The sequence below is a fragment of the Lampris incognitus genome, chromosome 9, assembly GCF_029633865.1.
Source record: "Lampris incognitus isolate fLamInc1 chromosome 9, fLamInc1.hap2, whole genome shotgun sequence".
NCBI lineage: Eukaryota > Metazoa > Chordata > Actinopteri > Lampriformes > Lampridae > Lampris > Lampris incognitus.
In genome coordinates this window covers 13,632,025-13,772,588 of record NC_079219.1, presented here as the reverse complement: position 1 = coordinate 13,772,588, position 140,564 = coordinate 13,632,025, and the positions used below count along the sequence as shown (strand labels likewise).

General features: G+C 43.5%; 13 protein-coding genes across 17 annotated transcripts; 3 read left to right on the top strand and 10 right to left on the bottom strand.

Moving 5' to 3' along the window:
• Positions 1-554: 554 nt before the first annotated feature.
• Positions 555-9,948, bottom strand: LOC130118435 (glucocorticoid modulatory element-binding protein 1-like). The gene is made up of 9 exons (XM_056286880.1): positions 9,821-9,948; positions 9,206-9,264; positions 8,503-8,624; positions 8,146-8,249; positions 7,417-7,601; positions 6,741-6,893; positions 1,902-2,039; positions 1,565-1,681; positions 555-1,461 (listed from the first exon to the last, which is right to left on the bottom strand). Exons 1-9 carry the CDS (start codon positions 9,946-9,948, stop codon positions 890-892), a joined length of 1,578 nt encoding a protein of 525 aa, XP_056142855.1. The 3' UTR covers positions 555-889.
• A 2,339-nt stretch (positions 9,949-12,287) lies between these two features.
• Positions 12,288-29,744, top strand: si:dkey-34d22.1 (discoidin, CUB and LCCL domain-containing protein 1). 2 transcript variants are annotated; one of them, XM_056286589.1, is made up of 15 exons: positions 12,288-12,413; positions 16,916-17,137; positions 19,049-19,186; positions 21,544-21,595; positions 21,786-21,858; positions 22,442-22,575; positions 22,722-22,759; positions 22,980-23,174; positions 24,787-24,899; positions 25,045-25,216; positions 25,305-25,388; positions 25,552-25,645; positions 28,018-28,058; positions 28,196-28,306; positions 29,297-29,744. In XM_056286589.1, the coding sequence occupies exons 1-15, from the start codon at positions 12,311-12,313 to the stop codon at positions 29,737-29,739; spliced, it is 2,013 nt and encodes a 670-aa protein (XP_056142564.1). In that variant the 5' UTR covers positions 12,288-12,310; the 3' UTR covers positions 29,740-29,744. The 2 variants fall into 2 exon arrangements, with proteins under 2 accessions (XP_056142564.1, XP_056142563.1); XM_056286588.1 differs by having other exon boundaries at positions 25,045-25,222.
• Positions 29,745-32,216: 2,472 nt separating this feature from the next.
• si:ch211-79k12.2 (uncharacterized protein LOC568844 homolog) lies at positions 32,217-35,014 on the bottom strand. 2 transcript variants are annotated; one of them, XM_056286592.1, is made up of 3 exons: positions 34,952-35,014; positions 33,926-34,202; positions 32,217-33,801 (listed from the first exon to the last, which is right to left on the bottom strand). In XM_056286592.1, the coding sequence occupies exons 2-3, from the start codon at positions 34,176-34,178 to the stop codon at positions 32,246-32,248; spliced, it is 1,809 nt and encodes a 602-aa protein (XP_056142567.1). In that variant the 5' UTR covers positions 34,179-34,202; positions 34,952-35,014; the 3' UTR covers positions 32,217-32,245. The 2 variants fall into 2 exon arrangements, with proteins under 2 accessions (XP_056142567.1, XP_056142566.1); XM_056286591.1 differs by lacking the exon at positions 34,952-35,014 and adding an exon at positions 34,417-34,640.
• A 3,353-nt stretch (positions 35,015-38,367) lies between these two features.
• On the bottom strand, positions 38,368-40,102 carry LOC130118449 (uncharacterized). The gene is made up of 2 exons (XM_056286897.1): positions 39,961-40,102; positions 38,368-39,842 (listed from the first exon to the last, which is right to left on the bottom strand). The coding sequence occupies exons 1-2, from the start codon at positions 40,084-40,086 to the stop codon at positions 38,970-38,972; spliced, it is 999 nt and encodes a 332-aa protein (XP_056142872.1). The 5' UTR covers positions 40,087-40,102; the 3' UTR covers positions 38,368-38,969.
• A 957-nt stretch (positions 40,103-41,059) lies between these two features.
• LOC130118466 (zinc finger and BTB domain-containing protein 24-like) lies at positions 41,060-45,240 on the bottom strand. Its single transcript, XM_056286920.1, has 4 exons — positions 45,183-45,240; positions 42,011-42,385; positions 41,518-41,707; positions 41,060-41,105 (listed from the first exon to the last, which is right to left on the bottom strand). The coding sequence occupies exons 1-4, from the start codon at positions 45,238-45,240 to the stop codon at positions 41,060-41,062; spliced, it is 669 nt and encodes a 222-aa protein (XP_056142895.1).
• A 3,343-nt stretch (positions 45,241-48,583) lies between these two features.
• Positions 48,584-55,178, bottom strand: LOC130117819 (zinc finger protein 267-like). The gene is made up of 5 exons (XM_056286060.1): positions 55,123-55,178; positions 54,346-54,613; positions 54,134-54,249; positions 53,394-53,537; positions 48,584-53,182 (listed from the first exon to the last, which is right to left on the bottom strand). Exons 2-5 carry the CDS (start codon positions 54,485-54,487, stop codon positions 52,343-52,345), a joined length of 1,242 nt encoding a protein of 413 aa, XP_056142035.1. The 5' UTR covers positions 54,488-54,613; positions 55,123-55,178; the 3' UTR covers positions 48,584-52,342.
• A 656-nt stretch (positions 55,179-55,834) lies between these two features.
• LOC130118410 (uncharacterized) lies at positions 55,835-62,030 on the bottom strand. Its single transcript, XM_056286856.1, has 6 exons — positions 61,934-62,030; positions 61,470-61,685; positions 60,641-60,733; positions 59,726-59,912; positions 57,906-58,119; positions 55,835-57,523 (listed from the first exon to the last, which is right to left on the bottom strand). Exons 2-6 carry the CDS (start codon positions 61,537-61,539, stop codon positions 56,237-56,239), a joined length of 1,851 nt encoding a protein of 616 aa, XP_056142831.1. The 5' UTR covers positions 61,540-61,685; positions 61,934-62,030; the 3' UTR covers positions 55,835-56,236.
• A 13,669-nt stretch (positions 62,031-75,699) lies between these two features.
• On the bottom strand, positions 75,700-79,386 carry si:ch211-261d7.6 (zinc finger protein 850). Its single transcript, XM_056286919.1, has one exon. It carries the CDS (start codon positions 79,384-79,386, stop codon positions 75,700-75,702), a length of 3,687 nt encoding a protein of 1,228 aa, XP_056142894.1.
• Positions 79,387-108,823: 29,437 nt separating this feature from the next.
• zgc:66448 (uncharacterized protein LOC327401 homolog) lies at positions 108,824-112,037 on the bottom strand. The gene is made up of 3 exons (XM_056286918.1): positions 111,650-112,037; positions 109,030-111,329; positions 108,824-108,919 (listed from the first exon to the last, which is right to left on the bottom strand). The coding sequence occupies exons 1-3, from the start codon at positions 112,035-112,037 to the stop codon at positions 108,824-108,826; spliced, it is 2,784 nt and encodes a 927-aa protein (XP_056142893.1).
• A 3-nt stretch (positions 112,038-112,040) lies between these two features.
• si:ch211-261d7.3 (myb-related transcription factor, partner of profilin) lies at positions 112,041-117,069 on the bottom strand. Its single transcript, XM_056286917.1, has 4 exons — positions 116,503-117,069; positions 115,793-116,218; positions 115,023-115,660; positions 112,041-112,064 (listed from the first exon to the last, which is right to left on the bottom strand). The coding sequence occupies exons 1-4, from the start codon at positions 116,756-116,758 to the stop codon at positions 112,041-112,043; spliced, it is 1,344 nt and encodes a 447-aa protein (XP_056142892.1). The 5' UTR covers positions 116,759-117,069.
• Positions 117,070-118,521: 1,452 nt separating this feature from the next.
• LOC130118248 (trypsin-3-like) lies at positions 118,522-120,521 on the top strand. Its single transcript, XM_056286649.1, has 5 exons — positions 118,522-118,568; positions 118,696-118,858; positions 119,318-119,571; positions 119,684-119,820; positions 120,243-120,521. The coding sequence occupies exons 1-5, from the start codon at positions 118,529-118,531 to the stop codon at positions 120,390-120,392; spliced, it is 744 nt and encodes a 247-aa protein (XP_056142624.1). The 5' UTR covers positions 118,522-118,528; the 3' UTR covers positions 120,393-120,521.
• A 5,019-nt stretch (positions 120,522-125,540) lies between these two features.
• On the top strand, positions 125,541-128,152 carry LOC130118181 (trypsin-3). The gene is made up of 5 exons (XM_056286559.1): positions 125,541-125,580; positions 125,765-125,927; positions 126,774-127,027; positions 127,663-127,799; positions 127,895-128,152. The coding sequence occupies exons 1-5, from the start codon at positions 125,541-125,543 to the stop codon at positions 128,042-128,044; spliced, it is 744 nt and encodes a 247-aa protein (XP_056142534.1). The 3' UTR covers positions 128,045-128,152.
• A 502-nt stretch (positions 128,153-128,654) lies between these two features.
• Positions 128,655-137,726, bottom strand: si:dkeyp-84f3.9 (zinc finger protein Xfin). Of its 3 annotated transcripts, XM_056286236.1 has the most exons (4): positions 137,445-137,726; positions 134,453-134,584; positions 130,097-133,822; positions 128,655-129,342 (listed from the first exon to the last, which is right to left on the bottom strand). In XM_056286236.1, exons 1-3 carry the CDS (start codon positions 137,514-137,516, stop codon positions 130,109-130,111), a joined length of 3,918 nt encoding a protein of 1,305 aa, XP_056142211.1. In that variant the 5' UTR covers positions 137,517-137,726; the 3' UTR covers positions 128,655-129,342; positions 130,097-130,108. The 3 variants fall into 3 exon arrangements, with proteins under 3 accessions (XP_056142211.1, XP_056142210.1, XP_056142212.1); XM_056286235.1 differs by having other exon boundaries at positions 128,655-133,822; XM_056286237.1 differs by lacking the exon at positions 134,453-134,584 and having other exon boundaries at positions 128,655-133,822.
• Between the last annotated feature and the right edge of the window lie 2,838 nt (positions 137,727-140,564).

Here is a 140,564-nt window from a genome sequence, read left to right as displayed (position 1 = left end):
CCGGATACAATTAGGGGGGGTCCACGAATAAATAAATAAATCTATCCTTAGAGTTAAAAAATCATGGTAAAAATTTCTGACCTTAAAGTTTTCGTTTTACAGTAGCTCGTTAGCTGGCGGACTCCTTTTTCTTTTTTTTAAAGGTGCTATATATTTTAATGCAGTTTTTCCCCCTTTACAAGTTTCGTGTTCGGCATTGAGAAAAAGAGAGAGTGACAAGAAGAAAGCAATGTGCTGGAAGAGCTTCAGAAGAATCTTTTTTTTTCTTTTTCTTTAAAACAAGTGCACATTTCCACAGCCACAACATAACAAACGTATGCAATATGTTCAATGTCAAACACCGCCGGCGCCGCTCTGTGACCCCCAGGCGGTGCACGTGGGTGCATAGGTGAAGTAGGCTACGTTTTGTTGGCGTACATAAACAAACCTGAGTGAAATAGATTTCCCTTGAGCCGGCTAAACTGGTTATGCAAACAAAACACAGAACCGCTGTTCACAATATAAGTATTTCAACCCCGGTGAAAAAATGTTTTATAAGAAATATCGTTATAAAATTGAGAGGAACAGGACACAGAAAAACATGTTTCCCCACATATACATCACAAATCCTCAAACTGTCTCTAGACGAGGGGAAAGGTCCTACAAGTTGCATAAATAGAAGGAAATACTGTATATTTACAGACATACAAAAGATATTTAGGCTAATTGGGGGGGGGGGGGGACTCATACATATAGTAAAGTCACCAGTACCGGGGATCCATTATACAAGAACAAATGCGGGCTGCCAACTACACCGAAAGTAATCCGCTTTTCTTCCAGAATATTGGCTCATATGAAAAACAGGCACACTCACTCACTATATTCCAGAACATTCCTCTGGGATCCTTTCTCACTTGGCTTTAAATTTCTTGAATGGCATTCTCTTTACAACCGCCCGATCTATATCGTTTAGCTTTTCGGTCCTCTCCGCCGCTTCACCTCTGAAGTGAGAGTCTTCCTCTCGAACCCCTACGGTCCTCACCTCAAGGTCTTTGTGGATGCTGCAGGTGTCCTCTCCCCCTCCCCTATCCTGCTCCTGACTGTGCTCCTTCTCTCTGTTACCTATCTCCCTGACCTCTGCTGTGCCTCTCCGTCCGTGCTTTTCCCGCCCGGCTGCCCGGTGTAGGACTCCGCTACCGAGTCGCCGGCCGGCTGAGATAAATGGAGAGAAATAAGTAAAGTGCTGAGGGTTAGCGCTGAGGTGAGCGAAGGAAGCCAGAGACACACCAGTGACAGGCCGAATCACAACAGGGTCGGTGGCAATGGGGGACACCGTTCCCTGGCCGGCCTGAGGCTCATGCTGGGTTTGACTGGTGGAGGGGCTCTGACGGCGCACTCGCAGCTCTTTTGAGAACACAGTCTTGTAGGCGTTACCTTCATCATAACCCTGCTTCTCCTCTTCTTCCAGAGCGTCATCCAGTGCTGAAGAAGATAGCATATATTGTTGATATGATCATCTAATGTATTGGATTAAGTCATGTTTCAGATGGAAAATGACAGCATGTTGCCTGGGACGTCCTCTCACCATAGAGCGAGCTGTGGACTCTGTCCTCCTCCGTCTGACAGCGCCTCAGGTCAAGAGCTTGCTTCACAGAGTCTAGCAGCCCGAACATCTCACATAGAGTGTTGAGGAACATGGCATCTGATAAAACAACACAATCACAGCAGCCATGCTGAGACATTTCCCAAGAAATATTCTCAAATGCAGGATTAGGTTTCATTTTCAAAACACAATGGCCGTTGCATAAAATCAATTTCGACCCATGCTTTATTTGATTGCACGCCCTTGCCATTAACCTGGTATCAAAAGTCATTATTTTTCCCAGCCTAGCAGAGAGCACGGTCCCAGTGTGACAGCTCACCTGTCTCCTGCAAGTTGGCCTTCTCACAGCGGACCTCCACTCCTTTCAGAGTGGCCAATAATTCGGTCTGGATGTTGGACAGGACTTCTCCCATCAGCCCAATGTCTGCCACACCTTTCCACAGGCTCAGAATCCCATCTAGATTGAGTTAGGCTCATTATTATGATGCGCTGGGAACTCTGTGTGTGTCTGTGTGAGTGTGTGTGTGTGTGTGTGTGTGCGCACGTACACATACGCATTCTTTTATACAAGCATCCTTTCATTATTTTGTTTATTCCTCCCTATTGTGAACATGCACATACAGTGCTGCTTGAAAGTATGTGAACCCCTTGAGCAGTTTAGATGTTTCTGTTGTTTTACCATGATTTTCTTATTTTATCATCACCAGTTTTTATATATGAAATGTCAGATATATGTTTATCAATTGCATCTACTTGTTTAGTGGGACTTGTTTAAGTAGCCCAAAAACTACATGAAACATGGAATTAGTGTATGTGCAAAAGTAAGTGAACCCCCAGCTGCATTGGTTAAGTCAAGCAGGTAACAGACTCGAGTGAAACACATTTGGCTGCTTAATTAATCATTTAAGCAGACCAATGAAATGAGACATCCTTGGGAAAGGGTTTGGCCTGCACTAATTAAAAGAGAGAAGAAACCAGCCAAACCACTGTGGTCCCATACAAATCCACAATGCTGAGAGCAAAGGAGATATCCGAGGACATGAAGAACAGGGTAGTGATAGCCCATCAGTCTGGGGAGGGATATAAGACCATCTCCAAAGATTCCAGCTCCATCCATCCACTGTAAGACAAATAATTTACAAATGGAGGGCCTTCAACATGACAGCAACTCTGCCTAGAAGTGGACGCCCATCAGAACTATCACCCAGAAGCACCAGAAAAATAATACATCAGGTAAAGGCCAACCCACACATCACCTCTAGAGAGTTGCAGACCTCTCTGATAGCATCTGGGACAAATGTGCATGCGTCTACAATCAGACGAAAATTGAATAGCCATGACATTCATGGGAGGGTTGCTAGAAGGAAGCCTCTGCTCTCAAAAAAGAACAAAGCTGCCCATTTCAACTTTGCCAGAGAGCACTTGGACAAACCAGAGACCTTCTGGAAGTCCATTCTCTGAACAGACGAGTCCAAAATAGAATTATTAGGTCACAATCAAAACCAACATGTTTTGAGAAAAGCCAACACTGCATATGAAGAAAAGAACCTCCTCCCAACAGTGAAGCATGGTGGTGGAAATGTGAAGATCTGGGGCTGCTTTTCTGCTTCTGGACCTGGACGACTCCATATTATCCAAGGAACCATGAATTCTCCGGCATATCAACAAATTCTTGACCAGAATCTCCTGCCATCAACCAGGGAGTTGAAGCTGAGACGAAAATGGATTATGCAACAAGACAATGACCCAAAGCATTCCAGCAAAACTACAAAGGAATAGCTTCAGAGAAAGAAGATTCGTACTCTGGATAGGCCCAGTCAAAGTCCCGACCTTAATCCAATTGAAATGTTGTGGCGAGACCTGAAGAAGTTGGTACATACCAGATGTCCCTCCAACCTCTCTCAACTGGCTGAGTTCTGCAAGGAGGAGTGGGCAAAAATCCCCATAAGCAGATGCGAGTGACTGGTTAGTGGTTACAGAAGACGTTTGGTTGAAGTAATGGCTGCAAAAGGAGGAGCCACAAGCTACTAATACAAGGGTTCACATACTTTTGCACATGTTAAATTTTCAGTTTTTGTGAAATAAACCACCTTTGTTGAATTAAACAATGAAAATATATCACTTTTTGTGTGTGTGTCCTTTATTTGGAAGGTGTGCTTTACAAATTGGGATTTGGATGTATGTGTAATAAGCTTATTTTAATGTTTTTTTTACAAAAACAGTGACCCTGTCTGGAGGGTTCACAAACTTTCAAGCAGCACTGTATACACCTATACCAGCCAAAACATTAAAACCACCTGAGGCCACCGTCATCAGGGAATACCATTGTTATGAAGGGGTGTACTTGAACGATGTTTAGGTAGGTGGTACATGTCGAAGTCACATCCTCGTGAATGTCAGGACCCAAGGTTTCCCAGCAGAACATTGCCCAGAGCATCACTTCTCCCATCGCCATCTTCCCACACCGCTTCCAGTGTGGGAAGATGGCGACAAAAATTCACGTTTGCAGCGGCCTCACCCAGTGCTGGTGTAGGAAGATGGCAGCGCGAATTCATATTTGCGGCGGCCTCACCCAGTACTGTCCATGTGGTGTCTTTGTCCACGTCTTCGTTTGATGGCTGGGAGAGCTGGCGCTGGATCGCCTGGGAGAGCTTGGTCTGCTTCGTCCTGTGGGCCCAGGGACCACGGCCCAGCCTGGAGCTGTGCCCGAAGAGGTAACACCGAGGGCGGTCTGACAGGATGCGGAAGTGGGGTAGGCTAAACTAACTGCTAGCCCATGCAGACTGGCAGTTCCGATAACACTGAGGGCGGTCTGGTGGCTGCCTTGACTGTGTTTTTAGTGTCGTCGTGTGGAGTGCGGGGAGGTGTGTCGAAGGTGTCTGGCTGGGAGAGCTAGCATTGGATTGGCTGAGGGAGGTTGGTCTGCTGCATGCTGTGGGCCCAAGGACCATGGCCCTGATCGGAGCTGTGCCCGAAGAGGAAACACCGAGGGCGGTCTGACAGAGGCGGAAGTTGACCAGGCTAAGCTAACTGCTAGCCCATGCAGACCAGCAGTTTTGACAGTCATCCTGGCTGGCCTTTGTTCCCCTGGACAGTGATTTTTTTTTTATTTAGATATATGTGTTAGTTTGGATAAATGTGTTCTCGTAGGTCTTGGATATGTGTTTTTGTCTTTGTGTTGCACTGCTGTGGGCTGGGGAAAACAATGTTTCATTTCATTTCATGTGCACAAGTGCATGAAATGAAATGACAAAGTGCTTCTGGTTTCTGATTTCTAATCACACTGCCTCTACTGGCTTGCCTTTTCCCCACAGTGCATCCTGGCGCCATCTCTTCCACAGGTAAATGATGCACACACACCCAGCCATCCACATGATGTAAAAGAAAACGTGATTCATCAGACCAGGCCACCCTCTTCCACTGGTCCAGATCTGAGGCTCACATGCCCATTGTAGCAGGTGCTTTCGGTGGCGGACAGGGGTCATCATGGGCACTCTGACCGGTCTGCGGCTCAGCAGGCCCATACACAGCAGATCGCGATGCACTGTGTTCTGACAGATCAGGAATCAGGAACACTTTGTCATCTTGAATGAAACAAATGAAACTGAATGAAAAGAATTTTCATTTCCCCCAGCCCACAGCAGCGCAACACAAAGAAAAAAACACATATCTAAAAACTACAGGAACACGTATATCAAACTACAAAAAAAAAATCACTGTCCAAGGTCCAAGAGAACGAACACCAGCATGACTGTCGGAACCGCCGGTCTGCATGGGCTAGCAGTTAGCTTAGCCTGCCCCACTTCCGTGTCCTGTCAGACCGCCCTCAGTGTTTCCTCTTCAGGTACAGCTCCAGGCAGGGCCGTGGTCCCTGGGCCCACCAGACGAGGCAGACCAGGCTCCCCCAGCTGATCCAATGCCAGCTCTCCCAGCCAGACACCTTCAACACATCTCCCCCGCACTCCACACGACAACACCAAAAACACAGTCAACGCTATGCGAGGCCGCCACCAGACTGCCCTCAGTGTTATCGGCACTGCCGGTCTGCATGGGCTAGCAGTTAGCTTAGCCTGCCCCACTTCCGCGTCCTGTCAGACCACCCTCAGTGCTGCCCCTTCAGGTACAGCTCCAGGCAGGGCCATGGTCCCTGGGCCCACCAGATGCAGCAGACCAGGCTCCCCCAGCCGATCCAACGCCAGCTCTCCCAGCCAGACACCTTCAACCCACCTCCCTGCACTCCACACGACAACACCAAAAACACAGTCAACGCTATGCGAGGCCGCCACCAGACTGCCCTCAGTGTTATCGGAACTGCCGGTCTGCATTGGCTAGCAGTTAGCTTAGCCTGACCCACTTCCGCGTCCTGTCAGACTGCCCTCGGGGTTTCCTCTTCAGGCGCAGCTCCGGGCAGGGCCGTGGTCCATGGATCCACAGGACGAAGCAGACCAAGCTGTCCCAGCCAATCCAGCACCAGTTCTCCCAGCCATCAAACGAAGCCACAAACTTAGACGCAGACGTGGACAAAGACACTGCATGGACGGTGGGTAAAGCCGCTAAGTTCGCACCTCAATCTTCCAACACAAGTACTGGGTGAGGCTGCTGCAAATATGAATTCACGCCGCCATCTTCCCACACTGGAAGCCTGTCTATCATAGTCTTATCACTTGTCATATCATATCGTATCATAATGTCATATCATTAACTTTATCAGCAATTTGAGCTACAGTAGCTCTTTTGTGGGATCAGACCAGACTGGCTAGCCTTCGCTCCCCACGTGCATCAGTGAGCCTTGTGCACCCATGACCCTGTCGCCGTGTTCACCGGTTGTCCTTCCTTGGACCACTTTTAGTGGGTACTGGCCACTGCATACCGGGAATACCCCACAAGACCTGCTGTTTTGGAGACACTCTGACCCAGTCATCTAGCCATCACAGTTTGGCTCTTGTCAAAGTTGCTCAGATCCTTACGATTGCCCATTTTTCCTGCTTCCAACACATCAACTTCAAGAACTGACTGCTCACTTGCTGCCGAATATATCCCCCCCCCACCCCCCACATGCGCCATTGTAACGAGACAATCAATATTATTCACTCACCTGTCAGTGGTTTTAATGTTTTGGCTGATCGGTATATATATCTATAGCCAATTCTATACTGACCAGGTATGTCAGTCCTCATTCTCTTCTTAACATGTCCATTAGCTGCATTAGGGGCAGCCGTCGGGGCTGGCCTTGGGCTCCACTCATCAGCTGTGGCACTGAACTTGTCCTTGGAGGGCTCCTCTACTTCTGCTGCATCAAGCATGACCTCTCCTGAGACAAGCAAAGTCATGCACGACAAAAGTACACGCTATGTATACCTCTCATATTACCGCTAAATTTAAGTACAAAAAAAACTCATTTTGTTGTTCAGGTTAGTGGCAGCTGAGCAATAAGGGCTACGAACAATGCAGGCTGTGGTCCATAAATAGTGTTTCAAGTTCTTCTGGCAGAAGGAAGACTGCCAAGGTCATCCAATTGTTCTTCTTATCTCTAGATTTTAATCTTTTTTTCCCTGTGCCGGATTGGTCAGGGTGGGAACCGGTGCAACATGAAAGGAACCTGACTGCTGAGGGCATCAGATTTTTAGGTAAGTTTAATACATTTTCGAACACAAAGTCCTCCTCGACTCTCAGGTATCAGGAATGGCACCTATCTTTTTATTGTCAGGGTTTAATTAATTCCAGGTGTTTTCCAAAAGGTTTTGTGCGAAACATCACAATGGCTTGATAGAATACTACCGCATGTGTGCTGGAAAATGTGCTTGGGAAAACTGAAACTGCCGACTGACATCTACCTGGCAAGGGTGCAAGCTGTCCTCCAAGAGGGTCGCTGGGTGGAGGTGTCGGGATAGACTGCCCTGAGCCCCCCACAGGGAGTCGTGCGTTGTTGATCAGCGCATCGAATTTTGTGCTACGGCAGGTGTTGGTGCACACGGTGTCATGCTGGTAGAAATCTATCTGGCCCGAGTCCATCATTTTCCTGCAGGGAGAAATGTGTTAAAAGGACACCCCACAATGGACCGCCAAATCTCTTGGAATACACTGAAAATATTGAACCCTCCCTATAATGTTTTCCAAAAGTTGTGTTCGATGCATTGGATTTTCCCCACGAGCACCTAAAAGTTCCAGTTAAATCTAATCTAACGCGAGCCGATAATTTGGCCTGCAGAAATAGAGACACCAGGAAGAGGAGCTATATTAAAGGATTATAGTGGAACAGACGGACAGAATAAGCAAGTGCAAACATGAAGAAGGTGTGAGAAGCGTCAGTCAGCGGCTTGCCTGGATGTTATTCGATCCGCCAAACCAAAATAATGCTGCTTACCCACAACCTCTGGAATGTGCTGGCAAACTCCAACACAGACGGAGCCCCAAATTATATCAGCGATACGGTGTTGTATGAGCAATTTTAATTTGTACGTTTTAACCCCTAGACAACCAAACAGAGTGAAGAAAATGCACCCGTGTCGAGTCAGGCTGACAGTTGTCATGCCACGGTCTCCCCATTCAGCAAGGAGGCCTACCTGAGCATCACCCCTCCCAGTCGGATGGCCCTCTTCCAGTCCTTTAGTGTGGCTTTCCCTGCCAGGTGAACAAACTGCTTGGGGCTGATGAGCTGGTCATTGAACTGTAGAGAACGAACAGCATGCAGGATAATGACATACTGCGAAGACGCCGCGTCTATTCCAGCTTAACTGAATTAGTTGTAAAAGCTTTTGGGATTTTAAAGACAACCTCAAGGCAAGATACGGCAAAGTATAAGAGAGGTTAGAGACATTTTTTTTACTGGCTTGTGGTCATTAAGAAATAAAAATCTCGTTAGAAATAATTGCCACTCATTAAATGTCATTAAGTAAGATTATATGTGAGCCACAATCTACCTTGACGCATCGAACATTGATCCCAGGGCACACAAACTTCTTAAAAAGCAGCACAGCTCTGCTGTCCCCACAGGTGATGGGGTAGCCATACTCCACCTCCTCTCCGTCCACTTGGCTCTCATCTAAGGTTACACGCCAAGAAATGAAACATATTGCAAAATATTGCACACTCTTGTGTTACTATGCAAGGCGGGGGGGGGCAACCAAGAGTTCATAGGTTTTCTAATTGTGAGAAGTCAAAACAAACAAGGGTAGAAATATGGGGGGGGGTGTTGGTCACTAATCACAGAGAGGTGAATCAGTTCATCTGGACACAAAGTTTGTTGAGAGACACGTTTCATCACTCGTCTAAGTGACCTCGTCAGCCTCAACTGACTGCAGGTACCCCCCCCTTATAAACAATACAGTTACCGACCGAAAACAATGATCGGTGGGTTGGGGGGGGGTTGGGGGGGATACCTGCAGTCAGCTGAGACTGACGAGGTCACTTAGACGAGTGATGAAACGTGTCTCTCAGTAAACGTTGCATCCGGATGAACCGGTTCATCTTTCGTTGACGTCCTCGCCTGGATTACCGAGCGCGCATCGAGGCATCAGTCACTCACGTGTCGGACGCACAGGATGTACCGACATAGTAACGCCACGGCGCGAAGAAACATGGCGTGAGGAATGTGAGCAGGGAGGATGGATGGGCCAGTCTTACCGTGGTGCGTTTCTACGGCCAAAACTGTAGATCCGGTGTCTGCAATGTTATCGTTTAGCCTGTAGGGGGAGACATAACCCCCCATGTCAGACAAGCGTTCTTTTTCAAAGAGAACGAAGAGGTTCGCTTCTGATAAACAACGTCACCGATTAACCGCCATACATATAAACCTTACATTCATGTTTTTCTGTGCCTTAAAAAAACGCAGTTTTAGATTTTTTGAATATAATTTGAACTTAAATCAACACAAACGGCTTTGATACAGAATGTTTCCCAAGATTCACCCGACATTTCTAAAAGAAATGCAGAAGAGAGGGCATTAAACAATATATTATATAGTTTTTTTTAAATTGAAAATCATATTTATATGTTCATTTGTCCAACACAGCCACACTACATGAAAAACACGTTTACATGTTACTTTAATTTAACACTGCCACGAGCATAAAAGCGCAAAAGTCAGTGTCATAGATTTGAAAATAACTGTACATATATGTGCTGAGGAACTGCAAGATTGAGCTTTTCTTTTTTTTTCTTCTCCTGCTTTATTACAGTGTAATTACAGTGTCCATAAAGTGAACCTAATGCCCCTTGAATGACGGGCCATCGCGTTACCCGTGCAGGATGGGCTGAAGATGCAAGATGACTTGAGTCTTGTGGTTGTCGCTGGGCTCCCCCTCCTCCCCCTCCTCCTTCACCATCGTCACATTCCCTGAAGAGACGGTGACCTCAGCACTCTCCATCACCCCTCCCAGCAGAGCTGCAGAGGGACAAGCGTGCATGCGAAGATCAGAATCCAGCATGCACAAGAGCACTCGTTGGTGTTTTAATCGAGAGCGTATACTAGTTGTCAATAAAAGCTGACCCCGCCACCGGGCCTTCCTCTGACGTGCAAATGTAACGGCAGTGGATCCACACCGAGAGCATGGTGGCATAATAAAATAATCCACGCATAGCCACAGCCTGGCTCCTCTGCAAGAGCTGTTCGTGTACAAATCTGATGGGATAAAGTTCTCCCGGGACTAAAGAAAAAAATAATCACTAAAAAAAGTAGCATAACGGAACAACTAAAGTCTCAGCTGATCCATATGGACTGAAAACTAGAAAGACGTGTCCATTTTTGCAACTCTGCTTCATTTTCACATCACATGTCAAGACTGATGCAACTTTGCTCAAACCTAATCAGCCGCTTACACTCACTGGATATCATTATCCATATAGATAGCTTGTGCAAATGTCGTTTTCAGTGTGTATAGTCAAAACGAGTTGAGTGTTGGGCCCACAGGGAAACTGTCAATTCCTCCTTCCGTTCGTTGAACGTAATTACTTTGTCGTACTGTATGGCCAAACAGACGAATAGGACAATATGTGGAGGGGGGGGGGGGGATACAATTGACAAAACATGCATATTTTCTCTAAAAATGCACCGCTGGGGGTTAATGTAAAAATTAAAATAAAATTCACTACTTCCATGCCGCAACAAAATTAACAATAAATAGCAAAAAAGCCAACAAAAAATAGCAAGTGAGTCATTGCACTTAAAGACATTTGCTGATAATAGAAGTAAATAGATCGATACAAACTGTCCGGTCGCATGATCCGATAGTTGAGCAAACAAATGAGAAGTGAGGAATTATCCAGAAGTCAGTGGCGAAATCAGCACTGCGGTAAATAAAGCAGATTCCTCCGGACGTGATCAAAGCGGCGCTGTTAAAACCTCTTTAACTCCTGCAGGGACAGTTGCGTGACTTGTCGCACCCCCCCCCACCCCCCACCCCCACCCCCAACTCATACTGACGTCTGCCTGCCGGTGCGGCGGCACGCACATCCCCCCTCCCCCCCCCCCCAACCACAACAGTGCGACGGCGCGCCGTCCGGATCTCAGTTTCGCGGAGGACCCCCTCCCCCCGCCCCTCCCGCGGGGGGGAAAAAAACTTACCTCAGACGCTGATTAAACTCGCCATTTGAGCTTTTTTGACTCACCGTTTCAAAGCGGAGGGGAACAGCACATCCTCCGCCGCTCGTACGGAGCTCCGAGAGAGAGCATGCGTGGTGCCGTGTCGTTCGCCACACTTCCTGCAGCGGAGGCAGCGCTCGCCTGAGAAGCATCTGTCCCGCTGTCACGACAGGCGGCCGGTTCGCACGCAATGTGGAAATCGGTCAGGCTGTTCTTATGCGAGAGTGGCTCGGCTCACAAGCCGGCTTTGCACGGCTGTGGGCCATTAGGAAGTCATGGGCTGAGACGTGTTAAGCTTTTTTTTAAAAAAAAAAAACCACATTACCGCAAATGTGTAAAATAACGATTACTCGCCCTCATACAACAACTTGAGCTGTAACACGTCGGTAACGCCGCTGTGCGGAAGGTAACGCCTGTCTGGAGCGTTCATATTGTAGCGAATTCGGGGGACAACGTCAACCACAGGAACTGCCGCGGCCGAGAAGCGAACCCGTACCGCCGGCACCGCAGGAGACGTCGCTAACCGCTGGACTAAAGGGTCAGACCCGCCAGCCAGCGGCCAGCGTGTCTTCTTATCAATATTGACTTGCCGTGGAATAAACCTAACAAAAAATAATGCAGTTGCCTTTACGTGTGTTTGTCACTGACGGGGTTTCTCCACAAGATGGCAGGATTGTGCGGCTTTTTGCCGGCTGGCAGACGTGTAGGCGCTTCGGTAATGGTGCGCGTCGAAATATTTCAGAAATGTGTTTGTTGTCGTGGCGCACATAACGAGACAAAACGTACAGAAAAATACGACAGGGGCTGACTGGTGTTTTCTGCTGTTTAGAACAGCCTGTACGAATTTGCAGAGAGACTGTAGATCCAGAATCAGCGCTGAAGTCTTCTCAAAACCTTCTTACGACGACTTCCAGCGGCTGACCCACTGGCCTCGGATCAGTATTCACCTATAGCCCCACTCGCCCTTATATGGAAATGGAATGTCGGGGGATCTTTAGATTGACACACGGGAAGAGCCAATAGGGGCGAAGCCAGCGATTCCCGGGCCAATAGTAAACAATCGCCACCTTGCAACTCCAACTTTAACAGAGGCGCCTCGAGTAATTGGGGGTTTTGCACCTTACTTTCCGAGTACAACTTTGGAAATCATGCTTACGAAGCCTGGATATAGAAAGGACACTGTGAAATCTCTCGCTGCCCGTTTCTGGATCGTTGTTTGTGTCTGCTCGTTGGCTGTCCGCGGTCAGGAGGGTAAGGTTTATCTGATTTTGTCGACATTTTTAATGAAAGGCAAACGTTTAACCGAGCCATCACGTCTCGCATCCCAAGCATCGTTATGAGTTGGTGATGCAGATTGCTGCGTGTGGCTGGGGGCTGGTGACTGGATTCATGCGAGGGTCAGCAGAATAAAACACGTTTTACTTTCTATTTTATTTTATTTATTTATTTTTTGCTGTTTTCGTCGGTTGTTTCACGTGTTATAAGCTCAATGACAACATATTACGTGCTGTTCTTTCCATAGGTGTAGTTATAGCAGTGTCTTGTCATAGACAGCATTATCAGATGTATACGATATTTAAAAACATAAGTTTCGACAGCTTTGAATTGCTCTGGTATCAGTCTTGGGATGTGGACCAAAGGAAATATGCTGTTGATGTTGGTGGCATAGGCGCCTTGTGTTTCTCAACGGGGGGGGGGGGGGGTCAACATGTAGGTTCAATGGTCAGTCGTGATGCCATGGCACTATCTCACAATGAGTGGTCCCGTTTGTGTTTACTGACTTAACACAATCATCCCCTTACCTTTTCCAAAGGGTTTCTGAATCAGCAGTAATTCCAAACAGCATATGACAGTATTCCCTGCTCAGGAAGGGGGTCAGCATGAGTCACATTGACCATTCACTGACACACACAGACACACAGACACACACACACAGACACACACACACACACACGCGCAGAGAGATACATATAATCACAGATTATTCCTCCGTAGCCCATAGGCCAAATTGGCACAGTCGGACAAATTGAAATATGCAAGTACTTGTGTTGTTTTTATTTATATAAATATACATATATATGTGTGTGTGTATATATACACTCACCAGCCACTTTATTAGGCACACCTGTCCAACTGCTCATTAACGCAAATTTCTAATCAGCCAATCACATGGCAGCAACTCAATGTATTTAGGCATGTAGACATGGCCAAGACGATCTGCTGCAGTTCAAACCGAGCATCAGAATGGGGAAGAAAGGTGATTTAAGTGACTTTGAACGTGGCATGGTTGTTGGTGCCAGACGGGCTGGTCTGAGTATTTCAGAAACTGCTGATCTACTGGGATTTTCACGCACAACCATCTCTAGGGTTTACAGAGAATGGTCCGAAAAAGAGAAAATATCCAGTGAGCGGCAGTTCTGTGGGCGAAAATGCCTTGTTGATGCCAGAGGTCAGAGGAGAATGGCCAGACTGGTTCGAGCTGATAGAAAGGCAACAGTAACTCAAATAACCACTCATTACAACCGAGGTATGCAGAAGGGCATCTCTGACTGCACAACACGTCGAACCTTGAGGCAGATGGGCTACAGCAGCAGAAGACCACACCGGGTGCACTCCTGTCAGGTAAGAACAGGAAACTGAGGCTACAATTCGCACAGGCTCACCAAAATTGGGCAATAGAAGATTGGAAAAACGTTGCCTGGTCTGATGAGTCTCGATTTCTGCTGCAACATTCGGATGGTAGGGTCAGAATTTGGCGTCAACAACATGAAAGCATGGATCCATCCTGCCTTGTATCAACGGTTCAGGCTGGTGGTGGTGGTGTAATGGTGTGGGGGATATTTTCTTGGCACACTTTGGGCCCCTTAGTACCAACTGAGCATCGTGTCAACGCCACAGCCTACCTGAGTATTGTTGCTGACCATGTCCATCCCTTTATGACCACAGTGTTCCCATCTTCTGATGGCTACTTCCAGCAGGATAACGCGCCATGTCATAAAGCTCGAATCATCTCAGACTGGTTTCTTGAACATGACAATGAGTTCACTGTACTCAAATGGCCTCCACAGTCACCAGATCTCAATCCAATAGAGCACCTTTGGGATGTGGTGGACCGGGAGATTCACATCATGGATGTGCAGCCGACAAATCTGCAGCAACTGCGTGATGCTGTCATGTCAATATGGACCAAACTCTCTGAGGAATGTTTCCAGTACCTTGTTGAATCTATGCCACGAAGGATTAAGGCAGTTCTGAAGGCAAAAGGGGGTCCAACCCGGTACTAGCAAGGTGTACCTAATAAAGTGGCCAGTGAGTGTATATATATGTGTGTGTGTATATATATGTATATATTGTATTTTGTTTTTGTTTTTTTGTTTTGTTTTGGGGTTTTTTTCTTGTCTAGGGACTGAATTAATTAACCAGGGTCAATTATTTATTCTGAATCATTTGACTCTGTTTGGGAAAGAAGCATTAGGTAAGGGTAGGGCAACATACCAGGGGGAAAGTATTTGAAAACCACATGGTGTTGTAACGCTGTGACTGACACAAGAGGATAAGGTACTGTGATTAGGTAGCACAGGTGAGCATCCCGTCTGCCAGTTTAGACCTGTAAAGACCTGCCAGCAAACCCCCGAAGATGTAAAACGGTGTTGTTGAGGTGCTGCTGATTGTCTGCCTGTCCCCCAACCAGCCGGATCCCCGGTGATATTCCAACCATTTGAAATAATCACCCCTGCATGCTGGAAAATGGAAAGCTCTTACAAATATTTCATGTCATCCTATGGCAGAGCAGATGGGTGCAGACATGCGTTTGCAATAAACGCTTTAAGAGGGTCTAGATGTTTAGAGGAAATCGGACTCAAACCAAGGAACAGGGTGGATTTATTTTCCAAACTCAAAAAAAAAACAAAAAACACCATGTCCCTCACTGGCTATAAAACTATGCTATGGTTTGGCTAGCAGATGGGTGTTAGGTGATAGACAATGCTAAGAAGACAGAGGAAAGTCAACCCTCAATCCCCCTCCCCAGGAAAAAACACCTCCCCAGTGTTACCAGGAATACTGCCCCTGTGGCCTCCCACCGGAAGGTGACACAGATCCATGGTCTGTTGCCCACGGCTACAGCATGTGGCTGTGGCATTTCCAGGGAATCCTTGGGGGACGTGAGGAGGTGCAATAACAGCCAAAGCTTGTGGACTCAGACAGGGAGGATGTGTGGCATTCGTCAAGTTGGAAGGTCATCCTCCATTTCCCCTTTCCGAATCCTTACCATCCTTATATGGAAGCCAGGGAGTGTTGACTACCTCAGTCAGATTGTTGTTGATCCTCTTTTTTTGACCATTCCGGGATGTTTTTTTTGTTGTTGTTGTCGACTCTGTTTTTGATCCACCACCTACACAGCATTTGCCTCTGCGCCCACTGAGAAACTTGACTCATCTGTTGTCTGTGACCCATGGCGGTTCAGATAAATAATTGTGTTTTTCCACTCTGATCTGGGTGTTAGTCACAGCCACTGCAGATCAGAGGATGTAGGCATGATCACATTCATGAAATAAATATTTACCAGAAAAAAAAATTTCGAAATCGAAAGAAAAATGGAAATAAAAAAGTAGAATCCCGTATGCGCTGTGTAAAGACGGCACTGTACAATAAAATTTAAAAAACAGAAAAATTGGGTTTTTTTTCCTGATCTACGAAGTCCGACATAAGGCCCCGTTTTAAACCCTATGTCGTTTTATAAGCAGAGACAGCTCATCTCACGGTTATGAGCCAAAGACTCACTTCCTCTGCTTTGTTCAAACAGGAGACTTTAATTACTCATCTTACTTGAATTTACCAAGCCCCGAATACTTAATTTAATTCACACAATTGGCGATGACACCGTCTACTGTGAGTAAACGGTGGTGAATTCGGACCTCCCTCAGGCTCCAGCTGCTCTACCCACGCTGATAATCATGCATTCAGTTCTCACACCTACGCAACGAGCCGAGCTGTCTTTGCCAGCAAAGATCCAGTCCATTTTTTTCATGCTATTTAATAAGTAGGGGGGGGGGGATGCAACTTACATAGGGTGTAAGTTTATTTTATCCTGTCAGAAATCAGTATCATGTTGTAGTCCGGGTAGCGTAGCGGTCTATTCCGTTGCCTACGAATACGGGGATCGCTGATTCGAATCCCCGTGTTACCTCCGGCTTGATTGGGCATCCCTACAGACACAATTGGCCGTGTCTGCGGGTGGGAAGCCAGATGTGAGTATGTGTCCTGGTCGCTGCACTAGCACCTCCTCTGGTTGTTTGGGGCGCCTGTTCAGGGGGGAGGGGGAACTGGGGGGAATAGCGTGATGCTCCCACGTGCTACGTTCCCCAGGTGAAACTCCTCACTGTCAGGTGAAAAGAAGCAGCTGGTGACTCCACATGTATCGGAGGAGGCACGTGGTAGTCTGCAGCCCTCCCCAGATCGGCAGAGGGGGTGGAGTGGTGAGCGGGATGGCTTGGAAGAGTCTGGTAATTGGCCGGATACAATTGGGGAGAAAAAGGGGGAAAAAATCCAAAAAGAAATCGGGATCATGATGAGAGATTGAACTACAGAATGGCAAAAATACCCAACAACATGCTTTACTTGTATGGATGCTCATGTTGTGGGATTGTATGAATCATGGATGTACTACAAATTAATGTGGTCTTGTTGATGATCAGCTCCTCTCACTGCACTCAGTATTTGTCAGTACCCTCACTGTGATATCATTGCTCCAGGTAATGGCTGTGGCCACACAGTGCTTGGCACAGACAGTGGCACCTTGGCCTCTCAGAACTACCCGGGCACTTACCCCATGGACTCCTGGTGCAAGTGGAAGCTTCGCGTGCCACACGGTCAGGTGATACGCCTGCTGTTTGGGGATTTCGACATCGAGAGCAGCCACAACTGTAGCAATGGCTCACTTGTGATCATGGCCAACAATGGGGTACCCAGCGTGGGTAAGTTTGCTTTAGGCCACCACTATATGGGGCTTTACAGTAATTCAATTTTTACGTTTATCGTCTCTCAGTGGCATTGTGCTGGGATGAAATTTGGATATTGTCGTAATGGGACACACAATGTTGATGATATTTGAAGGAGTATTATTTAAAAACTAGTTTTGGTTTGATATGATGTGTAAACCAAACGGTTCACTGTGATGAAATTCAGCTGGATTCTTAATGGATGGGTGGCACGGTGGCCCAGTGGATAGCGCTGTCGCCTCACAGCAAGGACGGTCCAGGGTTCGAACCCTGGGGTTGTCCAACCTTGGGGGGGTCATCCCAGGTCATCTTCTGTGTGGAGTTTGCATGTTCTCGCTGTGTCTGCGGTGGGTTTTCTCCGGGTGCTCTGGTTTCCCTCACGATCAAAAAGACATGCATGTTAGGGTTAATACTCCTGTCTGTGTGGGAAAAAAACTGGTGTTGGTCTCCAGGCGCAGCATGAAGGTGGCAGCCTGCTGCTCCTAGCTACACAGATCACAGCTAGGATGGGTTAATTTGCAGCAAATTAATTTCCCCAAGGGGATTAATAAAGGAAACTTAATTTAATTTAAGCATGGTATTTTTGCCTATGTCAGCAGATATTGTGATATATATCGATATTGTGTAAAACTCCCTGTGATCATCATGACGATATCATGATGATGGATCATCTTCTCAGGCCCTCACTAAGTGGCTTGAATCCAAACTTGATGAGGGCTTTCACCAGAATGCTGCGCGCTGCACTAAATGTATCCTGGAAGAAGCACCCTACAAAGAAGTGTCTCTATGACAATATACCCGCCATCTCAAACATTATCCGAGAACAAAGGGTTCGATTTGCTGGTCGTTGCTGGAGGAGCGAGGAAGAACTCACAAGCAACACTGCTTTGGTCACCCAAACGCGGAAAGACACGTGTGGGAAGGCCTGCAAGAAATTACATCAATCAGCTTGTCAACAACACAGGATGTCCATCTGAGGGTCTTCCAGCTGCTATGCAGGATGGAGACGGCTGGCGTGAGAGGGTCAGAGCCATCTGAGGATACTCGACCTGAAGACGATGATGATGATCATGATGATATTTTCCATATTACTCAGCACTACCACCATAGATCTGACTGCTGAAAAGCTGTGTCTCTCCTTTAAAATTAGGGTCCTGTTGATGGGTGATAGTTCTACCTCTTGGACATGGTTGATGGGTTGTGCTGTGTCACTTTACAATCTGCTGTGATTCCCCTTTCTTCTTTGCCTCTTTATCGAACCTGTTCCATGTGATCTCTGCCATTCTTGACTACTACATTCGCCTGTGTGCAATGCAACCTACCGACAGAGGAGACAAACCCAAGTTTCACAACAAATGCTCGTATTCAAACCAGGTGTATAAGTCGTGTCCTGGGGGCACAAATGTGTGACGACACACCGAGATATTGGATGACGGATCCAAGAACTATACAATTACCTTTCATAATACACTGTGTTTATGAACGGATTCCAAAGGGCGTAGCTCATGATATTTTAAGGTCTCTCCAGATATTCTTACTCATGTTTTTTCGCCAGTCTATGCACCATTCCTCTGTAGTGTAAAACAGTGGTTAGGTGTAGTTAGGTGATACTTAACTGTCTTATGGCTGTCATGAATTACGAGGAGCCCAGTCATCCAAATTAGGCATTGTCTGTGTGCTGATACTTTGGATGGAAAGAACTTGCGACTGTCGTATGATTATTATTATTTATTTATTTATTTGTTTTTTCCATTTGCAGAGTCTAGTGCAGTCAGTGCCCATGTCTACGTGCACATGCCTGTGTAAATGGAAACACGGTAGAAACGCTGGTTGGGTTTGTTTTTTGTTTTTTTAATGATTGCAGTTTATGGGTCTACACGTTTATAGGTCCACTCTGTGGGACGCTTAATGCTTCGCAGAAGAATGTGACCGTTGGCAGTAATGAAGTGATGATAATCTTCAAGTCAGGTCCACACCGCTCAGGACGAGGGTTTCTGTTGTCCTACGCCACAGACCAGTACCAAGGTAGGCAACTTGTCTACCTGACACTGTTCCTCCGGTCTAAGTCATGTTGGTGCACTTTGTGATTAGTGTTGTGTTTGTAATGTGCTCATAGAGTTACTGAAGAATGCCATTTGTCACACCAGGCCTTTTTGGTCACACCAGATTTCATCTTAGAAAGGAGTGTGACCATGAACAGCCATTAGCTACTAGTCACTGGGACAGGGAACAGAAGAGCCACCCACAGTCAACAGCACAGCGCAGCTTCTGAACTGCTTGATTAGTAGCACAAATCTCAGAAGTCATACTTGTACAAACTGAAATAATCAAATTTAATTTCTACACACATTGAAATCTAAATGTGAGGGGGGGGGGCGTAGCGGTCTATTCCATTGCCTACCAACATGGGGATTGCCGGTTCGAACCCCCTCCCCCCCGTGTTAGCTCCGGCTTGGTCGGGCGTCCCTACGGATGCAATTGGCCGTGTCTGCGGATGGGAAGCCGGATGTGGGTATGTGTCCTGGTTGCTGCACTAGCGCCTCCTCTGGTCGGTCGGGGCGCCTGATCGGGGGGGGGGGGGGGTAGCGTGATCCTCCCATGCACTACGTCCCCCCCTGGCGAAACTCCTCCCTGTCAGGTGAAAAGAAGCGGCTGGCGACTCCACATGTATCGGAGGAGGCATGTGGTAGTCTGCAGAGGGGGGTGGAGCAGTGACCGGGACGGCTCGGAGGAGTGGGGGTAATTGGCCGGGTACAACTGGGGAGAAAAGGGGGAAAAAATCCACACACAAAAAAAAGAAATACAAATGTAGTGATATTGTTGTTCCTAAATGAGACGTGGTTTTACAGCACGATGACCAAAAACAGTGACCACACCGGTCTCTTCGAGCCTCTTGAGAAACGCAGTAATCATTCCTGAAACAGGGAAACACACACTGATGTGTTTTGCATTCAGTTGTCGCCTGTAGCGCCCGAGGAACCAAACGCAACTGCTGCACAGATTCCATTCACGGATTCAAATTGGATTTCAAAGTGGCAGGAAAACTGCATGTCTTGTCAGAGAAGCAATATCGCCGCCTTTGTGCGTTGAATACATTATTTTAGCGCATGTTTGTACTATGAAATACTTCATGTTGTTTCATCAAGACAAATTCTCTTCACTACAAACTGAACGAATCAGTTGGCGACTTTGCAAGTTTACATACGCGGATGTTTACCACCAGGCTGTCTCTGTGCTCTGGAGTGTGTGTGTGTGTGTGTGTGTGTGTGTGTGTGTGTGTGTGTGTGTGTGTGTGTGTGTGTGTGTGTGTGCGCACATACGGAGGTGCGTGCATGTGTGTTCTTGTGCACATTCGCCGCTTATTGGCATGCACACCCCATCTGTGTCCCTCCTCGAGTGTTTGCTCAAAAGGCAGGAGAGCAGGCTCCCTGTAACAGCGTGAATGGAGAGAGAGAGAGGCCTCGGGCTTCACTCTGCCACACTGAGTGGGCGGATAGCTATGTTCTGTTCTCGTCTGTTTTATACCCCCCCCTGCCCCACCTCGGCTGAGAAGCATCAACAGCACGTTAACCACTGCAAAGCCGGTCTCAAGCCAAAGTCTGGCGAATTAGCGGTTATTTGTAGGTAAAATTCACTAAGTCGTTGCGCTCCCACGATCAAAACCGCCGCCGGCTTTCTGATGTGTGCACCGGTGAATACCAGCATTTGTGACCGACCTAAGACCTGGGATTACAATACTGTGGTGAGACTTATTTTAAAAAAAAAAAGGCGCACGAAGGTGTTGAAGTTTAAATGTATTCTTATTTATTAATATTAGAACATTGTGTACTCGTGCTGAGTTTAGATCTATTGTAGACTTCACAACATCAGTTCCAACACACACTCGAGTACAAAGATATGCTTCCTTTCCTCTCGGTGAAATGGTCAATATGCATCCCAGGTTTCCTGTTTTTACTGGGTTGTTTATTAAATCCTGCTCTTCCCGGAGCCAAGGCTGCCGTCAGTCATACAAATTACTCCCCGTCCCACGTGATGCGATAAAGACCTTTCTCTGCACTGTGAGAACCAGGACCGAGACACAGCGACATAGGCTTCCATCACATCAACGGTGACGGACCGCTTGTCCCCAAATATATAGCACACACTTATAAGGGTGCAGGAGTGCTTTAGCCTCACAGTATCTACCTGTATGTTGGTGTGTGTGTGTCTGTCTGTGTGTCTGTGTGTGTGTGTGGGGGGGGGGGTTGCCAAGACCAGTCTGCAGCTTCAGCGTGCTGTTATATTTCAACCCAGGGTGAACTTCAGTTAAGCTATTTTCTGAGTGCATCCTAACACACTATTCGAGACATTTTCCCTGATTTCCAGCTTTCTTCCTTTTGCAGATCTCATTTCATGTTTACAGCGTGGATCACATTTCATTTCACAACATTTTAGGTAAGTGTGGTAATTTCTCAAGATCCACAAAACCGCCCTAAATTTACGCCCTTTGTACCGTCACGTCTGCACAATTTGTTTTCCCCAAGGCAAAGATGAATAACGTTTATTTTATGTTGATTAAAACCCAAACTTATTGTGTCATTGGAACGAAGAGGGTCTTTCATGTGTCATTCTGTTCTGCCCCTAGTGTATACTGCCCCGCTGGCTGTAGGAATGTTACCGGAGATGTCTGGGGAAGCTCTGAACACGGTTACCGAGATGTAAGACCTGTTCTTTCAGTTATAGTATTGGTGTCCCTTTTGGCTGCGTGCCAGGTTGCATCGGTGATTACAGGAATCATCAGAACTGATGGCTCAAAATATTCAATCAAATTATGCCTCCAGGTAGCATAGCGGTCTATTCCGTTGCCTACCAACACGGGGATCGCCGGTTCGAATCCCCGTGTTACCTCCGGCTTGGGCGGGCGTCCCTACAGACACAATTGGCCGTGTCTGCGGAAGGGAAGCCGGATGTGGGTATGTGTCCTGGTCGCTGCATTAGCGCCTCCTCTGGTTGGTTGGGGCACCTTTTCAGGAGGGAGGGGGAACTGGGGGGAATAGCGTGATCCTCCCACGCGCTACGTCCCCCCTGGCGAAACTCCTCACTGTCAGGTGAAAAGAAGCGGCTGGCGACTCCACATGTATCGGAGGAGACGTTGTAGTCTGCAGGCCTCCCCGGATCGGCAGGGGGGGGTGGAGCAGTGACCAGGATGGCTCGGAAGGGTGGGGTAATTGGCCAAGTACAACTGGGGAGAAAAAATCCCCCCCCCCAAAAAAATTATACCACACATCCCCTCTCCTGCAGACATCAGTGCTGTGCAGGTCTGCAGTCCATGCCGGGGTGGTGTCTGATAGCCTGGGAGGACGTGTCAGCCTGACTCGTGGGAGAAGCCTCACGCGTTACGAGTCCACCTTCGCCAATGGAATCCTGTCCAAGATGTACGTTTGCTGTTACTACTAATGGCCTTTATAAACAAGTCCCCAAAGCAGCTTTAGATGAGCTCAAATTGGACATTATCAGGCTTTTGTCTTGTTTGTGTTTGAATGAATGGAAGAAAACTGACTTTTCTTTTTTCTTTTTACAGGGGATCATTATCTGAAAAGAAGCTGCTGTTTAGCCATGGTATGAGCCAGCCTAAAATACTGCTAGAGCATTTATACCTAAAAATTTGAATGGGTGCTTTTTTTAAGCTATAAAAATGACACCTCTTGACAAGAAAGTTAACTTATTGCCAAGAAAGCAATGACGCTGTGCCACAGATGTCAGTTAGATTCCACAAAAATTCCTCTAGGTGTTGTTGTAACCGCTGACCTCCTGTACCCTCCCTTTCCATCTTCAACAGAATGCAACAGGAACCTGACTATCTCTGCTTTTAATGCTTCGTCCTTCTGGGGAAAAACTGATAGTCACGGCCAAAGAATGTACTTGAATCGCAGAAACATGGATTCTGGTGATCAGCTCCCACTCTGGACGGCAGACAATAATGATCAAAATCCGTGGCTAGAGCTGGAGCTGACTGACAAAAACACCGTCGCAGGTAACAAAAGGGCAAAATCTCTGAGCCTTTCATCAGAATACGGGAGCTGACTTTTTACAGAATTATGTTTTGTTTGTTGTAAATAATTAACCATTAACCACTGGGCGGCATGGTGGCCGAGTGGTTAGCACTGTTGCCTCACAGCAAGAGGGCCCCTGAGTTCGAACCCCAGGCCGTCCCAGGTCCTTTCTGTGTGGAGTTTGCATGTTTTCCCCATGGCTGCATGGGTTTCCTCCGGGTGCTCTGGTTTCCTCCCACCATCAAAAAGACTGGCATGTTAGGGTTAATACTCCTGTCTGTGCCCCTGAGTAAGGCAATAGGAAAGAAGTGGAGTTGGTCCCAGGGTGCTGCAACTGCCCACTGCTCCTATACAATAGGATGGGTTGAACTCCAGAAATACTCATTGTAGAACAAAAAGAAAGGTATCTTTAGAATCAGCACTTTCCAAGGATTGCACAGTTCAAAACATATTTCAAAAACCAAGTAAAATTTTGTTTATTTATTTGCGAAATTGGGTTTATTTTGTGGCGATTTGCGGTGGCGGATTTGCGGCGATTAATACACACATTGGGAAAGAAGCTTAATGAATGGATTGAAAATTATGACATTTGATCATTTTCATTAATAACATTCGTTTATTCGACATTTGTTTATCACATGTATCATATCATAGATTATCCTATATTTCATCATCGATTATATCATAAAGATCAGATCGTGTTGGTTGTTTTGGCGAGAATATTTTCCCCGGGCAACGCCGGGTACCTCTGCTAGTATATCATAATATGATTTAATGATTTAGACGCCAGCATGAATTCACATTTGCAGCGGCCTCACCCAGTACCTGTGTGGGAAGATGGCGGTGTCCATTCACGTTTGCGGCCGCCTCACCCAGTACTGTCCATGCAGTGTCTTTGTCCATGTCTGCGTCTAAGTTTTGTCTTTGTTTGATGGCTGGGAGAGCTGGCGCTGGATCGGCCGGGGGAGCTTGGTCTGCTGTATCCTGTGGGCCCAGTGGCCACTGCCCTGCCTGGAGCTGCGCCCGAGGAGGTAACACCGAGGGCGGTCTGACAGGACGCAGAAGCGGGGCAGGCTAAGCTAACTGCTAGCCCATGCAGACCAGCAGTTCTGATAACACCAAGGGGTGGTCTGGCGGCAGCCTCGCCTGGCGTTAACTGTGGTGTTTTTGGTGGGGTGCAGGGAGGTGTGTCGAGGGTGTCTGGCTGGGAGAGCTGACATAGCCCATGCAGACCGGCAGTTCTGACAGTCATCCTGGCTGGAGTTCATTCCCTTGGACAGTGATTTCTTTTTTTCTTTTTTGTTTGGATATAGTATGTTAGTTTATGTGTTAGTTTGGATGTGTGTTCTTGTAGTTCTTGTAATATTTGGATATGTGTTTTTGTCTTGGTGTTGCACTGCTGTGGGCTGGGGGAAACAATGTTTCATTTCATTTCATGTACGCAAGTACATGAAATAAAATGACAAATAAAGTGTGCCTGATCCCTGACAATTCCATCAGATATGGTTTTATTCTGCTAGAATGGCTGGTATCATGGCATTAAAAAGGGTATTCAGAGTTTTGCACTGAAAACGACACGCTGTCTATTTGTAGGAATAATTACAACGGGATCGCATGAGTTCTACGTAGAGTCCTACAGTCTTCGCTTCAGCAAAGACAGAAAGAACTGGAAGGTTTACAAAGGTGCGCTCAGTAAAGAAAAAAAGGTATGCATTTTCACTGCTGTGGATTGATGATTTATTTCAATAAGGGCACAACAGTCCGGAGTCAGTTTCACAACGGAGAAGTGCCTTTTATTAGTTCAGGACAGTGTCTTTTGTGAATGATTAACTTGCCATTAATTGTTTATAGGTGTTTGAAGCCCACTCAGATGGCCACCTGAGTGTTCTTAACAGCCTGTTCCCTCCTGTGGTGGCTCGGTTCGTGCGGCTGCAGCCACTGAGCTGGCACGGCAGAGCTTCAGTTCAGGTCCAGCTCCGGGGCTGTCCTGTTGCCAGAATAACACCCAGGTCCCGTTCACCAAGTGAGCGTGAGTTTCAGTAAACTTCTCTATCTGGCATCGTATGATCCCTGTTTTTCATTTTGTGATCGTCGTACATCTGGTTCTACAGAATCTCCTCCCCTCAAAGTTAACATCGGCACAGAAAGCTCCGACCCAGTTCCCACAGACGGGCTGGTCTTTGTGAAAGACACAAGTAAGTTCCTGATAGCCCCGACTGCAACTTACGCACATGATGCGTGAATTCTGAGAGTCGAAATGTCTCATTGTGTGCATTGCAGTAAAGTGCATTACTCACACTATTTACTCAAACAGTTCCTCTTTTTTTCTCCACTCTTGTCCCACTAATGCCCTTCCAGGCTCCAGTCAGCCGGTAATCGTCGGGGTGGGTGTGGTCCTGGGAATGATAACGTGCGTCGGTTGTCTGTTGGCTGGAGTTTGGTGGAAAAGAAGGTACTTAACACCATCACTACTGTGCGCTGTTATTTACATATGTAGCGGGCATAATAAGCCACGCCTTGTAGGGGTAGTAATAGTACTTATTTACCTTGAAAGATTAGGTTAATGAAGGGATCTGGGTCCCCATTCCCAATGCATTTAGTCTCAGCACCTACGTGGGTAAGTATGTGGATGCCTATCCTACTGAACAGAGTGGTTATTACGTTACACCCTATCGTGAGGTGGGCTTCACGCTAAGGTATTTGACACGGCGGCCCCTGACATGTAGCGTGTATGCTGTGTTATGGATCCAACTCAGCATAACCCTCCTTCCCCAGAACTAACAGGACAGTTGAGACGCCCCTACTCCAAGGTAAATACACAACTCCAAAATACTTATCAACCCTCAGGTAAGTATTGTAATAAACCCTAAAGTCCAAACACAGTAAAGATGAATCAACAGGCAACAACAGCTTAGTATTAATTGAATGTAATACTATAGGCTGATAATAGCAAAAAAATAAAATGCAAAAAAACATAAGTTTGACTTTCTTTGTATACACATTATCTCTTGGTATACACAATATCAACACAACCTCAAATGAGAAACTCACTCTAAATGTTGAGTATCAAAACCAATGAAGGTTCAAACATAAACAGTTCAGTACGTTTTTTAACACAGTCTAGTAATGAGTAATAACGAAATTGACACAAATACCAGACTGATGAATCCTGGGCACACGAGATGAGCCACTGGAGAGACGCCTGTACGGCAGGGCAAACCACATGACATGCGTGTAGTCTACGTGACTCACTGTAGAAGTGCGATTGCGCCAACAGCAATGCGTTCAATGTTCACACTGTTCTTGAAATAACTTTTTCTCAGGCAAGCAATCTTCCGTCTGACACAACTAAAAAAACACGACTGTCCTCCGAGTCCTCTTCTCAGCATCCAGCAGTTCATCCGAACGCGCGCAGTCCCAGCATTAAGAACTAACGAGCCACTACGACCAGTGAGCTAGCTAGCTTCACTGACAAATAGACTAACGGTTAGTACTGTAACGTACACGAAAAAGTAAGACACGTTAGCCCTTAACTAGCGGGTCGGACCCTTTGGTCGACTGGTTAACGTTGTCGTCCGCGGTACGGGAGATACGGGTTCGCGGCGAATCAGGGGGGCAGCCCGGCCGGACCGTCTCCACAGCCGGGACGCGAACCCGCATTTCCCGCACCGCGGGCGACAACGCTAACCAGTCCACTAAAGGGTCCGACCCGCTAGCCAAGGGCTACCGAGCCTACTCATCCATGATCGTTACAGCACTGTAACCGGTTACTTTCTTGCCCGGTGCGAGATTCGATACGGGGTGTACTGCACCACAAGGCGACATCGCTAACCGCTCAGCTAAAGGGTCAGACCCGTTAGCTAGGAGCTAACGTGTATTATTAGTAGTTTACAGTCGTCACCCTCCCCGGAAGCGCGCCCTCGCCGCTTTGTTATTCCCGCGCTCCGAAGAGACTTCTGAGGATCTGCACACTTCCGGATCCCACCGCTGCCACCAATGTAACCGAGCTATTTTCTCACCCGGTGCGGGATTCGATACGGGGTGTACTGCACCACAAGGCGACATCACTAACCGCTCGGCTAAAGGGTCAGACCCGTTAGCTAGGGACTAACGTGTTTTATTAGTAGTTTACAGCACTATAGGCTAATCCAGTACGGTACTAAGCTAGTGCTGGAGAGAGCCTCATGCACGAATGTCTGTCTACGATCCTCTTCGTGCCTCATGCACACTACAACAATGAAAAAGGTTCCTCTGAAACTCACGGCACCGACGAAGCACTGACTTCCAATGTCCTCAATCCATGACCATTTCAAACACTCCACTGCTAGTCGGGGGAATCATGCTAGCTGGTGGTCACTCGCCGCCTCCTAGCAGGATACCTTCTCCGACGCACCCCAGGAAACACGAATCCGTCCCAAAGGATTCTTGTAGACGGCAACACATTCACTCCACGTACAGTACGGGTCTGTCTCTCTAGATTTCGTATTTTTTCTATTAAAAAAAACATCTTGTTCAGCGACCCACACATAGCCGCAAAGCCCCCCCCCCCCCGGTGTGTTGGAGAGCCTCACTCTGATTGGCTACAATGGAGGACGCTTGCCTGATACTAACCCAATCATATACGACTATACTCAGAATAGTTGCATACCCTACACCTAGCACGGATTATTAAAATACGTTAAATAATGTACCAACATCGGGTTGAAACTCATTCCTTTATTCACGCACTGGTTACTAACAAAAGTGTACGTGAAAATGCAAAAGATTAGTGGTGTTTGCTAATACTTTCAACCATTCTCCTTCTTTCAACCATTCTCCTTTTAGGAAAAAGGATGAGCAAATGAAGAATTACTCACTAGCCAAAGGTAAATAAAGGCCCCTGTTTACAACATTCTCCATACTTCTCTTAGGAAGTCATTGACTCTGTGTGTGTGTGTGTGTGTGTGTGTGTGTGTGTGTGGTGTGTGTGTCCGTCCATCCGTCCTTCTGTCCGCCCATCCAGCAGGTTGTGAGAGTCTCCAGGGGAAGAGCACCCCCTGCTCACAGACAGAGCTTATCTCCTACCCTCTGGAGCGGGGTGTCCATGATGCTCTACCCAACTCCCCTCTCAATGGTAAGAATTCACAATTGGGCTTTTCAGCACAGTACAATTGAAAAATTAAGGAGTACACAACATCACAGAAAGAAACCAACCACCGTGGCTTTTCAGCAAGTTGTCACGCGGTGTCATCTTTTTGCCGTTTGTTGAATATGGTGTATCAATTCTCTGTGGTACTTAAGCCTGAAAGATAGTCACACCGCAAAACTGTAAGAGGCCTACGGCTGCCGTGTTAGCATGACTGTCCAATAAGTCTTCAAACTCTGCTCCCCTCCCGTCCTTGGGCTTGACTGGCCAGTTTCAGGAGCTCAGACCAACTCTGACAGGCAAACAGCTTTCTCCATGGGCTGTCCATTCTTTCCCCTGGCTCAGCCCATCACCCAGTTGTAGTATAAACATTCCTTTCTTTGGTCCACAGAACCTCTCTGAAAGAGACCCTTTAATTGGAGCTCGATAAAGGGCACCCAGCCTACTCTGCCCCACCCCCCACCCCATCACTTCCCCAGCAAAGGGGCCCTTCACTGAGAGGTCCAGTGATAAACAGGACAGAGGGTCAATGGCGAAGACAATCAGAGCCCTCACTAAAGCCTGTCTAATGAAAATAGCTCCCTCTCTGAGGCTTCCTGTGTGATCTTGGGTAGAGTCTAAGGCCCCCAAACTACCCACCCTCTCATATCTGGGTGGCGGTAGGGTTCCACTCAGCCTGACTGAGAGCTCTGCTGTCAGCCCCCATTCCTGTCATTAGAGACTACATTGTTGGTGATCAGTCATCTTGTGCAGGCGTTCAACGTTGTCCCGGTATGAGACTGGCTATTGAGAAGGCATGTCCTTGACATTAGACCATGAGAAACAAAGACTTCATTTTTGCATTTTTGCTTCAGTGAGTTAATGGGGTGATATTCAATGCAGCTATTTCATATACTTACCACACCAGTGAAAGCTGCCACTGCACCAGTGATGAAATAATTTCAATGTTATTTGTGTTTTGACCATTTATCACTCCAGACTATGCTGAGCCTGGCATGACGGCCACGTCAACGAAGATGGGATCAACATTTCGGCCCACCCCAGAGGAGGGCTACACCACCCCTTTCACCTTCAGTCATTATGACACCCCTAGCAACTTGCCCGAGTATGCTGAGCCCCTTCCCCCTGAGCCAGAGTATGCCACGCCATTCACTGAGCAGCCCCTTGAGTCCCACCTGCCAAGCCCTCCAGTGGCTGTGCATGACAATACACACGGCCTTCCCACGCCAGCTCCCAGTGCTGGCGCAAGGACACCATCCAGCCATGCTCAGTACGACTGTCCCTCAAACAGAGTGTTGCTCAACGGCTACTGCACCCCATCACTTCATGCCAACGGCCCACGGCCCGTCAGTGTGATTTATGCCAAGCCCCAGTCCTCTGCTGTTTTACTACAGCAGCACACATACGAGGAGCCATTCTGAGTGCAGTGAACTCGAACAGGGAGAGAAAAAGACCCTCTTAAGTTAGACTGTTTGCACCAGAGCAGCTTTTAGTATGGTCTTAAGTGGACACTAAACTGAGACAGTGTTATCCAAACTATACTAGTGCTGACTGAGGTGGTATTCCAATACTGGGGGGTTCTTACTGTTGAGAACTTGTGTTGGGATGCCTTCCATAAATGAGGGCACACAATGACCTCGGAGCCATGAATATCTCCCTGTAGGTCTTGCAATTGTGGTACAATTTGCTTTGAAATATTCAATGGTGCACAAAGACAGATAGTAATGTCTGAAATATTATTTATGGATGAAATGTTAGTGTTAAATTGCAGTATGCACTTTCACAAAGTTTAACAATTCAGCACTCTATACTTCAGCATAATATAATTGGAGAGACTCAAAACACTGTAAAGAAATACATAATGCATTGAATATTTATCACCATCATTAACATGTTACCTCTACAACATACAGTTGGCAGGTCAGATCAATAATAACTAGTGTTTAACTTTATTTTTCAAGAACAGGAAATGTTAAAGAAAATAATAATAATGTATTTTTCTATGTTTGTGTATCAGCCCAGCAGATGGCTCTTATGAGCCACAAACGTTCAGATGACATTTCTAATCATTGTTCCTCATAATCACAAAAAAACACCTTCAACAACAGAAGCCAGAAAAGCAAGAGTGGCGAAAACAATTCAGGAGACCGTCCTTCAAACACAAGGCCTTCAAAACAAGGCCTGGGTTCAACTTCCAAAGTGTCCTTGAGCAAGAGACTGAATTCCTGCCAGCTGCAGGGGCACTTTTTCCGACGCTGATAATGTGCTTTCACCTCCCCGTGGAAGAAGTCAAACTCAGAGAAAAATATTCATTTTGAGATCAAATATACTATCACAAAAACCTGCTAAGGGGCCTTGTTGTGTTTTTGACATAGGGGTTGTGTATTAACCTTGAGGATATCATCAAATGTCTCGGTCCATTACAGAAAATATTTTAATAGCCATTCATTTACTGTATCTGCTTAATCCAATTCAAGGTTGCAGAGGGATGGGAGCCTACGCCAGTAGGCACTGGGCACCAACCAGTCCATCTCGGTCCCCAAATACACACACGAGTCACTCACACCTATGAGCAATCTATAGACTTCACCTGACACACTTCATCATCTTTGGACTGTTGGGGAGGAAACTCGCATAACCAGGGAAAGCATGCAAACCTCACATAGATGGGCTAGAATTGAACTCAGGACCACCTCACTGCGAGATAACATTTTAACCAAGCCAGCACGACGCCCCAGAATCCTTTTCCATGACTGAGTTATTTGAAAGTAATTTGGAGCAGATCAATGGGGTAATGGTACAAGAAGCATTCCCTTTTCTTTTCTTTTACCACTGTACTGTTTCAAAAGCATTGCATAAATCCCAAATTCAGGTTAGTCAGTTGGAGCTTCCTCCAATTGATCCATGTGGTCCAAACTTTCAGGGTTGACAGTGCCTGAGAATTTTTTTTTTCAACAAAGCACATCAATCTTTTCATTGAGAAGTAAATAAGTGATAAATCAAGAAAAACAGTAAAAATTAACTTTGATTATAAATCTTTAAACCCCACCTATATATTCTCAAAGCACCCCTTTTATCCTTCGCTTAATCAGAATTATACAATATCGCTACAACTTACATGTGAGACTATACCAGACTTATTTTAGTTTACTATTTTATAGTGACTATTGTGAGGGGACCCTAAAATAGGTCTCAAATTTGGTTTGCAAACTGTGCTTCAAAAACCGAGGCATAAAAACTGCCAAATTAGAGAAAAATACCATATTAAGTGCCATACTACATATTTATGTCATTGCTTGTTCTTACGCCTCTCTTTTATCGTGCATTTCGGAAAGTGTGCCCACTTTCCTTGTTCAAATTCTGGATAAGGCACAGTACAGCCACTTTTCTTTTTTTTTACCCGAGGTGTGCAAGGCTGTTTCGTCAAATGCGACTGTGGTGGACTAAAGAGATGTATAAGGTTATTTGAGAATACTTTGAAAACACGTAGCAGAGATGAATCTGCACAAATATTCAAAAATGCCTACCAACCATCTGTACCATTAACACCTACCAAGGGAAGAAAGAATACAGAACGCAGAAATAATGTGAGATTTGTCAACAATCGTAAGGTGCTAAAAACTTGCAACACAAATCTATACAGATAATCAACAGCCATCAATGTATATTAAGCTATGCAAAAGCTATCTTTCATTCCTCAAAACATAAGAGCGGCACATAAATTTCATTTGCCCTTTAAAATCCACGGCGTCACAAATTAGAATACGTAGCAAATAATAGTTTTACAACTGCAGAAGAGTAACATTAAAGTTATGAATGTGTTTTACGTTATACATTTACAAAACTGTATTTTAAAAATGAATTCATTCTAATGTAAGGGGTTTGTGTCATTTCCTCTTATCTCCCTCAACAAAATCAATTTGTGCCTCAGCCATCATCCTTTGCCCCTTCATGAGTGTCCCCCTCTTCCCCGTCCTCAGAGTAGTGAGCCGCAGCCTGGTGTCTGTTCCTGGACAGAGCATCTTTAAAGTGCAGGCCACAGTCCTCACATGTATACAGCAGCCTCACCTTGTTACTGTCTGGGCTCGCTCTCTCAGCCTGGGACTTATCATCAGGCCCCAAGGGAGCTGCATTTGGGTCAAGAGGACCTCTGGAACTCAAAGCTGCAGACGACTCGCTCTCGGGGCTACTGCATGTATTTAATCCCATGTTAGCTGACAGATCCTTCTTCGGACGACCAGCGGTTGATGCAGGTCCTGCGAGTCCTTGATATGAAACCCCGGCTCTAACTCCTCCTCCAGGTTCTGGGGTCAGCCCGTGAACTGTCCGGTAGTGAAAGCGGATCCCGGAGCGGTTGGAAAAGCCCTTATCACAAAGACTACAGATGAAGGGCCTTTCCCCGGTGTGGATGCGGGTATGGATCTTCAGAGCCCCTGATTGGGTAAAACTTTTCCCACAGTGGTTACAGAGGTATGGCTTCTCTCCCGTGTGGGTCCTCTGGTGGGCCCTGACCCCTGCCAAATGGGGGAACCCCCTCCCACAGAATGCACAGGAGTAAGGCCTTTCTCCCGTGTGAATCCGCCTGTGGATCTTCAGAGCCCCTGACTGGCTGAAACTCTTTCCACAGTCAGTGCAAGAGTAGGGCCGGGCACCGCTGTGTACATTGAGGTGGATGCGGAGGTTGCTGTGTGAATTGAAGGCCCTGCCACACTCTGTGCAGATGAATCCAGCTGGTTTGTGGGAATGGACAGAGCGCTGATGTTGCAGCAACTGTGACGGCCTGGGAAAGGAGGCAGTGCAGTGCATACATGGGTGTAGCAAAGATGAGGTCATGGCAGTCCTATCTCCCTTCTCTTGCTGCCGAGTGTGAGACTGGCCGGGCTGTGGGTGGCAGAGCTGAGCGCAGGTGGGAAAGGAATGCTGGCACGACAGACATGGAAACGGGCCGGAGAGCTGTCCGGAGTGGGTATGTGAGTGGGCTAGTGGAGGGCAGGGCAGGCAAGCCGCAAATGTGCAATGGTGATGGAAATGATGATGGGGATGGCTGTGGCCATGAGGAAAGGAAGATTCTGCTCCTTCCTTGTGTCTCAATATCTGTGCACAGGTCTGCAGGCTACGGTGGCAACACAAACAGGGAAACATATGGAAGTGGGACAGTGAGGAACCTTGGGATGGAGGACTAGCAGAGCTCTGGTCTGAAGCTAAACTAGAACTCTGCCCACTAGTCTCTTTATTCTCCCTCAGGGACGAGCCGGTTGACCTGTGCTCTACGTGAGATGTGGTGGTGCTGCCGGGTTCAGTACTGTCATCTCTTGGTAGGAACTGGCTCAGGTTCATGAGAGGAGTACTGCTGAAGTCTTTGGGGTGGTATATTGTGTCTGACCGTGGCAGTGAGGGTGCAGATTTCTTGGGTTTTAAAGTCTCGAAGGAAGGAGGAGGGGTGGAAAATGGGCAGCCAGGGCAAGTGCAGCCGTGAAGCTCATCTATGAGTAGAAAAGAAAAGGTTGCAATGAAACGTGTGCTACCCTAGTTTTCTCAGTCAACAGAAGCCACGAATCAATGAAATCACCTGCAAATCAATCTGGAGTAAGAAAATGTGTTACTCACACTCAACCTCTTGTCTATCCCTGACTTCTACACGCCTTCCTGCTGCCCCAGACAGAATCTGTCGGTTGTGGCTTGTTTCAGGTTTGTCCTGACCTCGTCCTAGTTGGTGCAGGGGTTCGAGTTGAGCGCCTTTGAGCCCCAAAGCTTCTCCTCCCGTCATCCCCCATGCAGCGTGAAGTACATCTTGCTGCTCCTTTACTGACTGACTGGAGGCGTTTCCAGATATGATAAGGTCGCCAATAAACTGCTGCATCTCCAGCCAAGAACACTGACCATGCTGCAATGAGGCATAGAGAATATGTATAATAGACTGCATATACGCTGCATACGGGTTATCAACGTGGCTTGCCTGAGCTTTATAGGCCGATACGGGACAGCTTGTCGTTGCGACAACGCTGTAAGCTAGCCTTAGCTTAAAGTAAAGACATCTCTAACACAAGAATGTCTGAAATGACCGTGGTCTAGAAAACGTATAGGACTAGCCTACTTACACTGTCAGCGGACTTTTCTTTGTCCATGAAGTAAAACACGCGTGGTCAGTAATGGCGTTAAATAGAGGCTCTATGTGTCAGCGGTGGGACCTTTAGACATGGCGCTGGCAGCATATGTAAAGCTGAGTGAAATATCGCATAAGCCTTGTCCTTTCCCCCATAACCCCGCCGTACAGTAAAACAAAACAAAAACAAAAATAGTTACATATTAACACACATCGTCATCTAGCGGACGATGTGTTTCCGGGGCTTTTAACCACGTGACTTCGAGTCTTTTGTCTATACATGGTCAAGACCTCGTCCCGCTTGCGTGGAAAAAAATACAAGTCCTTTCCCAAATGTCTCCCCTCAACGGTAACCGATCGATCGGTTGACAACGGGACGCCGATGTGTGTTTATACTACGGAAATATATATCCAGCTGGGAAGACCCTTCCCCTCTGTCACGGGGTTTGTTTCGTACACGTCCGCGAGCGCTGCGCGACCGTAAAACACGTCCTGCTCTTTGTTCCCCGTTCTCACAACGCAGTACTCACCAGCTTATCGGTGACTCCATAACCTTATTCTAACAGTATGAGTGGAGATTTGACAGGGCATATAAACCGGTCCAAATGAAATAAATATGCAATACCCGAAAACTGCGATAAAGTTTTCTTTTGGATATTCAGCCAGTCGGTATATTTAAAAGCGCTTTTCCCAATCGACTTGATGATATCGAATAAACAAAGCTTGGTGGGGGGGGGGGGTATAAAATACCTACCTGATCACCACCCACAATGCAGTCAAAAGTAGTCTGGAAAACACATCACTAATTTTACACACACGCACACACACATGGTATATATATATATATACACACACACACATATATATATATATATATACACACACACACACACACACACACACACACACACACACACACACACACACACACACATATATATATAGCGGTTTTCCCCCCCGAAACCGTCAATGGTGTTGATAGAAGTGCTCAACTAATGAAGAGCGGAATATCAATACAGATGCAGGGAAGAAGAAAAAATGTAATACATATTTCGTGCGTCGCGCACTCCATCAGCTGTCAATCATCAGCTGTCAACTCATCATGCTTGACTCACTGGATTATATATTACATTACTATATATATACGTTATATATACGTTATATATATATATATAACTTTGTTAGAAGAAACACTCAACGGTAGGAAAGTGCTCAACACATAAGGAACAAAATAATATCCAGTGAGTCAAGTAAATTTTTTACGAGACAGTACAAGCTGATGATTATGGCATGAAGCAGGCTTGTGCTGTCCAATAAAGAATTTACTTGACTCACTGGATTTTATATATATATATATTTGTGTGTGTGTGAAGCAATGTGTGTGTACCATTATACATTTATAATTCTATTAAACTACCTCACCATTATATGAGACGATGTGAAACGAGTGCAAAGTACGCAAAGGAATGTACTGCACATACCACAAGGCTTGTTGTAGGTTAAGTACTATCCGGTGTTTTTATGTTAAACTCAAAAGTCATAAGTCAAAACAACTTTTATTGTTTAGGAATTTCATTTGTGTGAAAGTGTCAGTGCATACACAACCCATAACCGGACAGATGACAAAAACAAAGTAGACAACATATCAGTGCAACTTGACAACAGTTTAGGACGTCCACTAATATGTTGGGTATGGTCGGAAATGTCCATAGATAAATAGTAATAAACACATGAATGAGGAGGTCAAGCCCCGAGATAGCTCAGGCATTCATATAATAAGTCTAATGGAAGTGAGCACAAAGCTTGGTCTTGAACAGGGGTGACCTTTATCTGCGGCCTGCAGGTATTGGCATTGCAGGCTGTATTGGTTGTGTAGTATGTGTGTGGTGTCCAAGGCTATTTGTAGTCCTTTCCTTTCAACCGTCTGCTGTAGATGCTGCTTAGAGGTTCTAGGTCCTGTCCAGTGATTCTGCTGCTCATGCTGATGATTTTGTTGAGAGGATCAAGGTGGACGTTGCTCAAAGCACCAAACCAGGCTGTTATGTTGAAGGTAGCGATGGATTCAACGAAGCACCAGCAGAAAGCTCGTAGAAGTGATCGGTGTAACCCGGAGTTTCCTCAGACAGAAGAGGCGTCGCTGACATTTGGAGAAGATGATTTCTCTATTAGGTCTGAAGGCGAGTTTGTGGTCAATTGTGGTGCCGAGGTATCTGTATGTCTCCACTCACACATGCAGCACATAGATGAATATTCTCCACATACCACAAGGCATGTTTTAGGCACTTAATAACCACTGAAAATATGCATCTATACTTGTTTTCTAAGTGTAAAACCACAAGAGTACTGTTCTACCCGTGGACTGAAAGATGTGCTAAGAACAGCAGGGACAAAATCGACAGTAATTGACTGGGTAAATATTACCATAGCCTTTTATCACATCACACTGTATACACATGTACACAGCAAATGCATGTCTACACAAAACTACGTGCACAAGCACACTGTGCACAGTCCAAGTGTCTTAAGTAATATTTTCACCAAAAACTGACAATATACTAGTGGCCTTCTCTCTTTATGTATCGACCCAATGGGACACCTGTGAAAGATGGTTTCCTGACTGCTGCTTTACAGTTCTGACAACCTCCAAAAAAAGACTTTCCACAGTTAAAATAAATACAACAAACTAAGTTACCTAACGTCTTGCCATGTTTTAAAACACAACCGCTGGGTTATGCGCAGAACATTCAAGTTTGTGCAGTATATATTCTGGCAAGAATTGCTCAGAATAGAAGGTCTAAATAAATCAATATAAAATCCCCTGAAAAAGTACTTTGCCTAAAACAAGCCTTGTGGTATGTGCAGTACATTCCTGTGTGTACTCGACACTTGGTTTCACATCACTTCATATAATGGTGAGGTAGTTCATTAAGACCTGGTATGGCATGAAAATACACATTTATATTGAAAAAATGTCTTGTGGTATGTGTAAATTTAGTATGTGTTTTCCAGGCCATGTTTGACAGCAGTGTGGAGGGTGGTCAGGTAGGTGTTTACACATTTGCAAGCCTGGAAAATACATATCAAATCAGTGAAATATAGTATATCCCCCAAACCAAGCTTTGTGGTGTGTGAAGAGTATAAATCAGCATCTTTGATAACATATTTGACATCATAAAGTCAAATGGTTAGAGTGTTTAATAGAGCGGGTGGATGAATATCAAATCAATATCCAAAAGAAAACTTAACCGCAGTATACTCCAAAACACCCACACCTTGCATACCCATTGAACCATTTTAGAAAGGAGGGACAAAAAAAAAAGTACCAAGTATCAATAATTACACCAGCAAGTATAAATTATATTCTTTCCCCTAAGAAAAAGCAGAAGGACATAGTAGCTGTAGCCTATCCTAGAAAACAAAAGCAAAACAGCATCAAAACTAAAAAGGGGCTGCCGTTTTGTAAACCGAGTATGTTACCAATTGTATACACACAAAAAAATGCAAAATCTCCACAGCAATAAAGATGCAAGTTACAACCCCTGATAACACAACATAAAACACCCAAACCCTCTCATTTTCATTACTGAAAACACATTTTGTGCTATATATACATAAGTGATGGTCCACACAACATAAAGGCTCCAATAACAAATAGATTGCATGACCACACAAAACTTTGGACATACAAATTTGGATGAAAAATATGTCAAGATGTGAAAGCTCCATCTTTGTCTTATTGCATAGGGTTTGTTATTAATTATATTATTATTTGCATTAGTACTATGCTACCTAGAGCTGCACGGCGGCTGTCCACTGCTCCTCGCTACACAGCTTGGATGGGTTAAATGCAGTGCAACTTCCCTACGGGGATCAATACAGTATATCAAAAAAAAAAACATGAAAATAATTACATCTGTGGTGGTTAGCTTGCATATGGGGGTCCACATCATCCCAGACTGTAAATTCAATTAATTAAATTTTAATCCGTGTGAGTAAAAAAAAGAAAGAAAGAAAAACTCTGAAACAGCTACAGATGGGACCACGTGGGACACCATCTCTCAACTTTCTGTTCCAATAGGGTGCTCTGTGGAATAACAAAAAACAAAAAAAAACCACTAATGGAATAAACAAAAACAGTCTAACCAGTTGTAAATCTAATGTCATCATTTCACCTGACAAATCATAAAACTGGCCTTTTTTCTTTTTTAAGATGTCAAAATTCCTCAATACAGAAACAGTCCATTAGTTCATACACTGATTAGAAATAAATATGTACAGTACTATTTATCTTTTCTACTAATCATTTTAGATGAACGTGGCCACAGTATGCACAAAAGATAGTATGCAAACGCATGCTAAAAATACGGTATTATGTATATCCTCCAGAACAGAAGTTTGATTATAGATGACACACTGATGAGCTTTATTCTCCCCCAACAAGTCTTCACCTTCCCTCACCATCTACGCATCTTCTCCTTCACACTGATATGGCTCTTTTAATTTTGATTAAGGTCTGGCCAGCAGTTTAGACTTGGTATAGGCCGGGCTTCACTCATCAACCTCCATCTTGATTTCCTTCGCTGGGCTTTCTACTGTCAGCAGGCAGGACTCAGAGGACACCATGTGAAAATCAAGACCAGGAGAGTCAAGCTCTTTCTTAATGTCAACTATTAGACCGGGAGATGTACTAAATTCCATTGGTTTCAGCTGCTTTGCTGCAGTCTGCCTATCGCTCTCTGGCATAGTCTCCGAACTTTTTATATTTTGTTCCACACAATCAGTTCTTGGGAATGTCTCTGTCTCTACCTCTTCTGAGAATGTGGGGTCTTCTGGCTCTATTTTAACAGAAGGTGCCTGGGTAAAGGAGGGCAAGGGAGAGATGAATTTTTTGGACAAATCCAATGGTACCACGCTGACTGGATCCTGTTTCCTGGCTGATACCAAATCCAGAGGGGAATCTATATGTAGCTGTGCCCCTGAAACAGAATTCACACCAACACATGACGCAGCCTCATGAAGATCAAATGTTGGTTCAGCTTTTGGAGCAAGTGGGAGAGCCACAGGGGGTTTGACCAGAACATCTACAGCAGGCAGTGTTTGGGGGACTGTAGATGGGACAGGAACAAATAAGACAAGGTTTAATGCTGGAGGAGGCAGTTTATCATGGGTTAGCTGAAACACCCCCTCTGATTGACCAGACCCTCCAGACATGCCTTCTGTCACATGTCCCTGACTGATCAGTTCCTTCACTGGTGCTGCAGGGATGTTTGTGACATCAGTATGGACTTTGACTGTAGTATGTGCTAGACTTGATGCATTCATAGAGGCTGTTGTTGGAAGTTGAAGTTTTTCAACAGGCTGAAGTGTAGATTTCATAGGTGGAGGAGAGCTGTTTGAGGCCCAACGTTTCTTGAGAGCACTCTATAAAAGGACAAAATAACACCTCACAGTATTTATCAACTCGTTCACATAGACACATACATAATCACACATAGATGCAGCAAGAGTTTGCCAGAGAAACAAAAGGCTAAAAACTCACCACAGAAGCAGGTATTTGTCCACAAGTCTTGAGGTGATTATCATAGCCCTGCTGTTGGGCAAAACCCAGTCCACAGTTGTGACAAAGGCGGGGTCTCTGGCCCACATGACCACCCATGTGAGACATCAACAGTGATGCTGACCGAAACCCCTTTCCACACTCGGCACAGGATAGTACCATCTGGTGAACACTAGCATGACTTTGTAGCTGTTCTGGAGAGGTAAAACTTTGACCACACTCCAAACAGCGATTCTTATTGTCTTCAGGTCCAGGCCCACCAGACATGCCTTCTGTCACATGTCCTTGACTGATCAGGTTCCTTTCTGGTGCTGCAGGGATGTTTGTGACATCAGTATGGACTGTGACTGCAGTATGTGCTAGATTTGATGCATTTATAGGGACTGTTGCTGGAAGTCGAAGTTTTTCAATGAGCAGAAGTGTAGGTTTCACAGGTGGTTGAGAGCTGTTTGAGGTCCAATGTTTGAGAGCACTCTATAAAAGGACAAAACAATAACAACTCACAGCATTCATCACCTCATTCACAGACACATACATAATCCACATAGATGCAGAAAGAAATTACCAGAGAAACAATCAAAAGCCAGTATTTCTAAAAATAAATTTTAAAAAAATTGAAATCCCACAAATGGCCAAAAACTCACCACAGAGGCAGGTATTTCTCCACAAGTCTTGAGGTGATTATCATAGCCCTTCTGGTGGGAAAAACCCAGTCCACAGTTCTGACAAAGGCAGGGTCTCTGGCCCACATGACCACCCATGTGAGACATCAACAGCGATGCTGACCGAAACCCCTTTCCACACTCGGCACAGGATAGTACCGCCTGGTGAACACTAGCATGACTTTGTAGCTGTTCTGGAGTGGCAAACCTTTGACCACACTCCAAACAGTGATTCTTATCATCTTCAGGTCCAGACCCACCAGACATGCCTTCAGTCACATGTTCGTGACTGATCAGGTCCTTCACTGGTGCTGCAGGGACATCAGTATGGACTGTGATAGCAGTACATGCTAGATTTGATGCATTCGTAGGGGCTGTTGCTGGAAGTGGAAGTTTTTCAACAAGCAGAGGTGTAGGTTTCACAGCAGGTTGAGAGCTGTTGGAGGCCCGTTTCTTGAGAGCAGTCTATAAAAAGACAAAAACACCCCACAGTAGTTAGTCACATACACACATACATAATGTCTGTGAATGTTCTCATTCATCCAGGTCATGGTTATCCAAAGGAGTTGAATCAAGTGCAGCTGGACTTGGTATAAATCCAGCTGCACTTGATTCAACTCCTTTGGATACACATACATAATCCACATAGATACAGAAAGAGGTTGCCAGATAAACAAACAACAAAAAAGCATTTCTAAAAACAAATTCAAATCCCACAAAAGGCCAAATACTCACCACAGGGGCAGGTATTTTTCCACAAGTCTTGAGGTGACTATCATAGCCCTGCTGGTGGGGAAAACCCAGTCCACAGTTCTGACAAAGGCAGGGTCTATGGCCCACATGACCACCCATGTGAGACATCAACAGCAATGCTGACCGAAACCCCTTTCCACACTCGGCACAGGATAGTACCCTCTGGTGAGCACCAGCATGACTTTTTAGCTGTTCTTTAGTGGCAAAAATTTGACCACACTCCAAACAGCGAATCTTATTGCCTTCAGGTTCCTGATGCCCCCAGCAGCCCGTATCCTTTTTGTGCATCTCGAAGTCCATCTTGCTGTGAAAATCTCTGAGACAGGCAACACAGTGAATACACTGGGGTTCACACTTGTGTTTCCAGTAGAGCCTTGCCAGGCGGAAGTGGCAGTGGCACTGTATACACGTGTATGGTAGCAAACCTAGATGAGAGAAACTATGTTTCAGGAGAGAGTTTTTGCCAGCAAAGTTCCTTGGACAATCTGTGCAACTGTAGTTGCGCTTGCGCTTTTTTTTATGTGCTTTCGTATTGTTTATAGGGCATCTGCACTTTTTTTTTTTCATGTGCCGTGCAAGGTAATTTGCTTGGGAGAAAATGCGACCACAATTCTCACATTGAAAGTTTGCTAGAGAGCGTTTGTGCCACTCTACATGCTGTTGACACCGTCTCAGGTTGGTATAGATACGCTTGCACAGGTCACATTCATAAAACTTGTTCTCAAAATGAGTGGTTGAAAGGTGACCCTTCAATCCTCCCTCTGACTCAAACTGCCTCCGGCATATGCGACAGTGGAATGTATTCACTTTGGATTGAGAATGTGTGCGAAGATGGGCACGGTAGGTGCTCATCTGGCAAAAACGTTTGCCACATTCAACACAGAAGTATGGCCGTGCTCCTGTGTGGAGATTCATATGATCTTGCAGCTTTCTGTTGGAGGGTAGCCGAAGGTCACAAACATCACAGCAGTAATCTCCTGAAGATCTGGGCTCTGGAACAAGGAGAAGAGGAAAAACCAAAATGTGCTGTTAATTATAAAAAAAAGACTAAATTAAGAGCAAAACATATATGCTTAAATCAAGATTGTAATGGGTCACACTTTAAAAACAAATAAACACCAATGTATCACAGAAAGTTGAATCAGTTCATCTGGACACAACATTTATAGGGAGAAACTTTTCATCACTCATCTAAGTGACCTCTTCAGTCTCAACTGACTACAGGCAACGCCATGTATCAAGAGAGTCTGGCCATCCTCTAATCTTTGCAACATGCGCTGTGATTGGCTGAGAGCCTGTCACGTGCTTGACGGGCGCCATGTTGTCTACCAACGTCTGGCTCTGTCACCATGATGTTTCAATGATTTTTCCTGCGTTTTCGGCCCATTTCTTGCCGATTTGTAGCAGCTGAAGGAGAACTGGTGTGTTGAGCAGCTTGGGGCTGTTCCGTTTGGCTGGGACAAGGCCGTATGATGCAACGATTTCCACAGGATGCACAAAGGAGGGCAGTTTGGACCGTGAAGAGTCGCAGGCTGGGCTGGTCCCCCTCAGCTTATTTCTACTTGTGCTCGGCGAGTTCATTTCAGTGTTAACGATTTTTCATTAAAGTAACTTCCCTAGAACAACCCAAGAGTCTGTAAGGTATTGATGTGTGGAAATCAGTTGTATAGCACATCCAAGCCGTGTATAACAGTTGACAGAAATCAGGCAAATGTAAACAGTGTCATATTGTTGTATGGGATGGACAGAGTGACAGGCCTGAGCCTGAGCCGCGGCAGTGTGTGGGTAGTGCTGAGATAAACTAGACAAGAGCCCCGATACAGAACCGACGCTGCACTGGCTAAACCTTGAAACAGGTAGGCCTAATAGTTCTCTAGTGTCCCTGATATTATTGCTCATTATCATTCACTAGTAGCCTACTGAATGTTGCAAAATATGTAATACTGGTACTGATCATCAATTTACCCACCACACCAGTTGTGTAGTGGATAAAAGCTAAAGTCTCTGGAGTAAATTCTTTGGGTTGAAATCTACATGTATGCAGCAGAGGCCCCTGCTCAGTGCCCGCAACTGTGTTATGACCACTGGTGGGTTTCTTCCTGATCTCATCACCTTCATCATGGACTGAAAAGTGAAACATCCTGGTCAGAACCAATCAGAAGCCTCTAGGCCAATGTGTTCTCCATTGTTATGTCGTTTGGGGAAAAAAAATTTACGGCCCGGGTGGGCCCCCTGGATCCACACATTATAGGTATATCTAGTATATCACCAGAACCATCCAGTTCACTCACACTTGACTTCAACTTCACTCACAACACTCAAAATATACCCGCTTGACACGTCCTTTCCATCATGCCCGCCGCTGCGTTTGTCATGCCTACAGCACCATAGCCACACCCACCGTGCCTGAGAACCTCACCCGGCACCCATCTCTGTTTGCCCTTATTTCTTTGGAAGTGCAGCTTGAGAGATCATGAAGTGAGTGCAATTTTGAATAGCGTGCACATGGGGCTGCCAACCAGTTGGTAGGCAATATGGCACCTGTGTAGCCAGTTGACCAGACTCTCTATACACGACGCTGACTGAAGGTATCCCCACCCTTATAAACAATACAGTGGCATAATGACCCGAAACCAACGATGGGTTTCATATGCAAATTGCCGTAACCATCGACTTGAGTTACATTGGCAATGCTTACTATTCACAGAGGATGTGCAAAATGTATAGAGGAAATTGCAATTTGTAATGGGGACATTTGATTGTTAATGTTTACCATAAACCAACACATACTGATGAGTACTTGAGGTTTGACTCTCATCATCCACTGGAGCACAAACTAGGAGTCATCAGGGGAGCTGTACCACTGAGCTGACAACGTTCCCACCGACATAGCAGCCGGGATAGGGGAGAAATCCCACATTAAACAGGCACTGGTTAAGTGTGGTTATCCTAACTGGGCATTTGTCAAAGCCAGGAAGATGCCCCCACAGTGCACCAGCCGATCAAAGAGAGGACAACAGCTGTCTAAACCTAAACCAGTGGTGATTCAGTATGTGGCGGGAGTGTTGGAAGAGTTGAGATGTGTATTTTCCAAACATCGTGTCTCAGTTGCTTTCAAAATCTAAAACACGCTATGCCGGAAATTGGCCCAGTCCAAGGATCGGGTCCCCAGGCACAAACAGAGCAATGCAGTGTACGCTGTTAAGCGCCGGGATTGCTGTGACTTGTACACTGGGGAAACTAAACAAAGGCGGGCCAAGAGGATGGCACAACACAGAAGAGCCAATATGTGAGGCCAGGACTCCACAGTCTACACCCATCTACAGGCCAGTGGCCACTCCTTCAAGGATGAGGATGTGCACATCCTTGATAGGGAGGAATGCTGATTTGAACAGGGAGTCAAAGAGGTCATCTATGTGAGGAGGGCAAAACTATCACTGAACCGGTGGGGGGGGGGGACTAACAGTACATCTGTCATCATCTTAAAATGCTGTGCAACTACTAATTAATACTATTGCAACTATTCCGCAATCCTCTGAATAGTACACGTTGCCATTATAAGTCTAGTTAATGGTCACGCCTATTTGCATATGAAAACGATTGTTGGTTAGGTCGTTATGCAACTGTTCTGTTTATAAGGACTGGGATAACTGCAGTCAGTTGAGACTGAGGTAACTTATATCAGTGACGAAACATTTCTCCCAATAAACGTGTTCAGATGAACTGATTCAACTTTATGTGACTTTCTTACCTGGATTATTGATCATGCATAAAGACAATAAATCATACCATTGTCTTGTCCTTCTTCCTCTTCCATGGACTCCTCCTCCTCTTCGTCCTCTTCCATGTCAGACGCCTCACTGTCATCCGTTTCCTCTGACTCATATATCTCTATTGAATTGCCATTCGTTTCTAGTTCGTCAACACCTGTCCTTCCATTTTCGGTTTTGTTTCCGCCGTTGTTTTCTTCCGATGTCCCGGGCAGAATTTCAGAGGCTCCTTGTCCAGTGCTGTGACCAAGTCTGTTGTTCGGACTACTTGCTAATGATTTAGCCGGAAACACGGAGCTTTTGGCTGCCTCGACAGAACACTGACTGTTAGCTTGTTTCTCTTGTAAGCGTTGTGTTGGAGGTTGAGTTGTATATGGTGATGCTGCCGCTGTGGCTTGCTGAATATCATTGGTTTGCGCAACACCAGTAACCTGCCGATCTTTAGGAACCGAAAGGTTGCATTTGACTGGCTGCTTCTCTCCAGATGTGCTTGAGAGAAAGGAGGTAGAGTGATTGTGAGAGAAAGGGGGACACGATGAAGCCAAAACACTTGGCTCTCGCACATGTGCCTCGAGTGGCTTCAAAATATCAGGAAACCCCAGCTCTGTCAGCTGAATATCAATGGTGTACTCTGAGGACATGACGGCCAACTTTGGAGTGGGCTGTTGGGATTCCAACACACGCGGACAGCGCAAAGTGTTGGCGAGACGATACGTGGTTCAAGGAGCATCTGAATTACTGCTGAGGCGAACCCAAATGTGGAGCCAATTTGCACAGATACGCGAGAACGGCAAATTATTTTGCGAAAACTTTTACCTAACGCAACGTATGAATCAACGATTCCTGTAGACGTTCGATAATTAGATCCCGAATGGACAACACTCAATGGATGATAGATAAGGACTGGTGGCCACCTCTTTGTCCCGGACGAAACGTGATGATGCTAAACCGATAGCCTGTGAGCTAGCGACTTCCGTAAATATACAACCTGAGCAACGGCAACATGAACGGCGTGAGTGCAACCCACGGTGAACCTTATAAACGCGACACGAATGTGTAGAAACGACTGCCAGTCAAGCCGCACGATTTTCTTCTCATCCGCTTCCCACGTTGTAAAATAAAACGAAAAAATAGCCGCATTTTCTCCCTAACTCGTATCCCGACATGTCCCGCCTCCCCCGCGAGGATGCAGCCCGCCGATTGGACCGTTCACCAGCGGCTAAATTCAGGTATATCCTCTACAAAGAGTTTGAGTTTAGCCGTTTCCTTGGTTGGGTTAAGGTGAGGAATAGACACAGGAGGAGGTTTATAGGGCAGGGTTTGGTCGAATTTAGGTGGAGGAAATAATAAGCTAGGGGGGGAAATAATGCAAAACGCTGCAAAGCACAGCAGGAGAAATAAGACGCGGCAGGCACTCGATCACGACTAGTGTCTCGGAGTGGAATTACAAACCAAATGCCAATCAGTTAACTGCCGCAGCAGTTTGAAGATGCAATCAAGACTCCATCCATCCATTATCCGAACCGCTTATCCTGCTCGCAGGGTCGCGGGGATGCCGGAGCCTATCCCAGCAGTCATTGGGCGGCAGGTGGGGAGACACCCTGGACCCTGACCATAATTTTATACTTATGCTATAGTTTCAGAGAATTATGCCTCTTATCATTTCCATACAAACTAACTAACCTGAACATTCTGGGTATTTAAGTTATGTGGAAATGGTCTGCAGTAAAAGTAAAAATGTTTATTAATTTAAGGTTATGGAAGAGAGAAGAAATGGCACATCAGCCAAAAAAAAGTGTTACATTTGGAGTGACGTTATAGCTTCAGCTATAATGGTACAGTTTCACTGTTGACACTTTGAGGCACGAGGGGTTGCTTTCAAAGTAGACTAATTATAAGCAAGGAAGAAATAGAATAGAATACACTTTATTTGCCATTGTACATACAAAGTACAACAAAATTCATTCTCTGCATTTAACCCATCCTAGCTGTGTAGCTAGGAGCAGTGGGCAGCCGCCGTGCAGCACCCGGGGACCAACTCCAGTTATTTCCTATTGCTTTGGCCAGGGGCACAGACAGGAGTATCAGCATACATGTCTTTTTTGATGGTGGGGGGGGGGGGACCGGAGTGCCCGGAGGAAGCCTGGGGTTCTAACCCAGGACCTTCTTGCTGTGAGGCAACAGTGGTAACCACTGGGCCACCATGCCACCCAAATACAGATACAATAAGTAAGAGCTTCTCAATATCAGAAGCAAGTCTGACATCAGCTTGACTAGAGAAAGCATCAGCACTGTTAAACAAAGTCTTGATGCATGCTCAATAATCCAGGTAAGAAATTCCAAGAACGTTGAATCAGTTCTTCTTGATACGTTTGTTGACAGATACGTTTCATCACTCAACCAAGTGAAATCTTTTATTGAGCATGCATCAAAACATCTTCAGTCTAAACTGACTGCAGGTATCCCCACCCCTGTAGGTGTCCTACACCCCTGTAGATGGGTGTAGACTCTACAGGCCAGTGGCCACTCTTTCAAGGATGAGGATGTGCACATCCTTGATAGGGAAGAATGCTGGTTTGAACAGGGAGCCAAAGAGGCCATCTATGTGAAGAGGGAAGGACCATCCCTGAACTGTGGGGGGGGGGGGCGCTAACAGTACATCTGTCGCCATCTTACAATGCTGTGATTGCAAACATTCCCAAATCCTCTGTGAATAGTACACATGGCCATTGGTCACATCCATATTTGCATATGAAACTGATCGTTGGTTTCTGTGCTTATGCAACTGTATTGTTTATAAGGGTGGGGATACCTGCAGTCAGTTTAGACTGAAGACGTCACTTAGTTGACTGATGAAACGTATCTGTCAATAAACGTATCCAGATGAACTGATTCAACCTTCGATATTAAACATAAAACTTCTGCTTGGCTACCTCCATCAACGCATGCATATTATCCTGATATACCATCCATCCATCCATCCATTAGCCAAACCGCTTATCCTGCTCTCAGGTTCGCGGGGATGCTGGAGCCTATCCCAGCAGTCATTGGTTGGGCCGCAGGCAGGGAGACACCCTGGAACGGCCACCAGGCCATCACAGGACCGACATACACACACATTCACACCTAGGGACCTAATATACCAGTAAAAATTAAAAATACTCTTACGTGACAAACAAGTGCAGATATATCCTTTGAAATGTTGCTTGGATTTCATAACTTGTGTTAAATATATACTGCAGCAGCAGAGCTGGTAGCCTACAGGCCGCACAGGGTGACCAGTGCGTCACTAATCCCAAGTACTGTCACATAACATACACAAGATCACTGTCCATCCATAAATACATAAAAACTAGGTATATAAACAAGAGTCGCTATTAAACAAGGGGTGGGAATAATTGCAAAGACAACCCGTCTCTTCTGCAGCTTCCCTCAGGAGAGCATTTTTTATTTTATTGTTGCAGTGTCCAGACATGTTGCAAGAGGGGAGAGAAACAATCCAGTCAATAAGAACACTTGATTTACAGTAGTCCTGTACATGACTCTATGGCAACATAGATCCATATTTTGCATTCCAGAAGCATTTAAGACATCACGTTAATTTTCAATCAATAAAAAAAAAAATTACATGGTTTAACATGATTCTAGTTTGTAGTGGACAGTTTCTGCCACACCTAATTTCAAGGGGTAATGAACCTTTTTCCTCCACATAACTTTTTAACTAAAATCATGTTACTATGGTCCTGGGATGTTAGAACCGACTGCCCTCATGATAATTAAAAAAAAAGAAACACCTCAAATGGTCATTCTGAGGGAGAAAATCTGAAGGGAAACTGTACATCGACACCATCCCCCTCCAAAAAGCCTGCTCAATGTGGGGGCATCAATGACGCCGAGACTCATGTGATGTAGGTGACACACATGGGGTCGAGCATATTGAACCAACAGAACAAGAGCCAGGTAGAAAGTCGACACACAGTCAGCCAACCGAACTCTACTAGAGCACCGCCAGCCACCCTCAGCTCCCCAACACCACCACCAGTCTCGTTGACCTCCACCTCTTTCAAAATTTGAGTAGTTGGAGATGGGCCAAAACAAACGTTTCTTTGAGAGAAAAAAAATAAAAATCAAATCATGCCATTCTAAATTCATTTTTATACTTAATTTAGAAGTTATTTCAGAATCAAAATATTTAGTGTAAAAAAAAAAACCCATGTTATATCAACCAGAAAATGTACAACCCACCATTTCTTCTGACACTGCATTAGATATTGCAGCTTAGCGTTGCTGCAGTCTAATTTGCATCAAAATACTAATTTACCCAAAGTGTGGTGGGGAAAAATGAACACTGAGAAAATAACTTTACAACAAAATAAATTTAACTGAAGAAAGTCAAATGTAGAAATCATATCTCTCTCTCACACACGCACACACACGCGTTCTATACTTCAACCATTAAAAAAGAAAAACTTAAAAACATCATTTATAAGAAGTTAGAATTATTTTTGTTTTCTTTATACATAAAATCCGTTATGACAAAAGGTATGGTAGCAGAGTTTAACGACTTCTGGTTAGTTTGTGATGTTTGTTTTGAATATGACCTTTTTACAGCCCATAACTGGGGATGCATCAATCCAGTTTTTTTTTTTCAGTTCCGATCCGATTCCGATACCTGGATTTGGATATCTGCCGATACTGATATCAGTTATTTTTTCCTGAATATTATCATTATTATTATTGTTGTTGGTATTATGTGTAAGGTTACATGAGGCTGTAGTAAACCACACAGCACTTCAGAGCAAAATATATACAAAAATGCATTAAATTTAAACTTATCCCAAAGTAATTTATTTGAAGTGTAGTTTAAGTAGGCTTCATATACAAACAGGTGGAGTGCAAAGTGCGAAGGCAGTTCCTTTAATGTGCTAACTTTAAGTCAAACTTTTTCCCCCCCCTCTCCAAATTACCCAAAATAATTCAAAAAAATTTTCTTACTATAAGACCTATCTTGTAGTCATTTTACATTAAAATGCTACAAAGATTAATATTTTTTGTTGGTGAAAGACACAAAACAACAGACTAACTGGTGATCTGTAAAAGCAACTGGAAGTATGTTGCTCCTGACTAAGCCGGTGTTAAGGTGTCGAGTGATATACACCCGGTCTAGCCTGGCAGCACTGACCCTGTTCCCTGAAACCTCTACCCATGTGTACGGTCTGGTGTTTTGAGTTTTTATTCTGCAAGCGTCAATTAAATCAAATTGTGACAATAACCTGGACAAAGTAAAGGATGATTGTAAATGTGGTTCTTCACTTGTCCTGTCACGAGAACTAGCCGTACATCCCATATCACTGCTATTCTTGCATCCCTCCATTGGCTTCCTGTAAAATGCAGAATAATCTGTAAGATCTTATTGATTACACTCAAGGCAACGCATGATCTTGCCCCAGTTACATTTCTTTTTCTATTTTTTTTGGGGGGGGGGGTGTCCCGTTTCTCCCCAATTGTATCCGGCCAATCAGCCCACTCTTCTGAGCCGTCCCGGTCGCTGCTCCACCCCTCTGCCGATCCGGGGAGAGCTGCAGACTACCACGCCTCCTCCAATACATGTGGAGTCACCAGCCGCTTTTCACCTGACAGTGAGGAGTTTCGCCAGGGGGACGTAGCACGTGGGAGGATCACGCTATTCCCCCCAGTTCCCCCTCCCCCCTGAACAGACGCCCGACTGACCAGAGGAGGCGCTAGTGCAGCGACCAGAACACATACCGGCATCTGGTTTCCCACCTGCAGACACGGCCAATTATGTCCGTAGAGACACCCGACCAAGCCGGAGGTAACACGGGGATTCGAACCGGAGATCCCTGTGTTGGTAAGCAACGGAATAGACCACTACGCTACCTGGACGCCGGCCCGTTACATTTCTGATCTTCTTATTCCTCATTCCACTTCCCGACCACTTTGACCCTCGGTCTTTTATCCATCCCTCACTCTAGCTGCAAAAAAGTTCCATAGATCTGCTGAGTCTTTGGACCGTTTTACGCGGCTTCTAAAACCCATCTTTTCAGGCAAGCCTTTTTATAGATCCCCACGCCTGCCCTGTGTTTTGGTTCGTTTTTAGCTTGGTCTGCTACTCCCTATGCCATGTTTTATATCCATTCAATTTATTTCATTTATTTACTCGTATTTTTCTGGATTGAGTGCAAAGCACTTTGTAACTGTGTTTTTAAACGTGCTATGCAAGTAAAACTTTACTTACTTGCTGTAAGCGCTTTTGAGTGGCTGTTGCAGCTAGAAAAGCGCTATAAAAATGCAACTTGATTGATTGATTGTCAGAGAGCCAGAAGGAGAATGGTAACATCATCCTCCTCCTGGCTCTCGGGTGACAGGCAGGTCCGCCGCCGCCTCCTCCATCACTCGGCGCCTCCTGCCCGGGGTCGGCTGCAGCAGCTGCTAGGGGGATTACTCACGCAGCAGTGCCACCAACTCCACGCACACTGGGTCCCTCTGATACAGTTACGACGTCACCTACAGCCATTTCATCTTTCTCCGAATTACTACGGAGTTTAGGAGACTCCGGGTGTACATTTTGTGGGGTTTCACCTGTTACTACCCCCTAACAGGTTTCACCTGTTACTGCCTCAGTTGCCTGGTCAGCAGCTTCCACATCTTCCGCTTCCTGCTCTCGATGCGGGTTAAGCAAAGCACTTCTGTCTCACATCCCCGCACTCAAAACACTTCATACTACCTGAACTTACATATACCGTTTTGGCTATGGGCTTAAAACTGCATTATTACATTATTTGTAATTCCTAAAAACATCCGACTATGGAATCTGGATCGGTATCTCGTGGATCAGTAACGCCAGCCCGATATCCGATGACAATTGCGTCAGTATCGGCACCCAATACCGATATTGGATCAGATCGGTCCGAACTCTACCCATAACCAATATGGTAATGCTGTGAAGTTAATGAAAGACCTCAACTCATACTCAAAACCTTATTAAAATGATGCATTTCCTTCTTGGGAAAAAAAAAAAATCAAAACTCACCTAAACACTTTCTGATTTCAAGAATTAGATCTCTAAATTACAAAAAAAAAACAATCTTGCCAAGATCAAAATTATACACCTTCTGCCTGTCCCTCGTGCGTTGACCAAAAACAACTATAAGCCCATAATTATCTCTTCACACTTTCGCTCTCAGGCTTCTCCTCTGGGTGGCTCTTCTGATGAGCTTTCATGGTGCGCTCACGGCCAAAGCTTTTACCACAGGTTGGGCAGGAAAAGCGGCCTGCAGTGTGGGCTCGAGCCTTGTGAGCCTCTAGTTGCTCAGGACGGATGAAGCTTTCTTCACATTCTTCACAGGGATGGGCTTTGCGAGGGGTGTGCTTTTCCTTCTTGTGGGTGCGGAGCTGACCCAGGCCAGGGAAGGTAAGGTCACATTCGGGACAAGGGTGTTGACGAGGTGCAACAGGAGCTGCTTTAGCTTTTTTCTCCTTAGCTGGAGCTTGACTGTCATCTTCAGAGCTCTTCCTCTCTGCTGTTACTGATGCTGTCGCTGCCTTAGGGGGACGACCACGCTTTGCGCCACTTGCTTTTCCCTTTGCCTCAACGGGAGCTGCTCCCGTCTCTGCGCTGTTGTCTTTCACAGCCTCCTCTGTTGCCTCACCTTCCTCCTTCTTTTTCCGTTTTCCCTTCTTCTCAGCACCTGCTGTTTCTTCGGTCTTAGGAGGCCGTCCACGTTTTTTGACAGGTGCAGTGTTGCCATTGCAGTGCTCACCTGCTGAGTACTTCTCTTGGTGTACCACCAGGTCTGCTTCTGTTTCAAAGCCCAGGCCACACTTCCTACAGCGATGGGTCTTTATGGGATCTTCCGGTTGCTCTCCCACTTCCACTTCTGGGCGTGGGTGCATTGCCAGGCGGTGAGAGCGCAGCAACGTAGGGCTTCGGAAAGTTTTACTGCAATCTTTGCATACAAACTGCCTCTCTGGACACACTTGTCTTCTATGGGTTGTGAGCTGAGGAAAGGAGGAAAAAAAAAACTTAGGTCAAATATATATATATTCAATACTTTACAATCAGCAATATTGCATGATTTATCCAAACGAAGAGATGAAATTCAAAACATGGAAGTCTAACTTGTTCTGAGTAAATGAAGTCAGTTTTATTTGTATAGCACCATTATCGATTTCTATAATATTCCAAGTGAAAATTTTACACAAAATGTACCTCAGAGAAAGCGCGGAAGCTTTCCTTGCAGTCAACACATTTGAAGGGCTTGTCTTCCTTGCTGTGTGTTGGCTGGTGCTGCGTCAGTTCCTCAGAAGAATGAAAACTGCGATCACACACATAGCAAGTAAACAATGTATTCCCCTGTGAAGGAAACAAACAAGAACCTGATAAATCAAAGGTACAAGTATTTCCCACTGTTCATTGTTTTCACTAATTTACCTGGTTGTGAACAACATAAAACTGGAAACACATATTTCAAGATACACAAAACTAACTGCTCTCCATTATTGTGGGGGCAAGTTTATTTCCGTTTTCCATGTGGCATTTGTAAAAGGATATTGTGCTGTCCACAGATAAATTACATCCATGAATGAGACAACCTTTCTTTACAGAGCAAACAAAATGTAAACAAAATTCAAACATGAACCTCACTCCTCCATATCAGGATGATCATGGTCACTGTAGTTAACCAACAAAATTACAGTCAAATACAACATGTTTTTGGAAAACCATCAAGCAGAAATACCAAATTTAGTTTCAGTGTGAACAATCTAAAACTGTATAAAATATATTACTAAAACATTGTAGCTACCTACTAAAAGTATAGTTACTCTAAATCATAATATAAATGCTCCAAATGTTTTTGAACCAGTTACCTGAGTTTAGGTTCCAATAAATCTGGAACCAGTGCCTAACTGACACAGGTTCGCAACGCCTTTAAATAAAACCAAGCCTACCTGCTGAAGCTGCTGCTTATACTCCTCACGGTGGTTCTTCTTCATGTGCCTTTCTTTAGCTTTGGCGCTACAGAAAGTGATAAAGCACTGAAAACACTGAAGATTCTCGTGTTGGTCTAGGACAGAGGAGGAGAGATCATAACTGAAAAGGTCAAGCTCTGCTCCTTTCACCCAAATAAACACGACACGTGTAATACAACCAGATAACTTACAGGATTGAACAGTGGGAGCAGGAGGTTTAATAGTGATGGGTGTGTACGGTTCAACGGGCTTTTCAGGGGGAACTTGTGGAGGTGGGTCCGGCAATCCCCGTCCCATCACTATCTCCTCTATATTCAAAATGTCTGAGTCCATCCTGGCACACTGGATGGGTATGAACTCGGACCGGACAAGGGCAGCTCAACGTCTGGTTACGTTCAGAAGATGATTGGCGTTCAAAACATTCAGCTAGCCAACTCTTACAACTCACTTTTGGGCAACCTGGAAATGATGACATAGAGAAACAACAGCGAATAGCATGTTAAAAATACATTTAAGGCCGTTATTACGATATTAGCCCGAACTTAGCATTTAGCTATCCGGCCTAGATTTATATGATTAAAACAGCGACCACGTGTTTAGTTGGCAAAACTACAATGATCTGCGAGGAGGTAAACGGGCCCCTTCTTCTCTCGTGTATGTATAACGTACGTATCCTTCAGTGTTTGGTATTCCAAGTGACACACTAGCTAGCTGGCTAGCGAGCGAGCTAGCGTTAGCTGGTCGCTACGTTGTCATTAGCTAACGTATCTCACTGATTGCCATTGGCAGTTCAAAATGGGACCGATGACTTTTTTTAGCTTTCGCACACAAGTTCCGATTCTGTAACATGGCGTTTAGTGTTCGCATTAAATCTATCGCGATCTACTGATGACGCCACACAGAACAAACAACTTGCAGACAAGTTAGATAGATACCACTAAACACTTAACCCGACGCCAGCAACCTACCTCAAACCGCTTTTTGAAAGCAGCAAAAGCGGCGCAGTGAAACAGTTGACCCCAGGCAGAGAAGTAGAACACATAGAGCACGCAGACAGATCCGGGTGCACCGTAGTAATCGCCGGTTCAACTAAAATGGCTGCCATTGGCTATTTGTTTTTGTTGTTATTGAGATATTTATGCACGTGTATAATGTGCAATGGCACAGATTTGGGATGGTAAAGTCAAAGCTTCATGGCGGCTTTAGGATAAAAGGTAGTAGTTATTATTATGTTCAGCCAGTGACGACACCGGGAGCCACCTTAACCAGATATAACAGTTGTAATTTACACAAAGTTAACGTTAAATTATTATTATTATTTTTAGAAAAATATCACAAAAAGTAACTTGTTGAAACAACATTAGCTCAAATCCTTATCATAACCACTACTAAGCCGCTGGTTTAAATGCTCCATCCTATGGTCGACAGGTTGTAGGCTTCCTTTCTGCCAAGTTTGGGCGAGTTTTTTGCGAATTTGAACCCGAGTTGAAATGAACCCGTTCTATTCATTTCAGTTGTATGGTTGATCCCTACCACGTGACATAGTGAACGTCATGAAAAGTAGGCAGGGCCTGTAAGGGCTGTTTTGAAATACCGCGTTCTACCATGCTTACCTTCACAAATTATTGCCGTAAAACAACTATTTAGGAATAAAAACACACCAATAACAAAGGTCTTTTAACATTTTTTAAATTTATTTTCCGAAACTTTAAGTTGAAAATAATAAGACCCACACACAAGCTCAAATACAGAGGCGAATACAAATTCGTCACAATTTTATGGACTATAAACTTAATTTTGATTTTTTTTTCAAAACTATTAAAATAATTTTAACATAATATCTACAACTTCAACTACAGAACATTTTTTGGCAATCCGTCTTTACACATTGTCTTTTGAAGTCAGGTGTATATTACATCTCACAACAAGCCACCTCATGATTGCCGCACAATAATTCTAGAAAAGGAAAAAGGCTGCCGCTGAAGGGCATAGGGAAATTATGAAACAGAGTAGATATTAATAGACCGGAAGAGAATAATAAATAGAAAGTAACTAGGTAATTCTGGCATGACACAACTGGTTTCACAAATTCCTTTGACTGTGAAAATTCAAAAAGCAATTGTGGTTTCGGGAAATACAAAGAAAGACACAACATTTGAGGCATAGTACTCGAGATGTTCTCCCACAGCCTCCAAAACGACACCTTCCCTCTTCTCCCTCGCCAAGCTGCTCTGGCCAATGACCAGAGCCATCGTATCTTATGGATGAATCTGGCAGAGGACTTTCCTTTGCCAGATCTGGGTTGGGGGTCACACTTGATGCATGAGCTTTATGTGAGGGGGGCTGAGGGGGAATGGAGTCCTGAGTGTCTGTACTAGCGGAGAAGATCAAGGCCTTGGACACTTCAAGCCTGAAGGCCATAAAGGTCAGAGGTTCAGAGTGAGTCCCGTGATCCTGCCTGTATAGAAGCCATGAGTTGACCAAAGCCATGTCTGTAAGGTACCACAGCACAGCTTGAGGCCAGCATGTTGGAACTGTGGCAGTGAGTGGGATGCGGTAAAGATTTTGTAAGTCCCTACTCAGGCAAGCTGACTTCTGAGCTTTCTCAAAGTTGTCCATAAGTGATGCATTGTTTCGCTGGCTGGTCCCTACAGTTGAAAGGATGAAGCCCTGATTTGCTCTGCGTAACATCAGCGTTCCATCTGAGCTCACAAACTCATCTCCTATCTGTCCTCTTGCGCCTCCCACCCTGCCTGCACCATGAACGCCAGCAGCTAACAGACGTTCAAGCATTGCAGGTGTGGAGAGTTCTTGCTTACAAAGAAACACCATGCTATCCCTGGGGACAATTTTTTCTACAGCAGCCTCTTTTTCCGAAAGATCCAATGTTAGGTCCAAATGTAGAATTAGACCACCAAATCCAATTAATGTAGTGCAATGCAGAGAAAGATTTTTATTGTTTACCTTTCCAATTGACAAAGAAAGAGGGTATTGATCAACTCCATAATCACCCTCTCGTCTGAGTAGCAGGCATCCTGCCTTGAAACGGTGTAGCAATGGCTGAATCCGCCAAAGTGGATCAGTTTCAGTATTCAGTATACAGTCCTGGTCATCTGACTTATCCCTGTGGCTCTGAAGGGGAACTTGGACATGGCTGCTACTATTGAAACCGCTTTGCACACTGGTTATTGGTGTAGCATGGTGCAAATTTTTTACATTTTTTCCTCTCTTAACAATATTGACTTGGTCTTTTGCAGGAGCATTTAGTTTCAACTTGCGAGACAGTTGAAGAAACCGGGAAAGTGGCATGGTGTCAGCAATAAGAGGTACTTTAGTAAAGTCCTGCCAGTAGAGCTTAACACTGGGAAACTGAAAAAAAAAAAGACAAAAAGCAAAATAATTATGACATAAGATTGAAATAACGGTCAGCATTTGATAATATGAAGAATTATACATTTTATCAAAAATATACTTTTTTTATAAACTACAAAAAAGGGAAAAAGAAACAGTGGGCTGTTAGGGCCAACTTTAAATGACCCCGAAGTGTGTGATGATATCAGATGGTTGAGGAGAGTGTTCCACAGATGTAGGGCAACAAACCAAGAAGTCTGGCCTCTTAGGAATTTGTTAGCTATTTCCTCATGAATAAAAACAAGAACTTGTAGTTTAGTTATCTACTCTGGGGAATAACTAGCCAATGGTGCAACCAAACTGTTGACAATCAAAACAGCAGTCGCACATGGACACTGACCTTCAAAGTTCCCATTGCAATGTGGATTCCGACAAACTGTGCAACCTCTTTGGCTGTGACTGTGTTGGGCATGTTGGACAATTTATTTGTGCACTGGGCAATTTCTTCCCAGGCATCCCAACCATAATACTTAGAGAAGTAATCAATGGGTTCGCTGTCTCCATTTCTTTCTCTTGATGCACTGGGAGAGGGCTGGGTTTCTGATGCTGGAAAGCTAGGGAGAACAGGAAACAAATGTAAGTGAAAAAGAAACCCAGTTAATAAGACAGAAAGAGACAATGATCTGGCATGTGGACAATGAATGTGAATGATGCAGTATTGCCACTATTTAAGCTTTAAATGCATATCAAAAGGAAAAGTCAATGGAAAATTAAAATTTCATTCACTTCACATTTTAGTCACGGCGATTGCATCGCCAGGTGATGTGACGCGCTATGTCGCTCAGTGTCGCCCAGCGACCATTGGAAATGAATGACTTCCGGCCGCTTTGTCGTTCGACATCGCTGCCAGTGTGAGCGCAGGTTACTCGTTATTTTGAAGATGAATTTTCTCTTCTTTTCTAAAATGCGATAGGCCATACGCTGTGTTCGTCGCAAGAGAAAAAACAATCGCTGCAAACTACTCCTATGCTGTCAGTCAAGTTCAAAGTGCTTGCTGCATTTTTTGAACAGTTCAGTTTGAACTTGGCGGCAGTAATGATGGCTACGGCAGATAAAGAGGATTCCTCACCAGAAAAAGAAGAAAGATTCATATCGTTTTAAATGTTTGTTCTGTCTACCGCGCACAAACTTCATCACTGCCTACAAAACGCCGTCCAATCTGAGAAAGCATGGTGAGGTATGTGAACATTTGTTTAATTCCAGATAAACATTTTAAACAATGTTGTCTGTGCTTGTATTAGTTGCAGTTTTTATGAAATGGATTGGTTGGTCAAATGACTTTATGGATTTGCCTGCCAAGTTGCCATATTGGGACCAGGTCCTGTGTGAATCCATTGCAGTATTGACACCTATTTTTAATTTAAATAGAAATTTAATTCAAATTTCCCCAATCATTATATCGTCCGTCCATTGTGGATTGTTTATTAGCCCGAAACCCGCCGTCCACCCTTTTCCTTTTATTTTTTTATGGAGAGTACTATGTGTTTGTAGCTATAGCGTTATAAAGCTTAGTGGTTATTCTTCAATAAGCCCTGTGATGGTCTGGCTGCCTGTCCAGGGTGTCTCCCCGCCTGCTGCCCAATGACTGCTGGGATAGGCTCCAGCATCCCTGTGACTCTGGGTAAGGATAAGCGGTTTGGATAATGGATGGATAATGGATGGATAGATGGACACTTAACATAATTACTGTATTTAAGGTGTACATGACCAATATTTACCCTTAAATTTCTTTATCCTAATGTTAATTAACTTCAAATTACATTTACTGCTGATATGAAAATGCCAAAGAATATAGTCACAAAAAATGCAATTTTTAAAATGGAAGCACAAATACAGCCAAAATCAGCAGATTAGGGTCAGTGATCATAATTTGATTGGAAATGCAAATTACTTACATACACATCCAGCAGACAAATATAATTTTAATTTCGCATCATTATATATAGCGTTAGCCTGCGATGGACTGGCCAGGGTGTCTCCTTGCCTGCTGCCCAAAGACTACTGGCACAGGCTCCAGCATCCCGTGACCCCAATTGGGATAACCGGCTTGGATAATGGATGGATGGATGGATATATATAGCCTTTTGAATACTTTACATCTGTCTGGATAACTGTTTAGCTTGAAAATTTGAAGTGTTAATAAATGGGCTTGTACTGTACTTGTGAGATTGTTCATTTGGCTGCAGTGGGCTATTGTGTTGGTTCTTGTAGTAGCAGGCCATAACATGGGCTTCTGATTCAGGCTGAGGATCAGGGGATTCAAAAACACTTGCGTCTTCTTCATCAGAACTCTGAAGGAGGAAGTCTCGAAGCTCTGGTACATTCTGATGCTCAATGTTTGTCTCAGCTGGAAGAGAAGTTCGCATATATAGTCTAAGTTAAAAAAACAAACAAACCACAAAATGGAGCCTGAAAGAAGCGTATGCCACTTCCCACGAAAATTTGTGATTTATGAAAACAAACTTGACGGGAGAATGTGCGCACCTGTATGGCGCACGCCATTTTCTGCTTTTGTGCGCACATACACTTTTAGTAAGGCTCCTATGCACTGTTTTATAAATGAGACCCCTGGTCAACAGCTGAAGGACTGCGACAAAGCAGTATTACCTATTGTTCAAAATTATATCATAAGGAGCGTCCGGGTGGCATGGTGGTCTATTCCGTTGCCTACCAACACGGGGATCGCCGGCTCGAATCCCCGTGTTACCTTCAGCTTGGTCAGGCATCCCTACAGACACAATTGGCTGTGTCTGTGGGTGGAAAGCCAGATGTGGGTATGTATCTTAGTCGCTGCACTAGCGCCTCACCTGTTCAGGGGGGAGGGGGAACTGGGGGGAATAGTGAGATCCTCCCACACACTACGTCCCCCCGGTGAAACTCCTCATTGTCAGGTGAAAAGAAGCGGCTGGCGACTCCATATGTATCGGAGGAGGCATGTGGTAGTCTGCAGCTCTCCCCGGATTGGCAGAGGAGGTGGAGCAGTGACCAGGATGGCTCAGAAGATTGTGGTAATTGGCCAAGTACAACTGGGGAGAAAAGGGGGGGGGGGGTCTGAAAAAAAATTATAAAACAAACCTCCTGTGTTCTCGGAGTCACTATCCTCTGTTCCTAATGACACCCCTCTCATTCTGGTTCCCTGATTGTCCCCCGTGGCAGGGGTCTCGTCATCTGTTGCAAACAAACAAGAAGAAACAAGACTGAAACATTAGTCTTCAATATGTATACCTAATGTAAAAAAATTGCTATGTTATAAACAGTGGCGGCTGGTGCAAAAATTTTTTTGGGGGGGCGCAATTTACCTTGACGCAGCACTACTGACAGCTGCTTTAATGTCCACACTGTCACAGAGTTATTAAGAAGGACAATGTAGCCTATAGATTTTATCAGGGTTCGTAGACGGTGGATGATTGGCAGTCTAGATGAGGCATCATGGTGGGTGTTAACATGATTGACAGCCACGAGAATTGTCCAGTCACATTAGAGCAAAAAACATTAAAACAATACTAAGTCGCTGCCAATAAAAGTGGGAATGTTTGGGTCGCACAGAACTGCACCCCATGGAAAATCTGAAGAAACCAATCAGACAGCAGCCTCAGGTCACCTGCTCGCCAAAAGTTTGAGGGCTTACATAAGGTATCGTTTGGCCGGCGCACCTCACCCAGGAAGTATATGTATTCAGACAGAAATCAACCAAATACCATTTCAAACCAATATCTAATAGCTGCTGACAGGTGCTCAAAGACTGAAAAACACTTTTATTTCATAATCATTTGCATTATACAACTAAATTATATTTGACATGTTGAAGTAAATTTTCACGTCTTGATATTTGAAAGGGGCAGAGCCCCAGCGTCCTGTACTGGCCAGCCACCACTGGTTGTAAGTCAATGAAACCATAACTTACATAAACCACCATCACCTGGCGGATGTTCTGTTTGATTAAGTCCATGAAGAAGTCTGGTATCGACAGACATGCTCAGGTTTAATACACTACTGTCACTCTGAGAGGCTCCCAAAAGAACCTCTCGCTCCTCTTCTTTCACCGGGAAGAAGATGCACTGTTTGTTCCCTAAGACAGGGGCTATACTGGAGACTGTGGTCCTCTCCTTGTTTCCAGTCTCTGAAAGCAAAAAAAAAAACAAAAAAAAAACAGTCTGTCTTAAAAACCAAAAGTCTAAAAAGAGGCATACATGCTTTTTTTCCAGCCCACCTTCAAAGAAAATAGATCGTTTTCAAATACAAAATATGGAATATGGGATCTATTAAACAAGTTATATAGTTAACTTGATCATAACCTCCGTATTGGAAACTGCCATTATACAATTCTATATGTTCTGCAATTATCCTATTTTTTACCCCAAAACTTACGTGGACAAGAGCTGCCTGAAATGTCTATTTGTTCTACATTCCATTGAATGTGTCTGCTTTCTTGGGTTGCTTGAGGATCATTAAGGATGAGGCTGCTCTCCTGCTTCACGAGAATAGTCCTTACACCTCGCTGGTGCTGTGGCTGTATGTCCACTCTCTGTCTACTTTCACAAGTGTGTACTACTGGTGGTGGCTCTGATATATTATCCTCAATTTTTATCTCCTGGATTTCACTGTCTTCCCTTAACACCATGTCATTCTCAGCAGTGCCATCTGAAACCTGTAAAAAAAGAATTACAATTATTACAATCTGCTGTGCTAATTAAACAAACTAACATTCGTTAAGACAAACATATGCTGACCTTTACCTGTGTGTAACTGTTTCTTGTTGCTAACAGGCATCGCTCTTGATCACCGACCTCTCTCTGATTGGAAGTAAGGAACCTCTCAAGTATGATGCATGGAGACTGTTCAGTTCCTCTGTCTTGTTCCTCTACTCCCTTCAGCCCTAGCCCTTTCTCTGACATCGATACCGCAGCAACATTGGTAGTAGCAGAATCCAGTTCAAAGACAACCTGTTCTTTGGAAGACGACTCTAATGAAGGCATGGGTGCCACATAAGTGGGAGAAACCAAACTTTTGTTGGGCTCAAATCTTGAGGGGCTCTTTGGCTGTGAATTCTGGGATTGTGACAGTGCATGGCAAACGCTGATGGTCTCACCGTTATCGCTGATATCACAATCAGTGGTAAGCGAATATTTTTCATAGACCACCTGACATTCAGACTCTTTCTCTGCTTCTGTTCCTTTGACATTTGCTCCCTCTGAACTTCTGGATATAATGCCCCTTCTTAAATGTCCTAGTCCTCCTCCCTTATCAGTTGACACACTCATCCTTCCAACTGACTTTAATCTTTCCTCTTTTCTCTGCAATACACTTTCCTCCTCCTCTTCATCTTTGATTTGAGCCTCATAGGTGAAACGGGGAGCAATCTGCAAACTTAGGTTTACATGAGCTGTCTTTTCATTAGTCCGAGCAGCGACTATAGGTGTGTCGGTGCTGCTAGTTTCTAGATTATCTGTTCCAACAAGCTCATTTTGGGAACCACTGTCATGAAACAAGGTTGAGTCATCTTTCTCACTCTGCTCCCCAACAGTGACAAGATCTACGTCAAGAAGTAAATCCTCCTTAACATCTTCATCTGTGGTACCCTGGACTTCAGATTCCGGAATGGGAGGCAAATAATTCTTAGGGATATCTTCTCTGTTGGCTTGACATGTTGCCAAGGACCCTCTTGCCTCAGAGTCCTTTTTCTGAGAACTTTTTAAAGATGTTTCAGATGTAAAATTTGGATGGAAACCAATGCTTGACTCAAGAGTTTCCATTTGACCAGATTTTGACCAGAGTGATGAAAGGTCTGTAAAGATTTGTGCTGAATGCATTGGGGGCTCCTTAGCCGTTTTCACAAATGTTGTTATATTTGACATGGCTACATTCACACTCTTCTCCTCAAATCCACTCATTTCAACATCTGCAGAAGTCAAATGTAAAGAAGGGGAGGGATTAAGGGCTGGAAAAGAGACACTCCTTTCTCTGCCTTCTAAAGATATCTCTCTCATCTCAACCTCAGTGTCCCAATCTGTGGCAGGATTAGTCATCCCAATAATATTGTTGGTTAGTTTTGGAGGCTGGCAAAGATCTAACCTGGAGACCCCCTCAAAGATGTTCCCATTTGTGTAAGTGAGGCCTGGGCTCTCTACAGCGTGCATCATAGTCTTGTGTTCCTGAAGTGAAGAGACTTCGGAAAATCTCTCCCCACAGTCCTTACACTCTAAAGCACGCCAGGAATGAGGGGAAGTTATCACTCCCTCAGCCTCTACCTGCAAAGAGGCTTTACGTTTTCTGGTGGTCTTGGACTTGGTGGGTAGTGGTTCAGGTGGTGAAGAGGATACCAAGAGAGAGGACATCAATGAAAGAGATTTCTGGTCATTTTTGGATCTCCCTCCTTTCTTCTTACCTCTAGTTGCTAGCAGGTTTTGAGGCTCACTTGTATTGTCTCTCTGTTTGAGTTTGATATCAATCTGACGAGAGGTGTTTTGGTGCCAGCGAGGTGGAGCATCCAGTGTCTGGCCTGGTGCCTTTGAAGGGTCTAACTTGTAAACTTTCAGCTGGGGCTGTTTATGACCTTTTAATAGGAGTAGAGAGTCTTGTGTAATTTTTTGGGAAAGGATGCTTGCGGATCCCTTATTCATTTCTGTATTATTTTGCCCCTTTGTGAGTTTTCTCTTTCTCCCCTTACTTGTCAGTCTCCCATCTTTTGTTTTCTTGGGCTGGCTTTTTTGCATGATTTTTTGTTGCCTTTTCTTTTTAAGTACTGGTGCAGCCACAAGCACTTGTTTGTTTCTTTGCTCCACACTCTCACTAACCATATCTTTTTGCTTTTTTAACTTCTTTTTTCTGGAAGTTTCTTTAATTTCTGGTACATTTGAATCTTGTATTAGGGAAGCTGGTTTTGTTTCAACTGATTCTTTCTTGTCTCTTTTTGCTTTCCTTCCTTTCTTTTTTGAAGGCACTTTTGTGTCTGACAGACTTGTCTCTGGGGTTTTATCACCAATGAGTCCTTGTTGGGTTGACTTACATGGCTTTGATGGCTTCTTTTGTTTTTTGTTTTTTGGACCAAATTTGACAACAAGATGGGACTCTTCTCTTCTTTGGCGTTTGGCAGGTTTCTCACCAATTTTTAAATCTTTTTTTTTCCTTGAACCTGTAATTTCTTGCATGTATTCTTGGAAAATAATGTTCCTTACTGACTTTCTTTTCCGTACTTTGACTAATTCTTGAGCCGACATTACATTTTCGTTTGAGTGTGATATCTGTTGCACCTGCTTAGTCTGCAACATTGAAAGGACCTCTTCTTTTGCAGATGACTCATCTACTCTGCACAACTTCTCAGGCTGCTTCTGAGTCTCTCTACTGTCCGTCGGTGATTTCACTGATGGTTCCTGTTCAACTTTCTCATGTGTCTCTTCTACTAAGGTGCTCTCCATTACAGAATGGGCATGATCCAGCCTTACTGTCTGCAACTGTGAATCAGCCTCTGTTGTAGGATTAGATTGGGATTCACTTGGGGTTTGTGTCACTGTGTCTGTTTGGATGAAAGTACAAGTAGAAAGGTCCTGCTTGTCTGTCTGTAAAGCTGTCATTTCCAACTGAACTGTAGGTGTGAGTAATGGAACGGATAGATTTGTGTCCTGTTGAGACACTTCAGTTTCATTAGACGTCTTCTCCAGTTCAGTGGTTGGTACTAGTGAGGAGGACGACAGTTCTCTTTGCAGTACAGAATGGGTTTGTTCCAACTCCACAGTTGGAATCAAGGCAGAGGTTAGTTCTAATATGACTGTTTGCTCAGGGTTTTGTTTGATGTCAGTTATCTCACTGTGATTAACCGTTTGATCCATAGGTTGAATTTCGCCAATCTCAGTCTCTGGAGGAAACTGATGTACCATTTCTATCTCTTGCCCTCCTGTTTGCTCATGCTCAACAAGTTTTAAGCTTATATTTCCAGGTGGTGCAATCTGAGGCGTTTGCTCATGCTCAACAAGTTTTAAGCTTATGTGTTCAGACGGTGCCATTTGGGGTGTTTGCTCATGTGCAACAAGTTTTAAGCTTATGCTTTCAGATGGTGCCATTTGGGGGCCTAGCTCTGGAAATGAAGAGTTTTCCAGCTGTCCATCTGGTGTAATAGGTTCTAGTATAATGGTTTGTTCCATTGAATCACATGGGTTCTTCGAAAATTCCTGATCCACAGTCTTAGATTGTTCTACCTGTTTTCTATTTAATACATCCATCTGTGGCACAGCTAGATTCACATTAATAGGTTCCCCCCGTCCTGGTATCTGTTGAAGATCCAGTGGTGGAGCATGAGGTGGCACCTGTCCCAGAATAACGACTTGGTTGACTTTCTGCACATTTCCCAGCGATTCAATCAGTCTGCAAATTTGCTCCGTGTCAATGTTAGCGTCAACTTGTTGAAGAGGTCCAATCGGCTCCACATGTAGAAGTGTTGGTTGGCAAACAGATATTGGTGTTATAATAGGTATACCTTGTTTCACTGGCTGCTCAGCTGAGACGGTGTTACTGGGTAACAGCAACAAATTGTGCTTGGTTTTCATGTGATGTAACCGTGTCTTGGTGGTCTTGAAGGTAGCTTTGCATATAGAACAGGGATATTTTATTGTAGATATATCTGTAAAAAAGAGGAAAAATGTTTCACATAAAAGCAATATAGTAGTATCACTTAGTATGATCTAAATATATATAAATATATATAGCTTTTTTTTTCCGGAAACCATCAATAGTGGAGATAAAAGTGCTCAACAAATGAGGAGCGAAATATTAAGATAGATCTTAAGATTATTATGAATATTAACGCCTAAGACATATAGATAAATAAATATATATATTAAGATAAATACATAAATATATACTTAGTGTAGTAGTATCATTTCTCATAAAAGTTGTACATGCTTTTCTCTGTTCTCGGCTTGACTATTGCAACATACTTTACTCAGGTATCAGCAAGGGTTCGCTCCACTGTCTGCAGTTGGTACAAAACACCGCTGGTCAGCTCATTACTGGGACAAAGAGGCATGATCACATCACCCCTGTGCTTGCCTCCCAACACTGGCTCCCTGTTATATTTTGTATTGATTTTAAATTTATATTGCTCACTTTTAAGGCCTTAAATGGTCTTGCTCCTACATGCAGTTCTGATTTATTGACCTGGTATACGCCCTCTCGACCATTAAGATCTGCAGATGGAGCCCTGCTGGTTATTCCCAGGTCTTGGTTTCTTACAAAGGGTTATCGGGCTTTTGCTGTTAGAGCCCCCACACTATGGAACTCTCTCCTGTTGAACTAAGACAAACCAAGTCTCTCGCTTCTTTATCTCATCTTAAAACTTTTCTTTTTGTTAAGTCTTTTACAAATGTTTAAATTCATTCATTCATTATCCAAACTGCTTATCCCACTGAGTCGTGCGGGTGCTGGAGCCTATCCCAGCAGTCATTGGGCAGCAGGCGGGGAGAGACCCTGGACAGGCCGCCAGGCCATCACAGGGCCGACCCACGCACACATTCACACCTAGGGACAATTTAGTATGGCCGATTCACCTGACCTACATGTCTTTGGACTGTGGGAGGAAACCGGAGCACCTGGAAGAAACCCAAGTAGACGCGGGGAGAACATGCAAACTCCACACAGAGGACGACCCGGGACGACCCCCAAGGTTGGACTACCCCAGGGCTCGAACCCAGGACCCTCTTGCTGTGAGGCGACGACGGTAACCACTGCGCCACTGTGCCGCCCAACATTTATAAATGTTTGGCATTTGTTTTTATTTATTCATACCATTTTTAATTTACTCTTACTTATTTGGTTTTATTCTTATTTTTGCTTTGTCTGGTTTTCTTTCTTTGTAAAGCACTTTGTAACATTGTTTTAGGAAAGTGCTATATAAATAAAAGGTATTATTATAACAGAAAGAATCACAGTGTGGGAAATAATATAATTGTGTTGGGAAAAAAATTGAAAAAATACTATTTATCATTTTTACCATGTAACATATGAAAACATGCTTCTGAAGGGTTGTTTTATTTGCCAATAAATCTGATCAATTTGTCTTACTGTTATTTTTCTTCTGCTGTGCATTGACAGTGGCATTTCCTCCATCATCTTCTGTACCCTCTGGTGAGTGTAACGTCATATGTTTCTGGAGAGCCTTGGACATGCTGAACCTCTTCCCACACTCCTTGCACACATACGGCCTTTCTCCCGTGTGCGTGCGTCTGTGATACTTAAGTAGGGTTAGTGTTTTGCAGGGTTTTCCACAGTCCGTGCAGGCATAACCATCCTGGCCAAAGTGGATTTTTTTATGAAGGGTGAGCTCTGATGACTTTTTGAAAGCCTGACTGCAGATTGGACACCTGAAAGGTTTCCTCTCTATGTGAGCTTTCTGGTGGGCCATGAGCTCTGCAGAGTTAGTGAACTGGCGGTCACAAACATAGCAGGCAAAAAGGGCATTCCTTAATATACACTGTTCATATTCTGCCGGGTGGCTCAATTTGAGGTGACGCTCTTTGCTCTTGTGGTCGCTGAAGATTATATGGCACTGCATGCACTGCAGTGAGAGCTGAGATGCTGGAACACAAGGGGTCATATGGGGAAGAAAGAATGCATACTTTTAATGATTTGAAGCAAAGTCACAGGAGAGTTTAATGAATGAATTAACTATTTAATTTATTTATTTATTGATGGCATAAAAACTACAAAGCTTTTTGCTAGAAGAAGAAGAAGCCAGTGCAGCTGGGAGTTAGTGAAGGTAATTATGATCCCAACTGATGAGGGCAGCAGTAGCTTGGAGTTAAGATAAGCAAACATTACACAAATTTTGCTTTTGTTTTTACTTGACAAATAAGTTTGCATATACAGCAACTTTTATCAATATTTTTGATGGGAAGGCAATAAGTATTTCAAGATTTGCTGTCTGCCCATTAGTACAGCTTAGGTACTCTGCTACAGTTGAATACTTCAAGTTGGCTTACAATACCAGGCTCTTTAGCAATGATGTTCCACAAGATGTGTATTTCTTTATCCCCCATGCTCCACTATAACCTCCCCTAAACTGTTGCTTCCCAAGATGAGTAAGTGGCCTCTTAAGTGTAAAAGGCATGCTGAACTACATCAGGGCAGTTTAGGTACTCACATGAGAGAGGCATAACCACTGCCTTGGACATGTCCATTTTCAGGGGATCAGTTCTGCACTTTTTGGGAGGAATATATTTCCTTCCTTCAGGTACCGTTTGGTTCACCTTTTTCACCCCTTGGCTATTGCCGGATGAATCCGGGTCCCCCTCTGTGTCGCGTTCGTTTTCCGCCGCTTGTGTCACTGTCACGCCTGCCTGTGTTTGTGCAACATTTCCCTCCAAACACTGTGTGCTGCTTCCACTCTCATCTGCTGGGACAACCGTCTCACTCTCTGTTATGTGTAGCCCTGTCACACTCTGCAATGCGTGTGTCTCCGGCTCACTCTCCGGTAATCCCGGGTTTGGCTCCAGTGGCCTAACAGCCGATCCTCCCTTCACCATATGTGTCACTGTTTGACAGTCTATCAGCTGTGTCCCAGCGGTTCTGTCAGACGTGTGCGCTGCTGATTCAGTAGCCACCGTTTGTGATCCGCTCGTCCTAATTGTCTGAACCTGACTCTGCATGGTTCCGAATGCCCTGGTCTCTCAGTTACGCCTAAACGGGGGTCTCTCTGAGACGAAGAGCCTGTAAATAGAAGCCGACAGAACACAAACATGTTTCCAACATGGCAAGAAAACCCATTGTTATATAAAAAAAAATAGAATCATCTTAACATCATTTTATTGTGGTCATGCTGCCTCTTGGATTGAGTTTATTTCCACTGAATGGCGTCAACCGCGTTTAATGGAAGAATCGGGGATCTTTGTGCTCCGTCCAAACTAGGAGACCACAACGAAAGGACTTGAAATACAACAAAAGACCTCCAGATGAGGACAGGCGTCGGTTGCGGCGCATCATAACCTCCATTCAGCGCAGGTTATATCGTGAAACTCGAGGGCTGAGGATGGTCATGAAGTGCTTATTCCCCCCACCCCCCACCTTCTTAACCGTAACCATTACCAGAAATATTAACGTGCCTGGTCTACACAGCCGATTTGAAGCGCCAAGCTAATCATATTTGCATTTGCATGTGGGGGGCTAATCTGCTACGCAGCCCAACCCACAACAACCTCTTGTGTCCGTCCTTTCAGGGCACACATACACACACGCCCGCGACTACACGAACGCAGTGTGATGCAAATATATTACCTGGAACGATTCATCCGCCCCAAACATCTCCGCGTCGCTGAGCACAAAGCCAGCTTTAGCAAGCTGCAGACATGGTGACGTCACTCGCAAACAAGGAACCACGGGAAATCGTGGAACTTGGGCTCATCTCCGGGCTCGTCTCGGATCTCGGGGGTCAGCGGTGATGAGGGTCCTTCAGAAATGATGTACAGAAAAAAGAAAGAAAGAAGTGCTGTACAGTAGTATGCACCCAGTTGGTGGGGGGGGGGGGTCTACACCCCTCTAACCGCCAGCAGGGGTGAGGGGGGGTGAGTCCTTGCTTTGGAGGAGGGTAATGATTGTTTTGGGGGGTTTTTTTTAGGGGGGGGGTTGTTTTATTTTTCCTTTTTGTTTTACTTGTACAGGAGTTTCGTTGCAAAATTAAAAGATGTGCTGTCTTATTTACATACTCTGTTTGGTTACAGAAACTTAACAAAAATAATATGCTGTTGAGAAGTTTTTAAAAGATCATGGGATTTGGAGTTTTAAGTCAGTCGTCGTTCATTTAGTGAGTTGCTCGAGACCCTGTATCTTTCAAAGGATGTAGACAATGCTGAATCATAAAAACCAAATAAGAGTAAGTATTAATGTCTATTATCTAGGATACCTTCATACGTCGATAAATAAGATAAAACTTTTGTTGGTTCTCCACCTACAAGGTAGTCCAAATGAATACACCAGAAGATAAATCAAAGTCAGACTGAAATCCAATGCAGCCAACTAAGCTTTCTCTTACAGTGTTCGGCTTATTAAAGGTATTGTGCCATTAGATACGTGTTTTTCAAAGTGTGGGCCAGGTCTTGATTACATTTCAAATAAGCCCCCTAATTATTTTCAAGAAATATTACATGCTGTGGGCGGCACGGTGGTGCAGTGGTTAGCACGGTCGCCTCACAGCAAGAAGGTCGTGGGTTCGAGCCCCGGGGTAGTCCAACCTTGGTGGGTCACCCCAGGTCGTCCTCAGTGTGGAGTTTACATGTTCTCCCCAAGTCTGCATGGGTTTCCTCCGGGTGTTCCGGTTTCCTCCCACAGTCCAAAAACATGTAGGTCAGGTGCATCGGCCACACTAAATTATCCCTAGATGTGAATGTGTGCGAGTGTGTTGGCCCTGTGATGGACTGGCGGCCTATCCAGGGTGTCTCCTCGCCTGCTGCCCAATGACTCCTGGGATAGACTCCAGCATCCCCATGACCCCGAGATCAGGATAAGTGGTTTGGATAATGGATGGATGGATTACATGCTGCCAAAGCCTTCTCAAGTCCATTGAAAAACATACATGATGAATAAAACACTGAAGGATAGTAGTATAATATCATAAAACCATGATAAATTTGGCCCTAGCCAACACAATAATTAGTAAAATCAGTTTGGGGGTCACAAAAAAAATTGTTTCTTAAACTTTGGGTCTCCTAGAATAAAGTTTGAAAACCACTGCATTGGATGTTGCCTGCATGAGATGTTGACTGCTTATCTGCTGAAAAAGGAAGTGACCCTTTCTTCTGGCTTGCTGAGGCACGTAATGCCCACAAATCCACTGTAGGTTAGTGAGTTGATACGCTTTTCCAGGCCTTATTGACTCACCCTAACAAAATCTGAGAGCAAGATATAATGAGACACTAGTCCTCCACAGACGTTTTTCTGAAATACTTTTTGGGAAAAAGAAAAACATTTTGTCACACAAGAGTACATGTCAAGCATTAAATCGACATATACTAAGTTACTAATTTGAGTTAGTAACTCAGAATACTGAGCAAATTAGATTTGAAAAGGACTCTCACAGCCTGCCACCAAAAAAAAACAAAATCTTACCGCAGATGTATAAATAGTGACTTAGCATATTGTTACTCAACTATGTGCCGTGGCGGCCCTTGTGTATTTTTTTATTTTGTTATACTTTATAAATCCCTCTGGGGAAATTCTTCTCTACATTTAACCCATCCTAGCTGTGTAGCTAGGAGCAGTGGGCAGCCGTGCAGCACCCGGGGACCAAGTCCAGTTCATCTTGCCATGCCTCGGTCAGGGGCACAGACAGGAGTATTAACCCTAACATGCATGTCTTTTTGATGGTGGGGGAAACCGGAGCACCCGGAGAAAACCCACCGCAAACACGGCGAGAACATGCAAACTCCACACAGAGGACGACCTGGGATGACCCCCAAGGTTGGACAACCCTGGGGTTCGAACCCACGACCTTCTTGCTGTGAGGTGAGAGCGCTAACCACTGCGCCACCCAAATACTGTGTATACTGGTTTTCATTCCAACCTAACACTAAACCAGCTGCTTTTACTACCAAATCCTCACCTGTCTGAAGAAACATGTGCTAATCAGTGAAATCAGCTGGTGTAGTGTTAAGTTGTAATGAAAACCAGCATACACATGATCTTCCATGGCGCATAGTTAAGTACTACTGCATTAGCAGATACTTTTAAAGCCTAAATTTGAACCTAAACACTCACCCCTCAAGGTCATCTTGCTGTACAGGGAAGTTCCCCTCTGACATGCTTCATTTGGGTGTCTAGAAAGGCACTATATAAATGTAATGATTATGATTATGATTATTTAGTGCAAGTGCAACTCTGCCTCTTCATCAAAATCCATATCACATTCAACACATTCCCATTCCCAATGTTTTTTTTCGCATCTCACCAACAGCCACAAAATGACTGTCACTATCAGTCTTGAATTGACCATTTTAGATTCTCTGCACTCCCACTCATTCCAACTAATCTTCCAAGTTTCCTCCTTTCTATCTGGCTATTCCACACACACCTTTATTTACACCAGTAAAAATCACCCTTTTCAACTCAGTCACCATCCTCCCTTCATGTGTAACCTCCTTTGTCCCTCATGGAGTTTTACCTGACCCAACATATACTCCAATGTGCTTTTTTTCGACATGTGATCAGATTGCCAAGTGGAGAGAAGTTCTTCTTGCAGAGTGAGCAATGCAAAGATATGGCTTCGATGTGGATGTTGAAGTGATGACGAAGCTCAACGTGCACAGAAAATTTTGGAGCAAATGGTGCACATGAAATGCTTGAGGTTGTTGCCCTGCAGGTGACTTTCTCATTTTTGAAGCCCCTGGCACAAATTAAGGCCTTGTGTTTATGGAGAGCAAGGTGACCCAACCATGTCAGCAGGGAACTGAAGCTTTTGTTGCACTGAGCACAAATTAGAGGGGTGGACTGTGATGGTAAAGTAGGCCTGTGAACTTTCAGATGGGCCTGTAGAAATAATAGCCTGTCAAGTGACATCTCACCATCTGGACAAGAATATCTGGGTGGTTATCTTTCTTCCTAGCTTAGGTTTCATTCGTCTTCAGGTGGTTTCTGAACGATTCCATGTAGGAATACTCTCTCCCACAGACAGAGCGAGCAATAACTTTCTGGGAGTTATCGAAGCCCATTATCCTGTTCATTTGATGACCTGGGACCGATTTGGAAGCTTTTACGTGCAAGGAATTGTCCAAAATGTCAACATCATTGTCCACATCTATGTCACTGCTCTCTGCATCGTTGACATTTTTGTTCGGTTTAACTTTGTCTTCACTTCGTTGCCTTTTTTTTCAAGGGGCGCTTCATCTGGATTGCTGTTCTCACTTTCAAGCATGTCTTTTTGTGATGCGTCTTCTAGCTTCTTCCCTATCTTCAGTCAAGATGTGCTTGTGCAGGTGGAATTTGAAGATTACCCAGTGTGTAAACTCTAGCCCACAGTGGTGGCTTATGAGGCTACGCTGTTTTGCTGGGAAAGACATACAGGATGACCACATTAATTCAGGCATTTTTTGCAAACAAAATACAGAAGTTGCTGTAACAAAAGGTCCACTATATTTGGATTTTCCTGGCAAATTAGATGGATGGGCATTCATTCAGTTCAAAATATTTTAAAATTCAAAGTATTTTTTTTGCCAGCAAGTACATCAACTAACATCTATCTTGTCATTTAAATTATCTAGAATAAATCAAATTTATCCATTTATTTCTCTATGCATCCTTATAATGTGCAACATTTGGATTATGTTACCTGACTGAAAAAAGTCATCACTACTGGAAATGTTTCCAGCTTGTAGATGCGGAAGGGAACATAAACTTACAATGCTGAATTGCAGTCGTTTTCTTCATTTGTGGATGGGATCAGTACACTCCATCTCAAGAACAAATCCCCTCTGATCTCTCTATACCCTCCAGATATGCCCTGGTTATTCGAGCATCGCTAGTGAAGACATCACATTTAGTGTTCGAGATGTATAGCTGTAAAGCTCAGTGGAATATCTATCAGTGGTGGGAACCTAGTAGGCTGTTGAAAACATCCAAGCATGAGAAAACGCTTAGCTCATGTTGCACAAGCTAGAAAAATACAAGATCTTAAACTATCTTTTTGGGCAACTCCGAATATGGAAGTCCTGCCCGGCGGTTTAAATCCATTAATGATTTCGAATATTTTTATGGTCAGTGGTCAAATTTGTGTATAATGCAGTGCTAGTAGTGTGTAATGAAGCTGTAACCAATGTTTTCATCTCAAAAATCATGCATATTAGAAAAAGGTTACAAAATAATTATTAGTCTTTATTTTCAAATTCGCATGGGGTTGTGGGCTGGGTATGAGACAAGTATATCATAATTAGACTAATTTCAGCAAGCCAAAATGTCCAAACCTATTTGCAACAAGCTTCAGCAATCTTGCATATAATACAATGAATCACACAAAGTGCTGCAGTTTAATTCTGACATGATAATAATTTGCAAAATCAGTCAAACTTATAAACGAAGCGCATACAAAACTGTCATCTTGGGAAAAAGTTTATGAAGACATTAATGCGCTTAAGAAAAGAACTGAAACAGTGTGGCAATAATGACAACTATACTAATGGTTAAGTTTTCACTAAACAGCTAACACATAACCAACATAAAGCCAAGAATTGGTCAATCCATTTGAAGAAGGTTAGCCTTTCTACAACACAAAATTCTGCTTAAAAATTAGCATGAGAGCTTGCTAGTCATTAATGAACAATATTAGTGGTACTAATTCAAAAATTAATAGTTAACCATTAAGCAGTAACAACTTACAAATATTCTATATAGTATTCCACTATCGATGCACTATTACAAAAATGTGTTTGGGACACCTGCATCTTTTCTCTCCTTGCTGTCACAATCAGAATGTTATTTACCCAGACCTCAGACATTTAAACCAACTAGGGCACAACTGTTGAATAGCTACCTCAATGACCGCACAAAAACTTTGCCCCCTCCAGGGATCAAGACAGCATACGAAAAAAAATTGTAGAAGCTTTACAATTGTATGTTACACTAGTGAAAGCATTTTGAAACGCATGGGCATAAACATGGATGCATAAATGTGTCTTGGCTGTATATATGAACTGTTGAGCTATGCCAGAATTTCGGTCATTTGAACAATTTACTGGTCAAAATGATCCCTGAGGGTTTCAGATCAGAGAGGGTCTACCAAAACCCATTATAGGCCTATTTACATAGGGACATTATTAATAACATTCTCTTGAAACCACAATTGCAATAGAATTCAGTGTTTTTTTCCAAGTCAAATAAAATAAAAAAAGGTGTTATTTTCAATTTTTGTACATATATCTGTGCCCAGTGTGGAGGAAAGCCTGAGAATAATAAACTATTTAACCCTTCATTTTCCTTTTTTCATATCCGAGTTTCAAATAACTACTGAGGGGAATGTTTTTTGTTTTTTTTCATATGGTTTGATTTGCCTAAATCTAACTGGTCTAACAAAAATATTCATAGCTCAACTGTGCAGTAATATGATTATCACATAACCTCCACCATCTAACGCATTCTCATTTTTAGTTCCTTTTAGTTAGTTTAGTCTAATGAACTCCACGGGCATGTTCAATGTAATGTTGGTGCAGCTCATTTTCTTGATGGAAAGACATTCCACATTCAAGACAAGTAAGGCCATCGGTATCTCCTGATGAAACAGCAGCAGAGGCATCATTATGCTCCTTGCGATCATGCATACAATCTTGGTGATGATCGATGAGGTCCTGAATCTCACTGAAGGTCCTGGGGCAAAGAGAGCAATGGTATGCATCATCACTCGTGTGCTGAGATTCATGCTTTTGTAATGCAGTTGGTGATAGAAAGGCTTTGCCACAGTGTTGGCACTTGTGGCTTGTTTGTGGTCGACTGACTGAATTAAGCGTGGAAGATGGAGAGGATTTTCCATCTGGAGAGGGGGTAATTGATTTTGGAGGCCTTGACGTCATAGCAGCACTGAGCCGGTAACGAAGCTCGATTGGGAGTCGACGACGAACCTCATCATGCCAGGCAAGGTGCTGCTGCAGCTGAGTCTCCGTCCAACACCCATGGCAACAGAGGGCACAGCAGTAAGGCCGGCTCTTTGCCTGAGTCTTATGAGTTCCTAATTGTTCCTCTGTTAAGAAAGCCTTTCCACACTTATCACACTTAAAGAGGTATTTAGCTGTATGCTCAGGCTGACAGCTCAATGGTGGGGGCACCTCAGCCTCTTTTTCAGGGGGTTTAATTTCCTGCTCTGGCTCCTGTCTAAGTTCTAGGCACACCTTCCGGTGATTGCAGAGTGCCCCAGCTGAGCTGTATCGTTTTCCACAATCAAGGCAGGGGATCGACTTCAAAGGTGGGAGGTTGTATCTACTTTTCTTTCTTTTTCTGCCACGAGCACCCTTTTTCTTTGCAACAAAGTATTTCCTCTTCAGAGTGTTGTCGTTTACAACAGAAATTTCTTCATTATTATCTTTACTACTCAAAGCAATAGAGGATTTAGTTGTATTTAATGGGACATAACTCTTGGTCTTTCTGCACTCTGAGTGGGCCTGCCACTTATGGGCACACAAGCCCCTGAATTTGGCAAAGCTCAGGCTGCAAAGAGGACACTGGTAAGCTTCTAATTTTGATTTCTTTGAAGAGATGGCATCACACTCACTGGGGTTGACATCAGCTTGTCCTGGGGCCTGGACAGGTGATGAGATCTGTGACTGCTCTCCATGAGGACGTGCAGTATCCACAGACTTGCTGTGCTCATTTTCATAGTGAGCAGCTAGAGATGATCCTCGAATAAATGTTTTGTTACATTCTGGACACGTAAATTCAGTCTGTTGTGATTTGCCGCTGCTCTCCACACTTTCGTTCAGTTCAAACTGAGGCTCTGTTTTAGTCTGACATGGGGGATAGTATAATTGGTGGCGCCGAAGAACACAGAGGTAGAAGAATCGCTTGCCACACTTGTTGCACTGAAAAGGGCCTTCATCTGCTGTCTTGCTTGTAACCGAGTTTATGTTAACTTTTACGAGAGATCCAGCGAATTTCTTGTCTGTGTGCCACCTTTTGTGAGTACCTAGGGCAGAATTAGTGGTGAAACGTCTCCCACATTCTGCACAGTAAAACAGTCCTTTGCTTTGCTGTTCCAGTTTGGGTTTCTTGAGCATTATAGACAGAGGTGCCTTTGTTTTTGCTTTTGATTTGTGACTTTGGAGATGAATTCTTTTGTGAAAATTGAGAGCTCCAACCACTGAAAAGCTTCTCTCACATTCTTTACATTTGTATTTCAAATCAGCTGTACTTAGATTCTTCAAGCTGTGCCCAGCCGTATAATCCATCTTTAGCTCGCCTGTGTCTGGTTTATTTTTTTCAGCATCCATTGTCACTCTGTCAGAGCCTCCTTTTTCTTTGCGCTCCATATCTCCCTTTGCATTTGATTCTCTGCAAAATTTGCTATGGCGCTGGAACATAAGGACACTGCTGAAACAAGAAAGGCAGTTGGGACACTTTAGATTAGTTTTATATACTGTGGGCTCTTTCAAGTATTGATGCTCTTGACAATCTCTTTTGATGCACAGCTTTTGATGAGCTCGTAAGGAGGACTTGTTGTTGAAATGTGCAAGGCATGTAGAGCACTGGAGTTCCTCTGGCGTGACGTTTGACTTGGGTGATGATGGCAAATACCCAGTCTCATAACCATGGCTTTTCATATGGAATTGAAGTGCTTTGGCCCTTGAAAAAAGCTTCCCACAGTCAGGACAACTATAAGTATTCTTTTTCACTTGTTCAACTTGATGCTGAAAAGACTTAACAGGGGGTGGCAGTGCTCGTGCGTTATGAACAACCTGGTGTCGCAGAAGGCCGGAAAAAACACGGAAAGACCTGTTGCACAGTTCACATTTGTGATTGCCATTTTCATGCTTACGCATGTGTGACTTCATTATGCCCCTGTGACGGAATTTCCTGCCACAAACTGGACATGCAACCTTAGCAGAGGAGTGTGTATGTCCATTAACAGTGTGAAGTGATGTTGAAGGACTATTCTTTTGAATTAAATTTGCACATCGAGCCTGACTTTGCTTGTGGTGGGAGTAGGCTCCTAAAGACCAAAAACCCTTTCCACATTGTTCACAATGGTAAATTTTGGGGCCTAGAAGAGTCTTCTTTGGATTGAATTCTTTGTTAGTTACTGAAATATCATCACTGTCTTTCTTGTGAGCTGGACAGTTTTTCCTATGGTTATACAAGCCACTTGCATGGGAATAAGACAACATGCAATTTGGGCATGGGTATGGTTTTCTTTTTGGGTGATGCAATTGATGAGAGCTCAAAGCTGACATACGTGAGAAACATTTCCCACACTCATCACACTTAAATGTCCTTTTTTCCAGTCCTTCAGTCTGATCCAATACATTCTTGTATGGTTTTCGATCCTTGTGTTTTTGCAAGTGATTGTAATGTGTTACACGGCTGCTGGTTTCATGGCCACAGATGTCACATGTATAAAAGTAAACAGCTGTTGGTCGGCTTTGTGTCCACTGTCTTTTCTTATTAAGCCTATGCCACATTCTATGAACACGCAATGATGAAGCACTTGGAAAAGAACGGGAGCACTCCGGACAGTCAAATCTTTCCACTGACGTTTTGTCTTCAGCTTCCATTATTTCTGATGTGCCTTGGTCTTGAACCTGCTCAAAGTCAATTTGTACAATTTTCAGATCCAGCTCCGGTTTCAAAACAAGACTGCTGGAGGAGACTTCTGTTTCAGCTTCTATCTCCTCCTTTACCTCCTGGTCAGATTCACACAGCAATTCCAAATCAGGATTCAAGTCTTGGAGGGGCTCCTCCTCATCAGATTCACTTGCACTGATTACCTCTACATTGAAATCACCAGTCTCATAACCATCTCCATCTTCGCTCATCTCATTTGTATAGGAGTCTCCTTCAGCAGTTTGAAGAGTGTCCTGCAATTCAACTTCCTCCTCTAATTGCTGTGTCTCTTCCCTTTTTCCTTCCAAAACCTTCTGTTGAGTTAGCAGGGAGTATGGCCTCTGGTCCTCTTTCTCTGCATCTCCGAAGACATTGGTGTGATGCAGCTGATGGGATTGAAGTGCTGAAGCCCTGGAAAACCTCAGTCCACAATTTTTACATTCAAAAGCCTTCTTCTGTAATTGATCAACTTGATGAAGGAATGACTTTGCTGGTGTCTCATCACTATGCACCAAACGCTGATGCTTGTAGTAGAACGTAAGAGTCATGAAGACCTTTCCACATTCCTCACATGGGAACTTTTTTGAAGGTTGATCTGAATGATTGACATGCCAGCGCTGATGGTTGACAAGAGCAATATGGCCATTGAAAATCTTTTTACACTCAGTACACTGAAACTGTTTCTTTGGTTTTCGTCTTAGCTCTTCTGGCAAGCATTGACTTTTACGGCTAAATCGCTGGTGGGTTTTTAGGCGTGACAGGGCCAGAAAGGCTTTACCACATGAACACTTAAAAGGTTTTTCAGGTACACCATCTGTCTGCTGATTTTCACTCTGCTCACTTTCCACTATTGCTTCTTCAGTATGAAATGCATCTCCTATCCCTCTGTTCCCAGACTTAACTAGTTTTCCCTCATGACAACGACGGTGGGCATCCAGAGCTGATGCACGGGAGTAACTCCGTCCACAAGTCTCGCACTGAAATGACTTCTTTTTTAAGTGTTCAAGGTCATGAAAAACTGATTTAGAGGCTTGCCTGTGAGAGCGTTGATGGTTAAGAAAGTGTCCAATCACACCATATGATTTCCCACAGTCTGGACACTCATAAATGTGTGGTTTTATCACTCCAGAATTCATCTGAGCAACAGAATCCTTTTGGGGTGCTTTTCCATGGTGCTTTAACATGTGCGAGTGAAAGTCACTTGAGTCAACAAATGAAAGTGAACATAAAGCACAAAACTGAGTTCTTTCACCATCCTTTTCTGCATCAGGTAAGCCATCCAGCTGGAATTCTAGTCTAGAGTATACTCTAGACTTGTCTTGATTGTGTTGATGACGATGCTCCAAGTAGGCCATCTCTTCTCTGAAGGCTGCCCCACAATCCTGACAGTGGAAATGTCCATCCCCTAAAAATACAAATGGGAAAATAGGAGGTCAGGGCCACTCCTGTTTCCAAAGAAAATGAGAAATGGGAAAAAAAACGCACAGGTACATATAAATCTTTATTTCATAATCATCTTGTAATTATCCTTCATACAAGACCAAAACACTTACTGTAGTTATTTTGTTCATGCTCTGAGAGAAGACATGATACTATTATGATATTATGATATTATTTCAATTGTCCTGGCAGTAATGAAATTATATTATAAAAATAGGTAATTAAGAAACCTGCAAATTACCAATTCTGTAAACAAGCCTTCTGAAAGTGTCAGAAGCTTGGGAGTGAAATGGCATCTGTAAGAAATTAAACAGACTAAATAAAACCATTAATCTGATTCAAGACCTCAAATTAGCTACTTTTAATATCCAAAGACACATTTCGGATCAATATTTAAAACTGTGTTAAGCCGTTTCTGACTGCCAGAGGGAAGATGGTAGTGCTACAGAGATTCTAAAACAGACACTCATAGCTAAAGAGCACCTCACCCCTCCTTTCTTGTCTCTATGGTGGCTGAACTGTACTAACAAGGCATGCTTGCTATCCAATTTTTCATCTTAACAGTGCTTGCATAGGACTCAAAAGTGACAGTGGTGATGCTCTATTTCTTCTGCATGTGCGAGTATGCAATTGTTTGCCAACATGTTAGCCTATGAACCTGCAAATTTCATACATATTTCTTTGTTAATGCGCTTGCATTCTCTCCTCTCTGTAGAGCGTTCTCAACTTGCGAGGTGCTAGTTGCTTATCCACAGTTTTATAGGGGGAGAGAGTCCCATAACAAATAGAATAGAATAGAATAGAAAAGTCTTTATTAGTCATTTTTATATACATACAAATGAAATTTAATCTCTGCATTTAACCCATCCTAGCTGTGTAGCTATGAGCAGTCGGCAGCCACCGTGCAGCACCCAGAGACCAACTCCAGTTATTTCTTCCTATTGCCTTGGTCAGGGGCACAGACAGGAGTATTAACCCTAACATGCATGTCTTTTTTGATGGTGGGAGGAAACCAGAGTGCCCGGAGGAAACCCACACAGACATGGGGAGAACATGCAAACTCCACACAGAAAGGACCTGGGACAGCCTGGGGTTCGAACCCAGGACCTTCTTACTGTGAGGCAACAGTGCTAACCACTGGGCCACCATGCCATGTTGGGGGGGGATTAATTCTATGTAAGTATAATAGTGCCAGATGTTCTCAATACAAAATGGCATGTTGAATTACGTGAATTGAATTTTTTTTTTAAAAATCGCAATATCAATGCTTGAATTTTTCTGCAATTTGACACAAAATGAAAAAAACTCCCACAGCATTTATGATACTTGAATTTTTCTACACAGCAATTTGACACAAATTGAAAAAAAAAAAAACCCAGCAATAACAATGCTTGAATTTTTCTGCACTGCAATCCATTGCGGTTGAAAATTTCGACAGAAAACAAAATTCCAGCATTCAAAATTCAATGAAAAAATATTTATTCACCATCCTTAAGAACAGTTCCAAACTATTCGGTTGTTAAAGTACCATCTTCATTATTCAGCTCATTATTTTTCAACCTCACAAATTCAGTTTGCCAAAATTCAGTATTAACATTCACCATCCAGGTATCACAGGAAGAGCAATGGATTGCTGATACACTATTGTAACTGACTGTAACATGCTGCTCATAGCCTGCTCCTAGCTCTGGTGGTTATGGGAGTTGTGGTGGTGGGATTGTGCGGACAGTGGAAGCCACAAGAGAAGACGAACCAAGCAGTAAATTAAGTTATACTTTGTTGATCAACAGAACAGCAGGATCTATTTTAGTGTACTGCTGAACTTATTTTTTAGTTATTTTCTCTGTATTATGTTATTCATTGCAACTTTAGGGATATAATCACTTTTTATCACTAGCTAACTAGCTCGTCTTCACAATTATGCTTGGTTTATGACCAATCTGAATAACATTATCCACCTGGATGGAGCCTACGTAGTTTTGGTCAGTCAAGCTAGCTACCAAGCTTTACAGTTAGTATTAATGGAGAATGGGTTTTAAATGGGTTTTAAAAATTGCTTAGCTGGGGGGGGGGTGCGTCTGGGCAGTATGGCGTACTATTCCGTTGCCTACCATCACGGGGATTGCTGGTTCGAGTCCACTTGTTGCCTCCGACTTGGTCGGGCATCCCTACAGGCACAATTGGCTGTGTCTGCAGGTGGGAAGCCGGATATGGGTATGTGTCCTGGTCGCTACACTAGCGCCTCCCTCTGGTCGGTCAGGGTGCCTGTTCGGGGGGAATAGCGTCATCCTCCTATGCTTTACATCCCCCTGGCGAAACTCCTAACTGTCAGGTGAAAAAGAAGCGGCTGGCGACTCCACATGTATTGCAGGAGGCATGTGGTAGTCTGCCGCCCTCCCCGAATCAGCAGAGGGGTTGGAGCAGCGACCGGGACGGTTCAGAAGAGAGTGGGGTGATTGGCTAAGTACAATAGGGGGAATGGGGAAACGGGAAAAAAGCCTAGCTAATTATAGTAGTTACTGGGGTATTAAAGCCAATTTCATTTTCCTCACAGCACTTGCACTTGGACTATGTTTTAGGGTGATTCCGCTCTCACTTGGACCATGCTATTGGGTATACTCCTGTAGACATGTGTAACCTGGTGGTAAAGGAGTATTAGTCCAGATTGTAAAGAAACTCGTTTAAATCCTTATAAACTCGGAAACCACGATTAAAGTCCATATTTCTGTTATATTGACATATATGCTTCTGTCGCTTTAAGAATGGGGCATGTAGATCGCTGACGGTAGCACGCTGTCAGGAAGTGAACAATGTTCGCTGTGGGGGGGGGGCAATGTCCGTTGTTATTGGGGGGGGGGTCGTTGTGGCCACGGTTTTTTTGGGACCATGCAGCGCAGAGGAGGCGAACAATTGCAGACCAGATGATGGCGAGGGTTTTGTGTCCGCCATAAGATCTTTCAGCCTTTGAGGTTTGTTACACAACAGTGTAATAGAGATTGCTTTATTTTTATATTTTCTTATTGTATTTTCATTTGGGAAAATGAAGAGTGGAGTATAATACCTTTTATGTTTATCCATAGGAGCTGTCACTGCCGTATTTATTCGTATTTGGATTTATACAAGTTTTTTTTTTAATTTCGAGCTGCATTTAATTGAAGCGGTTGTTCCCTCCCAAAAAAAAAAAACCCTCTCACACCCACAGAGCTAAAGTGGGATGTTGTGATGTTATGAACCCCTTAACTTTTATCTATATGTGGTTCTCTCCGTCTCCTCATTCCTGCACTCCCACATATCCATATTTTTACTATCGGAATAAAGACCCTAAAATTATGTGTAATTCCCCCGGCTTCACACGGACTAACTGGAATTTATTTTTTCACAGGAGTTGGGTCTTTTTTTAGTTCAATTTCCGAGTTGGTAAACGTTCCACCAAACATTTTATTTTCTTACATTCATTCTGTAAAACCTGGTCAGAAGGGTGACCCTCACGGTGATCATTCAGCAGAAAAAGGAGCAACGTGGCGTCCACATCTCGAAGTCTCACCTGATCACATTGCAAACCTGCTGGACAGGAAATGTCTGTTTCCACTATTGCCAACCTGCTAGGGATCAGTAGATGAACCTTCTACAGACGAATGGCGGAACGTAATCTCTAAATTCAAGCTCTACATAGCAATATCACGGACGAGGAGTTGGATGCTTCGGTAACAGCTCCGAAGCAAAGCATGCCTCACACTGTGGATATAGAATCATGAGAGCAGCATTGAAGACACAAGGACACCCGGTGCAGTTTGAACAAGTCAGAGCTTCAATATACCGGGTCGACACAGGAATCACATCTCATTTGACACAGTTCAGCTGTGTAGTTCGAAGGACTTACTCAGCCTTCAGTTCAAGATCAGTTATGCACATTGATACCAATAATAAGCTGATTTCATAAGTAATAAAATGGTTCATTCTAGTAGTAGTTAATAGTCAATTCATGTTGCAGTTTTAATTTAAGAGATGTGTTAAACCAAACATTTACATAATTTCAGCTACAACATAATCATTTTTGGAGGTGTAGATGGCTTTTCACGGAAGTTAAGGGTTACCCTTAATCAAGTAGAGTCACTATCTTTTAGATAATTACTCAGCTTACCATGTGTCCTTCTCTACTTTGATATATAATGTTCCTTGGCACTGCATCCAACAACCTTGCTTCAACTACGCTGGCTTTTTTCATGAAGCAGTGGAGACTTTTGGCTTTCCCCCAAGGTACACTTGTTATTATAAGAATCACATTCTAAATATAAAAACCCATGCAGTTATATTTCTTACACAATTTTAATCTATACGGTATGACATTCATTCAAGACAAATTTTAAACCAGTCAAAGTGGCAAATTCCAAAAGGCGGTGTCTCGGTTAGTTTACTATAAAGGTTTATTTAAATTTATGGTTTACTTAAACTTAAACCCAAATTAGTCTTAAAACTCGTACTCAAAACCCAAAATTTGTTCCAGTAGCTGAGGTCAAGAGAGTGTTTAATTCTATGATAGGTGAGCCTAATCGGAGTACAAGAAATAAAGTTAACTAAAAAGGCTGAAATAACCCTGAATCCAAGCACCAATGTTTTTACTCTTTTAGGGTACGAAGTGACCAGGGCACATGGATGTTGCTCGACTTATGTTCACAGTCCATGGGGCAGACAGGGGCAGCTTTATTTCAGGAAAGAGTTTCCATAATTAGAGGTGTGTTGACATACTGATATAGAGTATACTTTCAGAACCATGTTTTTATTTTTACTGAAGTTTCTGCTTACAAAATCCTTCTTTCATTTTATATGGTTCATTCATTCCAGTATTGAGAGGCTGTGGCGAGATGCCTGGGCATCGGTGACAATTGTCTACAATAATGTTCTGTGCTCCCTAGAGCAGGGCCACCCAATTTGGGGCCCGTGGGGCACATTTGGCCCACGCTCCCTTTGTTTTGGCCCGCCATGGCATTTGACAAGCTCATGCTTATTCTCCTCTGTAAAAACGCTGTAACCGTAATAAATACAACACATACATTTTGTGCAGCTAAAAAGTACATAATCTAGGTTTCACGGCAATATACAGCACAGTGCTATTAAGCTTCCCTGTTAAATTAGTATGTCTTATCTACAAAGAATTAGTGTTCTCTTTCCCCTCCATTTTTCACTTACATTTTTTTCAATGTAATTTTTACACAACAGAAGGGAGTGATAATTGTAAAATATTGTTCATCTGAAATATAGAGGGTATTCTAATATTTTTAATGAAATGCTCACATGTATCTTGCATCGCTGGCTTTGAATCAGCCAGTCAAGATGGAGCGATTGAGGCAGTGGCACACTACCGAGAAAAAAGGTCAGTGAATGTTGCAGTCAACATGGGACTGCACTACATCTTGCAACACCTGGAGTCCCTGGGGACATACACAAGGGTCCTGTTTGTCAACTGCAGCTCAGCGTTCAACACCATCGTCCCAGGTATCCTCACTTCAAACTCACCCTGCTCACTGTACCAGCCCCTATCTGCCAGTGGATTAAAAACTTCCTGACAGACAGATGGCAGCAGGTGAGGCTGGGGAAACTCACATCCAGCACCTGGACAATCAGTTGGCACCCCCCCAGGGATGTGTGCTCTCCCTTCTACTCAAAAGACTGCACCTCAGGAGACCTGTCTTAAACTCTTGAAGTTTGTGGATGACATAATCATTGTTAGCCTTAACCGGGATGGCGATGGGTCTGCATATAGACTGGAGGTTGAACAGTTGGCCCTCTGTTGCAGCCATAACAATCTGGTGCTGAACATATTCAAAACTGCAGTGATGACAGTGGACTTCAGGAGGAGCCCCCAACACTGCCCCCCCACCATACTATACAACACGGTGTCTGCAGTGAAAACCTACAGATTTCTGGGTTCCACAATCTCCCAGGACCTAAGGTGGGCATCCGACATAGACACAATCATCAAAAAGGCCCAGCAGAGGATGTACTTTCTCTGCCAGCTCAGGAAGTTCAACCGGCCTCAGGAACTGCTAATTCAGTTCTACACAGCAATAATCCAGTCTGTTCTCTGCACACCCATCACTGTCTGATTTGGATCGGCCACTAAACAGGACAGGGTCGGACAACAACGGATGGTTAAGTCTGCCGAGAAAATCATTGGTACCAACCTGCCCTCCATTCAGGACTTATACATCTCCAGAGTCAGGAAACAGACAGGCAACATCACTGCAGACCCGTCATACCCTGGGCACAACCTGTTCCAACTCCTCCCCTCTGGTAGGCACTACAGAGCACTGTACACCAAAAAAACCAGATAAAAAAACAGTTTCTTTCCGCAGGCTGTCATTCAAATGAATGCTTAACATTGTCAAATAAATCCAACCATGTTGTATACACTGTACATTGTACGTATACTGGTACACTCTGTCATGTCCATCTACCTCAGGCATGTATGTAAGTAACCTGCTAACATCTATTTCAGCATCTCTGATATATTCTCTGCACCATTGTACTTTATTGCCTCTTATTTTGCCTGTTTATAGTCAATCCTTTCATATATAGCTGAAGATTGTTGTATTGTTATTCTATGTTAAGTACAATGACAGCCACAAAACCGGATAGAATCCTATGTGTGTGCAAACTTACATGGCCAATAAACCTGATTCTGATTCTTATTCTGATAAAAGAAAATTCATAAAAAATTGGGCAACACGACTATATTTTTAAAGAAATAAATTTGACAGCAGTTTGTCTCATTTGCAGACAGAGGGGCTGTTTTTAAAGAATATCCGTCATAACTACGAAACGAAACATTCCCTCTTTTTTTTTCAAAGTGCAGCGGCAAGAACTGAAAGGAGAAGGCAAGTGACCTGCTAGCTAAACTTAACACTCAGCGACATGCTTTGTTGCTGCTGTCATCAACACAAGAGGATGCAACCCATGCAAGTTATCAAATATTCACGCTGATTGTGAAGAGAAATTACATTACATTAAAATTTAACGTAATGAAATTTCACATAACATTTATTTTTGGCCCACGGCCCTACATCCAGATTAATTTTTGTCCCTTCATAGGAAAGAATTTGGGCACCTCTGCCCTAGAGGAATGTGGCTACCTTGACATTTCAGACCCAACCCACGTCTTTTGTTACCATTGCTGAAGAAACCTAATTTAGACGCCCTGTCCCTAAGTAACTACAGGCCAATCTCCAAATTGTCTTTTTTTAAAATTTTATCTAAGGTTCTGGAGAGAGCAATTTCTTCTCAAACGATTTCTTTTATGAACACTAACACTGTTTTTAATAGTTTCCAGTCTGGTTTTAGAGCACTTCATAGCACTGAGACAGCTCTAGTTAAGGTCACTAATGATCTACTGCTGAATGCAGACAGGTGACTGCTCGATTTTAGTTCTTTTGGACTTAAGTGCTGCCTTTGACACGGTTGATCACAACATCCACCTACATCGCTTAGAGACTTGGGTTGGCATCAGGGGCTTGGCTCTTATTACGCTCTTACATCACCAACAGAACTTTTTCTGTTGTTCTGGGTAACTCTACCTCCTCGGAGGCTCAGTCGAGTTGTGGTGTCCCTCAAGGCTCAGTTCTTGGCCCCCTTCTCTTTTCTATATACATGCTGCCCCTTGGCCAGGTCATTCAAAATCACGATGTGCTTTACCATTTTTATGCTGACGACACTCAGTTATACATGCCACTAAAATCCACAGATCCTAGAGTCCTATTAAATCTCACAGCTTGCCTCACTGAAATTAAATCCTGGATGTCCAAAAATTTTCTTAAATTTAATGACGATAAGTCTGAGGTCATTCTGTTCGGTGCTGAAAATTCCATCAGTCCGTTTGCTACAAATCTTGGTGGACTGTCAGGTATTCTTTAAGCAGGCGGCTAGGAATCTTGGTGTAATATTTGATGCTAATCTCAGTTTTGACAGTCTAATTAAACATGTTGTTCAGTCATGCTTTTTCCAACTCAAGCTAATCTCCAAAATTAGGTCATTTTCATCAACTGCCAATTTGCAAAAAGTTGTACATGCTTTAATCTTTTCTCGGCTCGACTAACTGTAATGCACTTTATTCTGGAATCAGCAAGGGCTCCCTCCACCATCTGCAGTTGGTACAAAATGCTGGTGCTCGGCTGATTATCGGGACAAGGAGGCATGACCATATCACTCCCTACACTGGCCCCGTTATATTTCGAATTGATTTTAAATTTTACTGCTCCCTTTTAAGGCTTTACATGGTCTTGCTCCTTCATACATTTGTGATTTATTGACTTGGTATGTCTCCCCTCGACTATTACGGTCTGCAGATGGAGCCCTGATAGTTATTCCCAGGTCTCTATTTGTTACAAAGGGTGATCGGGCTTTTAGAGCCCCCACACTATGGAACTCTCTTCCTGTTGAGCTAAGACAAACCAAGTGTCTAGCTGCTTTTAAATCTCGTCTTAAAAGTTTTCTTTTTATGAAAGCTTTTACAAATGTTTGATATTTGTTTTTATTTATACTGTTTTTATTTTTACTCTTATTTGATTTTACTCTTATTCTTGCCTCATCTGGTTTTATGTTGTTGTTGTTGTTGTGAAGCATTTTGTAACATTGTTTTAGAAAAGTGCTATATAAGTAAGATTATTATTATTATTACTACAAGTGATCACACCCCATTACACTAACTGTAGATATGTGTAAAGAATCTTTTTTCAAATACTGGAGACTTAATGTGTCAATCCTATCAGATGACAGTGTGGTAAAGGAACTAAAACAAAACTTAAAGGAATACTTTAAAATAAACGACAATGGTGAGGTATCACCATTGATTTACTGGAGGGGGGGAAAGCAGCTCCAAGAATGAAAATAATAGAAATATCAGCCAGGTTTTGAGAAAAGCCCACCTAGAACAGCAAAGAGTGTTAGAGAGTAAAATAAGAGAACTGGAGTTAGAACGTAAAAGAGCATCAGAGAACCCCCCCCCCGAAGTGAAATAAATCAGGCATAAATTAGATGAACTCTTAACATATAGCAGAAGGAGCTCTATGTTTTACAAGTCAAAGACATGAGATGGGCAATAGAGCAAGTTTCAAATTTATTTCATTTATACAGAAGCGATGTTCTCAAAGCAATGTTCGCTTTGAGAATGTTGATTGAGAAGTATAGAGAAGGCCAGAAAGAGTTGCATTGTGTCTTTGTAGATTTAGAGAAAGCTTATGACAGAGTGCCGAGAGAGGAGGTGTGGTATTGTATGAGGAAGTCAGGAGTTGCAGAGAAGTATGTAGGAGTGGTGCAGGATACGTATGAGGGAAGTGTGACAATGGTGAGGTGTGCGGTTGGAATGACAGATGGGTTCAAGGTGGAGGTGGGATTACATCAAGGATCGGCTCTTAGCCCTTTCTTGTTTGCAATGGTGATGGACAGGTTGACGGACAAGATCAGGCAGGAGTCTCCATGGACGATGATGTTCGCGGATGACATTGTGATCTGTAGCGAGAGTAGGGTGCAGGTTGAGGAGAGCCTGGAGAGGTGGAGGTAGCAGTGGAGAGAAGAGGAATGAAAGTCAGTAGGAGCAAGACGGAATACCTATGCGTGAATGAGAGAGGACAGTGGAATGGTCAGGATGCAAGGAGTGGAGGTGACGAAGGCATTTGAGTTTAAATACTTGGGGTCAACTGTCCAAAGTAACGGGGAGTGCAGTAGAGAGGTGAAAAAGAGAGTGCAGGCAGGGTGGAGTGGGTGGAGAAGTGTGTCAGGAGTGATTTGCGACAGAAGGGTACCAGCAAGAGTTAAAGGGAAAGTTTACAAGATGGTTGTGAGACCAGCTATGTTATATGGTTTGGAGACAGTGGCACTGACGAAAAGACAGGAGGCAGAGCTGGAGGTGGCAGAGTTGAAGATGCTAAGATTTTCACTGGGAGTAACAAAGAAGGACAGGATTAGGAACGATTATATTAGAGGGACCGCTCAGGTTGGACGGTTTGGAGACAAAGCAAGAGAGGCAAGATTGAGGTGGCTTGGACATGTGTGGAGGAGAGATGCTGAGTATATTGGGAGAAGGATGCTGAATATGGAGCTGCCAGGGAAGAGGAGAAGAGGAAGGCCAAAGAGGAGGTTTATGGATGTGGTGAGGGAAGACATGCAGGTGGCTGGTGTGACAGAGGAAGACGCAGAAGACAGGAAGAAATGGAAACGGATGATCCGCTGTGGCGACCCCTAACGGGAGCAGCCGAAAGTAGTAGGAGAGTTAGAACGTAAAAGAGCATCAGAGAACCCCCCCCCCCGAAGTGACAAAAATCAGGCATAAATTAGATGAACTCTTAACATATAGCAGAAGGAGCTCTATGTTTTACAAGTCAAAGACATGAGATGGGCAATAGAGAAAGTTTCAAATTTATTTCATTTATACAGAACTTTTAAAACAAAAACAAATTTTGCACCAAAGTGCTTCACAAACAAAACAAACAAACAGAATAAATAAGGAGAATAGAATAAAATAAAATAGGTGCCAAAGGCACCTAATTATCCTAGGACATACAGGCAGTAGAAACAGGTATGGTAAAAACAAAGTTTAGCAGGGGTAAAAAAAAAAAAACGAAACAGTACAACCAGTTGAAAGATGAAAACATGTTAAGAAAAGTTAAAAGCCAAGGAATAAAAATGGGTCTGAAGACGCGTCTTTAAAAAAAAGTTAAATGGACTTGGCTTGTCTAATGGTCTCAGGCAGCCTGTTCCAGAGCAGAGAGGCCGCAACAGAGAAGTTGTTTATTAGCATTCCAAACAAATAGGATAATTTCATAAATAAGACATCCTAATTCCAAACAAACCACGGTAAAGCCAATTGAGCTAGCAGAAGTGTTGGCAGAATATTATAAAAATGTATACAACGATTCAGAGTCTAATTCCACAGAACGCAAAACACGGGCATTCCTTAAAAGATTACATTTACCATCATTATCTGCAGGAAGAGGCGTCTGAAATGATACAGCCAATTTCATAAAAGGAAATATCTGATACTATAAAAACTCTTAAAAATAATAAATCTCCTGATAAGGATGTTTTGCAGAAGAGATCATACCAGTTGTAACGTCACGGCCTCTTTCTCAAGTTCCTGTCCTCAAATGTTTCCTGCCTCCTTGATTACTGTCACCTGTGTCTACTCACCTGCCCCTGACTTGGTCATTAGTCTACCCTGTATATATACCTCATTTTCCCTGTTACTTTGCCTGTTCGTCTTTGTACCTCCATGTCGATGCATTCCAGCGCTTTACCACTCGTGTGTTCCTGAGTAATATTCCCACTAGCTCCTGTGGTTTCACTCTGCTCTTGCCTAACGTTTTGGATACCTCTGCCTGTTTACTGGACTGGTTTAGATGAAGCTTCTGTGTTTTGGACCCTGCCTTTGCCTGACATTTATTGGATACCTCTGCCTGTCTATTGGACTGATTTACTGTGTACCGAACCCATCTTCAGTAAAAACATTTATACCTGCTTTATGTGAGTTGTGCATTTGAGTCCCCTGTCTGTTGGCACCACTGTTACACCTGTATGATCCTAAAGCCTTTAACTATGCTCTGTCATTAGGTAACCCACCAAAAACTTGGTGGTCAGAAGACATCGTCTCGGTCTTATATAAGGCAATGATCCAACTTCATATGAGGGATTATAGACCTGTTGGCTTGCTCTGTAATGATTTAAAAATATTAAACATATTGGCACAGAGAATGCATAGATGTATAACCAAATTAATCAAACTGGGTCAAACAGGTTTTATTACTGGTAGACAAGGTGCTAACAATATTAGAACATTAAATTTTATATTATGCACTAAAAACAATCCACAGCCTACCATGATGCTCAGTTTAGATGCACAAAAGGCATTTGATCAGGTAAAATGGAGCTCCCTATACAAAACATTGGCGGTATTTGGTTTCAGTCAATTTTCATAGACTGGGGGAAAATGGTGTACAAAATCACGGATTGGAGTTAATAGTTGTTGCTCAGATTTTTTTCTTCCTGAGGAGTCAGTCAAGGAGACTGTCTGAGTCTGCTGTTATTCACTCCAAGTATTGAACTGCTGGCTGAGTCAAAAAGACAAAGTAAGGACATAAAGGGAATAAGGGATGAAAAGTGGGTAGAACACAAAATATCTTTATTTGCAGACGATATACTGACACCATCCTCATCTATACCAGCTTAGACCTATAATTATGTGGATAACTAAAGAGAAATGTGGTGTGGGCAGGAATGGAGCAACATTCTTGTCAAAATGTACCTTTAGAACCACTTCCATTCTTGACTGCAAAGGACAGAAGAAACTTAAGATTGGTAATGACTGGATTAAGGGAACGATGAAAATATGATCAGTAGTACGAAAGAAATTAAAGCTGTCAACCTCCATTTGTAGGGCTAATAATATAGCAACAAACCCAGATTTGTTTATTTTTACCATCTATTATGGACGCAGGATACAAGAAATGGACGATCAAGGGGTTGATATATATCGCGGAAGTGTTCAGCGGACAAACCATGATGTCATTCGAACAACTTACAGAGGAATTTAATCTACCAGCCTATTTTATAAATTTCTACAGCTAAAACACTGCCTTCAGAAAAACAAGGAACAGGAGAATACATGTAAAACACCATCCAAACTAGAGGAACTGTTAATGTCTTTTACAGAGGAACCAACAAAAAAAGGGGTTATATCAAAAAATTGTAGAACACTACAACATGAATCCAATGACAATAATATGGATGTCAAAGAAGAATGGGAGTTGAAAACAAATATAATAAAGGATGAAAAATGGGAGGAAACATTCAAAGCAGGACATTAACTAACAGCCCAACATGGAAGGAATTTGATTGGAAGGTGAAAATGTGGTATTTTAACACTCCATCTATCACTTCAAAATACAGCAATACATCTGAACTATGTTGGAGGGGTTGTGGATTGGTGGGGGACTTCACACATTGCCCAAAGCTCCTGGATTTTTGGAAGAATGTTCAAAAGAAGATTAATGGGGTTTTTGGTATTAACTTTACTTTAGATCCAGCACGTTCATACTGGGTATACTTCCTGATAATAATAAAAAATCAAATCTCTAGCCGTCATATCGAGACTTCCGCTTTTAATAGCAAAAAAAACCAAAAACGTTTCCTAGCTGAAGCCGCAGCCCCCCAGCATGAAGCAACAGAGAGAGAGAGAGTAATGCTCATGGAGAACATCACGGCGAGATTACAGTTGAAAACAGACAGGTTTGCTGAAAGATGGTCACCATTAATATAGGCAATGCCAGAACTTCAGCTACCTCTTTTTACTTATTCTTCCTTTAACTTATTTCATTGTATTTATTTTATTTGGGCGGCACGGTGGCCCAGTGGTTAGCACTGTTGCCTCACTGTGAGAAGGTCCTGGGCTCAAACCCCAGGTTGTCAAAGTCTTTTCTGTGTGGGGTTTGCATGTTCTCCCGTGTCTGCGTGGGTTTCCTCCAGGCACTCCGGTTCCCTCCCACCATCAAAAAGACATGTATGTTAAGGTTAATACTCCTGTCTGTGCCCCTGACTAAGGCAATAGGAAAAAATAACTGGAGTTGGCCTCCGGGTGCTGCACAGCAGCTGCCCACTGCTCCTAGCTACACAACTAAGATGGGTTAAATGCAGAGTGAATTTCATTGTATGTATGTACAAATGACAAAGTGTATTCTATTCTATATTCTTAGTACACTTTGCTTTTTTTCCCCCTCAGGTATAAGCCACAAAGTACACTACCGTTCAAAAGTTTGGGATCACCCAAACAATTTTGTGTTTTCCATGAAAAGTCACACTTATTCGCCACCATATGTTGTGAAATGAATAGAAAATAGAGTCAAGACATTGACAAGGTTAGAAATAATGATTTGTGTTTGAAATAAGATTTTTTTTACATCAAACTTTGCTTTCGTCAAAGAATCCTCCATTTGCAGCAATTACAGCATTGCAGACCTTTGGCATTCTAGCTGTTAATTTGTTGAGGTAATCTGGAGAAATTGCACCCCACGCTTCCAGAAGCAGCTCCCACAAGTTGGATTGGTTGGATGGGCACTTCTTTGAGCAGATTGAGTTTCTGGAGCATCACATTTGTGGGGTCAATTAAACGCTCAAAATGGCCAGAAAAAGAGAACTTTCATCTGAAACTCGACAGTCTATTCTTGTTCTTAGAAATGAAGGCTATTCCATGCGAGAAATTGCTAAGAAATTGAAGATTTCCTACACCGGTGTGTACTACTCCCTTCAGAGGACAGCACAAACAGGCTCTAACCAGAGTAGAAAAAGAAGTGGGAGGCCGCGTTGCACAACTGAGCAAGAAGATAAGTACATTAGAGTCTCTAGTTTGAGAAACAGACGCCTCACAGGTCCCCAACTGGCATCTTCATTAAATAGTACCTGTTAGAGCCTGTTTGTGCTGTCCTCTGAAGGGAGTAGTACACACCGGTGTAGGAAATCTTCAATTTCTTAGCAATTTCTCGCATGGAATAGCCTTCATTTCTAAGAACAAGAATAGACTGTCGAGTTTCAGATGAAAGTTCTCTTTTTCTGGCCATTTTGAGCGTTTAATTGACCCCACAAATGTGATGCTCCAGAAACTCAATCTGCTCAAAGAAGTGCCCATCCAACCAATCCAACTTGTGGGAGCTGCTTCTGGAAGCGTGGGGTGCAATTTCTCCAGATTACCTCAACAAATTAACAGCTAGAATGCCAAAGGTCTGCAATGCTGTAATTGCTGCAAATGGAGGATTCTTTGACGAAAGCAAAGTTTGATGTAAAAAAAATCTTATTTCAAATACAAATCATTATTTCTAACCTTGTCAATGTCTTGACTCTATTTTCTATTCATTTCACAACATATGGTGGTGAATAAGTGTGACTTTTCATGGAAAACACGAAATTGTTTGGGTGATCCCAAACTTTTGAACGGTAGTGTATGTTTGGCTAAAACTACAGTTATTGTATTGTTAATTCATTGGTGGTACGAGTGGTGTGGTATTTGATATGTGCTGTTCATGTTTGTGTAATATGAAAATTATTACCAATGAAGAATTATTTCATAACAATGTTCAGAACAGACATGAAAAGAATGAGTTAAAACAAGTGTAATTGTATATGTATCTCCTCCAAGTTGTACTTTCTCTGTACTATGTGTGTTGTATAAAAAAAATCAGTTAAAGAGTGTCCGGGTGGCGTAGTGGTCTATTCCATTGTCTACCAAGACGGGGATTGCCCCGTGTTACCTCCGGCTTGGTCAAGCGTCCCCACAGACACAATTGGCCGTGTCTGCAGGTGGGTAGCCGGATGTGGGTATGTGTCCTGGTCGCTGCATTAGCGCCTCCTCTGGTTGGTCGGGGCGCCTGTTCGGGGGGGAGGGGGAACTGGGGGAGAATAGCGTGATCCTCCCATGCGCTACATCTGCCTGGTGAAACTCCTCACTGTCAGGTGAAAAGAAGTGGCTGGCAACTCCATATGTATCAGAAGAGACATGTGGTAGTCTGCAGCCCTCCCCGGATCGGCAGAGGGGGTGGGGCAGCAACCAGGACGGCTCGGGAGGGAGGAGTAATTGGCCAAGCACAACTGGGAAGAAGGGGGAACCCCCCCCCCCCAAAAGGGATAAAAATCAGTTAAAAAAAAAAGAAGACTGCAGCAATGAATGGAATGCTCGCTCTGTTGAGTGCTTTAGGTAGGCCTTCATGGGTTGTGGTTAATGGTCTAAGATTTGCCTTCTAGGGACTGAGCATACCGCACAATGACTGGGAGAGTAGCTTCACTGCAGATGCACACTCCAGCATCATTGTTCCTACGAATGAATGCCCTGAGTGTTGAACAAATGGCAAAATTACGGGAAGCTGTAAACCCCAAAAAAGATTCAGACTTTTGGCTGGGACAGCTATTTAGCAGCACTTCAGTTTTGTCCATCAGTTCTTATGGAATAAGTGCTTATAGTAACAGCAGAACACATTTGTTTGGTGCTTGTTCATTAATTTTTCAGCAAAGGAAAATAACCTGTTGGCAAGAGCTCTGGGTTTTCTTTGTATTGTCCTTAAACTATTTTTTTTTCCTTAGTTGACATTCATTCAAACAAGTATTGTGCACGGCAGGTTAACAGATGGAGCTAAATCATTGTTAAAGAAGACAGACTATTGCTCACAATTGAAAAGTACAAAATGCACATATATTTTGAAATAATAGTTAAAGAAGGCATGAAAAAGGCTTTTGTTTTGATCAAAAACATTCACTAGGCAATGGCCAAAAGAGAAAAACAAACAATGGCAAATTACTTTTTTAGAAAGCTACTTTAGTTTGTCATTGTACACATTACAGTGAAATGTGTTCTCTGCATTTAACCCATCCTATTGTATAGGAGCAGTGGGCAGCTGGAGCACCCTGGGACCAACTCCAGTTCTTCTTTCCATTGCCTTGCTCAGGGGCACAGGCGGGAGTATTAACCCTAACATGCATGTCTTTTTGATGGTGGGGGGAAACCGGAGCACCCGAAGGAAACCAACGCAAACATGGGGAGAGCATGCAAACGCCACACAGAAGAACCTGGAACAGCCTGGGGTTTGAACCCAGGACCTCTTTGCTGTGAGGCAAGAATGCGAACCACTGTGCTGCCCAACACCACTGCATGAGCCCGTACATCTTAAATAGTGTGGTGGGATGCAGTAGAAGTTTACTATATGCCATTTTGGCAAATATGGCATGTACCATGTATGTTAAAACAATTAACTGAACACTTTACTATGATGTGATCTCTATAACTACTTTTAGCAGCTCCCATTAGGGGTCGCCACAGCAGATCATCCGTTTCCATCTCTTCCTGTCCTCTGCATCTTCCTCTATCACACCAGCCACCTGCATGTCCTCTCTCACCACATCCATAAATCTCCTCTTTGGCCTTCCTCTTTTCCTCTTCCCTGGCAGCTCCATATTCAGCATCCTTCTCCAAATATACCCAGCATCTCTCCTCCACACATGTCCAAGCCATCTCAATCTTGCCTCTCTTGCTTTGTCTCCAAACCGTCCAACTTCAGCGGTCCCTTTAATATACTCATGCCTAATCCTGTCCTTCTTTGTTACTCCCAATGAAAATCTTAGCATCTTCAACTCTGCCACCTCCAGCTCTGCCTCCCATCTTTTCATCAGTGCCACTGTCTCCAAACTATATAACATAGTAGCTCATCTCAAAACCATCTTAAAAACCTTCCCTTTAACTCTTGCTGGTACCCTTCTGTCGCAAATCACCCCTGGCACTCTTCTCCACCCACTCCACCCTGCCTGCACGCTCTTCTTCACCTCTCTTCTGCACTCCCCGTTACTTTGGACAGTTGACCCCAAGTATTTAAACTCAAACGCCTTCGTCACCTCTACTCCTTGCATCCTCACCATTGGGATGGTGAAGATGCAAGGAGGATGGGATGGGATGACCCCCAAGGTTCGACAACCCCGGGGTTCAAACCCAGGACCTTCTTGCTGTGAGGCGTCCTCACTAGATGCTGAAATAATTTTCAAAATCTAAAAAAATTGGTAAGTCAAATTATTTTGCCATTTACGACAGCAACACCATTTTTGGTCATGGGCATGGCACATTACATTAATTTTATGCAGGAATGCAAACATGTATGGTGAAAAAAGAACTACCCGAAGTCGAAAAGTACGACAGCATAATATCATTGAAACCATGTGATTAAGGCCTGTGCTATATGCTTAAATAAATAGAAAATTCTATTTAATATACTCAGATCAATAAGAGAAAGACACATGTTAAGTAGTAAATTACATTTTTATTTTATTTTCAGAATAAGAACATAACCGCAGTGTTGGGGAGTAGTTAACTACACATTGTTCAATTATATCCTCAATGTCCAACAATGTCCTCTCCCTAAAACACACCCTCAGACTGCACAAGTGAAGTCCTCCCTGCTCTGGTTACCAAATCATTGTTACACTTTACTCTTAGTCACTTCAATTGTACCTCTGTATAACTATATGAGTCCAGACCCAGATTGTGAAAATTTTCCACAACTTATTTTGAATGTAGTTGAACTACTTTTTCAAAGTAGTTTTAGTTTGACAAGCTATAATTCTTTGAGTGGCTAAGATGTAGTTGAACTCCTTTTCATTGTGAAGTAGCTCATGGTTAGTCCATCAGTAGTGCAACCTGCATCTAGCTGTTGCACAAGAAGTGCATCACTTCTCAAATTCTCTCATTCTGAAAATGCAGAGCTGAATGCTGTTAGCAAAACAGCATGATGATTATCTAACAATATAAGACCTTGTTGCAACACGTCCACTTTTTTTCTTGTAAAATGTGTGACACTTGTTCGACGAGCATTGTTTTGCCGACCGTGCCTTCAGACTATTGTGAAATTTTCTAGAAATGCTAATGTTAGATCACAAGAGCTAGCATAGCTCATCCAAAGATGTTGGCACAACTACAGTACTGATAGGAGCTAAGTCAGTAAAATGGAATTTCGTATCCATTTGACACTTAACTTGCTCAACTTTTTCAGCAATTTGAGCTACAGTAGGTCTTCGGAGGGATTGGACAGACGGGCTAGCCTTCGCTCCCCATGCTCATCAATGAGCCTTGGGCAACCATGACCTTGTCACCGGTTCACCTTCCTTGGAATACTTTTGGCAGGTACTGACCACTGCATACTGGGAACACCCCACAAGACTTGTCGTTTTGGAGATGCTCTGACCTAGTCGTCTAGCCATCACAATTTGGCCTTCATCAAAGTCGCTCAGATCCTTATGCTTGCCCTTTTTTTTTTGCTCCCAACACACCGAGAACTGACCGTTCACTGGCTGCTTTATATATCCCACCCCCCTTGACAGGTGCCATTGTAATGAGATAATCAACGTTATTCACTTACCTGTCAGTGCTTTTAATGTTTTGGCTGATTGGTATATACATATACCACAACCAAGAAATTTGAATTACCACATGTAAAAGCAGATGTTCGTAGAGCCAACTTCTGTTTACTTCAGTTGGACCAGGATGATCCCAAGACAAACAAAGTTCCAAAATTTTCTCATTTTGGTCCTCATCCAATGGCTACTGTCCATTAAGCTCAACTGAAATAAATACATAAATAAAATAAGTACAAAACAACCTCGATATAAAAAGAATATTTACTGAAAAGTTGACCAAGTATCTATATTGTATTTACATACCTGGGTGGAGGTCTCTCGCAGATCAATATTGGGGCAGTCCTCCAACAGTAAAGTGGCTGTATCATGTGAACCAAGAGGCAGATCATGAACAAAAGCTCTGCTCAGCCCGTCGTGACATGGTCTGCCATGCAGGAAGGAGTGGCAGAGCAATGTTCCTGCTACCAGGAAGAGGTCACTTTTGATAAGAAACTGACGATGAGGGCACCAAATGTACTGGCTGCCCATCAAACAGGCAGGTAACTCCCATGTTTCCTGCTCAAAATAAAACATACAGAAACATTAAAATTGTTTGAGATAATTCTACCTGTTAACAGGCCAAATCTATTAAAAAGAAAATTGCCAGAAGTTAGAGGAATTATGTTGCATACCAAAGTTCAAACAATACTTCATGTAACAAATTCCAAATCAACTCTAACGTTGATATGGCAATGTTGATAAATTATTGACTCTTGATTCTTAAGTTTGTAAAGAATTGTAGAAAATTAGTTCCTGGTGACACCATCACCAATTGCAGTGTTCCCTAAAGAACACAAAGCGCACACAATAACTACAATGCTGCTGTAGTGCTACACATTTCATTGAACTCATTTTCACCTTGAACTGCTCTTTTCTATGCTTTACCTTGCAATTGGCATCTAAGGAGACATGTTCACTCCACATCTTGTTGCTTGTACAAGTTGATAAGGTCCTTCCTCTGGTTCTTCAATACCTTATCTGAGGTCCATGTACATCAGAAGAGGCTTCCCAGTCTCGTAAATTAAGAATTTCCTGTGTGTACAAGGCACTTTGGGATCAGGGTGGGTCTTCCAATCTAGATGGGCAGAAAGCACAGATTTTGTTAATGTGGCTATGAAATACACTCAAAGGTCACCCAACAGTCATCCACCGACATTAGTCAAGTACAAAAAGAAGAAGCAATTTTAGTTACCGCTATCCACACACGGCACTTCAACTGTGTTGTTCATTGTGTCATCCATTGTTCTACAGTGTAGGAAAAAGAAAAACAAACACATATAACAACAACATATAACAAACAAACACATATAGGGCAACAAACACTTATATTTTAAAAATAATATCAAAGATTTGCTATCGCACACAACAGATTTTATCCATCTTGAATACCTTTCTCCACAAACGTTGGCATGAATTTCCAAGACATCAAGGGCCATTTCTTCTTGGCATATAGAACAGGAAGCCTATGATGTATGGTATATTAATACAAAAAATATGAAATAGATGGACATAAAAAATTTAACTGTAAGACAACATTGAAATGCATTAAAAATATATTTTCCCTAGTCTTTCCAAAAATTACATGTAGCATCTTCAACTAACACTGGTGGTTGAGAGTATACTCAGGAAAACATAAAGAGACCATATGGTTTTTAACATACATGTTTCACCAACAAACTGTGGTCAAATATACAGCGCCAGTTAAATGTATGCAACTGCAAACTAGAACGTTTCAAGTAAGATTACCTGTTCACTGTTCCCTGGTTCCGCTTTATCGTGGATGTTTTTTTGATGGAATGTTCACCAACTTGGAAACTGAACTCAAAAAAAAAAACAACTCCTGTGAGCAAATATATTCCAGGTAGTCCATGTCTACAGGAATATGCCCAACAGCATTGTCCAAGTGAGAGCGGAATCACCCTAAAACATAGTCCAAGAGCAAGTGTTGTGAAGAAAACAAAATTGGCTTTAATACCCTAGTAACTACTATAATTAGCTAGGCAACCCATTCTCCATCAATGCTAACTGTAGTTAAGCTTGGTAGCTAGCTAGACCAACTAAACCTACGTAGGCTCCATCCAGGTGGATAACGTTACTCTGATTGGTCATAATTGTGAAGACTAGCTAGCTAGTTAGCTAGTGATAAAAAGCGAACATTATTTCACCGAAGTTGCAATGAATAACTAACATCTTGCAGAGAAAATAACTGAAAAATAAGTTCAACAGTACACTAAAATATATCCTACTGTCCTGTTGATCAACAAAGTATAACTTAATTTACCGCTTGGTTCATCTTCTCTTGTGGCTTCCACTGTCCGCACAATCCCACCACCACCAACTCACATAATCACCAGAGCTTGGAGCAGGTTCTGAGCAGCATGTTACCATTGGTTACAAAAGTATATCGGCAATCCCTTGCTCTTCCTGTGACACCCGGATGGTGATTGTTAAGACTGAATTTTGGCACGCTGAAATTTTAAGGTTGAAAAATAATGAGCTGAATATTACCTGCCAAATAAAGAAGATGGTATTTGAACAACCGAAAATTTTGGAACTGTATTTTAGAAAGGTGAATATTTGTTCATTGAATTGTAAATGCTGGAACTTTGTTTTCAATTGAAATATACAACCCAAATGAATTGCAGTGCAGAAAACCTCAAGCGTCATAAATGCTGTGGGATTTTTTGTTAAATTGCAATGCAGAAAAATTCAAGCACTGTTATTGCGTTATGTTTTTATTTGAGTCACATAATTCAACATGCCATTTTGCATTGAGGACATCTATTATATGTCCATAAATTTCCAAGCCTGAGTCCGGATTCTGATATTGTAAGCTAGTTCTGCTACAGACAAAAACATAGTGGGCTATAACAGTATAAGAAGATGAAAATAAGGGATAGCAAACTGGGCCATGAGTGTGTACTGATGTGATTTAAAAAATTAACAGTAATCCTGGACATCACCAAATAAGATACCTTAAATGACTGACAAATGTTTATTTTATGTATCTAAAGATAATTTCTGACAAGTCATAAAATCAGCATTACATACCTCAACTGAATGAGTGAGTAGTCACTCAATCATCACAAGTCACAAGAGAATTTTAGATATCTAGAGTGGATGTACAATTAGTTAGAACTTTGTTACATATATACAAAAATATGACACTGTAGTCATTAAACTCAGTATATTTTAGTTATCTGAATATATTTCATAAAATGTAAATGAACAATTACTGATACAACTGATATGGGTGGAATTATGGATTCAATAGTGACTAGTCATCACTAAGTTGTAGAACTCATAACAGCTTTATTACATGACATGATGACTAAATTGATCTCAAATGTAAGTGTGAACACTGGTCATAATTTCAATGTAGATATCTTGAAGTGACAGCAACTTTAACTAGTAATGACTTAATTTTAATTTTAAATGTTCACACTCAACTTTTGAACTGGCCAGAATTGTAACAAAATGTATACATTTCGATATCTAGAGCAGACTACTCAAAAAAAAACCTGACATCTAAAACCGATATTTTGACAAGCAATGAATTGCAGACCTTTTGAAATCTAGACATTTACATAGTCGGGACAAAAGTGAATTAGATAACTCTAGAATCATATTTTGCAACTCAGATGGGCACACGTAGAAATGTGTGTATCTAAAACTCATGTCTGTGAAGTAATAATTAAAAAAAAACAGATAATGTTGGATGGTTTTGATTGATTACTATCCCTTTACTGAAATGTTATTAAACAAACTGCGCTGTGTAAACGTTGATTCGAGTTATGAATAGTGAATCGTGAATAATAAATATTATTTGAATTCCTTTATCTAAATGTTTTTACAGCTTGCCATAGAACCTCCTTCAAAGTGGCATTAGTCATTTTTATCTTTATGTTGTTGTGGCATTTACAGTAGCCTATGTCATACTTACACTCGTGTACAAGTTTCTCTATGGTCAAGCACTAACACTGCTTATTCTGTTGATAAGGTAATTTAAGAACAATTTAGCTTATTTCTTTCCCTTGCAGTGGTTTGAAAAGTATCCTTAACAAATCTGGAAGGTATTGACAAGTATTTAATGGGTATGCTGCTAATAGCAAGTAAAAAAAGTTTTGACCAAGATATGGTTGGTGTCAGCTAGACAAACCATAAATAACTAAATAGATATGAGGATGGCGATATGTCATAACTTTGAGGTCTGTTTTGTTAAGATACTAATTAGAAGTAAACAATTATAGTCTGAGTAGAAATATTTTTCTTTTATTGAAACAAGCTACTGTAAATTAATCATGTTGACTGCAACATGCAATTTCTTGCAGCCTCCTGAATACCTTTTTAGAAAGAAAGAAAGCCAATTTATTTTGTCATTGTTCGGTTACAACGAAATTTGGTTTCTGCATTTAACCCACCTATTGTATAGGAGCAGTGGGCAGCTGCGGTGCAGCACCCGGGGACCAACTCCAGTTCTTTTTCCTATTGCCCTGGTCAGGGGCACAAGCAGGAGTATTAACCCTAACATGCATATCTTTTTGATGATGGAAGGAAACCAGGGCACGCAGACACGGGGAGAACATGCAAACTCCACACAGAAAGGACCTGGGACGGCCTGGGGTTCCAACCCAGGACCTTCTTGCTGTGAGGCAACAGTGCTAACCACTGGGCCACCATGCGATTCCCTGCTTATTGAAAGATATTTGGAAAATGATAAAAACAGAGGCATAAGACCAGACCTGATGGTACAGTAGCTAATAGACTAGGATTGCTGCACATGGTCATGTTTTGTTTTCCTTACAAACTGATCTGCACTTCAATAATAACATACTGTGGTCTTTTTTTCTTTTTCTTTATATATTTCTTTATTTAATTTCAGATCCCCATTAATTACTGCCTGTTGACAGTGGATGCACAGTGCTTTCATAAATAAACAAAATTTAAGAAAAAAAATCCTTAAAACTCAAATTAGCAACACCCACACTCGTGCGGATATTGCTGAACGCAGACATTTTGATGACGAACTGATGATGAAGCCAAGTAGCACCAGTTATTAAACTTGACAGAATGTTTGTGTTCAGTCAAAATGAGGGAACAATGATCCAAACGAGCAAAACAGGGAATAACTGACAGTAACATTCAACGCAAGTAATTCATGGATTACATGTCCTAGTCACGAGGTTTCGGGGTTTTGCCATTTAGTTATGCATGCCATCCTAAAATATATATATATATATATATATATATATATATATATAAACAAACATTAGTGACTTGGATATACATCTAATGTTAAAAGGCATTGTTTGGTTTAATACACCAATGTGGGCATCCAATGTCCGCCAATGCAGCTACATAGCAATAAACTCTCCAAACACCGTTTTTGAAGAGGGGGGACGCAGGATTCAAAACATGTCCAATAGGAATAGTCCTGCGCTGGGAGTTACTGTGGTTGCATACGCCTGCACACACCAGAGCGAGGACATGGCTAACGCTAGCATTAATGCTTCATTCAGGATAAACCAGTTTAGGGAGTAAGGCCAAAGTTGAAGACTTACGTTCAGTGCAGTCTCCGACTGATGTACCACCTTTAATTTGGGGATTTTCGTCTGGTTTGCCCGGCTCATTTTCAACGTCCATCTTAAGTTTCGAAGCGTTGCTTTGGTTGCAAGTGGCGGCGCTAACGGTTAGCAAGCTGTTAGCTCACGGTATTCAGTCAACGTTACCAGTGACAGGCCAGAGTGGAAATTGCTTGCTTTTAAATGTTGTTCCTATCACTCGATAGTGTTGGCTCGAAGTGACAATGGGGAATGTAATGAACGCTATTTGAGCCGATCTAATTCTCTACCATTATGTAGAGTAACATGCTAAATTGGCATCCGCTGCGAGCATAGCACAGCCAAACGCTTCCATACTACACAGCAACTCCACAGCTGTGCGACAAACGCGCTAGCATGGATGGCTATCAACCAAGTCTGCCAAACGCGCCTGCGCCGTGCGTCAGCACAGCGTGGGAGGTGTTGTTGATGAGGGGGCTCAGTAGGACCATCACCCCCCCACCCCCCACCCCATATTTCATTGTATCAGCTACACAGAGCGATTTGACTGGGGCATCTGTACCAGTCTTCTTAATCGAGATAGCGTCACTTGGAATCACACTCTATTAAGAGATACACCAAATGTGTGTTCAGTCAGCATGTAATTCAGGAATTAGTCAGCAAAACAGGTGCTAAATTAAAAAAAAAACAAATAGTCGTTAAAATGCCACCTAATCTTTATAATTCATCTGCCTAACTGTATAGCATTATCTGCTCTCTGGGACACATCATTCTGCTATACTGTGTTCACCGTCTATACAAAAAGAAAAATAAGAGCGAGGAAATGTATTTGAGCCTCAAAATATGTCTTTACCAACAATTACATGTTTCACTAGTATGCTGCATCGATGTTGGCTGTTTTTCCATGTTGTGTTTGACACATTCCGACTAGGTTATCTGTTGAGCACGAGATTAGAATGAACCTACACCCAGTATTGAACAACGTAGGTTTTTGTTGAATCCAGTATCTAGACATCATGGAAAATTCCCATTATTGTCACGCTAAATTGATGGACGGATGTAGTTTGAAATGTTGAGTCACAACCCAGGAACAATTCTTCCTTTGAACAAAGTTTTTTTTTACATGTCTTGTGTTTTACATTTTCCTGTCACAGTTGACGTAAGAAATGTAGCTAAGTGCCCAGAGTACCATTTCTGCATTTAGATCAGGGGGAATGATTTGGAATTCTGCTCTCAAACTAATCTACATAGCTGGGCAATAAAAAGACAATTTATAAAGCCACTAAAGCCACATTCAATTATGAGCATAGATTTATTTCACTTTGATAGGCTAATCTTTAAGCCAGTAGTTCTTCCAAGTTGGATGTGGACCCATGAGTCAATGAGGGAGTTATACGGGGTCCCCAGCAAATGAGGAATAGGTTAATTTCACACTACTTTAATTCGCCACAAAAAGATCATGTGTCAGAATGACTAGTCCAACAATATGTTTTTTCCTTCACTGTAATAATTTCTCTGTGAAAAGCTTGCAGCTATTCAATACTAAACCAACATTAAAAATCTTACAATATGAGTTCCTGGGGCAAAATCTTATGATGAAATGGGAGTCAGTTGCCTAATGGTATCTATTTGGGTGCCAGTGCCATGGTAACAATCTTGAATTTTTGAAACCTCTTCAAAGGTACTTGCTAAGTTAAACACAGCACATGGTGCTCAGCAGTTCTCTATGGATGTTAATCACTTCTGAGAATCTGGCTGAATTTGCAAATTTTGTAAATCATCAGCCATGATATATTGACTTAGTGTAATTGATTTGACGGAGCAAAAAAAACAAAACGTTACTGCATAGTTGGCATGTTTTCTCTACTATTGTGACAAAATGTTCATACAGCACTGACAAAACTTCACATAAATCAAAGTTGAATTTATTATAAAATTCACTGTTTTACAATATTGTCAGCAATATTATGCAAAAAGACTACTTGCCCACTGCTCCCACTTTTCATTTACAGAATTATTCAAGTTACAGAAAACTGTCTGCGACTGACCTTGCCATAGTTACTTGTACACATCAAGTTTACAGTAAATTTTGCCTGGTCCAAATCCAAAAGACATTGAACACATTAAGTGAGATTTGCTTTGTGCCCTGCCAACAAGCTCAGTGAGTATGCTTGTACCCAGTAACCTTTCCACAGCATATTCTGGAATATCCATGATGCAAACAGCATCTGACTCTGCCCCCAAAATAATATCTTTTTGTACTATCTTAAAAAGTCTTAAAAAGAGTTGCTCTGTATTTAGGGTGTGAGGTTACATTGTTGAGTCTACCTTTAGAACAAACTAGGCCTAGAATACCAAGACAGCAGACATGCAAACTGTATTCATAAAGGCACATAGACTGTACATGAAGAGACATAGCTCACACAGTTCATGACATTTGAATAAACTAAGTACTAATACTATCTAAACCTAAACATCATTGGCAAAGAATGAAATGCAGTAGAACCTTGTTCATTTCAACTACTCGGGTGAAGTATTTTTCAAACAAGATAGATATGCGGATATCCGTAATGCATTTGTCGACCAGTGCAACTCATTCAGAGCATGGCACATGCGTATATAAATCCTAGTTGGAAACATTCTGTACAGTCCAATATACCGCTTAAAGGCTTTCCGTCACATGTACCAAAAAAAAATAATTTTTTTTCAATTAAAAGTGCACTACTAAGTGAAGAAATTTTCACATCAGTGAACAGGCCAATTTTAAGTACATTAATTATATAATTATACCCATTCAATTAACTGGTCAAATAGGACCATCTGAGGTTCTAGTGCTTGGGCCTACTGGATAGAAGACTAATGGAAAAGAAAAACTTATCATGGGTGCTAATGTTAAATCTCTCCTTGTGCATGTTGAAGGTAATGCATTTGTAGATCCAACTCGCGAGGAAGTGAGCACCCACATATCATGCACTGAAGAAGTCGTTCTGGGGGAAAAGGCAAACGGCCTCCAAGTTTGTGAGGTTCTGTCCGTGGTGGGGCAAGCTGAGGTAGGGACAGGGTCTGTGGCATGTGTGGCCTCTCGTTCATGACTGCCTGCGGTGTGAAAAAAATATTTGGATGCGGAGGTCTTGGAAGAGCACCAACTGCTACAGAGTGAAGAGGGTGAGGGCCAGGCAAAGCAAGAGGGGGGAGAGGAGCAAGCGGAGGTGAAAAAAAGGGAGAAGGCTGATTTATGATTATTTGAGTGCCTGTTACCGTTGGTTGGTGCTGTAGCTCCTGCCCAGTCCCTGGTTTGAGTTGTCCAGCAAGCAGGGTTTGAGGGCCCACAGGGTTAGTTTGGAAACCCCACACTGCAGTTCCCATTCCATGGGCAAAACGATGAGGCTCATATTGAATAGAGATGGGAACCTTTTGAGTGGATGCTTGATTTTGTATATTGGCCCAACCAGATGACAGCTGCTTTTGCTGAAGATGAAATTCATGATTTCCTGCTAATTTGTCAGAAGGGCTTAAAGTCTTTGGAATGCCTGGAGGTGTTTGGAAGTCCCATAAGGTGCTACCTAATCCGTGAGATACAGGGGTTGAACTTGACATAGCACTACTTTGGTCTATTTGAGCTGAAATGGATGCACCTGCTAAGCCTGGAGCCCACTGTTTTTGTGGCTCACAGCCATTCCATGGCTTTTCTGACTGGCTAACAGTCAATGTCTTTACTTGAGGTGTACTGAAGTCCCATGTTCGGTCATCCTTTTTAGGAGATGTAGATGGGTCATTCATAGCCTTTTGTATTGACATTTGGACATTTGACCATCTTGACAGCTGAGGCTCTTGGCCAAGCTTATTTGGTGAGCTCTGTGAAATTGGTGCTACTGGAATTGGTCTTACACTCCAAAGTGCTGCCCCATCGGTATAAGTTGGTGAACCAGGAAATTCATGCGAAAGGCTAGTGGAGGCAAGTGTGATGGCTGTAGTTGTATTATTCCACAAGACAGGCTTGGGTTGCCGTTGCTGGTCTATCTCACTTGCTACTAGCACACTGGTTTTTTTTGGCACAGCTGCTAGGAGGGAGCACCCACTCAAATCTGTGCTCTCTTTTGTGTGCAAGGATTTCAAACTCTGAATTGTAGTGGGGCCAGATTGAGCTATCAGAGGGTTTTCCCCCCAAGCTGAGCTGGTTTTATGGTGTTGCTGTAAGCATGGTAGTGACAGGCTATCAAACTGTACTTGCTGTGGGGGTAAATGTGGCTGCTGAGGTATTGGAACGGGCATTACTTCTCCACCATCTACCTTCCACTGAACTGGTGGAGGGTGAGCCTCTGAGAGCCATGGTTCCTTCTGGTGTCTGCCTTGTAAATCCATTTGAGATGACAACATGGGAGAGGGTGGTTGGACTGTACTACTATGCCACTCAGCATCTCTCAGTGGTGGAACTTGATATGGGGGTGGCGGCTGTGCCTCCTGCTGACCTTGCCGGCTAACCATACCTGAGCCTCCTGCCAACTTCGGCCAGATCCATGCTAACCGACCCCCTCTCCTTCCCCTGCTACCTCTGCCTCTCATTCTTGTACTTACAGGAAAAGTGTTATGCTGGCTGAGACCTTGACGCTTGCGGGCATGGATTTTTTGATGTACTAGGAGGCTGCTAAACCAGGAGAAGGATTTGTGACACTCATCACAGCGATGGGGTCTCTCTCCTGTATGCGTGTTCATATGATCACGGAGCAGATAAGGTAATCCAAAGCTCTTGTTGCAAAGTTCACACTTGTGAGGTTTCTCACCATTATGTGATAACATGTGGTGCTGAAGCTGGGCTTCATCACTGTAACCCCTACGGCAGCTAGTGCAACGGAATGGTTTTTCCTGATGCAGCTTTTGATGAGTCTTCATGTTCTGAAGAAAGGCAAAGTCTTTCCCGCAATCAGGACATTTGTATGGCTTCTTGCCTGTGTGGATGATGAGGTGTTGCTGTAAGTAGCTGCTGAATCGAAAGCCCTTTCCACACACCTTGCACTGGTACCGCTTGTCCTTTGAATGAATGCGCATATGCAATTCTAACACTGAGCGGTGACGGAACATTTTGCCACATTCTGGACACATATATGACTTACTGCTTCTGCCATCACTTTTCAACTTCCCTTGAACATTATCAGAATTTAACTGAGAACATTTATTTATGGGTCTTGTCCTCCACTTCTCTAAATAATGATTAATAGATTTATGGACTTTTAACAAATGTCCATAAAAACTTGACTCATCACGAAAAGTACTTGGACAGTGGGGACAGGTGTGTCCTTTCTCCCAGCTCTTGTTTATGTTCTCATTTACTGATTTGGATCTGTTCTCAAGCTTCTCATGCTCAGCCTCATGAATTAGCATGTGCGCTCTCAGGTCAGCAGCTGTGTATGAGATCTGAGGACAAAGTGGACAGTTAAATACACGTTTTAGTTCAACACTCTGGTTGGTGTTCTCCTTCCCTGGTCCCCTAACTGTCTCATGTGTAGGCACAGGGGCCTGCTTACTCGGCTCATCAGAGGAGGCAAGGGGGTTGACGGCATGCAGTCTATGCTGACGGCAATGTGCCTTCATGTTTTGAGCAAAGGCAAATTTTTTACCACATTCAGGGCAGCGGAAGGGCTTCTGGCCCGTGTGCAGATACTGGTGCTGATGTAGGAGACTGCTGTACTTGAAAATCTTACCACAGATACTGCACTGGTGGGAGCGCATGTTCTCTGTGTGTTTACGGCGGTGGTCTTCCATGACAGAATAGTGTTTGAATACCATGCCACACTCAGGGCACTCATAGGGTTTCAGCGCAGCGTGACATCGTTGGTGGCAGCGCAGAGCCGTGCTGTCATAGAAACTCTGATAGCACTCTTGGCATTTTAAGACACTCTTCAGGGAGTGGGTCTGCATGTGTTTGGTGACAGATACCTTAAATTGAAACTCTTGGCGGCACAGTGGACAGCGGTAAGGCTTTTCTGGGACATCGCTGCAGTTGTGTCCCCTCAGCTTATCCACTGTGGCGAAAAATTTCTCACATTGCGCACACTTGAAACTTTCATCCCGCACCTGTGCCTCCTTCTTTAGTGTTACGATTTGCTCCTCCTTCTCTTTATGCTCACTTCGATGTCTGATGAGGTTGCTGCGGTGCTGAAAGGTAAGGCCGCATTCTTTACAGGTGAGGGGGTTCAGCTCATCCTTGTGTGCATGGAAGTGACGGTGAAGATTGAACGTTTCTCGTCGGTTGAATCTTTCCCCGCACTCCTTGCACTGAAGAATCCACTTTCTTGGTTTGACTAACGCACGAGCCTCCTCTCCTCTGTCGTCATCATCAACATCATCATCGTCATCTTCTTCTACCACATCCTCGACTTCATTCCCCAACTCATTAACTGCCTCCTTTACTGTGCGCTCCTCTGGAGAATCTGACTTTTTTCTATTAATCTCCCCTCCATCTGCATTAGAAATAGCGTCAACAAGTGTATCCACCTGCACCTCCGGTTTTTCCATCAGAGTGTTGCGATCTGGTGGAGAAGAAAACACCGTATCAACAACTCCTCTACAAACAATAAGCAACACAGCTCACCGACAACAACTACATCGATTGCGATCGACTGGTTTATATGCTAAATAACTGACGGTTGGTCCGCTCGTGTATCCCGAATAAAACATTGCGACAGGCGGTCGGTTCGCTCATGTCGCTGCAGCAGGCGTTACTCCGCTCCCAAAATCGGAGGGTTTAAGTTAACCTAAGCGCGAGGACAACGGCTAACAGCGTTAGCGTTAGCTTGCACGCTAACGCTAACGCTGTTATTCACAGAATATAGAATTAACATTAGCATACCACAGTTGGGGTTTTCTTTGCGCGTTTCCACCGCTTCCTCGTTGTCCTCGGTTTCTGCCAAACGGGAGCCCCGCCGATCGCCGCAGGAATCCTCTTTGTTGTGGGTGATTTTTTCTATCGATCCCAGTGAATTACACGTCGTTGTGTCAGCTCCCGTGTCATGATTGCCACAAACCTCCGAATGGCTGGCAGCACCACCATCGCCGTCGTTGCTAACACCGCTTACCCCTTCGTTGTTGACGCTCTCTTCGGATTTTCCAAGTGCGCCTGCTGTCTGTTCGTAGTTGCATTCGGGGGCGCTTCTATCGGCCATTTTCCCCGATTCGGCTTCCTTTTCGTTGGTGGAAATCTGTTGTTCTGGGGACTCCGATGGGTCTACGGCCGCCATGTTTCACCCATGCACCCCCGTCTCTTCCTTTTGCACAGGGGTGGAAGCCTCATAATGTCCACACAGCGGCGTGGGGGGAGGGGGGGGGCTTGTGCAGCATAGCGTGATGGTAGCGGTTGTGTTCGCTGAGGACTTTCACCTTTGACAATAATGCCCGCAGATGCGGTATTGCTCCGGCCAGATCTGGACGATTTCCCCGTTTCTCTTCACCGCAAATACAATTTCTTTCATCTAATGTCACAGCTACAAAGCCCTCACGGCATCCTCCACAGCATAGGCACCAGAATACATAAACTTGACGATCACCACTTTCATGAATTGTTGGGCGTTTTACCTTAACTTTGTGTTTCTGTTGCGACACGATTGGGTTAAATTATGATAAAGAGTAAAAAGAATGACATTCAAAAGTCCAATTTGGTATTGCGATAAAATGTCAATCACAGCAACACGCGCGCGCGCGCGCACACACAAACAGGATAGAGTAGCTGTACACTAATATACTGAAATGTGGTTCTGTTCACGTTATAGCGAGTCTACACATCCGTGGTCGTTACACTATCTTTCTTTTTTTTTTTTACCTGTTTGGAGACTGAAGTTGTGGGTGAATTTACAAATTTCTCAATTAGCAGACACAAGACTCAGCAGTTGGCAGATATATTACTGTGTCAACCTACAGGCACGTTGGAGCGCTAAATAGTAATCATATCACAACCAAGATGGACCATTATGTCAAGTGCAGTTAGGAAGTGTCCAACTGGTACACCACCAACAATGACAGCGGTAGTAGGAGACTGAAATACAAATTAACCAGATAATGTCCTGTAAGGGAAAAATACAAACTTATACATTTGTCTCAGTACCAAGGTTACAGCAGAACCTATATAAGTTTGTGTTTTGTCTCAGTACCAAGGTTACAGCAGAACCTGTATAAGTTTGTATTTTTCCATCACAGCCCCAAATCAGTATCACAGACATATCATGTCAAGTGCAACTAATTTACCTGTATGGTAGGATCACCAATAATGGGATGATAGTAGTAGGAGATTCATTCCTATTACAAATTATCCAGTCAATGTCACAAATCAGTAGAAACAGGCATGCTTAGAGACCATCTATGGATTAAGGTAGGCCCAAAAGAGGAATGATTTTAGGACTTTTTTTTTAATTAAGTATGTGAGTCTGTATCTCTGATGGAAGCAGGGTGTTCATTGCACTATTTTGGGAACAAGTGAGAGAAATGTTTGGACTTCGAGTTCATAGACAGCAGACTTGCAGAAGCAGAATTGGATTGAGATAAACGTTCAATTTTGACCCAAAGTGTTTTCATTGTTAATAAAATCATATTCATTAGTTTTGACCAGACATGAGACATTTGTCATTATATGACACCATGAAAAACTTTGAAGCTGTTTCAAACAATGTTATTTTGCATTGAACACGTTTTCCTCTGGTCTTTACTATAATCAAAAATACAAATAATGCTTATCATACTTAAAAACCAGTGGCATAACTTTGGGTAAATGAAGCCTATAGATGATGAATTCTAAAAAGAAGCGTGGGGGTTGGGGTGACAGTGAATGAAGTTGGTTAAAAGGTATAACACAACATTAGATGATTCTACGCGTTATGACTGCTTTATAAAGAGTTTTAGCGAGCTGACCAATTTCGGGTGGTAACACAACCAACAGAAACACAACACAAACACTGCCCCACAGTCAAATGAACTTGCATTAACAAATCAGCTTTTGCACAGAATACATTCTAGTGACTGACATATCAATGAACAATGCATTGGGTTCGTCAATAAATCAAGGTTGACTTTATTTAAGTTTTGTTGGTACATTTCAGTGGAGCAGACGCAATCTACAAAATATAAATTTCGCAAAATTGTACGCAGATAAATAGTTAAATGGTTCCTTGCACCGATCTACGTACACATCAAACTTACTGCATGCAAGATTATAATACATAGCCCTACATACTGATGTATGTGTTATAAATTTCACCAGAAACATGAATGAAAATTTTAAGCTTGCTGAAGTGCATCTGACAAAATTGCACGTTTAAGTCCTTCATAAGAGCATGGGAAACTGGAGTTAATTATAACAAAAAGGATATTTTTATTGAAGCACCACGTTTATCTAAAAACGCAATGAATCGAATACAATTTAGCTTTATTGTCCAACCAAAGCTGGGACACATATCATGAAACAAAGCACAGCCATATATTTGCAAGTAATTACAATAGCCTTATATCCTTACGATATGTGGTAACAGCTGCAGATAAGTCCTCTATGAAAATGGAATGAGTATTTATGTACAGCCGTCAGACAGTGCTGACTAGTGAGCATGAGTTTTGCAGCTCTGCTGCAAAGCATGTACTTTGACATGCGTATTATCCATCAGCACTCAAATTGCTGAACGGCCAACAAGTCTCTCTTGGATGAAGTTGTCGATCTACAGAGCTTTTTTTTTTGTTTCCAGGAAGCCCAATTCTGTTATCATAAGATTATGTATTTCTGAGATACCATGCTAACGTTAAGGCTGTCACAAATATCTCCTGTTTGGGTTCCTTGTGCACTGGCTTCAGTCTGAAGAAAAAAACAGTGATATGTATTCGATTTCCGAGATGGTGTGGAAAGTGTTTTTAAAGGATTCTTTACAGAAATATTAATAGAAAAAAAGAGCTAAAGTTTGACAGATTTTCTGACAGCAAATAAATATACCTAGTGTCTATGAAAAGTTATTTTCCCATCAACGTCGTCTTCTACGCCTATGATCTACATTTCTTCCCCTTCGTGGCCGGTGCACAGTTCCATTTATTCCAGTGGGTGGATCAGGATGAAAAGCATCTTGTATGTCTGGTTCAGGTGCCACTGCTATGGCTGACTGTGTGTTTGAACGTTGGGTGAGCTGCAACTGTTGTAACTGTGATTGGTGCTGTGACTGTTGTTGTATTACATGGGAATGCTGCTGATGCTGTACCTGTGATTGCTGAGGCGATTCTATCCGTTGTTGATGTTGCTGTTGTTCTATATGTGGCAGCTGCTGTTGAGATGGTTGTGTTGGTATGTGCTGTTGGGATGTTTGTGGCTGGTGTGGCTGTTGAATACGATGTTGTTGTGGCTGTGGCTGTTGCTGGGCCTCAAGCACTCCTAAAAGCCTCTGCAAAAGGACATTGTTCTGTTGTAAACTGATTGCTAGAGCCTCTTGGGAAGCAACAAGTGTCCTCATGTCACGTCTGAAACCGTCCCCAAAATCCCTCAGACTCTTCTCAACCCGATCCCCAAGCTGAATCGCTGCTTCCCCAAGCCCTCGGAGCTCATCTTCAAGCCACAAGCTACGTGGTGGGGCCTCAAGGGGACCCTGCTGTGCTCCAAGTGATGGCTGAGGACTAGGTTGTGGACTGCCATTGAGAAAAGGAGCACTGTAAAGTGGTGACGGGGGGAGCCATCTTTCTGAGGGAGGAGGGGGACCAATGCCCAAACCAAGTCCCAATCCCAGTTTGTCCTCCATGCTGTTCTCTCCCCCCTCACATTCTGGTTCTCCCACCTCTCTTTCTCGCTCAGGATTGTCCTCATCTTTCTCCAAACCATCTCGCTCTGATCCTTCACCTCCTCCAACTGCAAGAAATCATATCAGACACATTAAATCTTCAGTAAAAAACAAATTGAACGGATAAATTGTAATCTACATTTATCATCAATACACTCCCTCAAACAAAATAGCAGAAGAAGTAGTAACTGTTATTTTACCTGGATCAGAGTCAGTGAAACATGGGAAACTAGCCTTTGGTCTGGTGCTTTGCTTTTGCCTGGCCTGTTGAAGCCTGGGGCTTGACTGAGTTGACCGCCCAAGAATTGAGGCCGATCTACTGGATGGTAGGTAACAGCTGCGGTGGCGTGCATCTGCTAGCCTACCGCCATTACGTCTCTTCAAGTCATCCCAGCGTTTCTTAACCTCTCGGAGGGTACGTGGAACTCTAGACACAGCGTTGACTCTCTCAAGAATTCCTGCCCAGATGCGTTCTCTCTCCCGTCGCCGAAGCCTTCCTGCAGGACCAAATAGCTCCCCTTCACACCGGGTCACTTCTGACACCAACACCTCCAGCTCTGCTCCACTGAAGCGACTCTTTCTTTTACCCGCACCACTGGCAGCCAATGCAGCTGACATACCTCTATCTGCAGAGAAAGAGGAAGAAATAAGCCAAAGCGGGAAAGAAATATATAAAGTGTTGCTTAATATATTCCTTGTTTCAAATAGCCTTTTAAATTAAAATAGCTTTTTAAAATACCCAGATCATGTAGATTTATGACTGCCTTACCCAACTAGGCTATTGTACCAATACAATTCCATAATCTTAAATCTCAAAACATTGTTGCATATGTTTTTATAGACTAAGCAGCAGTTTCCACTTTGACAAGGAAGTATGGGACATAATGACCTCAAATCAATTTAGTCTTACTTTGTTCAATGGACATGAGGTCATCAGAGGACATGCCTGGCGCCATGATGTTGGGATGCACTACTACCACATTGAAAGGCAGTCCCCCAGGTAGTCCACTGTTCTGGTCACAGCTACCTTCGGAGTCATCATCCTCCCTGGGGAAGCCATCTTCTGATACTCCCCCTCCAAAGGGCCCCTCCGGAGACTCCACTTTTATGTGCATGGGAGGTGATTGCTCATACAGCAGCCCCCCCTCCTCGTAGTACTCAGTCATGAGTCAGGCCTGGTTTACATAAGAACTGACTGCCCGGCCAATTCACAATGAATGACAGCTTCTGCCCCATTGATTAAAGTTCAAGTTATGATTGAACTTAATGCTGATAACATTTTAAATTCAAAGTACATCATATCAAATAACTATGAACCGGATTAGTGTACAGTTGCATACAGACTACAGGGCAACAGTACGTATGAACAGCTGTATCATTAAGGAATATTTTAGATTCCTGTCATTTTCAACATATTGTGTCAGACGGTTTAAATCGTTTCTGCAGGTTAGTTGAAAGACGTTTTTACTGAGCCTAATTACACCGAGACATCTGGAGAAATACCCATGGGTGGTCAATTTAATCCTTTTTCATTCACGCGGATAAGCGAATGAAAACATATCCAAGCGATGCGGAGGGGGGGGGCATCAAAAGTTGGAGAACTTGCAGGTGTAAAACTGACGAATCTCAAGTGCAGCATCTAAATGGTGAGCGGTCTTTCAAGAAGTTGCCTCATCCAGGTATGACGATCGTTTCTGGACCTGAAGGTGTGGACAAAAATCATGCCGATGCTGATAATATAGTTGACGTCAAAAGGGCCACATTTACATTCAGCAATTACGTCGATGTTGTTTTCTGTCGCATTGATGCGCATTTTTTTATGCACCACATCCGCAATGGTTGCGCATTCCGCATACATTAGGTGCTGATCTGCCAATGTCGCTACCACAGGTCCGAGTAAAGCTACAACTTTTGTTAACGTGAAATCGAGCGGGCCCGACGACAACGACGTCTTTTTGCTTACCTCAAGAAAACTGCACATGGGAGGCCAAACAAAACAAAAACACAGTCGGTGCAGCTGTTAGCTCATCCGCCGATATACAAACCGAGGACAGTCGCGTTCTATTGACGTCACTGGCTGAGCTACATTCAAAGCCGAGCAAACTTTGGGAATTGTTGAACACAAAAAAACAAAACAAAACAAAAAACACACAAATACGTCACACAGCAGAAGTTGCAGATTTAACGAATTAAACGTTGGCATCATCCTCTTCCTGCCATAACTGTGCTATAACACCACTTGATGTCCTTTTACAAAGGACCGTCAATTTTTCTCTGAACGTGTGTTGGCAACGTTCCGTCGGATTTAAACGACAGTAATTGCATTTTATGTAATTCTTATTGTCATCAAGTGTTTATTCAGATACTTTCCTTCTGCGGAGGACACATTATTGCAATTCAGATGTAATAATAATATAACAATTTCAATGATATTTATATTGTAACGTGCATGGCGGGAGCTACGGGTTCGCGTCCCGGCTGCGGCGGTTCCTGTGGTTGTCCCTCCGAATTCGCTGCAATATTTTAATCATGTTTTAATCTAATTAATCCTGATCGTAAATAACAATTTGCAATCAACATTTAGCTCATTCTACCTTACATTTGAATTTGATTATAAGTAATAACCGTTTTCAATCAACATTTATCTCATTCTACTTGATATTCTGCAGTTGGTAATTTATAGCTTACACATTTTAAAGAGAGCAAAGAATCAGACTTTTCTTGGAAACTATTCTGTACAGACGCGAAGCATCTCCATGTGGTGCCCTCGTTGGTCATGCTGGCGTTTCCCAGGTTAGATAATGTTTAGACAATATGCACAGTTCGCAGAAAAGTAAGTACGAATCCCTGGGAATGTCAGATAATCAGCCACCAGGTCGGGTATATAAAATCCAACGCGACTGCTGCTGACTTGTGTGTGGAGGCAAAAAGTAATCATGAAGTACTTCGTTCTTCTGGCGCTGTTTGCTGTGGCTTGTACGTTCTTGTGTTTTTTTTAATCTTTTTTTTGTAATGGATGAGCGTGTATTTTGTTCTGTATTGCATGTTCAACTGATGGTAAATTAATACTGGATCCCCCCCCCCTCTCTCTCTGATATCTAAGTTGCTGCCCCCATCGAGGACGAGGATGACAAGATCGTGGGAGGATACGAGTGCAGGAAGAACTCTGTGCCCTACCAGGTGTCTCTGAACGCCGGGTACCACTTCTGTGGCGGGTCCCTGATCTCCAGCACCTGGGTGGTGTCCGCCGCCCACTGCTACAAGTCGTGAGTACCAACAACATTCACCATCTTAACAACTCACAAGCTTGAATACGTCCTGGGGCCAACGTAAGCTAAGAAATAATCAAATCCCCACACAAATCCCGGAAAGATGAATCAGTTCGTGTGGACACAAAGTTGAGTGGGAGAAACGTGGGGGAGAGCTGCAGCCAGGCGACACCGACGAAGTCACTTAGAGGAGCGATGAAACGTCCCTCCCACTAAACGTTGGGTCCACATGACCTGATTCATCATTCCTGGATTTCAGGTAACACGTTTTGCGAAAGGAAAATTTTTTATAAAAGCACTGTGACATTATTATTACTCAGCCCTCGTTACTCCCCTTCATCTCTCTCTCTCTCTCTCTCTCTCTCTCTCTCTCTCTCTCTCTCTCTCTCTCTCTCTCTCTCTCTCTCTCTCTCTCTCTCTCTCTCTCTCTCTCTCTCTCTCTCTCTCTCCCTCCAGTCGCATCCAGGTGCGTCTGGGTGAGCACAACATTGAAGTCAACGAGGGCACCGAGCAGTTCATCAGCTCCGCCCGGGTCATCAAGCACCCCCGCTACAGCAGCCGCAACCTGGACAACGACATCATGCTGATCAAGCTGAGCAAGCCCGCCAGCCTCAACAGCTACGTCAAGACCGTGTCCCTGCCCTCCAGCTGCGCCAGCTCCGGCACGCGCTGCCTGATCTCCGGATGGGGCAACACCAGCAGCTCCGGCAGTAAGAACCGCACCCACGATAACGTTTGAGCAGCCCCCCCCCCAAAAAGTCACACATTCTCAGTAACATTCACCTGTTATCTCGCTCTGCCCCCCTCTCATTTTTTTTAAAGGCAACTACCCCGACCGCCTGAGGTGCCTGGATGCCCCAATTCTGAGTGACAGCAGCTGCAGAAACGCCTACCCCGGACAGATCACCTCCAACATGTTCTGTGCTGGATTCCTCGAGGGAGGCAAGGACTCTTGCCAGGTAAGAATAAGTTGTTATTGTTTTCCACACGAAGTGACAAAAAAAGAAGAAAGAATCAAAGCCTTCCCATGGGTGGATTACCGAACAGGCCTACCGGGCCCAGGCCCAGGGGCCCCAGGGCTCGGGGGGGGGGGGGCTAAACCAGAGCCTCTCCATGAAGTCATTGTTATTAACTTTGCATCTCTTGTCGTGGTCAGATGGTTTAGTCATTCATGTCAATGACAGAGCCCCAAACGTCCTTCTGAAAACCTGAAGGAAATATGCTGCTGGCGTTAATTGTGTGTATGTGTGCTGTACATCTTGTTGAGGTGCAAGTGAATTTAGTTTTTGTGCTGTTGGCTGCAAGGCCTACGGGCCCCCTTTCTAATAAACCTTCTATGAGCATTCCCCGCTTCACATTTTGTGCATCTCCGTCCTTCCAGGGTGACTCCGGTGGCCCCGTGGTGTGCAACGGCCAGCTCCAGGGTGTGGTGTCCTGGGGTTACGGCTGTGCCCAGAGGAACAACCCTGGTGTCTATACCAGGGTCTGCAACTACAACTCCTGGATCAGGAGCACCATGTCCTCCTACTAAGACAAGAGGAGCACCATGTCCTCCTACTAAGACAACAGGAGCACCATGTCCTCCTACTAAGACATCTTTACTGGAGGGACTAGCTGCTCTGAGACAGGAGCCGTGACAACAACTGTTACTATCATGAAAATAAAGTGATTATCCACACTCTCTTGTTTTTGACTGATTTAGTGTTTTTAAAAGAACAAATATATATATAAATATATAAGAGGATGGGGGTATGAGGGAGCATTAAAAAAAACCTTACACACCACGTCATTGTGAAAGGAAATGCCAACTGATGTGGTGTGTTGTGTTTTGTGTGTGTGCGTGCATGTGTGTGTGCGTGTGTACGTACGCGTGTTAACTACCAACTGATATGTGGAAGAAGTAGCATTTAAAATAATGGCTACACATAGGGAATGTTCAAACATGGCTTTGGCACTGGGAGTTACATTATTTTGAAAGAAATGTCACTGGTAATTTCTTGCTTCATAAATGAATATCTTAACAACTTATATATATATATATATATATATATATATATATATATAGGAAAGATCAGTGTCATATTATAATAAAGATGAACTCCTTATGGCTTTGATGAGTTTTCATGTTTATTGAAGAAAACACTAAGCATCTTCACGTGTGTGTACGTGTGTGTGTGCGTCTCTGAGCTCTTAGTTTGGGCTTACGGATATGTAAGGAGAATAACATACGTGACCTGAGAAACATTAACTCACATCAGAGGTCAGTGGGAGATATATTTTGTTCATACATAAGAAAAACGGCGGTTCTTTTATTCAACAGTCTTTTGACTGAGGCCATCACGAGGACAAAATTATATGAAACTGAAAAACTTCATATTTTAGCCGTCCATTTAGTCCAAACTGAAGCATTTTCCTTACTGCTTATCATCACGACACAAGCAGGTATTGACCATACATATATCATGATGTCCCCTTTCATAATAAAACCAATCTTCACACACACACACACACACACACACACACACACACACACACACACACACACACACACACACACACACACACACACACACACACATAAAATGTATGTACATATTTATATGTATTATATGTATATATTATATAATATAGTTATATGTATATATACAGTTGCAATCAAAATTATTCAACCCCCATTGCATATTAGGTTTATTGTCAAAATGTACAATTTTCAGCTGTTTGCAATCAGCAAATTACACAATAACAGCTTAAATAATTCAATGAAATTAATATTACAAGGGTCTTATCCAAATTCAACACAAAATGTTACTTTTAATGAGTACTGCAGTCTCAAAATCATTCAGCCCCCTGAATAGAATCCCTCAATAGAGCAGACATTTGCAAATCAGGTGTTGTCTCAAGCACACCTCATGCAACTAATCAAGGGCTTCATTAGGTGCATCAGGTGTGCTTGAGCTAGAACACATCCAATACCTGGACTGGCGAGGGGTCTGTTGACGGTGACGTTCGATTGCATGTTGGAAATATGGCCAAATCAAGTGAATTGTCCAAAAAGTTAAGAGAAGAGATCATTGCCTCGCACAAACAAGGAAAAGGATACAAAAAGATAGCAAAGGCACCGACTGTTCCTAGAGATCCAGTTGGAAGCATAGTTCGCAAGGTCAAAGTGGAAAGGAACAGCGGCTACACTACCTGGACGTGGCAGAAAGAGGAAGCTAGCAACGGCTGCCACCAGATTCCTGAGGAGGCAGGTGGTCAAAAACCCTCGAGTGACTGCAAAAGACCTGCAGCAAGACTTGGTGGCAGCAGGCACTGAGGTTGCAGTTTGCACAGTAAGGCGCATACTAAACGCTGAAGGGCGCCATGCCTGAACTCCAAGACGTACACCACTACTGACCCAAAAGCACGAGAAAAGTCAGCTCCAATATGCTCACAACCATATAAATAAGCCCAAGAGGTTTTGGGATTCTGTTCTGTGGAGCGATGAAACAAAACTGGAACTTTCTGGGCCTATGGATCAGCGGTATGTCTGGAGGAGGGAGAAGGAAGCATACGCTGAAAAGGACACCCTGCCTACAGTGAAGCATGGCGGTGGCTCAGTGATGCTCTGGGGCTGCTCTGCTTCCTCTGGCACTGGAAACCTGCAGCATGCGGGGGGTAATATGGATTCAATCAAGTATCAGGAAATCCCAGGAGAAAACGTTACGCCACCTGTGAGGAAGCTGAACTTTGGGCGTCATTGGACCTTTCAACAGGACGATGATCCCAAGCATACCTCAAAGTTCACTAAGGCTTGGATTCAGAAGAAATCCTGGAAGATTCTAGAGTGGCCGTCACAGTCGCTTGACTTGAACCCCAATAAAAATCTCTGGTGGTATTTGAAGAAGGCGGTTGCAGCATGCAAACCCAAGAATATTAGTGAACTGGATGCCATTGGCCATGAGGAATGGACTAAGATCCCTCAGGAGCACTGCCAGAAGCTGCTGTCTGGCTATGCATCACGTTTGCAGCAGGTCATAGCAGCAAAAGGGGGCTCCACTAAGTACTAAAGAGACTTGTCGTGAAGGGGTTGTATAATTTTGAGACTGCAGTAGTCATTAAAAGTGGCATTTTGTGTTGAATTTGGAGAAACCACTTGTAATATTAGTTGTGTTGAGCTATTTGTTCTTGTTTGATTTGTTTATTGTAAACAGCTGACAGTTTGTACATTTTGCCAGTAAACCTAATTTGCAGTGGGGGTTGAATAATTTTGATTGCAACGGTATGTACATATATACATACATATACGCATATAGAATACATATATGTATGTATGTATGTATGTATGTATGTATGTATGTATGTATGTATGTATGTATGTATGTATGTATGCGTGTGTGTGTGTGTGTGTGTGTGTGGGTGTGTGTGTGTGTGTGTGTGTGTGTGTGTGTGTGTGTGTGTGTGTGTATATGCAAAGATATATTTTCATAGCTATAAAAATATATCTTTGCACCTGAATTGTTGAGCTTATTTTTCTACATCGGAGGTTTCATTGCAACATCCTATGGACATATATATGTATATACATATACATACACTACCGTTCAAAAGTTTGGGATCACCCAAACAATTTCGTGTTTTCCATGAAAAGTCACACTTATTCACCACCATATGTTGTGAAATGAATAGAAAATAGAGTCAAGACATTGACAAGGTTAGAAATAATGATTTGTATTTGAAATAAGATTTTTTTTACATCAAACTTTGCTTTCGTCAAAGAATCCTCCATTTGCAGCAATTACAGCATTGCAGACCTTTGGCATTCTAGCTGTTAATTTGTTGAGGTAATCTGGAGAAATTGCACCCCACGCTTCCAGAAGCAGCTCCCACAAGTTGGATTGGTTGGATGGGCACTTCTTTGAGCAGATTGAGTTTCTGGAGCATCACATTTGTGGGGTCAATTAAACGCTCAAAATGGCCAGAAAAAGAGAACTTTCATCTGAAACTCGACAGTCTATTCTTGTTCTTAGAAATGAAGGCTATTCCATGCGAGAAATTGCTAAGAAATTGAAGATTTCCTACACCGGTGTGTACTACTCCCTTCAGAGGACAGCACAAACAGGCTCTAACAGGTACTATTTAATGAAGATGCCAATTGGGGACCTGTGAGGTGTCTGTTTCTCAAACTAGAGACTCTAATGTACTTATCTTCTTGCTCAGTTGTGCAACGCGGCCTCCCACTTCTTTTTCTACTCTGGTTAGAGCCTGTTTGTGCTGTCCTCTGAAGGGAGTAGTACACACCGGTGTAGGAAATCTTCAATTTCTTAGCAATTTCTCGCATGGAATAGCCTTCATTTCTAAGAACAAGAATAGACTGTCGAGTTTCAGATGAAAGTTCTCTTTTTCTGGCCATTTTGAGCGTTTAATTGACCCCACAAATGTGATGCTCCAGAAACTCAATCTGCTCAAAGAAGTGCCCATCCAACCAATCCAACTTGTGGGAGCTGCTTCTGGAAGCGTGGGGTGCAATTTCTCCAGATTACCTCAACAAATTAACAGCTAGAATGCCAAAGGTCTGCAATGCTGTAATTGCTGCAAATGGAGGATTCTTTGACGAAAGCAAAGTTTGATGTAAAAAAAATCTTATTTCAAATACAAATCATTATTTCTAACCTTGTCAATGTCTTGACTCTATTTTCTATTCATTTCACAACATATGGTGGTGAATAAGTGTGACTTTTCATGGAAAACACAAAATTGTTTGGGTGATCCCAAACTTTTGAACGGTAGTGTATATAATATATATACACAAATACACACACACACACACATACATACATAATATATATTATACAATATATTATAATATATATATATATATAATATACATATACGTACATGCATAATATATGAATATGTATATATCACAAAATGTACAACAGAAACATAGTGCACACACGGTATGAATGCATTTAAATAAAAATAGTGCTTAAAACATGACATTATATCCTACTAGTTTGTTTGCTGTTAGAAAACAGGGTTGTAATCAGAAAACAAAAAGCAAGGGAGAGCAGAAAAGCAGCGCTCTTCCACTGGAAATCAATGTGAGGAAGCACCGCTGCAGTCAGGACAAGACTGGCTGTCTCTACAATTAAAAAAAGCATAGGTGCTTTATTTATTTATTTGTCATCATGTTATGGACGTGATCTCTACATTAAAGTGGACATTTTCCCACGTGTACTCCTTGGAGGAGATCAGCCACGCTTCTCCACCTGTCGTCTTCACCAGAGGAGCACAGCACAAAAAATGCAACGAGACAAAGTCAATGCAATGAGCCCACCTCGCTGAACCAAGTTTGAAGATATGAGACGTGTGTGTGTGTGTGTGTGTGTGTGTGGGGGGGGGGGTTGGAGGTAAAGTTTACATGACAGACACATGTCTTGATAAGCCACCGCTGTCCCAGCCGAGTCGTCCGTATGCATGATTGTGTGCGGGCAGGGACACAACACACACCGCCGTGGTGGTGCTGGCCCTCGCCTGCCACATGTGCTTTCACACACATGTTACTGTTTGAGAGAAAGGCAGAGAATGGAAATGTGTGTCCTTGGCCAGATAGATACAGCAGAGGCGTGGGGCATATATATATATAAGAGGGGCAGCAGGGGAGCAGTACGACACTGAGGCATAGACCCGTGCAGTCATGAAGGGCTTCATTCTCCTGGCTTTGTTCGCAGTTGCATGTGAGTATGGAAGCTGTTCTTTGCTATTGCCTGTAATGATTATTATTTTTCTCTTTTTCTGCTAAAAAATGAAACATTGACTGAGTGACACAGCGTTCTGGTCCAAGTGTGGGACACTTGCCACCCTTAAACATTACACTAGCCTGTATAGGCCCATTTTAAGTAGGTTCTCCGTGTCCCGTAGTTGCTGCCCCCATCGAGGACGAGGATGACAAGATCGTGGGAGGATACGAGTGCAGGAAGAACTCTGTGCCCTACCAGGTGTCTTTGAATGCCGGGTACCACTTCTGTGGCGGGTCCCTGATCTCCAGCACCTGGGTGGTGTCCGCCGCCCACTGCTACAAGTCGTGAGTACCAACAACATTCACCATCTTAACAATTCACAAGCTTGAACCATCCTGGGGGGTGGGGGGCTTCAGGTGGGCACGTCTGGATGCATAATCCAGGGAAGGAAATCCCAGAAGGATGAATCAGGTCATGTGGACACAAAGTCGAGTGGGAGAAACGTGGGGGGAGAGCTGCCGTCAGCTGACACAGATGACGTCACGTAGAGGAGCGGCGAAACGTCCCTCCCACTAAACGTTGGGTCCACGTGACCTGATGCGTCATTCTGGGACGTCAGGTAACACGTTTTGCAGAAGGAAAAGTTAAAAAAAAGAAGCATTGTGACATTATTATTACTCAGCCCTCGTTACTCCTCTTCATCTCTCTCTCTCTCTCTCTCTCCCTCTGTACAATGTGATGTTGAATCGTTGTTTACCAGGATGGTCAAGGCCAGGATAAGGGCAGATTTTAATTATCGCAAAGCAGTGAAGGATCTGGACACATTCACAACCAGGATCCTTCACTGTGCATTGTGCATTGTGTGAAATGCAGCTTGCTGGATTGGTTGGTTGACTGATCTGGTGTTATAAAGGGAGCTGTGTTCAACCGCAGAGGATGAGCTGGTTTCTGCTGCAGAGCTCAGATAAAAGGGGTCTTGCCTGTTTGTTTTTTCTGTAATGTTTTGAGTTGTTGTTGAATGATTATTTTTGGGATGGTTAAAAGATGCACGTTGAGTGTTTGTAATTTGACAAATATTGTTTATATTGTTAAAAAGATTTCAAGTCTTTTTTTGTGATATTTTTTGGTTACATAAAGAATAGTTTTAAAAATTCAATTCGACCCCCACCCCACCCTCTCTCTCCCTCCAGTCGCATCCAGGTGCGTCTGGGTGAGCACAACATTGAAGTCAACGAGGGCACCGAGCAGTTCATCAGCTCCGCCCGGGTCATCAAGCACCCCCGCTACAGCAGCCGCAACCTGGACAACGACATCATGCTGATCAAGCTGAGCAAGCCCGCCAGCCTCAACAGCTACGTCAAGACCGTGTCCCTGCCCTCCAGCTGCGCCAGCTCCGGCACGCGCTGCCTGATCTCCGGATGGGGCAACACCAGCAGCTCCGGCAGTAAGAACCGCACCCACGATAACGTTTGAGCAGCCCCCCCCCCCAAAACAATAATTACAGATTACATTAACTTCATCAATTGCCGCACGAGGGGATGCGGGTGCCGCAGCAGCAGAACGAATTAAAACAATAAAGGACGCAAGTAGTAAAACTAACAGCAGCATTAATGTGCCGCGGGCACACGTTGGTATCAATAGTAGCATCGGATAATACGATGAACCAGTAAAAGTAGTGTGTGAGAACAGACTACCAGTTAGGCGGGTCTAGAAGTGGGGTGGGGGAGTCTTCGGACCCTGTTGCTGCACAGTGTGACGTCTTAGTGATCCCCATCCTCCCCGTGGAGACATCGTCCGAGATCGAATCGATTTTACCCCTCACCCCCCCCCCCACTACCTCCAAACTGCCCACTTCAGTGCCGACACTTGTGGAGCCTGCCTGATGCCCCCCCCCCCCCGTACAGTATAGAACAATATGCTGGCCACTGCAGACTGATAAAAGATCTGCGGTAGTCCGCTGCATACATCTGAAGGACCTTAGTCTCCTCGGGAAGGACCAGTCCGCTCTGCCCTTTCCTCCGAGTCAGACATCCTCAGTAACATTCACCTGTCGTTATCTCGCTCTGCCCCCTTTTTAAGGCAACTACCCCGACCGTCTGAGGTGCCTGGATGCCCCCATTCTGAGTGACAGCAGCTGCAGAAACGCCTACCCCGGACAGATCACCTCCAACATGTTCTGTGCTGGATTCCTCGAGGGAGGCAAGGACTCTTGCCAGGTAAGAAAAATGTCCACGTTTTCCAAATGGAGTGACCATGACAGAAGAATCGAAGCGTTCCCCGTTTCACATTTTGTGCATCTCCGTCCTTCCAGGGTGACTCCGGTGGCCCCGTGGTGTGCAACGGCCAGCTCCAGGGTGTGGTGTCCTGGGGTTACGGCTGTGCCCAGAGGAACAACCCTGGTGTCTATACCAGGGTCTGCAACTACAACTCCTGGATCAGGAGCACCATGTCCTCCTACTAAGACAAGAGGAGCACCATGTCCTCCTAGTAAGACAACTTTACTGGAGCGACTAGCTGCTCTGAGACAGCAACCCATAACACCTGTTGCAAGTTAATAAAAAGCTTTTCAGTGCCAACTAGTGTCTTGTATTTGTAGCAAGAACATTAAACTGTGCTCTAAATCATTATGGACATTTGCAAAGGCTACATCTCAAAGTACCACCTCTTAAGCTTACTTTTACACTGGGGTAAAAAACAGAAAGCACTAAATTTCAGTCTTCAGACATGACATTAAAAGAGTCTACATGTTCGCCACTACTTGAGACTAAATAGTCACTCGGTTTGCTTTCTTTTGCTTGTTTAACATATTGCTGGTTAAAAGGTGATTCTGTGGGATACTGGAATTTGATTTGAGTGGTAAAATCCAACACAATCCAAGACATCCCTATTCAACACCGCACAAGAAACACAAAGGGTGGTTCTGCAGCTCTACCCAGCCTCGTCACTTAGGAGCCCACTGGTATCACTGAACAAGGGTGTGGAACACAATCATCGGAATAAACCTACGTACATCCTTAATTTTTACATACAAATGTATAAACATTAAAAAGAATACATAATTTGAGTAGAAAAGTGACCTTTATTGCTGTCATATACAAACCGTTTGCGCATATAAATATATACAATGCAGTGCCTCACAGAAACCGTTTAACACAAACATGATTCCATCTCTTCTGAATGAGGTCATGACTGAAGGCAGCCTGAAATGGAAGCAGGAAAGTGAAGTCATTTGAATCCCGTCAACGATAATTAAATCTTTACTACAGTGCTCCAGGTTGGGAATGTGTATTTGTCGGCATCATTTATGCAATATCATGTGGCATCGTTAAATTTCAACCCGCAGATCCATCCATCCATTATCCAAGCCGCTTATCCCAAGCGAAGTTGCGGGGATGCTGGAGCCTGTCTCAGCAGTCATTGGGCGGCAGGTGGGGAGACATCCTGGACAGGCTGCCAGGTCATCGACAGGGCCGACACATTCACACCTAGGGACACTTCAGTATGGCCGAGTCACCTGACCTACATGTCTTCGGACTGTGGGAGGAAACCGGAGCACCCAGAGGAAACCCACGCAGACACGGGGAGAACATGCAAACTCCACACTGAGGACGACCCCCAACGTTGGACAACCCCAGGGTTCGAACCCAGGACCCTCTTGCTGTGAGGCAACCACGCTAACCACTGTGCCACCGTGCTGCCCGACTTGCTGATGCCATCGTCATTACGAGTCAGTAGCAGAATAAATCCACCTTGTGATAGCTTGGAAGGAACATAAATGCCAGAAGACAGTTTGATGTATTCATTCTACGTCTGTTAACACAAGTCCTTATTGTAAACCAGAACACAATGAAATGGAGCCTCTCTGAACAGTTGGGATTCCATAATAAAATTGTAGTGTATGTGTAACTTGCCTACATGGACTTGATATTAATGCACATCAAGTCAAATACTATAATCACCCCAATTATACACTGAATTAGTGTATATTCAGGACACGGTGACATAATGTATGCTAGAATGCAAAAAGTAAAACAACTAACACCACTCGGGGGTTTAAGACAAAGGAAAATGTGGCGTTACGAAATCATAAATCGCAAAATTTGTAAGGCAACAACATAAGTTGAACACAACTTCCTGTGATAATTTCATAATAACGGTTTCTACACAAAATCTTTTGACTTTTTCCAAGATTATAGCATACAATAATTTCTTCCTCAGCATATATCAGCAATATTTCCTTTTTTCTGTATCTTTTTCAATAGATGCTTTATGTGCCCCAGCTCATGTCTTGACAACCAAAATTAGAAAATCTGTTGTTTATGATATTATTGTCTTCAAACAAATTTAGATTAAGGGTCGAGCTTGAAGAAAATACAGCTGGTTGAATAAACAATTTTAACACATTGCAATGACATTTTCATTCCATTTTTTTCTGAGCACGGCTGAACCAAGTAACAAACAATATTGTCAAAAAAGAAGGTTGATATAAATTCATAAAGGGACAGACGCTCACCCTTTTAGTCCGTTACAGCTGTCCTCTGGCATGTTGCAGATAATGCTGATACAGGTCTGAAATAGCGAGATACGTGCTTCCACACACAGCACACTTTATGCCTTCAGAAGACTCCTTTGATTGGAGAACATCTGGGCTAGCCTGCTTTTTAGCAGTTTTCAAAGTCGTGACCTGCTTTCCAAGCACTCTCTCTTCTGTGCTGTCGGGATTTGCGTCCATCTTTTGGGATGAGATTGGGCTGGTGGCCTGCTGGACAGGTTTACAAGAGTCACGTCTCTCATGCTGGGCTACGTAAACCTGGTGCGAGACAGTCTGGGATGACTCTGGTGGAACAGCGTCTGCATATTTTGATGAGGAGCCTTCAGGGGAATTATCTGTTTGTGGGGCTGGGGAAGGGCAGAAGCTGTTACGCTGAGCTCCAGGACGGAGGCTTTTGACTCGGTTGTTCACAGGAGGGTTGAGCCGTTTCCTGTTCGAATACGCACTGTGATCCTCAATTGCCACATCATAATCGGGTTCCCTGTGCATATCCTGTGATGATGAATGGCAGTGCTGGTGATCGAACAGTAAATCTAGTGTCTTAAAGCTGGCACTGCACTGCTCACATTGGTAAGGAAGGGACGATTTCTTAGACCTCACCTGAACCCAGTGGAAATCTGTGTGCTCAGTCACGTGCCTTTTGTAGGGTCCTATGAAACGAAAACCTTGGCCGCACTGAGGACAAGTGAAACGACCCTGCCTCTGCCTGTGGATCCTCTGGTGAAACCACAGTTTCTTCCAGTTTTCGAGAGTCTTTCCGCAACAGCTACAGGTGTAACTTTGATTGCGGGCATGAGTTAGCATGTGAGCTCGCAGTCGTCCCATGTGACGGAACAGCCGTCCACAGCTTGGGCAAAAATATTTCCGGGGGTCGGATCTGTCATCTAGATTGTTAAACTTTGACACAAGGGATGAGAGATGCTGGGATGATACAACAGGCTGGAAAGGTTTCTTTGAGTTAGCAACAGGTTTCTTGCGATGTGTCTGAGAAGATAGTAAAGGTGTGTGACAATCCATTTTCTGTGTTTCAGAATTCACTGCAGCAGGGGAAACTGAGTCTTGTCCTGACGAATATCTATGCACATTAAGGAGTGAGTATTGTAATGATCCCGATTTTACTTCGGTCTTGACCACTGAACCTGGAATATCACTTTCTCTTCTGGCTTTGTTGCACTGACTGCAGTGTGCATTGAATTCTGACAACACACCAAAAAGTTTGTCACACAACAAACAGCGGTAAAGCTTTGCGCCAGAATGGGCTTTCATGTGATTATTAAACTCTTGCAACTGGAAAAAAGTCTTCTTGCAGATGTGGCATGTGTATGATAGGGAGGGCTTTGCTCGCTTAGATTGTACACATTCGTTGTCCTTTAAAAATTTACACGGATGGTTTTTTGCATTACTATAATGAGTGAATGATTTCCCGCAGAGAGTGCAATTGTAGCGCTTCACGTGCCAGTGTGTCAACTCGTGAACGCGAAGAAAATAAGCCTGGCCATAGCCCTTCCCACATATATCACATATGTATGGCTTCTCCCCAGTGTGGACACGCACGTGTCTTAAAAGTGTGGACCGAAAGGGAAAAGTCTTCCCGCAATACTGGCACACTTGTTTGACAGCTTTTTTCATTGAGGTGCCTAATGAAATAAGGGCCTGAAGGCCGCCATCATCTCTGCTCTGTTTATCCGGCCTACGCTTCTCAACCTCGTGGTTCAGCTTTTGTGAATGCATCTTCAAATGAGAAGAGTACTCCGAACCAGAGAATTTGATCTTAAAATGTGACCGTTTTTGATAAGCCTTTCGGTAATGTGTCTTGAGATGAAGATTTAGGTTCGAATTCTTGCTGAAACCCTTGCCACATTCCTGGCATTTGAAGGGCCTTTCTCCTGTATGGATACGCCGATGGATAATGTACTGAGACAGAAATTTAAACGCGCGACCACAGTCTACACATTTCAAAATTTTCCCACTTCTTTTGGTGGGACTGAAATCCAAGTTAGCATCCTTTGTATCCGAGTCACCACACTCAGCTGTCGTTTGAGCTTCACTGCTGCTTTCATGGCCCTGTTTTGGCACCACAAGAGGCTCACTTTGTAACAAAGCATTTCTTTTTCTTCTGCGTCTTCTGCGCCCAAAATACTTTCGATGATATTTTTTTGTAGCTGTTGAGGTACTAGACTCCTCTTGATCTTTAGGTTGGTTAAAGTTGTCATGGTGTTCATCACTGGCACTGATCTGTGCAATTTGAATTTCACTGGTGTCAGTAGTACTGGGACACTCAGACTTTACTGTTGTACTGGCACTGTACAGTACAGACGAATGACCGTTTGACTCAGAGGTGGAATTGTGATTATCCACCTCTATCTCCACATTCTCCGTCTTAACATTAGCGGAGAGCTCAACACTCTTTGATGGTTGTTCATCTTTCTGAGAAGTTTTAACATCAGGGCTAGTACATGGCTCTATGGTCTGTGGAGACTCAATAATGGTTTGGGACTTGGGTTCATTGTTGCCACTTGGTTCCAATGACGGCTCCGTTTTTGGCTCAGTGCTTTCTGCGGGGCACGCCACGCTTACATCGGGCTCCGATTGTGGAGGATCACATTGGGAAGTAGACTCAGATGCCAACATGGGACGCAATCTCTTCTGTGGTAATGTGCCTCGCCTATGTTTTCTTCTGCGGCGCCTCCTCACTCCAGGCTTGGGGTGTAAATGCGCTACTTTTTTACTAGCACCAGCCTCCTGTTGAGCAGTGTACTGTTTTTCCTCTTTGCCTGTCTCTACACAGCCTTTGTCATTGCTCAACGCTGCTGCGGCCTCCTGTTCAACAGCAAATTTGGAAACCTTAGCAGGAACCTGCTGTTCAGACAACTTAGGCCTCCCTCTTTTAATGCGCCGAGGGTTTGATTTATTCACATTTTTTGCACGGAACCCTAACTGAGCTGTTTGACTCTGTTTTGGGTCTACTTTGACTTCTGACAATACATTTCCCTCTGGAGTGAGAGGCTGATGTTCTTTTCTACTCCTCAGTCTCCCTGCAGGACCACTATCTCCAGCAGCAGGATCCTTGAAAGCACTGGAGTCTGTCTTTTCTTTAGGTGTCGTGCTTGATGATTTTCTGGGTCTCCCCCTTTTCCTTTTTAGTACTGTTAGTGTACTATCCTCTGGTTTACCATCAGAGACAGAGACGAGACTGCACCCCGCATTTTGGGGTGGCTCACAGATTATTGGTCTGTCCACATTTTTAGGTTCAAGACTTTTACCATTGTTGTTATTTATGAGACAAGATGGCAAAGGGCTCATGTTAATTGCACAAGGCTTTGTATTATAGCACACTTTCTGTTCAACTGAACCCAGACCTGCAGAATCCTGCGCTATCTTAGCATGAAGCAGCCTCCTTTTTTTCTTGGGAGGGCGTCCTGGTTTTCTGCGGACCTCCATAGGTTTCTGTTGGATGTCTGTTGCAGAAGTCATAAGATTCCCTTGTGTATTTCGTGAAATTCCTTTCATTGCTGTCTGTGGCTTTGTGTATTCTCGGTTTGGCCAACTAACTTCACCTATTTTTTCAGCATGAAAAAGACCTTCGGATTCTAGTCGGCCAGATGATGAGCGCAAATCAGAATGGGGTTGGGTCACTTCTATGTCCTTCGTTCTCTGATCTTCTTTACATATTGCCTCTTCAGCTATCTGTGGGGGGAAAAATACTACCGTCACTGACTCATCAAGGAATTTCAAGAAGAATTTGAACAAAATGGACAATGAGACACTTAATAAAGGTCAACACCAACAAAGCCCAGTGGCTACGGTTACACTGGTTGTTTTCCAACGCCACTTTTAACACGAGATCATGCCAGGATGAATTAGATGACAGGTCAGGACACCAACAAACTGCTCATGTTACCATCAGATCTTCAGAAACAAATGTGGAAGTAGTCAGGCTTTACATTATTAATCCAAACTCACAATGCTCGTACGGTACAATCAAAACAAAAAGACGTGCAGACATGCCGACTTCACAAAGCAACAGGAGAAGCATTACAACCATTTTAGCATGAGAATGTGGATGTGGATGCACTACGGATGTAAAGAGACATGATCTCACAAAATCTAATCACCGGAATCAGATTTCAAACATCACATCGTGATGACAAGTGTAACCATAGCCAAAGACATTCGTCGACATCATCACTTGAATGCAAACACCACTGTAATTAATTTTATATAGCTCCTGACTAAATCTGAGAGATCCGGATATGTTTACAACATACTTCGATATGCAGCACAAATTTTGGGCTGATTGTCTTCCTTGCTGGCTACCTGTTTGCCGTCCGTAGAAGCGTGACAAGGAACGAGGGGATCGCATGGCACAGAGGTTATTTCAGTAGGTGAGACTGTATTTTGGTCACTGCTTCCACTGCTGAATGACATTTTACTCCCCATGTCAGTGGTCTGCAGATTAAAAAGAGTGACAAGGTGGTTGCAACCCATTAAAGCCATTTATTATTTTTCCTTAAGCATAATATACTCCATCTGGTAACACCTCTGACAGCCCTGTTGGTTTAAGCTGTAATAAATCCTTATTAATAGTGCTGGAAATGATTAATCAATTTGTCGACTGACAGAAAATAAATCAATTTTAATTTTGTTAAATCGATAAACCACTTAAGTTGTCCATCGAGTTAAATTCAAATTTGGGGATTACAACTTTGCAAATGTTAAGATTTGCTTGCCTTTCACTGATTTATATCACTATAAAATTATTATTTTAGGGAGTTTGGGCTGCTGGTCAGACCAAGTAAACAGTTTCAAGATATCACTTTGGGCTCTGGGGATCCTGGGATGGGCATTTTTTCAATCAATTAATCAAAGAAGTAATCAATAGATTATTGACTTCTGCACATTTCTGTATCTACACCTACACCAATAATGGTGATAATGTCGAGGATTTTTTTTTTTACACATGTAATTGTTAAATAGCATCTGATTGTAATGACTGGTTAACTGTTTATATTGGTTGCATTTGAATATGACATCTCCACAAATAATACGCACATCAATTACCGCATATTATTTACTTGTGTTGCCTACATCTGCAACCTGGATGTATGTGATAAAATGGACAGGTTTCAGTAATGTAAATCTGAGGATGTGCAGCCTGCTGTATAGCTGACTTAAGCAGGTAGAGATTACCATTAAAGTCTGCACTAAATCTAATAACGTAGAGGAGACCGTAAAATTTGCAAGCCGTACAATGTTTGCTAGTAAATTCATATATTTCCATACATGTATTTTCTCCTGGTGCTATTTGTTGTAGCTACTATTTGCAGCATGTATTAATATCCTTTGCTCATTCATTTCTTGTTGATATCCTAATCATTTCAATATCCTGTCCTTTGCCATTGTCATGACTCTGCATTTAGCTTTTGTCTACGGCCTGAATACAAACCTAGCCAATGATAACTACCCAACATATTTTGCAACCAACATGCCCACCCCAGCCTTATCTTAAATACATGTAACAGACGGATGATGATGAGTTCATCCTGTAACTAATGTGAAAACAGTAGAGGCCATGGTTAGTAATGGTCTAGACGAGGGGGAGGAAAGATACAAGAGGAGCAGCGCACATAGGAAAGCAGAACACAGGAGGAAAAAGCAGAGAAAACAGAGATATTGTGAGTAGCACAGGGAAGCTACGGGCACTGGGCAACCAGGTATCTTAACTGTTCGGGGCCTAGACACAACTAAGTCTGACTGCTACACAGAGAAAGTACAGCTCTATCACCGCCCGTCATATTGCGGCACTGCCTGACCCTTAAAGTCTTGGTGACAGGTAGCACACTGACAATTTGCTGCAGCCAGTACATAGGACACAGGCCTTACTACTTAGTGAAACTCAATGGTGAGTTTACATGTCAGGCTACACACTTACATGCGTCATTTGATGGTTGCTCACTTGTTATGTGAGCTGGCAAGCAAAACTATGAAACATAACATCTCTACAAACAGCTACTTTCATTAGCAACTGTGGCCCCAGATCATCAAGTGACTGATATACCTTACAAGGCCCTGGCTGTGTCTACGCAGCAAACACATATTACCACTATTACATGTGACCAACATATACTCTACCATAGTTCCACTTATGGTTGGGGGACACAGGCTGAATGTGCAACATCTGTCTTATTTACACATGCATTGCGTGTGGAAAAAGTACAGTCATTACAGGAAAACGTTAGGATAGGTGGTTCCCAATCTGGTCCTTGGTTACCACTGGTACTACTGAGTTTCTATTCAGCAGGCGGGTCATTATATTCACCTGATGTTCATATCTATAACCTCCCTGGTTGGAGGCTGGAATAATTGGAACAATAGATAAATGTAACTAAATACCTGGCAGGGAAAAAAAACAAAAAAAGCAGTGTTACTGGTGGTACCCCGGACCTGATTGACGAACAGTGGAACAGACCACTACAGTATCTGGGACATAAAAAGTGTGTGCAAAATGAGGATGTGTGGCTTTTCATGGCACAATTTTTACCAACTACAAAAAAAGTTGTCATTTCCTGATACTGAACATAAGGATTGGTTTATAAATCAATCAGAAAGCCACGGCTGGCCTCGCATCTCCCTGAAAATGTTCTCCTTATCAAAACCCATCCAGAAAAACAGGCAGTGAATAAAAGCCCAAGTAATTTCTTTCTACCACTCCAAGAAAAAGGTTGATCTGTGTGAATTTTCCTACTGACTTCCAAAAAGCTCTGAAAGACTATTATGCGACTGGTAATATAGCAGTTTCTAGTTTTCTAAATCTGATGTAGACTGTGCTATGATGGGGCAAAGAACAGACTTCAGCTTGGCTGGATTGTTCATATCGGGAGATGCCCGACCTCTCATCCAACTACGGGCAAACCTCATCTGGTTCCTTCCTGTTTCATGCACTTAATTACACTTGTGTAGACAATGGTGTAATTGTGAATGGATGCCGACCCCCCCCCGCCCCACCCCACCCCACCCCCACAAGAGCACCCAGAGACAGTCGTCACTTATTAACAAATTGCTCTTTTCACACAGGCGTTCACAATGGGGGTCGCTGTAGACATTTTAACAAACGCATGCTGCAAAAAACAAAAACAAACAAAAAAACAAAAAAAAACCAAAACCAAAACCTCCACTAACACAACAGACGCGCAGGTCTTTTTAGGCCCGGCTCCGTAAGATCTGACGTGCGGGTCGCAGACAAGATGCCAGTTCATACGACTTGGGAGCGTTGTCGTTTTATCAGGCAAATCCCCCTTTCTGCACTCACCGGATGAGATGTGGCGGGCGGAGAAAACAGGTTTCGCTGGGCTGCCTGGGACAGGGAGCTTTGTGTAGCCATAGACTGTGAGCGCTGGCCGAGCAGCTAGCACTGGCTAGCCCCGACCCAACACATGTTCTGTCGCTGCGCGGTCGTCCTGCGCCTCTCGCAAACGCGCAAAATCCCCAAAACGATCTCCTCTACTGTGATGAACTTTTACCCCTTTCTGAGAAGTCGACCGTAGTTCCCTCAAATCGCTGTCCATACATTGAGCTGACCGAGAGCGAGAGAGAGCGCGAGACAGGGAGAGAGAGGGGAGGAAAAAAAAAGAAAAAAGAAAAAAGCCACACACACAACTTACGTAGCGAAACGTCCCCGTCTCGTCATCTTCCCGGTTTACCTCATCATTAGTGGACGCGGAATTGCGACTATTTAAATTTGCTTGGGAATTGCGCCCTCTGCTGGCGTTCCGGAGCATCGCCGAGGCACAACGCGGCCGCGCGCGCGCGCGCGCGCGCCCCATTGTACCGCGGGAGCGGCGCCGTGATTCGTTAGCAGCAGATTAATAATCAACAAAAGTCGATGTAAAACTAAACTGACGCGTAAACTAGGAGACTAATCACGTCGTTCGTAACGAGTAAAAAATGAAAAGTCACGGTTCTTGAAACACATTCGAGAAAAACGGAAGAAATTTTTTTTTTAATTCCTCTTACCGTGTCCTCATTTCTTTTACAGGTGGTGATTAATTGGTCTAATTGCTTTACTATTAAGTCCCACCCTTCAGCCTTCAGCCGTGTTGTTGCTAGACACCATCCTCTCGGATATGGGAGGGCGTCCCACAGGACCGTCTCCACTAACGCAACACCAACCATCGGCAGCATAATGACACAGCGAGATAAAGCTAAAGAAGAAAAGAAGCAGTAATTTACAACAGTTAAGAATCTAAAAACGTAACACAGAACTTGTTTACGTTAATGTTTTTTTCCCCCACAACAGTATTTGAAATTATTCTGCAAATCAATCAAATCAAATGGTTATCTTTCACAGATTTGAGCAAAGGTTGAACAGACTGGAGTTGCTATGGGTGTATCGTGGAGGATATTTTGTGTCAGCTGGAAACGCCCATCCCTAACAAGGGTTTACATGAGTGTCTCAAAACACACTGGTATCCGGAAAATGGATAAATCTCAAACTCACAGGCATGTACACTGAAAGCATTCTCACAATTCTGCAATCGTGAGTGCAATTTACTTGCTATATAAGGAACAGGTTGAGCTTTCATGTAAGTAGTGGTTTTATTTGAACTGCATTTTCTTCTGAAAATGTATGGAGCCCAGTAAGAGCAAACAATCCATCTACAATGAGATTCACACTGAGAAAAACATTCTGGTACAACACGTTTTTTTGTTGTTGTTTTTTTTATTGTGCAGAACATCAACATAAACAGGGCTTGCACTGTCACTCTTCAGAGTACCTGTGGTTTAGTACTCAACAGTGTTAATACAAACATTTTCAGATGATTATTTCAAGTTAAGAGTATGATGTGAAAGGTCTTAGTTGGTCAACCTCCCCACTTTTTCTCCATAGATACATAGTACATACATGTTAACATACATAGTGCCTTTATAAGCATGGCTAATTAAAGAAAAAAAAAGCGCATAGAAAACACATCAAACACAGAAACAAATACATGCTGGAACAAAAAAACCTATACTAGCATCTTTGCTGCATCAATAATATAAAACAATCCCTCAACAAAAAAATGACTTTTTTTTTCATCATTACCCATCCTGCAGTGAAAACTCCCAAAACATCTCAAATATTGGTGAAATGCACTGTGTTCACATTGCATTGTCTGATAACCAACCCTCAAGGGCCACATGCTGTTAAATTTGCATGGTCCCACAGCTCTATCTACTTTTCTGCCACTACCCCCTCCTTTCCACTGTGACTGAGCAATTGTTTTTGCATCCATGTAACCTAGGGCTTTGATACTGAAGATGAGAAATGCTGCTTAATAAGTCAAGTCAATTTTATTTGTTCAGCCCAATATCCCAAATGTGCCTCAATGGGCTTTACTGCAACACAACATCCATAAGGAACAACTCCCTAAAAAAACCTTTAACAGGGACAAAAAAATAGGAAGAAACCGCAGGGAGAGCAACAGAGGAGGGATCTCTCTCCCAAGACGGACAACGTGCAATGGATGTTGTGCTGCTGTAAAGCCCCTTGAGGCAAATTTGTGATATTGGGCTATACAAATAAAATTGACTTGACTTAAAACATCTAATTCAGTTCTGCTTCAAGGGAGTTTAGACATATGTATTCTCCCCAGGGAGCCCCCCCCCCTAGTTTTTGGCCAATGCAACTGTAACCACACCAATAAACTGATCTTACACTATTCAAAAAAAAATCTTTTGTTTGGTCGACAAGCAGTATATTTCAATAAAAAAAAAAACAAACACGTTTCACACGTGTGACAAAATTTACTTGCCAGAAACGTATACACTTCCTCCTCTTGAGATGTAGTGATAAACTCATGAAAAACAAAACAGAAGCCTATATAAGCAACAGATTAAAATAGAGGTTTAAGTTATGCAACATCTTATGGTGAGTTACGGTTTGGACAATTCAACAGCCAACTTCTATTTTGGTGATAACATAGCACATGAACTGTCCTCCATTTTCTACAATTTCTTGCTCCTTCCTTTCCTCCACTGTATTTGTCTCCTTGTATTTACTGTTAATAGCAGAGCGGTGGCAGTGAGGGAGGGGAGGAAGGAAGTACTGAAAGCGCAATAAGACTCAGACTACAATTTTCATGCACCTTGTTCATTTCCCATAAGTCAATAAAATGTCTTGTACATACTAGGAATGCTCTTTTGGGTTTATGATATCTCAATAACAGGAAGGGATGTGGATACTTTGTAGATTATCTGGGTAGGTTGGGCTGGTGAACATTCATATATGTAACAGTCATCATCCAAATTTATCTCTCTGTTTACATTTACGGAATGTGCCTCTCGCCTACTTTCCAACTCAACTACCTTATGTTTGTATGTCTTTCTGTTATCAAAAGCTGGGAGCCTGAGTTCTTTATTGCCATTCATTTGAGGGGTGGGATATGGC

Excerpts from the sequence above, each read along its gene's own strand:
- LOC130118466 (XM_056286920.1), bottom strand. The coding sequence starts at position 45,240 with ATGGAAGAGGACGAAGAGGAGGAGGAGTCCATGGAAGAGGAAGAAGGA. Across the intron at positions 41,708-42,010 it reads CTCTCTAGCAAACTTTCAAT|ATTTTCACAGCAAGATGGAC; the intron begins GTGAGAATTGTG and ends CCTGTCTCAGAG. Across the intron at positions 41,106-41,517 it reads GAGTGTGGAAAGGGGTTTCG|ACTGCTCTCAAGAAACGGGC; the intron begins GTCAGCATTGCT and ends GTCTTTTTATAG.
- si:ch211-261d7.6 (XM_056286919.1), bottom strand. The coding sequence starts at position 79,386 with ATGACTCTTACGTTCTACTACAAGCATCAGCGTTTGGTGCATAGTGAT.
- LOC130118248 (XM_056286649.1), top strand. The coding sequence starts at position 118,529 with ATGAAGTACTTCGTTCTTCTGGCGCTGTTTGCTGTGGCTT. Across the intron at positions 118,569-118,695 it reads GGCGCTGTTTGCTGTGGCTT|TTGCTGCCCCCATCGAGGAC; the intron begins GTACGTTCTTGT and ends CTGATATCTAAG. Across the intron at positions 119,572-119,683 it reads CAACACCAGCAGCTCCGGCA|GCAACTACCCCGACCGCCTG; the intron begins GTAAGAACCGCA and ends TTTTTTTTAAAG.
- si:ch211-79k12.2 (XM_056286591.1), bottom strand. The coding sequence starts at position 34,443 with ATGGACAAAGAAAAGTCCGCTGACAGT. Across the intron at positions 34,203-34,416 it reads AAGAAAAGTCCGCTGACAGT|CATGGTCAGTGTTCTTGGCT; the intron begins GTAAGTAGGCTA and ends GCCTCATTGCAG. Across the intron at positions 33,802-33,925 it reads GGATAGACAAGAGGTTGAGT|ATGAGCTTCACGGCTGCACT; the intron begins GTGAGTAACACA and ends TTCTACTCATAG.
- si:dkeyp-84f3.9 (XM_056286235.1), bottom strand. The coding sequence starts at position 137,516 with ATGGCTACACAAAGCTCCCTGTCCCAGGCAGCCCAGCGAAACCTGTTT. Across the intron at positions 134,585-137,444 it reads CGCCCGCCACATCTCATCCG|ACCACTGACATGGGGAGTAA; the intron begins GTGAGTGCAGAA and ends TTTAATCTGCAG. Across the intron at positions 133,823-134,452 it reads CTTCTACGGACGGCAAACAG|ATAGCTGAAGAGGCAATATG; the intron begins GTAGCCAGCAAG and ends TTCCCCCCACAG.
- LOC130118449 (XM_056286897.1), bottom strand. The coding sequence starts at position 40,086 with ATGTCTCACATGGGTGGTCATGTGGGCCAGAGACCCCGCCTTTGTCAC. Across the intron at positions 39,843-39,960 it reads GACAAATACCTGCTTCTGTG|AGTGCTCTCAAGAAACGTTG; the intron begins GTGAGTTTTTAG and ends GTCCTTTTATAG.
- zgc:66448 (XM_056286918.1), bottom strand. The coding sequence starts at position 112,037 with ATGGCGGCCGTAGACCCATCGGAGTCCCCAGAACAACAGATTTCCACC. Across the intron at positions 111,330-111,649 it reads CAAAGAAAACCCCAACTGTG|ATCGCAACACTCTGATGGAA; the intron begins GTATGCTAATGT and ends CTTCTCCACCAG. Across the intron at positions 108,920-109,029 it reads CACATTTACCCCCACAGCAA|TTTGAAATCCTTGCACACAA; the intron begins GTACAGTTTGAT and ends TACAATTCAGAG.
- LOC130118435 (XM_056286880.1), bottom strand. The coding sequence starts at position 9,948 with ATGGAGAGTGCTGAGGTCACCGTCTCTTCAGGGAATGTGACGATGGTG. Across the intron at positions 7,602-8,145 it reads CTGGGAGGGGTGATGCTCAG|GAAAATGATGGACTCGGGCC; the intron begins GTAGGCCTCCTT and ends TTCTCCCTGCAG. Across the intron at positions 1,462-1,564 it reads AGTCCACAGCTCGCTCTATG|CACTGGATGACGCTCTGGAA; the intron begins GTGAGAGGACGT and ends TATCTTCTTCAG.
- si:dkey-34d22.1 (XM_056286588.1), top strand. The coding sequence starts at position 12,311 with ATGCTTACGAAGCCTGGATATAGAAAGGACACTGTGAAATCTCTCGCT. Across the intron at positions 17,138-19,048 it reads CAATGGGGTACCCAGCGTGG|GTCCACTCTGTGGGACGCTT; the intron begins GTAAGTTTGCTT and ends ACACGTTTATAG. Across the intron at positions 23,175-24,786 it reads TGACAAAAACACCGTCGCAG|GAATAATTACAACGGGATCG; the intron begins GTAACAAAAGGG and ends GTCTATTTGTAG.
- LOC130118181 (XM_056286559.1), top strand. The coding sequence starts at position 125,541 with ATGAAGGGCTTCATTCTCCTGGCTTTGTTCGCAGTTGCAT. Across the intron at positions 125,581-125,764 it reads GGCTTTGTTCGCAGTTGCAT|TTGCTGCCCCCATCGAGGAC; the intron begins GTGAGTATGGAA and ends CGTGTCCCGTAG. Across the intron at positions 127,028-127,662 it reads CAACACCAGCAGCTCCGGCA|GCAACTACCCCGACCGTCTG; the intron begins GTAAGAACCGCA and ends CCCCTTTTTAAG.
- si:ch211-261d7.3 (XM_056286917.1), bottom strand. The coding sequence starts at position 116,758 with ATGACTGAGTACTACGAGGAGGGGGGGCTGCTGTATGAGCAATCACCT. Across the intron at positions 116,219-116,502 it reads CCTCATGTCCATTGAACAAA|ATAGAGGTATGTCAGCTGCA; the intron begins GTAAGACTAAAT and ends CTTTCTCTGCAG. Across the intron at positions 112,065-115,022 it reads AATCGCCTCAGCAATCACAG|GAAGAGACGGGGGTGCATGG; the intron begins GTACAGCATCAG and ends CCTGTGCAAAAG.
- LOC130117819 (XM_056286060.1), bottom strand. The coding sequence starts at position 54,487 with ATGGACTCAGACATTTTGAATATAGAGGAGATAGTGATGGGACGGGGA. Across the intron at positions 54,250-54,345 it reads TGCTCCCACTGTTCAATCCT|ACCAACACGAGAATCTTCAG; the intron begins GTAAGTTATCTG and ends CCTCTGTCCTAG. Across the intron at positions 53,183-53,393 it reads GCTTCCGCGCTTTCTCTGAG|CTCACAACCCATAGAAGACA; the intron begins GTACATTTTGTG and ends TCCTTTCCTCAG.
- LOC130118410 (XM_056286856.1), bottom strand. The coding sequence starts at position 61,539 with ATGTCTGTCGATACCAGACTTCTTCATGGACTTAATCAAACAGAACAT. Across the intron at positions 60,734-61,469 it reads GCCAGGTGATGGTGGTTTAT|ATGACGAGACCCCTGCCACG; the intron begins GTAAGTTATGGT and ends TGTTTGCAACAG. Across the intron at positions 59,913-60,640 it reads TGACTCCGAGAACACAGGAG|CTGAGACAAACATTGAGCAT; the intron begins GTTTGTTTTATA and ends CTTCTCTTCCAG.